The sequence below is a fragment of the Cygnus atratus genome, chromosome 1 (genome assembly GCF_013377495.2).
Source record: "Cygnus atratus isolate AKBS03 ecotype Queensland, Australia chromosome 1, CAtr_DNAZoo_HiC_assembly, whole genome shotgun sequence".
Lineage (NCBI taxonomy): Eukaryota > Metazoa > Chordata > Aves > Anseriformes > Anatidae > Cygnus > Cygnus atratus.
This window is the reverse complement of record NC_066362.1, coordinates 102,738,189-102,870,126: the sequence shown is the minus strand read 5'-3', so window position 1 is coordinate 102,870,126 and position 131,938 is coordinate 102,738,189. Positions and strand designations below refer to the sequence as shown.

The window sequence follows — 131,938 nt, the reverse complement described above, 5'->3', positions numbered from 1 at the left end:
ATACCCCCAGGTCCCTTTCCACTGCGCAGCTTTCCAGCCACTCTTTCCCCAACCTGTAGTGTTGCATGGGGTTGTTGTGCTCCAAGTGCAGGACCCAGCATTTAGCTTTGTTGAACTTCATACAGTTGGTCTCAGCCCATCAGTCCAGTCTATCCAGATCCCTCTGTAGAGCACTCCTACCCTGGAGCAGATCAACACCCGCACCTAACTTCTGCAGACGTACTGAGGGTGCACTCAATTCCCTCATCCAGTTCATTGCTAAAGATATTGAAGAGAACTGGCTCCAATACTGAGCCCTGGGGGACACCTCTAGTGACTGACCTCCAGGTGGATTTAACTCCATTCACCACAACTCTTTGGGCCAGGCCACCCAGACAGTTTTTAACCCAACAAATCATACACTCATCCAGGACTTGAGCAGCCAGCTTCTTCAGGAGAATGCTGTGAGAAAAGGTGTCAAAAGCCTTACTGATGTCTAGGTAGACCATATCCACAGCCTTTTCCTCATCCACTGAGTGCATCACCTTATTGTAGAAGGAGATCAGGTTCATCGAGCAGGACCTGCCTTTGATAAATACATGCTGACTGGGCCTGATCCCCTTTTTGCCCTGTAGGTACTCTGTGATGGCACTCAAGATAATCTGATCCATAACCTTCCCCAGCACTGAAGTCAGACTGACAGGCCTGTAATTTTCCAGATCCTCATTCCAGCCCTTCTTGTAGATGGGCATCACATTTACCAGCTGACAGTTGACTGGAACCTCCCCTGATACAAGGACTGCTGATAAATAATGTAAAGTGGCTTGGAGAGCACTTCCACCAGCTCCCTAAGTACCCTCAAGTGGATCCAATCTGGCCTCATAGACTTGTGTATGTCTAAGTGGAGTAGCAGGTCACTAAACCTTTCCTCGTGGATTATGAGAGCTTCGTTCTGCTCCCTGTCCCCATCTACCAGATCAGGAGGCTGAGTACCTGGAGAACAATCAGTCTTGCTGCTTAAGACTGAGGCAAAGAAGGCTTTAAGTACCTCAGCCTTTTCCTCATCTCTTGTCACTATGTTTCTCCCCAACATCCATTAAAGGATGGAGATTCTCCTTAGTCTTCCTTTTCTTGTTTATGTATTTATAAAACCTTTTAAAATTGTCTTTAACTGCAGTAGCCAGATTGAGCTCCGGTTAGGCTTTGGCCCTTCTAACTTTCTCCCTGCACAACCTCATAACATCTTCATAGTCCTCCTGAGTGGCCTGCCCCTTCTTCCAAAGAAAAAAACCTCTTTTTCTTCCTGAGCTACAGCCACAGTTATCCCATTATTTTACTAAGAGTTTATCAGGTCTCAGATCTTTGTACTAAGACTGCATTTCTTTAGAAGGAAGGTTGCAAGGAAATATCACACCTTTGTTGCAACCAAAGTCTGCAGTCTTCCCATTTTGCCTATTTACTCTCATTATTTTTCTACAGGAGACAGGTCTGGGCTTCAATAATTTAAGTTCCAAACAATTTACTAAAGGAAAGGATGTCATCCAAAGGGACACTGACAGGTTTGAGAGGTAGGGCCATGCCAACTTCATGAAGTTCAACAAGGCCAAGTGCAAGGCCTGCACCTGCATCGGGGCAATCCCAAGCACAAATATAGGCTGGACAGAGAATGGATTGAGAATAGCCCTAATGAGAAGGACCTGGGGGTCTGGGTTGATGAGAAGCTCAACATGAGCTGACAATGTGTACTTGCAGACCAGAAAGCCAACTGTATCCCGAGCAGCATCAAAAGAAGCATGTCCTGAAGGTCAAGGGAGGTGAATCTCCCCCTCTGCTCTGCTCAGTATGGAGTGGCAGTGCAGTCTAGGGAAAAAAAAAAAAAAAAAACTCAGAGTAATTTGGCAACATCAGGACCTGGGAAAACTTGGAAGGCAGCTGGACAGTTGTTCTAAACAGCTGAAGGATTGGACATAGGACCCTAAAGTGACACAATATTTTTGTGAATTTAAATGCAGGCTGATGTGGGATAAGTGCCTTGACACCCTCGAGAACCTGAATCCATGCTCTGACTTTGTTTTCATCTTTCCAAATATACCACCTGACATTTGAAAGTGCCCAGAATTTGGCAGCTTTTCATGTGGAACCACTGTGCATACAGAGAAATCTGAAGGGGCCCTTGTAATGAAGAATATTTACAAGCACATCATGTCTTCAATATTTTCGGATACTCTCCTGAGAAAAGAGAAATGGGGATGGAGATCCTTCCTTTGGGTTGAATTTAAGTGTTGCTTTATTGAAGGACAGGAATAAATAGTTGTCTGGCATTTCCAATGGAATGCCATGCAATCTGAATGTTGAGAGCTTCTACACATTATGAAAAAAATGAGTGACCTTTTGAGAAAAAGATTTTGTGAGGTGGTTGGCTTTCACTTCTTCCAGTTCTGCTCAAAACCCAGAAGTCCTGTCCCTGGTATTTCTGTTCCCATCAGAAACTTCCCCCTGAGCATGATACCTGACCTAAAAAGTCACACAAAACAATGTTTTTGTATTTGCTACAGATGGCCACTTGCTGAGGAATCAGCTACGACTCTGAGGACATTATGGTGCCAAGTTGCCTTTTTAATGACCCCAGACTGCCCCTCATTCTCCCATCCCTGGCAGCAGAGATTGTGTGAGCTTCAGGAGTGGTAAATCAGGCTAGTTCAAACCACTTTCTTCAGCTGTGCACACTCAATCTGCTGTAAAACAAAGGCCTTTGTTTAATGCCATTCCAATGAATGGTCAACTGCAAGACTGGTCAGATGGAAACTGATATGAAATGCAGCTTATTTCTAAAGTGCAGCATTTAAATTTTGCTACAAATTTCCAAAACGCTAGGCTGAGAGGGAGTGGCTGTGACGATGTCAATGGTATCTAGCAAAATCTGCATTTTATAACCTTTTACACCTATAACTTTCCTCTTTTACCTCCAGTACATCTAGTGACCTACCAAGTGTTTCTCACGGAGCTTGCATCATGTGAAGTTGCTGATGCAGGAACTTGGGAGTTCGCTCAAATGTAATACAAGTCTGACAAGTTAAACTGTATCCCACACTCTCAATTATTTGAAATTTTCATTTTATTTGTTTGTCATGAAGTAAAAAATAGTGCTTTGGGGCTCTTTCACCTGATTTACTGTGATATATCTATACAATCCTGTAGCTTACACAGAAAATTTGGGAAACTTGTCTATCTCTATGTTATGCTGTTTCATTCTTTCTCCCCATATTTCACTACCTAAGAAATTTAATTTTAAATTGATTCATGAGCTCCGTAATAAAGTCTTGATTCTTAAATAGTGCAAAAAACTAGATGCTGCATAGAAAACTATGACAGTAACAAGTATGTCATCTTGCTATTGTTCAGTCAGTCAGTTGTCCACTAAAATATTTTTCCATATGAGTTCCGTATCTTCTCCACATGGCTAAGCCACCTAGCTCCTGGTATCTCCTTACCAAAGGAGAATACTTTCCTGTAGAAAGAACTTACAAAAATCTTACTTGAAAGAACAGACAAAGATGCAGAGCAAACACAGAAGAAATCTGACTTTGTGTCTCTGACTCAGTAACTATCCAGGTGAATCCTTCAGCTCAGTCACCTTCTAAAAGCTTTTGATCAGTGCTGGAGGCTTTGCTGAGCTCATGGTCAATATATTAGCCCTGCTCAGTAGTGTCACTCAGAACAAACATATGCAACATTACTAGCACTGTTTCACACTGAGAGTTGTCTCCAACAATTAAGCTGTAATCTTCTCTTTCCTTTAGCTGTTATTACTTCCTTCTTGTCCACATTCTCTCTGCCTTTATTTGAGAAAGCCAGCTGAATTATATCATCAAGGAGTTCCTGATCAGAGGCTAATTGGTAAGAGAACTAGGGAGGGAAACAGGAATGAAGAAGGGACAGATAACTCTTCCTCAGTATTTCAAAGGAAGATCTGTATGTTCCTTCTAGGCAGCCTTCACAGCCTTCAGTATTGCTGTATCTTCCTTGAAATAAGAAGTTAAAAATCAAGGTGCCCTGTCTCCAAAATAATCATTTTATTTTTTTTTCAAAATTTAGCAAGAGGATTTTCTATACTGTCACCAGGGTGTTATTTAATTTCAGACCAAATCCACAGACTTTTTTCTCTTTTCTCTGAAGTCAGTGGAGCAATTGACTGTTGAAGATATTAGCTTTCTCTTCACTACCTTCACAATGGGAAACAACGAAAAAAACCACTGAGCTAATATCTGTTTTGTACTCTGCTTTTTTATTGGGAGAGGAAAAATTCTGTCTCATGTATGTGCTGATATAGTGTCTTCTTGTGTGGATCTTGCTTCTGGAAAGAAGCCTGAACTGCTCATTAAACTGAGGAACTGTACATCCTTTTTACATCCCATGGCAGCTTTAGATCTCCAGCTTGTATGGCTTTACTAGAGAATTCTTTATGTGTCTGTTCCGTAACTTGTTTTTATTTCACTATTCAAAGTAAGGCTTGGACTGTTTTTTGTACCAGAGAAAATATTTCTGGAAGAGACAAAAAAGGTCCATTTAACCTCATCACACCAGGAAAAGTCTAGAATTAAACAGAATTACTTAGCAAGTCTGCTAGCCATAACTTTTGTCCCAGACTGACTACACATCATGAAGCACTTTTTTTGAAATGCACCTAACATCTGAACAGAGTGATGACCTTGTTACTTAAATGGTTGAAATGAACCTTTTCTGAATACTTTTGACAATTCATTCCAGAACTTCATGTAGGGGATGGCCTCTCCAAATGAGCAAAAGTAGGAGTTGTACATCTAAGAAACAAACAAGAATTACACCAGACCATTTCATTTAGTTTTAGTCCTCTGTGTCTCTTTCCTAAGTTTCACTTAGTATTCCTAGACTATATAAATAGGAAAGCTAGGGGCATGTATGCTTTCACTATTACCACTGTTTACAGGATCACCTCTCAGATCATGCTAGTCCATGACATCTCTGTTTGTTTGATGTAAAAACAGTAGAAGCGTAACTTAAACAATGCTAAGTCACTGAATCCTCTCCAAGCATTCATATTCAACCAAACCAAGTGTCAACAAGCATAAAAAAACTCATGCGACAACAATGAAAAAAAGTAATGATAGATGTAAAACTCAGACAAAAGGGTTTAACTCCTGAAAGGCCAAAGGAAAAAATTCATTGAATGCACAGTGTCTGCTAGTGAGCAAATTCTGGAGGGAGCTGCTATACTCATCACGCTCATGAGTCTATCCTCATTTTATACTTGAATAGTTGTAGGATAGGATTGTTGAGTTACAGCTTTCAGAAACTTGCTATGTCAGAGGAATTTAGCATGCTTATCTTTAGCAGTCACCAATTTGAAACTTATTTTTTAATGCTTTATACTTTTTTAATACTTAAAGCATAAGTATAGCTGAGTGCAGAAGACACTTATTAGGAAAAGGAATGACACTACATATTAGAGATTATGAGAAAAAAAAATCCCCTTTTATATTTTCTGAGGCCTGGGGAGCTTTTATTTTCCTTAATTGCTCAAAATTAGCAATTCACTTCAGAAAAAATGTCAACAATTTACTATTTCATGAAAAAAAAAAAAAAAAAGAATGAGCCATGTTTTTACCAGAAACAAAACACTTCCACCCTAGACAGCCTTAAAACTCTTGATTCCCCCCAACAGAAAAGGCTGAGAGTTTCAGTTTGTGCTCTTATTTGTGCTCTGTAAGGACTGTTCTAAGGCTTTTCTGAAGGATTGTTCTCTTTGTGGTTGTATTTAGCAATATCACTTCTACAGCAGGCCAATTAATGCCCGAATAGTGCCCAAAAGGTAGAGTTTTCTATGTCCAAGCACCCCTCACATTATAACAAAGAGAGAGCTTGAGGCATATCATTTCCCTCTTTGGTGTCTGTTGGGCGAGTTTCTTTGGTCACATAGATCATTCAATCAACTCACTGAAAGGCAGAGTGCATTGCTTGGCACAGGTATCACTAATGAGTAATATTAAAACGTGGTGTTCTAAGAAACGCTTTAGGTTCTAGATTTTTTACATTTTCTGTGCTATTGAAAAACTAGGAACATCTTTAATACTCAGTCCTGATGCTTACTTTTCCCAGTTGTGAATGTTTTTTTTTTTCTCTAGTACATCGCAGTAAGTAATGAATACCTCATTAAGCCAAAGCCTGGCTTTGCACCTTCACTGCAGAGAGCTCAGGCAAAAACTCGCTCTGCTCTTACTTTCCCTGCAGGTGGAAGCAGTGCAGTAGTCCACTCCTTTTTTGACTGAGGTTCTAAGAATGTATTTGGAGCTGAAAATGGCAAATGTGCAAATACCCGAAGCTTTACCAAAAACTGCATGTTTTTGGAAAATGAGCTCCAAAATTAATAGTAAAATCTTAAAAAGAAAAGAAAAGAAAAAGAAGCTTCTGGCCTTATGTGAAACAGATTCATGGGTGACTCAAGAATCAGTTTTTCAATGTCAGCTTCCTGGATATTCATATTTAGAACAGGAGATTAATAAATATGCAACTTAATTATAGGATCAGAAGGTGGGATTCAAAGCATTGGAGCTGAAGTAACAAGAGTAGATATTTGAATAAAAATTAAACTGAACAGTAAAAGAAATGCTGAAAAAAATACAGTGAATGAGCACTCTTGGGGCCCAAAACTGAATGTTTTCCAGATCTATTTAAACATACTAGTCCTAACCACACTCTCAATTCTTTTGCGGGTAATTCTTCAAATATAAAGTACTGCCAGTGTCAGTAGTGGGCTCACAAAATACGTTGAAGAACTATAAGCCTATTGCTATATAGGGCAGGAAAAAGAAATGATTGAAAGCCAGAGCAAAGAAAGCCAGAAGTGTCAAGAAGGCAGCAAAGTATTATGTTTAGGCTGAGGCCTTGCATGCTGGAGACTATGAAGAAAGCACATATGGGGAATCCTGCAGTGCTTGGTTGCTCTTCCGTTTTATCTTTGGCAGATAAAGCATGAAGATTCACTGTGGCTTTACTTTTTTTTATCCTTACTATGTTATAATGAACAAGTGTTAGAATATCCTGAACTCAGAACAGATTCAGGGTTACTCAGTTGAATACAAATCACACAGACTATGTCTACTCAGCACGACTCCAGTGAGCAGCCTCTCATTGACTTCAATGTTAGTCGCCATCCATGGATCCTTCCAAAGCCCACGTGAAAGTTTTGTTCCCAACTGACACACTCTGTATTAAGAAGTTAGCTGAGTCATGTTTTCTTACTCTGCTGTGGTTAGAAAGATGCTCCAGAACCTTAATCCTACTTTAATCTTTAACTTCCACTGTGAGAAAAGATTACCTATCTGATCCCACTTCTTCCAGCAGTTCATATGGGATCCATCTGCTGCAGTGTACATGAAGGTGACAGTAGAGACTCTGGAAGCTTTCCTCAGAAGTGTGAACTCCCATGCCTTTGCTACTTGGCAGGATTTCTACATAATCCACGTAAAAGCAAAGAGCTTGTATTCTCCTCAAGCTAGCAACTAGGGATGACATTACATGTGGATGTGACTCTTCAGTCACTCACTGATGTCCACTCAGGGCTCTCCAGCAGATGTTTTTTACCTGGCACTGGTGTTTTATGAGGTAGTAGCCTTAAAAAACACCTAGTTCTTTAAAAGGGAAAACTATGCAGCAAGGACTTTCTCTGACTCACAGTTTGCCTGAAGCTGACTTGTTTCCCCTCAGCCTACTTGGAAGCCTCAAATGCTTACAAATATAATAGAAGATAATTAGGAATTACAGCACTTCTTCAAGGAAACATCCTCCAATATGTTCTGTACAGTGCTAAGCAGTTCAATATATAGCTGCAGAATACATCACCACTGGAGAGGAAGCAGAAATAGCCTTTCTGTTTGAGGAATGAGTACAGAACACTTCCCAGGCATAAGGTCAGGGGTGGAAGGCACAAACACAGGCTCTCCCTGGGAGACACCCTTGAAGTAGTGCAATTATATCGGGTAACACAAGAGTATTGTTGTGCTGCCAAATAGATAGTAATAAAAGATAAAAGGAGAGAAAGCTGCGGGCTCTGAATTGCATGCCTCCAATAAAGTATCTGGAACAAACTCAATTTCTGGTGTATCATGGTAGAAAGGAAATTTTTTTTGCAATAAACAAAATGGATTTGGAACTAGATATTGGTCGATGGCAAATGTTCAAAGTGGCTCCTGTATATCATAAAGGGACTGTAGTCTCCAACATTTGGTGTTATCAGAGAATCACAGAATTGTAGAGGTTGGAAGCCACATGTGAAGTATGTAAAGGCATTACTCCTCCAACATTCCCTCCTCACAGCCCAAGTTGCTGCTCAGAGGGAGATTTGAGAACTATTGTGTCAAGAGTGGCCACAACTCCATGAAAGAAACTTAGAGGTACAATTATGTCCATAAAGCCTTCGTAGGCTTTGTACTCTGATGGATGAGATCCCAAGAGGAAACAAAACTCCCAGATCTCCCCTCTCAAATCATTCCAGAGAAGAAGGAAGCCCAGCTGTGGAAGTAGAGAAAAGCTATGGCAATTTGAAAGCCTCAGACAGCTAATTCTTTCTACATGGGACTGTTAGGAGTTGTCACTTAAAGCAAATGTTCTACTTACAGAATGCAAAACATAGGGCTCAGAAGACAGGAGAGTTGTGTGTAGGTGTGGAGCAGGAACAAGGAGTCAGGATTTTCCTGACAAGCTGAAAGGTCAGAGAATGTGTTTGGCACACTTCTGCATGCTAAAGAGGGCTTTTAGCTTCAGGAACCTTGCTAGCTAAGAGAGCAAAGTACATGGCAACATCATGTGCAGCTTGTGTCACAGCATTTTGGTAAACATGAAAGTCTCTCAGTACCAACCACGAGCTGAGGAGTATTAGCATGGGAGGCTTAAGGAGGGGTCATGCAGTCAGCTCATTGTCTCACCAGAGAACATCAATTAACTAGCTATGTTTCTAAGGATTTTCTTTCCACCCTCTAATAAAATTTTGATTCACATTTACAAGTCTGATGAATGAACTTACTAGATACCAGAGATTTTTCATGGAGCTTATTCTGTTGTTTTATTGGTAATATCTCTACATCTGAACACAACCCTTGCTGCTGCCTGTCAAGACCAGGCAGAAAGGAGTGTTGAATAACTCTTGGTCCTGTCCTTCCAAGGAGAGTACTAAAATAGTGAAGTACCCCATGAACAAGTGCAGACTAACTTGATAGCCGAGCTGTACTACAATGTGTATAGCTTAGCCTAAGCTCTGCCAGGTAAGCTATGTGTAAGTAGGAAACATAATTTCTTTAACATACCATTATCCACTCAGGCTTTTGCAGGAGCAGAGACAGTAGTGAGACTCCAACTGTACCCAACTTTGACTGGTATGTTTGCCAGTAAAACTGCATATTAAGGACAGTCGTACTAATTTAGCTCACACATGGTTATGTCTGCTCAGACCTAGGCCTCATCACACAGGAAGATAAAGGTCTCAGCTTTGAAAATAGGTTCTGGATGATCCATCAACACTCATATGAGTCACAAGTGTAACAGAATCCTTGCAACTGGCTGACTATCACGTACCACCTTTTAAACCACTGCCTTTTCTAAGAGTGAAAACATCACAGGCCACTGAAATAAATTTCATCAGCCCTCCCTCTACCACATTTCATTTGTTGAATGAAATTCTATTACTCATCAAAATCACTGCTAGCTGTGACTATTCCTCCAGTGATGCACGTACTTCCATTAATGAGCTCACTGTTCTCTTAGCTGGCTTTGCTGCTAGAGAACTTTTCCAGGGCCCATGTATCTTAGAACAAAGAAGGAAATCTTGCATGCTTGACTGGAGACCCTATTGGTCAAACAGGACTTTACCAGTAGTTACCATGTTTCAGCATTGTTCCCCAAGCACCTGGGCCAAACCAAGCATTTCGACCTTTAGTATCCTAAGCAAATTGTTACAACCTAATCTGCTTACAGAAAGTTTTATAGGAAGCATAGTCAAAGTCACATATTGCTTCAGTGCTTTTCAATTAATTTATGTAGCTGTAATGACTAAGTTTCTTTGTGTTGATCCTCCTTTGAATGCAGCAATTAACCCATTTACAAGAAAAGTGCCAACATCTACACCACAAAAATAACAGCTACAGATTTTGTAGGCATAACCAAGTTAGCTTCAGACTGCCAGCTGGGGTGCTGCTAGCAAGGCAATCACGGAACTCCTCATACAGGCTTTGCCAGAAGTCATGTCACTGCCTCACTACTGCAGTGCTCAGCTAGCAAGTTTAACATTGCTCTGCTATACTGTGCAAACTCCCAAAGAACTGTCACTGTCCTTTCCTACACTGCTTCAGTCAAACACGAAGAATTATTGGAAGATGATAATAAACTGCAAAAGAAAGAAGTGCTGTAATGAAATTAAATGTGAGCAGCTACAAATACAGTAAAAAGATAAAAAACACAGAAGTTCAGAGACTACTGGAATTTTCCAAGAGCCATTTCATGACCCCCACAGGGAAAAAAAAAAAGAAAAAAAAAAAAAAAAAAAAAAAAAAGAAGAAGGCTCTTAGAACTAATAACGAGTAAAATTTGAGGCCAGGACATTCATTGACACAGAAGTCACTGTGACCATGTCTCTTGGGGGCTCTGGTAGATGAAAGGCTTGACATGAGCCTGCAGCATGTGCTTGCAGCCCAGAAGGCCAACTGCATCCTGGGCTGCATCAACAGAGGAGTGGCCAGCAGCCTGAGGGAGGTGATTGTCCCCTTCTACTCTGCCCTTGTAAGTCCCCACTTGCAGTACTGCGTCCAGGTTTGGGCCCCCCAGCACAAGAACGGTGTGGAGCTGTTAGAGCAGGTCCAGAGTAGGGCCACAAAGACGATCAGAGGGCTGGGGCACCTCTCCTATGAAGAAAAGCTGAGAAAGCTGGGGCTGTTAGGCCTGAAGAAGAGAAGGCTCCGGGGAGACTTCATTGCAGCCTTTCAGTACTTAAAGGGGTCTTATAAAAAGGATGGAGAAGGACTCTTCTCCAGGAGAAGGACTCTCAAATTAAAAGAGGATAGATTTAGACTAGATATTAGGAGGAAGGCCAGGCTAGATGGGTCCTTGGCCAACCTGATCTAGTGGGTGGCATTCCTGCCATGGCAGAGGGGTTGGAGTTAGATTATCTTTAAGGTCCCTTCCAACTCAAGCCATTCTATGATTCTGTGATTTCTTGCTTGCTTATTTCATAATTAGACTCACCTTCTCCATTATGATTGGTGGAAAGTTTAAACTAGCATAGTGAGTTGTTTGGACATAGGATGCATGGAACATTTCTGTCCTGCATTTGGTTACCATCCAGAAGGCATATATGCACAGAAAATATTGTGGTTAGTGCCAGTTCTTGAAGATACAGGTGGACTTTCTAACCAAAGCCACAATCCAACCTATATTTGGGCAAAACAAAGTTCATTATAACAGAAAGTTATAACTTTCACAGCTAATCTATCCTATCTATACAACATTTGAATGTCACCTAACCCACCCGATCTTTTGTTTAGACTTTCAAAATTAGCCTCAGAAAATTCTCTCTGCAGGAAGACGTGGACTGCAATAATTATAAAATGGGCCTGTCTGAAAGCGAATATTTTATTATGTTGCAATAAATTCATAATTACCTGAGAAAGCCAGGAAGAGCAAGAACATGCAATATAGGCTATTATTTTACAATGTCTACTCAAGTTCAAGACTTTGACGGTGAATTTTTGTTTTTGACAGCTCATGGTGTGGATATCTTGTTACAGAAAAAAAAGCAAACCTGATTCGTCGTGAAGCTCCTGAATTGTTGATACAGGTGGAGATCCACTTTAATAGGTATGACAGGGAACTGGTCTTTCAGAGTAGAATATTAGAATGTTCTCTGTGGTCTAAGCAACCACAGCATGCCACAAAGAAAGCTCTGGGTAACCACTAGTTGCTGCTGCCCTGTTTCCGTTTCGTATGATTTGATACTCTGTGAAAATTTACAGACATAAAGGAAGAAAGTTTCATAGCTGTCCTGGGTGGCACACACTACCATTCCCTAAATCACATTCTAGCAGTGAACAAGAAGAGGCAGTCACACAGTTTATCAGGAAAGCAGAGAAAAGTATGCTTCTTTGAAGATGTTCTGCCTTTGAAACCATATGTCTCTTTAATAAAATTTAACCATTCTGCTAACATGTATTCGGGGGTTGACACTTCCAGCATTCAAGCACCCACCCTGCCTTTTGCTCACTTCCCTCTCCTAGATCCTGGGGAGAAAAACAGAAGGAAGATAAAAATAATCGATTGAGATAAACACAGTTAATAAGAAAAGCAAAAATGTGCACATGGAAGTGAAGAAAAAAGAGGAATTTATTCACTAGTTCCCATTGGCAGGCATATGTCCAGCCACTAAGTGGGAAGCAGGGCCTCAGTACACATAGCAGTTTCTTTGGAAGACAAGTGACTTAACTATGAATGTTCCCCCTCCTCCTCCTTTACCCAGCTTTTATTGCTGAGTATGATGTTGCTTTGGTCAGTTGGGTCAGCTGTCCTGGCCATGTCCCCTCCCACGTCCTTGCACGCCCCCAGCCTACTGATTTTTATTTATTTATTTATTTTCTGGGGGAGAAAGAAAGCCTTGACACTGTGCAAGCACTGTTCACCAACAGCCAAAACACTGTTTTATCAACACTGATTAGCACATATGCAAAGCACAGCACTATACAAATTGCTATGAAGAAAGCTGGCTTCATAAATTCATCCCAGCTCTTTGGCTGAAAGTAGATTTTCTCCCCCTAAAAACAAACCAAACCAACCGACCAACCAAAAGCTAAACAAAATACACGCACACATACAAAATTAAAACAAACAAGCAAACAAACAAAAACTAAGTAGCTTCCACAAAGGCGTAAAAACTAGAACCCTGAGGCACTAACAAATGCTACCCTGGGATCTACCAACTGGCTAATTTCAGGATGAAATAAAACAGACTTCAACAATACTGCAAAATGCTTAATGGACAGAGATTAGTCCATCTCACCAATATTCAGAATATCTAAGAAGGAAGAGAAAGGAGAGGCCAACATGTTATTTTAACCGGAATCAGGTGTCAAAGTATAGAAAGTTATTATACTTCACCCAGACTGGGAATCCAGGAGGTAAATTACAAGAATGAAGGGGTAAGCCCTCAAATATTAACATAGTTTGACAGGCTCCTTCTGTTTTGGGTCATTTCATCATTTTCTGTTCCAAGCATCAGCATAAGAAGAAAAGCCCCTCACCTGAAAAACAAGACTGCTAAGGACACTTTGTGCAGACATTCAGAGAAGTGCAGCAAAGTGTTTCTATCTGGAGACAGTGGGTTGGTGGTGTAGTTTGCAGTAGGGCTAGGGGAGGTTCTTGAAAGAATTAGGATAGACTAGGATCTCCACCCCTTACTGCAATTATAAAGGCACTAGCATCTAAGGAAGGAACCAGAGAGGAGTTGAAGGGCCAACTCCTTTCTTCTGGAGCTCTTGGTGAGGAATGTTGCAGAATTGTTAAAGTAGCAAGCAACGCATTATTTCTTGGGAAGAGAATTTATCTCTTTCTTCTGTCTCACAGTGAGAAAAATGTGGTTGAAGTTTCTTCTGGCTATTCTCCTCCTGCATGTAACAGCTGGAAAGGAACCTGAGCCGTAAGAACTACCATGTTATTACTAATAGTATTCATTGTAAGGCTTTAAAGACAGTGCTAGTTGATACCACTACTTTTACTGTAAAAATTAAATACTGTTATGACTCATCTTTCATATCTGGAGAGCTAAGTTAACCTGGAGTGTGGACGGCAAATGAGTGGTTCTCATTAAATACCAAGCAGACCTGCCTGTTGAAGAACTTCCAGAGAAGTTGATGTTTGTGTTCAGAAAGGACAATAGCAATAATAGCAACAATATACTTTGCTAAAAGCAGATGAGTCCAGGACTAAGGTGATGGGCTAATGTGTAACAGTGGGGAGTGCCGGCAGAACTGTGTGGGGAACCAAAGACTGAACTCGTTGGGAGCTACAGGGCAGGAGTGGGGGACACCAGCAAGAGTGTCTTATGTTTATTCCAAATCAACCAGCAGGTACAGAACAGTACAAACACTTTGTATTTGTTTCTTCCTGTTGAGGCTGTTTCTCCATTCTTTATGATGTGATCACTGTGCTGTTTGGATCTCACAGGCAGTATGTCCTGATGGTGCCTGCTGTCCTCCAAAATGACTCTCCAGGCCAGGTTTGCCTGCAGTTCCTCAACCTCAATCAAACAATATCTGTTAGAGTCATCCTTGAGTATGGTGCTGTTAACACCACTATTTTTGAGAAAACCATGATGGCAAGCAATGATCTGCAGTGCTTCAACTTCACGGTAAATGAATTTTAGTTTATGTCCCAATGGAAAAGTTAACTTGTTGGAACAGCTGATGTCAGAGGTTCATAGGAAATGTAGGGAGGGTGAAGAAAGACAGAGCAGGGAGCACAGGAAAGGAACACGCAGCAGTAGGAATAAGACATGTTGAAGAAAAAAGGAAGTGGAGAACAGGTACATAGTGACAGACGAGAGATTTTTATTAGACATAAGAAATATAAAAGGCTCAAGAAAGACATTTCAGATGATGGGAGTGAGATGGGTTTCTCTTTTTAGGAGTCTAGTCCATAGGTAGAGGTGTTCAACAGGTTCTGGAGCAAATGACTTCAAGACTAGCATCCTCCCCTTGTTTTCCTGTTTCCTTACAGATTCCTCCTGTCAATTCTGTCCCACTGGCTTTCATTTCCTTCTCTGCCAAAGGCGCCACAGTTAGCGTGGAAGAGCGGCGGTCAGTGATGATTTGGAATGCAGAGAGCTTTGTCTTTGTGCGGACGGACAAACCCATCTACAAACCAGGACAGAGTGGTGAATATCTGTTTAGTTGACGGCATTTCCCTTAGGATGCAATTTCTTCAGATAGAGTTTTTTATGCAGGGTGTTCCTCAGGCTGAGCTACAGTCTAGACACCTTCTTCAGAATTTCTGTTAAAACCATTATGGGTGTTTGCTGTGGAGCTCAGAGAGTCATCCTCAGGATGGCAGAAGACTACCATCACACAGTCTCTATTCATTTTATTTGTCCCTTCCTTAGTTAAAAGAAGAAGGGAGCTTTTACTGCTGTCATTTCATTCCTGGTAACAGGCCAAGCAAGTAGAAAGATGTGATAAGATCACTATTTATATTGCCGGCTGAAACAATGTTCCCACAGTCTGTGATACTAGTCAGCTTCAAAGACAGACAAAAGACCAAGACCATGATTTAAAAATGAAATACAATTTTATTTTTTTAAAGAAAAGATCGTGTCGTTTGCCCTCTTAGTTCTGATAGCTTAGGATTTCATATTTTCTTTCTTTTTTTTTTCCTGCAAAGTTGAGACATTTATGCTATTCAGCTATCCATACTTCTCATCTTGCTGTAGAACAGATCTCCACATACACAAAGCCCTATTTATTCAGATCAATTTCTTAATTCACTGCTAGGTTTTAAGGTTTCTAAAACGACATTGTGGGAAACACTGAGAGAATTTTTCTTTCCAGAGGTAAGCCAAATAACTTAGCAGTTAGACTGGATCATCTATATTTTAATTAGGGATGAGTTCTGTCTTAACAGATTGCAGAAAGGAAAGCTTACCAATCAGAATTTGGTTCCACCAAGGTGTCTCACAGACGTGGCCTGATTATTTGACAGATTGTTTGGTACTGAGGGGGGAGAAGCAGTAGATTAAATTAAATGCTAAAAACATAATGGTTTGTAAGGACATTTTTGAAGCATGCTTTTTTCTGTTTTTCATTGTGTAGTGATTGTCATTCTCCTTTCAGTTTTGCTCTTGTAAAGAAAAAAAAAAAAGTAAAAACCTGTACAAGATGAGAACAAACTTAACTAACAAGAATTGCACTGCATTAGAAAAAACTGACACTTCACCGAGTTGCAGTAATATTAGGAGCTTTCATATGTTCAAAACAACAAACCTCACTTTAGAGACTGGGTAATGAAGTGGAACAAATTTGCTTACATCATACAGACAGCCACTGAAAGAATTATGGCAGTCACTTGAGACTACCTGACCTGCACTGCAGTGCAGCCATCCCTTTTCTCTGAGGTTAAGCAAACTTTCATGAAAGAGTGAGAATACAATGCTGGGGGAAAGTGCACTCAGCAAAGTCCCTGTAGCATTCTTTTACCTTCAGATGCATTTTATTACTTACATCCTGTGCAAGTGGGTTTGTTAGAAGATCCAATGAAACTGGAAGTGCTAATAAAAGCAAAAACTCATGCTCAGCAAAATAAGCTCCAGTACTGTTAATGCCTTGTTCCATGTCTTTTCAGTGATGTTTCGTGTTGTTGCTCTGGATTTCAATTTTAAACCTGTTCAAGAGATGGTGAGTGATCTGAAATATTTCCCTGTATTTAAAATTACTGGGAGACAATCTCCTCTCGAATTTTAAGTAAACAGTTGCTGTGGAAAAAAATGAGTCTTTGCAGAGACTACATGCGAAAAGCAAACAAGATTTCCTAAGCACATGATATGTTCTACCCTTACCTTACAGTCACATGTAACTGGACAAGTGTGTAGCAGATTGCACTCCTGACACAAGACCCCTTGCTACTGCTGGGAAAGAGGCTTTAAAAACCCTCTGCCTTTGTGCTGAGACATTATTTATAGCTCTGACTAGAAAGCCCACTTGACAGTCTCCTGCTATTACCATTCAGCAACTGTTGCTTGCAAAAATAGGCAAGTCAACCACCTACGGTACTTTGCTCGTTTTAGAAAAGAGGAAGCGAAAAGACTTACCATGACTGTTTATTTCATCAGTGACACTTTTTTTCATTGCCAGTAAGCTGTCTTCATGCTAATGGTACATAATCCAAGAGATGGAGGGATCTTTACTGGCCTCTTTTCATGTGGTTGTAAAGCAGAAGACAGCACAGTGTTACCAAAAAAACTGGTGCTAGATAAACAGAGTGAAGATGTAAGATCAAAGAAGCCCAAATCACGATTTACATGCACCTCTGTAACTCTGCATAATCAACTGCTTCTGACTTCCACTAAATCCAGTATGATCAGAGCCTGTCCCAGCATTATCGTTTCATCTGGTCACTTTATGTAATCTTCTTATTGATGTAGAACTGCTATGAAAACTGATTATAAGAGATCTGGAATTATACTTATTTTTAGTTAGGCATTTCTCACAATCCTGCAGAAAAATAATTTGTGTTTGTTCGGACATCTAATTTCTTCTCCCACTCTTTTTTTTTTTTCCTTTTTCAGTACCCCTTGATCGCTATTCAGGTAAGAGATTTTTCTCTTTGTAATGTACCACACTTATAAACAAAAAATCTAGAGCACATATGCTTATATTGGTTTATATTAAGCAATATAAGCACGTGCTTATATTGGTTATATTGGCTGTGTCTACACACAGCCATATCCTACTCCTGAATACACTGGCAGAAATTAACAGAAAGTCCATAAAATTCCAGGATGCTGTTCAAGCTTTACTAACATGGAAAACATATCTACTTTCATCTCAGCAGTTATAAAAGTTGTATTGTTCTTATGCCTGTCTCTGACTCCCTTACACCACCTCCAGTTTGTTCAACTTGTTTTGGAGTATATCTTTTCATAACTTAAGACTGTGAACAAATATAGGCAGTGGGTAAAATTAGTAGCTATACTGGCACTTCCATGGCATTTTGCAGTGGTTTTTAATCAGAAAACACATCTAGACAATATTCCTGCAAAATTTTGTTACACTGTGAAATCATGTGATATTATTTTGTTTGCTTTGAATCACAAATATTTGGAGTTTTGCATGCATTTTTTTTGCAGTCTGTGTTGTAAAGAGTTCAAGGAAACGGCACGAGTTAGTATTCTGTAACCTAACTAGCATAAAATACAGTCGGAGGCAAAAGACACTTCAGTACAAAAGAAATAAAGAAATGCTCCCTTCCTCCTTCTAGCAGCAGAAAGAAAAAAAAAAAAAAAAAAAAAGGTTCCTTAAGGGCAAGATTTGTTGGGGATAAGCTAGGCTGAGGGAGAAGCATGAAGAAGGGATTTTCTTTCTCTCCCCCCTTGACACAAAACTAGTAAAATACATGCTAAAGAGCAGGGGAAAACAGCATAGTGCAACTTCCTCTGATCATTGAGACTAATACCTAGGATTGCAAAGGATAGCTAAGTCTGAGATCGTCAGATGAGAATCTAGCAACATTAAGAACTGGAGTACCAAGGCACAATTTATCTCAAGGAGCATTTGCATTAAACAGCTTCTTCAATGAATTAAGAGCAACTTGCCCTATGCTTCTTTGTTTCTGGTTTTGTATGCTAGTTGCAAAAGATTTCTGAGGCAAACAAACTGTGAATCTATATACTTTTTTTCTTCAGGATCCACGGAACAACAGGATCTTTCAGTGGCAAAATGTGACATCAGAGATGAATATTGTCCAGATTGAATTCCCACTAACTGAAGAGCCTATCCTGGGGAACTATAAAATTATCATAGAAAAGAAATCAGGAGATAGAACAAATTATTCTTTCCTTGTGGAGGAATACGGTAAATGCCACCTGCTGGTTTTAATAGAGTAGAAAACATTATTAGAGATGAGTCTTTATAAGGCAACCCTTTTGATTGCTAATACTTCAAACACCTTCCTGGCAAATGTAACTTCAATTATTTTATTTGTCATTAAGAAATGGAGGGGAAAAAAAAAGTAAAAAGACAACAGAAATTAACCAATCTGCACAGATTCAGCTGGGAAAAGAATCTGCATAACAAATCAATAAATTGATAGAAAAATCCACTGTGATGAGCTAACCTTCTCCCAGACAGGTCCACTAACGTTCTGGCCATAGCTTTGCAAGACTTCTGGATATCACAGAATTCATCGTTCAGAATTGTCATTTTCATCGTTCTCATCAAAGCTTTGAATTAATAGTTAAATGAACCTTCACTGATCAGGCCATTTCTTGGCTATCTTGACACCCCAGTGCTGAGTTCTCATTCCATCTGTGACTAAAGTTATATCTTATTTCATCTCAGGAGAGACAATATAACAGTGTTGTTTTTTTTGTCGTTTTATTCTTTGTTCTAGTGTTGCCTAAATTTGATGTTATAGTCACTGCACCAGAAAGTCTTACAGTCATGGATTCAGAGTTCACAGTGAAAGTCTGTGGAGTGTAAGTACCAGGTGCAGAGCGATTAGTAAACATACTGAAGAGCAAGAACTTCCCAAAGACTGGGGAAAGAGAAAGGACTTAGAGAACAGACTAAAATAAGTAGGGCCTCAGAAGAGGTTGGTCAGGGCTGACTTGGTGGTTGGAGTTTTCATTTACTTGTATTCTCATCTCATTTTATTGTATGAGTATTCTCTTCTCAGTGGTGGTTGGTGGGTTAACCAAATATTTCAAGGAGTCCCCTTTTAAAGTATGATGTGTCCTCTCTCAGCAAATCACCTTAGAGGGGGGCCTTTGTACAGCTTAACACTGTTAAATTCTAATGTGGGTCTTAATGTTTCAGCTGTCTTTAACTTCCCCACAAAGCTTAGTCCTTTGGAAAGACCATGTTTACTCTAATACAAAGATCTTGTAATTTATAACTGATGGTTGAAATCCTGAACCCCTTACAATTATGAGGAGTTTTGCTTTGATCTCAGTGAGTCTAGGACCTCACTCTAAGAAGAAGAACGGAGAAAATAGTAATAATTTGGTTGGCAGTTACGTCTGGCCATCATCCTTATAGATGTATTTATTTTGACATTTACAGTATGGTTCTGGTTCATGGGTTCATGGGTGAAATAAAACTCATCGGTATGTCAACTTGCAACTTGTATTACCTTTCTGTAACAGACAGAAAGTTACGAAAAAGTCTATGAAATCACCCTAGTGTCTGGCTTGCCAGATCACTGCTCAACCTGGGTCTATTCCTGCATAAATTAGCTTAAGTCAGTTTTTCAAGCATCTTCTCATAGACATTTTTCTTCTTCCCCTAGGTACACCTATGGCCAGCCTGTTGAGGGGAAAGTCCAGCTGAGCGTGTGCAGGGATTTTGATTCATATGGGAGATGCAAGAAAAGCCCAGTTTGTCAATCATTTACAAAAGATGTACGATGCATAATTATTATTCCTCTTTGTGCTTGCCTTTTCCTCCATGTTCCTGCTTCTCTCCCTTTGCTCACAACACTTCTGTATTTTAATTTTTTTTCTTTCCTCAGTGCTTCACTTCACTGAACTCACCTATTCACTTAGATCACTAGCCAGAAACTCAGGACACTTAATTGTCTTGGTTTTCCACCAGGCATGAAGAAGGACTGACGAGTTCTTTCTTCATGACCCACCTGAAAAGTGTAGGCAGTGATATATCCATCAGTCCTATATAGATCAATTTAAAAGTAATGGGAAAAGACTCCTTTTTGAAAGCTATGGAAAATTCTTCTCTTGACAGATGAGAACTCATTTTAACTGATAGAATTCAGTAATCAATTTTTCCCCATTTTCACTCTGCTGTGGAAGGCCTGGCATTCTTCAGGTGGAAGAAGTATTTCCCAGATATGGGAAATATATAGACCCAAGAACTTTACTTTCACTTGTCTCACCAGTTGAATATCCATCTAGTTAAGCAGAGCTGTCTTCATACAAAATTATGCAGCACAGTATTTCCAAAACAGTAGACTAAGAATTACAAAATTAAAAATGTAAAGAAAAGAGATCATGTGATGCATTCACAGTTGGTTTCACATGCATCAGTAATCTCCCAGGCAGAGTCAAGATCTGCCAGACAGGGAGAGGAAGATACAACAACTCTTTGCGAGAGTTTTTTCTCTCCTCTCATGCAGAAACTGATGGGAGTGCCTTTCCTCTCCCATTGCTGCCTGGCAGTTACTTCTCAGGACATTTCATAAAGTAGAACAAACAGGAGTTTGATGGACTTCAGAACATTGCATGCTGTCCTGGGTCATGGGTGTTAGGCAGTGTCATAGGATGCATCTGCCCAAGAATTCAGTTATTCTAAAAGTTACCACCAAAGAAGGGCATTGTATATTGCCAGTATCCTTCGTAAGCTGTGATCCTTGGTAACAGAATTTTCTTCCATTTCCAGCTGGAAACAGATGGCTGCCTCTCCCGTGTTTTCAGTTCCAACATCTTTGAGCTAAATCGCATTGGTTATATGAGGAATCTTGATGTGAAAGCCATTGTCACAGAGAAAGGAACAGGTAATCCCTTCTAGACAGTCAGAAACAGCAACAGTGGTGTGGTTAGAAAAAGACAGTAGAGGATATTCATCCTCTGTCTGCTGAGCACAAGGATGTCTTCCTATTTTTATAAGCACAGCGATCATTTCCAGGCAAATGCTAACTCTGATGTAGCTATATACAAGACAAAGTATATCTTCTCTTGACTCCAGGCATATCTTACAGGCCTGCAACTTACAGCTACTCAGTCTATTTCCATAACTCGAGTGATGAGCAGTTTGCAGTTTGAGAATATGGATCGCCACTATAGAAGAGGCATTCCCTACTTTGGACAGGTAAGTGAAGGAACAGATAGTTTGTAGTGAAGGTGACTGATGGGATATCACAAGACAGCCAAGACGGGAAAAACTAGGGGACTATTTTGGGGAGATTGTTTTCTCCCCAAGCTTCTTTCTTTACATATAGAGTGCCTTATCAGTAATTCTGGATACTGAAGAGTATAAGCTTATTCTGAGTTTGTTTCTGCCAGAAATACTTTGGATCAAAACAATCCATTAATTAGCATTTTTCTAACTTGTGTTTTCAATTTGATACAAATCACTGCTTCTCCCTTCAGAACTGACCATTACAAATGAAAAAAAAAATACTGGGCAATGAGGGAAGACAGAGTAAAAAAAAAAATTACAAAACAAACAAATATACAAGGAAATACAAATATACAAGGAAATATACAGGAAACAGTTTCTGTCTCAAAAAGCCTTTTCATGATTTTATGTTTGTTGACAAATCCCACATCACCCTGTCAGTGATTTAAAGTGAAGGTATAAATGTATCTTTCTTTGTCTTACATTCAGTTCAGCCTTTGTCAGTGAGGAAAGGATAAGGTCATCTTACCAGTAGCACCGAAAGGAAAGGGTGAAAAACATGCATATCTACACAAAGAAAGATAACAAGATAAACATGTCTAGTATTTTCTTCTCCTATAGATCAAGCTGGTAGACAAAGACAACTCCCCTCTTTCCAATGAAGTTATTCAGCTATTTGTCAATAACAAGAATGTAGACAATTTCACCACTGATGCTTATGGCATTGCTGAGTTTAGCATTGACACATCCGAAATGTTTGATCCTGAGATCAGTCTGAAAGTGAGTACAGAAGGGGGCGGGAGGGGAGATGGGGGGGTGAAAAGGAAGGGGGAAGACATGAGAGAGAGAGGGAGGGAGAGGGAGAGGGAGAAGGATAGCGAGAGGGAGAGGGAAAGGAAGAGAGAGAGGGAAAAGGCTAGTCTCAAACTGAACCCCAAAAAGATGGGATGAGGTTTGAATTCTGGTAATAAAAATGTCCATTCTTTGTCTTATTTAATATTCTAGAACTCTCAAAAATGCCATAAAAGAAGTGAGGAAAATACCTGAGTTCTTACAATTCAATGGCTTGCTGCAAGGCTGCAAGACCAATGTGATATTTCTTCCTTCCCAGTTTGTCTTAAGATGCAATTCTTAGATATGTGCATTGTGTGAACTAATCATTCTGATGTGAGTACATGATAATGGTTTCTGTAGTGAGTTATGTTTGTTTTACTTTTCTTCCCTGCTACCTCTCCTAATCAGGCAACATACAAAACCAGTGACCAGTGCCACACTGAAGGCTGGATAGAGCCTTCGTACCCCGATGCATCTCTCTCTGTCCAGCGCTTCTACTCCTGGACTAGCAGCTTTGTGAGGATTGAGCCTTTGTGGAAAGATCTGAGCTGTGGGCAGAAGAGGATGATCACTGTGCACTACATATTGAACACAGAAGGATATGAACATACCAACATTGTGAACTTCTACTATGTGGTGAGCGTGGGTTTGTTACAGAGTTTCACTGAAAGGGCTTTACTAGGCAGCTATTTGGGCAGTGGGTTTTACCCCCAGCAATTATGGTAGTGCTTTTCCAGCCTCTGGATAACCAGCAACCACAATGACCCATGAACAGGAACTGTACTGAGCTGGCTTGGCAAAAGTACCTGCTCAGGCAAAATAACCCACAATTTCTGGTTGTGCTACTTTATTTTGTAGCAAGTAACCACCTTCATATTGGCTTAGGCTATGGTTCATTTGCCTTCTGTACCAGAAACTCTTTATGGTATTCTCTGCCCTACTCCTTTCCCTTCCTTTTTATGCTGCTTCCTTGCCAGTAACAGCAGCAGTGCCATATGGCTGATGTTTAAGCATGTGAAGCCATCCCAATGCACATGCTTCAATTGCCATATCAATGTATATTGAACTTGATTGTCATTTTCTTCCTCCAACCTCTACCAACCCATAAATGTATTGTTGTCTTCTGTACAGGGCATGGCAAAAGGCAAGATTGTCCTTACAGGGGAAATTAAAGTTAATATCCAAGCTGGTAAGTTAAGTTGCCATCATGTTTCTGCAATTAAAAAAAAAAAAAAAAAAAAAAAAAGAAAGATGGGTTAACTGGGGACCAAGACAAGACTTCTTGGATGTACACAGCAGCTACTGAGATGGTACTATCCCTCTACACCCATGCACAAATGCATTAATAGCATTAATAGTAAGATCACTATAAAATCAGATTTAGTCAAGAAACTAGTTTCAGATATAATTCAAGAAATAGTGTCCTGTAAAGATGTTCCCAAAGGATAATGGAGGGAATGCAGAGAGTCTGTCCTGGGGAGGCGGTCTGAATCTGGTCACCTGTTTAAACTGACAATAAGTCTGAGGGCATCTGGATTTAAGCCTTGACATGTCACCTCCTGGCCACTCCCTGTCACTCCAGGATTTTTCAGTTTGACTACAGATTGCTCCACTGACAGGTCCTGATGTATGTCTGTCTATGATGGCTGCTACAGCAGTAGTACAGCCATCTTTGGGTATGTTTCTTTATTATTCTCTTCCTCTCTAATAACAGGTCAAAATGGCACTTTCACCATCCCGCTTGTGGTCAGTGAGAAAATGGCTCCAGCCCTTTGGCTGCTAGTGTACACCTTACATCCTGACAAGGAGCTGGTGGCGGACAGTGTCCGATTTCCAGTTGAGAAGTGCTTCAAAAACAAGGTGAGAGACACCAAGACAGAGCGAGTCTTACACATTGCCAAATAAATACGTATTCTTTATGCACATGTTCACAACAAATTTCCAGTTTTACTTCTTGTTTCCATCTACTTCTCTCAGCATCTCTCTCTTTATTCTCCTTTTTTCTCTTTGGTCTTATATCTTTCCCCTACCACCACCTCCTGGCTTTATTGCCAAAAGGTAAATCCTCTTTAACATTAAAAACTACTTTTCTGGAAACACACTACTCCCATATTGTACCCACTTCTCCAGCACTAAACTGGTGTATGTTAAAGCGACAGTCTACGCTTTAACATAGCAAACACATTTTAGTCTTACCCCACTTCACAAGGTAATCTAATTTTTTATAGTTTTTCTGTGGAAAAAAAATGTAGTTTATGTTTACCACAACTAAATACATATAGAAAAGGAAGCAAAAATAAAAATCTTGGGGTCTAAGGTTATGTGATTTTTTTTCCATATTTTTTTTCCTGTGAAACATATTGATTTGCCATTTTGAATTGAGATTTTAAAGATTTTTCTCATCTTCAGTTTCTGAAAGCTAAAAGATCTCCATGATGAAACAAAACAGAAGAAAAAACAAGTGGTGTTGACAATAATGTTTTCATTTAGCTGATACAGTCTCTCTCCCCCCCCAACACACATGCACGCTTTTCCCCTCTTATGTAACACAAGTATCAAACAGATTTCTCTATGACTGGATTCATACCAGAATCTGTACCGCAATTCCTAAGGTAGCCCATGGACCTAGTAAAAATATGATTTGCTCGTTGTAGTGCTTACTACATGTAGTCAGTGTCATAATCAGATTTGGTTTGACAATAGCAGCAACAGAATCACGCTTCATTTTAAATCACTTAAGGTAGGCTTCATTTAAGTTGCCATAACGTGGGAGTCTTATTGCCTAACAACCCATTATAGTTGAGGCCTGGTCAACAGAGGCGGGGAGACCAGACATCACCCTCTGGTCAGACCAGCTGTGCTTTAACAAAAGAGCTTTTACTCTTCTTCTCATCCTCCTTTCACAAAAATCCAGAGAAGCAGTAGGGATTAGCCATACCAATCCCTGAGCAGTAGGGATTAGCCATACCAATATGTGTTTGACAAATTTCAGGTCCAGATGCAATTCTCTGAAAAACGGATGCCCTCAGCTTCCAATGTCAGCTTAGTTATAGAAGCTGCTCCTAACTCCTTCTGTGCTGTGAGGGCAGTAGATCAGAGTGTGCTGCTCCTGAAGACTGAGACAGAACTGTCTGCAGAAACGGTAAGCTACCCAAACAAATACACTGTCTCATTCTCAGAAGCACTGTTTTCTTCTCCATTGCCGTGTCTCTCTACTGGAGATTGTTAGACTGTGTTAGACATCTACCACTTTTTACATGTGCTGGTAAACCATCTATAATATATAATACATGGCCTTTGTTTCTTGGCAGTCACAAGTCCTGTAAAGGACCTGGGATTTGATTTAACCAGGGACTCTAGGACTCATATGCTCATAGGGGAAATTTCAGTAGATGATCACAAGTCAACAGACAGGCCACACAGGGGCATCAGCTCTATCCTGGGTACTATATACCCAGAAGGGCCAAGGACAAGAAAACAGACTTGTTAAAGAGTAAAAACCCAAAAAGGAAGGTAAAGCCCCAGCTTACTCTCCAGGTAGATATCCCATTATTCTTATCCCATGATTCTCAACAACAATCACCTAGAGGGACACATAGAACAGGTTTCCCAGGACCATGTACAGATGACTTTTGAATATATCCAAGGAGGGAGACTCCACAACCTCTTTGGGCAACTGGTGCCAGTGCTCAGTAACCCACACAGTAAAGAGGTGCTTCCTGGTGTTCAGATGGAAGTTCCTGTGCTTCGTTTTGTGCACATGGGCTCCTGTCCTGTGACTGGGCTCTGCTGAAGACATCCTGGTTCTATCTTCTTTGCACCCTCCCTTCACGTATTTATGTACATTGATGTGATCCCCCTTGAGCCTTCTCTTCTCCAGGCTGAACATTCCTAGCTCTTTCAGACTTTCCTCATATATGAGATACTCATCTTTGTAGTGTTTTGTTGGACTCGCTCCAGGAGCCCCATGTCCCTCTTGTACTGGGGAGCCCACAACTGGACACAGTATTCCAGGTGTGGCCTCACCAGTGCTGAGTAAAGGGTAAGAATCACCTCCTTCAACCTGCTAACAACACTCCCCCTAATGTGTAGGAAACCACTGGCCTTCTTTCTTGCAAGGGTACGTTGTTGACTCCTGTCCACCAGGACCCCAGGTAGATGAAGAAGAAGCAGAAAAGCAAAGCTGCTTTCCAGCTGATAGGCCCCAGGCATATGCTGATGCATGGGGTTATTCCTCTCCAGGGGCAGGACTTTGCAATTTTTATTTTTGAGCTTCATGAGGTTCCTGTCAGCTCATTTCTCCAGCCTGTGGAGGTCCCTCTGGATGACAGCATGACCCACTGATATATCTACTACTCCTCCCAGCTTCGTGTCATCAGCAAATTTGTTGAGGGTATGCTCTGTCCCATCATCCAGATTATTAATGAAGATATTAAACAGGGTCAGATCCAGTATTGACCTCTGGGGTACACCATCAGTTACTGGCCTCAGACTGATCCACTGATCACTATCACTGATCACTCCACTGATCACCACCTTCTGGGCCTGGCTATTCAGCAGCTTTTAATCCAGGAAACAGAGCATTGTTTCAAACAGGACAGCATCTCAGCTCTGGCAAGTACATGGCTGTGTAATCAGGATTGGCCTTTGTGTTTCCTTCCTTCATAGATATACAGTCTGCATCCCCTTCAAGACCTGCAAGGCTATATCTTCAATGGGCTCAATCTAGAAGATGATCCCCAAGACCCCTGTGTCTCATCTGACAACATCTTTCACAAAGGCTTGTATTACACACCTGTAATGTCTGGATTAGGCCCAGATGTATATCAGTTCCTCAGGGTAAATGTCCTGTACATTACTTAAATCTGTTGAAGTGAGCTTCCACTTATGTAGCTTTACAGCTTTAATGGTTTGTTAGTAGAACACATACATGACATGTTCTGCATGGACATCCATTCTCATCTGACTGTGGTGCACTCTGATTTTCTGTCACGCGCAGAACTCCCTCAAGTCAGTAATCAAAGGCAGTAATGGGATAGTGGGAGGAATTGAATAAACCTCGTCTACAGTATGGTTATGGCTGACACCAAAATATTTCTTTCACAGGAAATGGGCATCAAATTTTTTACCAACTCAAAGGTTCGGCAACCAGTTGTATGTACTAGCGAGACTGTAAGACCTGTGCCATATTTTTCAAATGCAGGATTCACAGCTTCTACACACCATGTCAAATCATCAGGTAATATAGGAAACAGGAGAGAGGTTTTAAATTTCTCCTTAAATGAACTGGTATTTCTGCGGACAAAACGTGGACAGTACTCATAGATATCATTTGGCAATGTTCAAACCTTCCGAAATCTTCATTTGAATCCTGGTCTAACACAGAATGAGATAGCTTAAGATGATGGCTGGTGGCCAAAAAAAAAAAAAAAAACTTTCAGGTCTACACTTCCGATTCATGTCCAGTTGTATGCTAGGAAGTGTTGTCAGTTGGTAGAGTGTCAGACAAAAGTGACACTGTTGAGAATGATTCCTTTCTGAACAGAGCTTGGTGAAGAAACCGTGCAACAGTGTGGCCAGGGCACATATCTATGAACCAAATGTCCCAAGACCTAGTCCTAGGTCTAATGTTCATGTATGGAGACCAAGAACACTTAAAGAAATATTTTCTTGCTTAATGACGTAAGTTTATACCAAACTCAGAGACACATTAATTAACACTTATATGGAAATACTGACAGTCTCAAGTAAAAAGAATTGGTAAACACTAATTATCCTTCATACTGGTCCAAGCAAATTAAAGCTTGTCCTTTTCTGGAATAAGGATTGATGAAATTTTATGAGGAGCAGCTGAGTTTACATCGCCTGTTCAGCCTGGAAAAGAGGAGGCTGAGGGGGGACCTCATCACGGTCTACAGCTTCCTCACAAGGGGGAGTGGAGGGGCAGGCACCGATCTATTCTCTTTAATGACCAGTGATAGGACCCACAGGAATGGTGTCAAGCTGTGACAGGGGATGTTCAGGCTCGATATCAGGAAGAGGTTCTTCACTGAGAGGGTTGTCGCGCACTGGAGCCGGCTCCCCAGGGACATAATCATGGCACCAAGCCTGTCGGAGTTTAAGTAGTGTTTGGACTGTGCTCTTAGTCATATGGTCTGAATTTTTGGGTAGACCTGTGTGGTGCCAGGAGTTGGACTCAATTGTTGGACTTGGAGTTGGACAGGAGTTGGACTTGGAGGATCTGGATAAGCTGGACTGATGGGCTGAGGCCAACTGTATGAAGCTCAATAAGGCCAAGTGCCGGGTCCTGCACCTGGGGCACAACAACCCCAAGCAGCGCTACAGGCTGGGAGATGAGTGGCTGGAAAGCTGCCTGGCCGAGAAGGACCTGGGAGTACTGGTTGATAGTCGGCTGAATGTGAGCCAGCAGTGTGCTCAGGTGGCCAAGAAGACCAACAGCATCCTGGCTTGTATCAGAAGCAGTGTGGCCAGCAGGGCTAGGGAAGTGATTGTTCCCCTGTACTCGGCTCTGGTGAGGCTGCACCTCGAGTACTGTGTTCAGTTTTGGGCCCCTCACTACAGGAAGGACATTGAGGCCCTGGAGCATGTCCAGAGAAGGGCAACGAAGCTGGTGAGGGGTCTGGAGAACAAGTCTTATGAGGAAAAGCTGAGGGAGCTGGGGTTGTTCAGCCTGGAGAAGAGGAGGCTTAGGTGACCTTATCGCTCTCTATAGGTACCTTAAAGGAGGCTGTAGCGATGTGGGGGTTGGTCTATTCTCCCACATGCCCAGTGATAGGATGAGGGGGAATGAGCTAAAGCTGTGCCAGGGGAGGTTTAGGTTGAATATAAGGAAAAACCTCTTTACTGAAAAGGGTTATTAGGCATTGGAATGGGCTGCCCAGGGAAGTGTTTACCTTCCATGATACCTCACCATCCCTGGAGGTATTTAAAAGACGTTTAGATGTAGAGCTTAGTGATATGGTTTAGTGGAGGACTTGTTAGTGTTAGGTGATAGGTTGGACTAGGGGATCTTGGAGGTCTCTTCCAACCTAAATAATTCTGTGTAATTCTGTGTGTTATCCTTGTGGGTCCCTTCTAACTTGGGATATTCTATGATTCTATGAAATCTCCATTATCTCTTAACAGCTGAAGTTGCTAGAGAAGAACGTGGGAAGAGACTCATCCTTGAGACTATTCGTGAATTCTTCCCTGAAACTTGGATTTGGGATATAGTCCTTGTAAAGTGAGTATTGCTTCTTCTCTCTCTTTGCCTGCTTTTAAGGATTATTAAATATGTCCCCTGATGTCCTCCTGCATGACTGCAATTTATTGCCACCTCTTCTTACCATTTGGCCTGGAAGAACCGTCTTTTTCAGTCATCACCTGACCACCTGCCCTCCCCACTTCCATGATAAAATGTCCCCAAAACATCTATTCCCACAATGTGTGTACCATGCCTCATAGTCTGTAAGAAGAACACATCTGTTTAAAACATGGGTCTGCAAAACAAAAATTCTCAGTTTTCTTTCCAAAGTCAGGTAAGTGATGAGCAGAAGAACTTTCAAATGGACTTTTATCCAAAGATTGGGGTGATAAATTCTGGGGATACTCAGATGTGGGGTTTCTACAGACAGAATAGAGGTAGTGTTATTTTGAAAATGTGGAGCCCCTATGGGAACTAAGGTATATGAAAATTCCCCTGTCAGACTCATTTTTTGTCCATTCCCATCAGCTCTACTGGAAAAGCCAGTGTCTCATACACCATTCCTGACACCATCACTGAATGGAAGGCCAGTGCCTTCTGTGTGGAAGAGTTGGCTGGATTTGGCATGTCTATGCCTGCCACCCTGACAGCCTTCCAACCTTTCTTTGTGGACTTGACCTTGCCATACTCTATCATCCGGGGAGAAGATTTCCTGCTTAAAGCCAATGTCTTCAACTACCTCAACCACTGCATTAAGGTATGTACGTCTGCCCACACTTCTAGTCCCTACCCCATCTCCAAAGAAGCTACAGAGTTTGTTGTTTGGACAATAAAAAAAAAAAAAAGTATCAAAACGATTGGTATAGATGACTGGATCTGTCTCTACTCTTGATCGATGTACTACTCGTTCTATCTGATGATAAATTATCCTGACTGGATTTGTCTTCCCATGCCATTACAAAGCAAAGGGAGATCTGTGTGAACTGTGTCTAGGACAGGTATACAAACAACTGTCTCCAGAGATCTAAAGAGGAAGGAAACAAGTGTTTTGTGGAGGATCATTCACACTCCACAGCCACACAAGCCATCAATGTCTTTACTGGGGTCTTTTCTTTAGGGATATATGTGAAGGTGTGGCAAAGTAAAGTGCTTGTGCCTCCCCAACAGAAGTATGTGGGAAAAGCAAGAAGTGGAGAGCAGACGAACCCTTCTTCTCTGGGACAAAAGTTCCCAAAAGTACCAAAACAAGGAGTACCAAAGTCCCAGTACATGCCCTACAGAGTGTGTGTCCAGCTAGAGACTGTACTGCTCTCAGACACTGGGTGCTTGTATTCTCAGTACTCTGCACTTTCCTGGTAAAATGCCTCCAGACCACAGGTGCACAGCACCTTTGTATTGAGAGAGCTTACAAACAGTTTAAAACATACTTAAAGAAAGAAAAACAGCTCTTTTTTTGACTTCTTGTTTCTTATGTTGTATCTAGGAATCCTTAAAAGAGAGCAGGTACAGAGTCTATATTTCTTTTACTTAATTTGATTGCTGAAAGTTAGCCCTCCAGTCTCACAAGGAGACCACCACAAAAGGAAGAAAAATCAAGATGCATCTTAGGAATGATCTGTTATTGAGGTTTTCATCTCTTGACCTCATTTTTCGGGTATTCCTACAACAACAAAAAACAAAAATATTAGACAGTGTTTTCCTTTTCAAGTTAGTTCAAAACCATTAGCACCAGGTCAACTGAACATAGTTCCAAATCCTGATCAGGAATCATAAGTATGTGTCAGATATTTAACATCTCATTGGAGACTGTCATGAGGAGCAAAAGAGAACACTGTCAAGGTTGTATCTGATAGATGATTCATCTACACACCATCATCCTGGACCTTAAATCTCTTCTACACTGTTAATACTGGACATAAACAGAGACCATCTGACCACCCTCTAACAATAAAGCACCTTTTGCCTATGGTATAAAATCTTCATCCCACCACATTCCTCTTTCTGTTCTCAGATTAATGTTTTGCTGTCAGATTCCCTTGATTATCAGGCCAAACTAATCTCCACAGATGATGATGGATGTGTATGTGCCAAAAAAAGAAAGACCTATGCCTGGAATATTTCCCCCAAAGAAATTGGTAAGTGCCTGTGAATCTATCTGGTTTTCTGTCCTGAGACTACTAATAATCAATTTATACCTCACCTGAAAACTTAATCTTTTTTTCACTTGGAGAAATTTGTCTACTCCTGTTTCAGGAGGACCAAAAAGTCCAACCAGAACTGCAGTTTGTTTATCATTCCCATTTTCAGAGATCAGTTCTCTTTCCATGTCTCACCTCAGTACTTATTCTACTACTCTATAGACATTCATTATAAGATGTAATTTCTTTAGCCATAATTCTTTATGACAGAGGTCAAATTTCCCCCTTTTCTGCTACTATTTAAGGTCAAGTAGTATTCAGCATTACAGCAGAGACCAAAGATGATGGAGACTGTGGAGATGAAACATCCAGGAACATCAGTATTGGCTACAGGGACACCCAGATCAGGACATTGTTGGTTGAGGTACTGCTGAAAGCTCTTACTGTTTTCCCTGTACTCCCTTCCATGAGGAAAGAAAAATGCAGCATAAGTACCAAAAAGAAGTAAAAGTTTTTCAGTTTCCTTAAAGAACTTCTGGTTTGGCTTCACCTTCATCTTGCTAGGACAGGGTCCTGCTCTTCGATATAAGACCAAGTCTGCTCCCATCTGATGTCCTCTTCCATGAGGATCACTGGGTATTGGTTGGTCAGTGCACATCTTCCTCCTCCTCCAGAGGAGAAACTGGAAAGGAGGGACTCTGTCTGATGGGTACTCCCCTTTAGCAGCAGCCACATCAAGTATGAACCTGTAAACTATTGCTTTAATACTGCCGTTTTATGATGCAGAAGGCTGGGTCTGGGTATGGCCCTCCTGTCACTGCATTACTTCTGCATGCTTTGTTCTCATCTGCTGCATGTCTCTTTTCCCCATCACCATCCAGCCTGAAGGAATCAGAAGGGAAGAGACCCAAAACTCCCTCATCTGTACAAAAGGTAAGTGCTCTATATACTGCTGTCCTGAAAGGAAATGAAGGGAAGGCTGGAGTTTCTGCTCTTTCCTGCTCATTGACGCTGTCCCTCCACTTTTGCATGAGGTGCCCAAATGGCAGCTAGTGTGAGTGCTTAAGAGTTCAGTTCCCTGCTACAAAATTCATGTGTGATCTGGTGCATGTCGCTTAGGCAGTGTCTGTGCTGCAGTCAAAAGTGCACAGATACTGAAGGAAGGCTGTTATGAAGGTATCAAAGGGAGAAAACCTTTCTGTGCAAAATCTATTCTGGGCTGCATGCACTCATGTTTGGCTGCTGTCCTCTATTCCAAGGATAACTGTAGCTTGTAGTTTTCCATTTCTAATGGGAATGAAAGAGGGAATACTAATGTACCCCTCCATCCCATCTCGGTGCTGACTGCAAACGGTTTCCAAAGTTTCCTGGAAGCTGTCTAAAAGATGCACAAGGGCAGCCCTGTCACTCCCCAGTGCCACACTGAAGAAATCCCCAGAGTTCACAGACAATACAGTCTGTAAGCAACAGCCTTATCTTGTTTAATTGATTTCTGTTGAACAATGACAACTACTGCACCATTTGAGCTGTTTTTCACTAGATTAGTTTAGCTGTGCTACCTTCTCTCCTGATGTTCTTCATGTCAACAGTGAGTTTCTATCTACTGCTGTCTCTTGTGTATAATTTTGAACTGTGCAATTTCTCCTGAGCATTTCATTTCTATAACTAATGCTCTTATACAAATGACCACAATATACTTGATATTATTCTTCACAGATGATGTCATTACTCAAGGTGTTGCTTTAGACCTACCTACAAACGTGGTGGAAGGATCAGCCAGAGCTTCCTTTTCTGTTGTTGGTAAATATAAAATTAATAAAACATATAAGGAAAGAAAATTTTAAACTACAAAATGAAAGCTTTGTCAGGAACTTTGGGCTTGGTTACATGACTCAAAGGTCACTACATATTGGCTTTGTAATACTGATAATCTTAGCTCACTCTAGAAATCTTTCCTTGAAGTAGCTATTTAGATGTGACCTATGGTACCTTTACATAACCAATGTTCCTTTTCAGCATCAGTTGTTAATTCTGTAATACATGGTTCACTGTAGCATCTCTGGGCTGTTTACCTCTCCTTCTCTAGAAACAGAAGTTTCCAGGAAGTTCTTCTTTTCACTTCTAATAAAGAACATCAGCTTGAAGTGGCACTAAAATAGGCAGTATTTCTGGCATGGGCAATTTAGTCTAAAAAGAGGCAGGGTAGGGATTTTTTTGTTGACTGCAAAGCAGAACAGAACAAATCACCCAGTAAGTACTGGGAACTTCAGGCTCTTTGGAAAGCTCTTCAGTACCATAGAGGCTTACAAACCCAGCCAGGTTTTCCGTGACTCTCCCTAGTGAATGAAAATTATTGTTTATTTCAGTGTCCATGAGTTGTACTAATCCCCACACACACCTCTTCCCCAGGTGACATCATGGGCACTTCCATGCAGAACCTGCACCAGCTTCTCCAGATGCCGTTTGGCTGTGGGGAACAGAACATGGTCCTGTTTGCACCCAACATCTATGTCCTGGACTATCTGGACAAGACAAGACAGCTGAGTGAAGAGATCAAATCCAAGACCACTGGATACTTAGTGAGCGGTGAGAGTTTTTGCTTCCTTTACAGTGTGTGCCAAAATCCCCACTGAGGTCCAGTGAGCAGAAGCAGTAGCATGGCTATCCAAGCTGTATGGCACTGATGCTGTAGCACAGCTCAGTTACCCAAGGGATGCTGTGACATTTGCTTTCTTTGATTTATTTTTTTTTTCTTTCTTCATCCTGTTTTACTGAAATGCAGATGTCATGTTTACTTTGAGGTCTGTCTTTTAATCCCTTTTTTCTCTTCAACCCAGGCACAGCACCTATCCTAATCCTGTCAATTTAGGTGGAGCACAAAACTGGCACAGAGCTACCTATTCTGTGACTCCATGTTTCTACAGGACAGGATGTTCCATACCTACATTTAAGCTCCCTCAGGGCTCCCTCTTTGCTTGTTAGATATATATCACCTCTCCACGCTTTCCCACTGTGATTCCATATAAAACTGGTAGAAAACAAAATTAGGTTTTGTTTTTAAATTAGGTATCAGTTCCTTCTTCCATCTTCTTGCAGGCTACCAGAAGCAGCTATCATACAAACATCCCGATGGGTCCTACAGCATCTTTGGCATCAGAGATAAAGAAGGGAACACCTGGTGGGTGATTGGGAGCAGAAATGACTTAGAAATGAATTTGCATTAAAATCACGTGATGTAGGTAAATGCTATCTTTGCTAGCTAAATCAGGTGTACAGAGCTGGGTAGGACTGGGACTCTGTAAGTACTAAAAGACATGGTTCTCTACCTCCTGTCAGGGAGTATATGCAGAGAGAAGGCTGGCTAAAGGCTCAGCTGCCTTTCTGATTCCCACTCTTCCTCTCTCCTGTGGAACCCAATGCAGTGCAGTGCTCTGTAGCCAGGACCAGCCCCAGAGTGTGCTGGTCTTCCCCTGGGTCCCAGCTAGATGTTATTCTTTTTGCTACCCTCTCCTGGGAGAGCACACAAGGACAAAGCAAGTCACCAATTTGTTGGCTGTAATTATTCAGGCTTGTGCCTAAAATGAGTGGAAGGCCTGACTTTTTCTCTTCCTAGCTCAGCTCACAGCTTCATGGTTCCCTTGCAGGCTCACTGCCTTTGTGTACAAATCGTTTGCACAAGCTAGTCGCTTCATCTATATTGATGACAATGTCCAGGCTCAAACCCTGATGTGGCTGGCAAGCAAACAGAAGCCAGATGGCTGCTTCCGAAGCGTTGGGACACTCGTCAACAATGTCTTGAAGGTGGTACAGAATTACTTTAGTCAAATTTACACTCTTATCATTAAAAAGATGCTCTCCCATTACTGCCAAAAACTATCCTTTCCTCCAAATGCCCGTCTTCTGCCAAGAGGTCTCTCTCCACATCTTAGATTTAGTTGCTGAATTATTTCCAGTTCAGTCAGTTTCCTCACACTATCTTTTATACTTCATGCACACCCAAGATAGGATTACAGGATTGCAGCCTTGAGGGAATTACAGTATTTGGTTTTTTGAGGCTTTTGTTTTGCTGTTGTTGGTTTTTTTGTTGTTGAGAATTTTTTTTTAATTATTTTAAAAATTATTTTAGCAATGGGTTTCTCTTAGTTTAAGATCTATTCCTGATGTGTGTGTGTTTCTCACTCATTCCATTCACTGACTGTTCCTCTCTCCATATCCTTTTCAGGGAGGAGTAGATGATGAGCTGTCACTTTCTGCCTACATTACCATTGCCATGCTAGAGGCCGGGCACTCCAGCTCGGTAAGGAGGCTTTCCACTACTGGTATTCGGCTGGAATTGATCCCCATTTGTTGCCTTGGATTCTGTGTCTGCTACAAATTGTCCAGGTAGTAGAGATGGAGAGAGGGAGAGAGAGAGCTCCCAGGGAACATGACCCTGCTCTGAATGTATCTGAACTAGTTGCTGCGATAGAAAAATTCCCCATCTCCATCCCACTTCAACCACCAGTTTTCAAGCAGAAATTCTATACACCTCAGTGGAATTAGATCTCTGTTGGAGAAGCCTAGGATATTAAATGACACCTTTGAGCTACCAGATAAAAAAGCTTGCCAGGTAGTAGCCCACACACCGTGGCTTAGACTTAAACATGGCTTAGTCAAGAAGGTAAGGTATTGCAAGTAAATCCATGAAGTCTACAAATGGAACTGAAAGCTATGTTGGGAAAAGGCCACTTGGGAAGAATACAGGGACATGGTCAGAGGTTGCAGTGATGAGACAAGGAAGGCCAAGGCCCAACTGAAGTTAAATCTGGCAAGGGATGTCAAGGACAACAGGAAGGGCTTTTTCAAATATATCAATAGCAGAAGGAAGACTAAGGAAAATGTGGGCCTGGTGCTTAATGAGGTGGGTACCCTCGTGACAAAGGATAGGCAAAATTGCTGAATGCCTTCTTTGCTTCAATCTTTGCTGCTAAGACCAGCCCTCAGGAATCTCTAAACCTAGAGACAAGGGAGGAAGTCTGGAAAAAGGAAAGCAAGACAAAGAGATCAAAGAGAATCGGGTCAGAGATCTCTAAGGCAAAATTGACACCCACAAATCCTTGGGCCCAGATGGATGCATCCACAAGTGCTGAGGGACCTGGTGAATGTTATGGTTAGCCCACTCTCCATCATCTTTGAAAGGTCATGGAGAACAGGAGAGGTGTCTGAGGACTGGAAGAAAGCCCATGTCACCCCCGTCTTCAAACAGGGCAAGAAGGAGGACCCAGGAAACTACAAGCCGGTCAGCCTCACCCCCATCCCTGGAAAGGTGATGGAATCACTCATCCTAGAGGTCATTTCCAGGGACATGGAGGAGAAGAAGGAGTAGTCAGCATGGGTTCAAGAAGGGAAAATCATGCCTGACCAATCTGATAGCCTTCTATGATGGAGTGACTAGCTGGGTGGATAAGGGGAGAGCGGTGGATGTGGTTTACCTTGATTTCAGCAAGGCTTTCGACACTGTCTCCCATAACATCCTCACAGGCAAGCTCAGGAAGTGTGGGATGGATGAACAGACAATGAGGCGGATTAAGAACTCACTGAATGGCAGAGCTCGGAGGGTTGTGATCAGTGGTGCTGAGTCTAGTTGGAGGCCTGTAGCTAGTGGTGTCTCTCAGGGGTTCATACTGCGTCCAGTCCTGTTCAACCTATTCATCAATGACCTGGATGATGGAACAGAGTGCACCCTGAGCAAGTTTGTGGATGACACAAAACTGGGAGGAGTGGCTGATACACCAGAGGGCTGTGCTGCCATTCAGAGCAACCTCGATAGGCTGGAGTGTTGGGTGGTGAGGAACCTCATGAAGTTCAACACAGGCAAATGCAGGGTCCTAGGGCGAAATAACCCTATGCACCAGTACTGGTTGGGAGTTGATCTGCTGAAAGCAGCCTTGCAGAGAAGAACCAGGGATGCCTGGTAGACAGCAGGTTAACCATGAGCCAGCAATGTGCCCTTGTGGCCAAGAAGGCCAACGGTATCCTGGGGTGCATTAGGAAGAGTGTTGCCAGAAGGTCGAGGGAGATGATCCTGCCCCTCTACTCAGCCCTGGTAAGGTGTCACCTGGAGTACTGTGTCCAGTTCTGGGCTCCCCAGTACAAGAGCGGCATAGATCTCCTGGATTGAGTCCAGCAGAGGGCGACGAAGATGATTAGGGTACTGGAGCATCTCCCAAATGAGGAGAGGCTGAGAGAGCTGGGCCTGTTTAGCTTGCAGAAGAGAAGACTAAGAGGGGATCTTATCAATGTATACAAGTATCTGAAGGGAGGGTGTCAAGAGGATGGAGTGGGACTCTTTTCAGTGGTGCCCAGTGACAGGACAATAGGCAATGGGCACAAACTGAAACAAACTGAATATGAGGAAACGTTTCTTTTCAGTAAGGGTGACAGAGCACTGGAACAGGTTGCCCAGAGGGGTTGTGGAATCTCCTTCTTTGGAGATAATTGAAAACCCACCTGGATGCAATCCTGTGCAATATACAGTAGGTAACCCTCTTGGCAGGGGAGTTGGTCCAGATGATCTCCAGAGGTCCCTTCCAACCTCAACCATTCTGTGATTCTGTGGAAAGGAAGGTCCATGAGAGTGAAAAGCAGATTCGTCCTTTTTAAAAAGTGACTAGTACAAAGAATAGTATAGGTGGGATGTTAGACTTCAATATACGAGTTTCTCTGCCTCCAATTTGTCATGCCTTTTTTAAGACCTTCCTGGTTAAGGAACACATTAGTGAGGACACGGGGTCCAATGGTGAACTTCTTTCACTTGGTGTAAACCTAGTGAAATACCACAGAATTAAATTAAAATTACAGCAGAATCACTGAGAATAGAGACTACCCCAAAATGCTGGGTTTGTTCAAGGCAACAGAATCTTGACCATACAAGTGCAGTGTGAATTGTTACCATAAAGGTAAGTGGAAGGAATTATGTGTGAAGGAAGCAGAGCAGTCGTTTGTTTATACACCTACATCTTCAAGAACACACTGAAAATCTGCTCTATTTGTATGGTATTTCAGTCTGAAATCCCTCCTTAAGGGGATCTGGATTCTCTTTCCCAAAGTCACTATACAAACTGAAGTGCCATTCTAATTGCGATGACAGGATGAAGAACAGGTTTAAAGACACATTTGATCAGGTGAAGACAACTGTCCAGAATTCAGACCCAGATGTTACATTTTTGCTTTTTTGTTTGTTTGTTTGTTTTTGAAGTACACAGTAATACGAAATGCCTTTTATTGCCTGGAGACTGCATCTGAGAAGAATATCAGCGACATTTACACTCAGGCACTCATGGCCTATGCTTTCTGCTTAGCTGGCAAGGCAGAAATATGTGAATCATTCCTTAGAGAGCTACAGAAATCAGCAAAGGAAGTTGGTGAGTTTCAGCTATTTCAAGATTTTGGGAGGCGGGAAGACGGAATAGATCTTACTGATGGTATGTGTTCTAACCTTGACAATATTGAGAGTATAGGCACATGAATCTTCCACCAGACATCCCAAAATAATTCTGCAGTAAACTTACAGCACATCTATTGCTCCATAGTAAGTAGCTATGAGAAAGAGACCAGGACATATTACATCTCTGAGGCAGCACTGAGCAGTGACTCCCATAATCCTTTCTCATCGCTCCTTACCCTCTCTTTGTTTATTCAGATGGTTCAAAGCACTGGGAGCAGAAGCAGAGATCCCCATCCGAAAAATCCCCCTTCTTCCCTGACCACGCCCCATCAGCTGAAGTTGAGATCACTAGTTATGTCCTGTTGGCATTGCTCTACAAACCCAACCGGAATCAAGAGGATCTCACACAGGCCTCAGGAATTGTGCAGTGGATCATCAGGCAACAGAATCCCTATGGAGGTTTCTCTTCCACACAGGTGAAGAAACTCCCTTCCACTCCCCAGACAGTCCTAGGAACTGTGACACTATTTCAGTGTGTCAGTGGGGCTATGACTACCTGGTCTTATTTCTCTCGTTATTACAGAGACCAAGCCTTTCTGTTGGAGGGTTCCAAATTCTTTTTTCTTTTCTTATTTTATCCTCTTTTTAACTTGGTTAACAAAGGTTAAATCCATGAGGGAGTAATTTCACTAGCAACAAACACAGATATTCCTGTCATGAATAAGGCTAAAAAACGCTTTGATTGCCAGGTCTTGTTTGTTATATGACCAAGGGGTGCTCTGCAGTTCCTTAGGAAACATGCTTTTCCACTTGAAATATCCTGCTGAAAAACTTTAGAAGTGTGCTCTAGTGCTCATATTTTATGTTCTGAGACCTTCATTATGAGTAGAGAGTTTTCTTCCGCCCTAAAACATACATGTCAGAATGAATTGGATCTTTCTATATGGGAAATTATACACAAAATTATACTTTAATTAAATTATACACAAGTTCGGGTTGTTTTTTAGACAGGACAAAGTGACTTTGCTTTGTATTGGAACCATGACTTTGATTTCCTCTGCACCAGTCACACTGTGTAGCTAATTGTCTTTTATTTCAGGACACAGTCATTGCTCTTCAAGCCCTTGCTGCTTATGGTGAGGCCACCTACAATTCTATTACACAAAATATAGTCAAGATCACTTCTAAAAAGCCTTTTGAGAAGGTATTTACTGTCGACAATGAGAACAGGCTCCTGCTGCAACAGACTCCCCTTCCCGAGGTCCCTGGGAAATACAACCTAACTGTGAATGGCACTGGGTGTGTACTTATGCAAGTAAGTGTCTGCCGTTCTCTTCATTGTGTCCTACGTTCTGCATGCCATACAGCCATGTTTCTGATGACTCTCCATCTGATTTCTCTTTATTTTTCCTAATGATTTGATTTTCCTAATCTCTTTAAACAGTCTTTTCCTCATCCCATGTTCTGACTCCCATGATGGGATCACAGAATGGCAAAAAAATAGTCTTTTCTGATCAGCAACTGTTTTCTCTCTGGGTGGTGACTGGGTACAAGCACCTTTATTGTTAAAGAGCAGAAGTCTGATGAGTCCATCTTTGACATAATCAAGGATCTTCAGTGTCCCCAGGAAACTTCACTAGGTCCACAGAAAATCCCTTGGCTTCCTTGAAAAGCTTTTTTTCTCCTCCTCCAGACAGCACTGAGGTACAACATTCACCTTCCTGAGGGGGCCTTTGGATTTTCTCTCTCAGTACAGACATCAAATGCTTCCTGCCCACAGGATCAACCAGCAAAATTTGATATCGTCCTCATAAGCAGGTAATATACTATCAACAAACCAGGTGAACTGTTGACAAGACATGCCAAGCAGACTGCTGTGTGTATTCAGTTTTGCTTAAAGTCATAAACCATGAGCTGATCTGTGCTGGAGAGAGTTGTTGATATCAACCTATAAGACATATCCCAAAGGACCTTGTGATACCCCTGGTATTAGCACATATGGTGCTTGCACATACTTGACCCCTTCGTACCAGGGGCCTCCCCATTGTCTCCCATACGAGCCAGTCAGTAAGTGCATGTGATTCACTCCAGTTGTATGAGGCCAGAAAGAGAGAGTGAGATTTGCTTCCCTTGACACAGTCCAGACTGACAGGGCACTCTGTTGTTTCAGTTACACAGGAAAGCGCAGTAGCTCCAACATGGTCATTATTGATGTGAAGATGCTCTCTGGCTTTGTTCCTGTTAAGTCTTCTCTGGATAAGGTAAACTATAGGAACAAGATTGAATGAGTCATCCCAGGGACAGAGGAGATATCCAGTTGTGACAACAGGAGCTGCATGAAGACAGGCTTGGTTAAGAAGAATTCAAACACAAAGTGCAAAGTTTTCAGATAACATCAAGTTGGGCGGGAGTATTGATATGTTTGAGGGTAGGAAGGCTCTGCAGAAGGATCTGGATAGACTAGATGAATGGGCTGCATCCAATCACATGACATTCAACAAGGTTAATTGCTGGGTCCCACACTTGGGTCACAACAACCCCATGGAGGGGTATAGGCTTGGGGAAGAGTGTCTGGAAAGTTGCGCATCAGAAAAGGACCTGGGGATGCTAGTCTGAACATGAGCCAGCAGTGTGCCCAGGTGGCCAGGAAGACCAATGCTAACCTGTCTTCTATCAGAAATAGTGCAGCCAGCAGGGCTAGGGAAGGGATTGTCCCTCTGTGCTCAGCACTGGTGAGACTGCACCTCTAGTACTGTGTTCAGTTTTGGGCCTCTCACTACAAGAAGGATATTGAGTTGCTAGAAAAAACAAGAAGAGCAACAAAGCTAGTGAAGGGACTAGAAAACAAGAGTTAGGAGGAGTGGCTGGGAGAATTGGGGTAGTTTAGTCTGGAGAAGAAGAGGCTGAGAGGACACCTCATTGCTCTCTATAACAACCTGAAAGGAGGTTGTAGTGAGGTAGATGTTGGTCTATTTTCTCAGATAAGTGATAGGACATGAAGCAACAGCCTCAAGTTGCACAAGGGAAGGTTCAGATTGGCTCTCAGGAGGAATTTATTCATGGAAAGTACAGTTAGGCATTGGAACTGGCTGCCCAGTGAAGGCATGGAGTCACCATCCCTGGCAGTATTTAAGAGATGTGTTATTGTGGTTCTTAGGGACATGGTTTAACAGTGGACTTGATAGGGCTAGGTTGATGGTTGGATTTGATGATCTTAAAGATCTTTTCCACTCTAAATGATCCTGTGATTCTGTGAAACCCTGTGAGGTGTCTGCATGGCTGCACCATCTTCATTACTGTGTGGAGGAATGCCCTACCAGGAGCTGTGAGCATATAACACAGACCTTCACATATTAAAAATTAGGAAGGGTTCCAGCTAAAGCCTGACCAGCTGGCAACTGCAACTCAGAACTGGCACTGTCTAAGTAGGGAAAGAGTCAGAAATCTACCAGGCTAGATTGGAAACCTATATGACAACGTAGGCAGGCAGTTTTCCCTTAAAGAACTGCAGTGCATCCCAACTTTGGAAGTTCTCATAAACTGTGCTAAGTCAAGTGCCAGTTTTTGCTCAGTCCCCTCTATCTATTCAGGAAAATTTGGACTCTAAAAATGTCAGCTGCCAGCGATTAACACTGGACTATGAGCAGAATGAATCCCAAAGCCACAGGGTGGTAGGTTCTGAGGTAGCACTTGTTTTTTAATGATTTATTAATATATCAGTTTATCTCCATTTCCTTATTTTAAAGCTCATTGATGGCCACACAGTGATGCAAGTAGAATACAAGAAAAACCATGTTCTCCTTTATCTGGAAAATGTAAGTTCTGAATTCTGGCTATTTGATTTATACAAATGATAAAAGCAGTGTGTAATAGACACACCTACAGCGAGGATACACTCTATAAAGTGCATTATTATGTTTTCTTCCCCATCAGCTTTGCCTTCTATTCACTAAGCTGCTTAATCCTCAAACTACGTTATATCCTAAACTCCCGAACAGCCTCAAACTGACACCTGACCTACTAGAAACTAGAAAGAAATTAATAATAATAAAAAGTATGAATAAATTAATCAAAAAATCTTTCTCTTTTCAGTAAGTAGTGGATAAATTCCAGTAACATGGTTCCTTTATGTGTATGTTCCCTTGGTAGAGTCCTAGTACATCTCAGTCCTTCTAATAGGACATAGAACAATACTCTGAGCTCCCCTGAAAAATTTTCCATTCCTTCTCTTATGCCAGTTCATTCCCAGATCTAACTTGTAATCTAACTTCTGGACCAGAATTTGCATATTAAAAGTACATTTGCTTGGGGCCCTGCAGGACTAACAACAAAATTAAATCTCCCAGTGATGCATATTGATTCACAGTTTCTTGGTGACACATAATATCTGAAATGGAGGAGTTAGAATACCGGACTTGACTGTCCTGACCTTTGGGAGATTTTGGAGAAATAAGTTTTCAGTCCTTTGAGACTTTTTAAGACTCTCTGGGCTGAAAGCAATAAAATGTGTTTAACTTACAAAATAAGGTAATACAAACAGGATAGGAAACCTACACATCTTCTCTTCAGTTTCACTTTGGACTCTCCAAAAATATTTCTTCAGCTTGGCAGGCAGGTAATGTGTATCTGTATGTGGGGCATCATTGGGATTGGAATACATCATTGATCAGCTCCCCGTCTGCTCCAAGACTGTGTTATAGGAATAGAAAATCTTACTTGATCCCTGTCCTTCGGTTCCCAGATCTTGCAAAAGAAAAAGAAAGAAATCACTTTCTCAGTTGAGCAGGACTTTGTAGTGACCCATCCAAAGCCAGCTCCTGTGAAGATCTATGATTACTATGAAACAGGTAGGTCTTTTTGTTTTAACCAGCATGAAGTGCGGGGAAGGGACAGGGAGAGCAAAAATACTGCATGTGTAAGAGAGACAGAGAACCAGCCCTCATGGAACTAATACTCCTCTGAACTGTATTAGGAATTGGAGCTAATGTCGGGGACAGATCCATCTCACTTTAGCGAGCTTGGGCTCATGTCCAAGCTGACAAGTGGGCATGACTGGAAAGGTATGAAAATGTATGTCCCAGAACAAAGGAAATTTCAAGGATCTTCAAGGATCTTCAAATTAAGTATGTGTAGGGTATATACACCTCCAGGGAAATGAACAAGAAGTGGTCTCCAGGAAACATTTCTTTCCCTCTTTTCCAGAAGAGTATGCTGTTGCTCAGTATATGTCACCTTGCAAAGATGCTGTTGCAGAAATGGATGACTGATTAGCAAAGGTAAGTAAAAGCCAGGAAAAATAATAAATAAATTAATTAATTAATTAATTAATAAACAACAACAAAAAGTGGCAATGAGGATGAAGCATTGGGGAAGGAAACAAGAGAGAACAGTTAGTAAAAAGAAAGGTGAGAAGGTGAAGTATAAAACATCATAAACATAGGAATTGGCCATATGAGTAGAGTGATACTTGCAGGAAAGGAGCCTGCAATCTCTACCTGGCTTCCCAGGAAGCAGCCAAAAACAGTGACCAGATCCTCTCCCATGCTACATGCTCTGTGGAGTTCAAATAGGTACCTCTGTGCTGTTCAAGAGGCCTCAGCTTCTCTGTAGGGTGAAAGCCAAAATGCAGAAAAACAGAGACACTGTAAAATACCTTCAGAGTCTTCTCAAAAATGACAACGCTTAACAAACAATATTCTACCTACAGCCTCCCTTGAAAGCCTCCCCTCCAAAGCCTGTGCTTCATGGGCACAAGCAAGGTATTTCACATGGACTTAAGAAACCCCATCCTGGCCAGCTAATGCATGTTCTGAGGAAAACATTTGAGATGACATGAACCATGGAGGTGGTGTGTTGGCTAGTTAGATATACAATGCTGTCTTACTGTAGGGTAGGTCCAGGTCTGTGTGCTGCTCAGTGTAGCAGTTACGCTGGCTGTTATCTGCTGAACAATTCTCTTGGTGCATGGGCAGAGCTTGCTGTAAGTCCTTGGTCTAGCTCTTATCTGTTTTACACAGAATGGGCTGCCTATTCAGTATCCTGAAAGTGTATTTTATATCCTGTACCTGCTGTTTGATGTTGTTTTTTTTTTTTGTTGTTTGTTTGTTTTGTTTTCTTATTAAGTTTATTTTCTTTTGAATTTTCCCCTGCAGGATCATCATATATGTTCAACAATTGATCAAACACCCCATTAACTCCCAGAAAGGGCCTTTTCACCTTTCTAAGCACAGTGGGAGTCTGTAATGTTGTTTGTACTAGTGTCTGTTTCTTTATTTCCCTTCATGGTGTATCTCTTCAGATCGGTACCATAATCATGCATACTTTTCCATCAATAAACATCCTTTTCACAATGGTTATTGGCTTTCTTTCGGTATCACAGAACAGCCATTTTAATGACAATCCACATGTTATGGTGGCTGGCCGGAGAGGAATAAGAGAGAAGCATCTCTGTCCTGCATGTGATATTCAGCCTCCTATGCCAGCTGCAGCTGATAACTACTGGTAACTACTGTAATATGCAGCATGTTCGGACACTCCCTGCCTCCCATCTCCAGAGTTTAGTCCTTGTTCCCCATGGCTATTGAGCAGCCTGACACTTTTCCCCAGCCCCACTAAGGGGCTGCCTCTGCTCCTTTGACATAAAAGTAAGGTTTTATGTACAGAAATCATGGAGCGTCTCAGCATTGTGCTAAGTACAGGAACAAGTGAAGAAAGCGGCAGGTTTCAGTCAAGGCCTGGTGACTGCCAGGTCCCATATCACGGGACATGCATGCATGGCAGGTACCTCCTTATGGAGCTGCGCCAGGCAGCATGTGTTAATGACCATGCCTGTCCTACTTCTTCCTAGTCCCAAATCTCACCCTGCCAAGCCATCCAGTCCACCGGACTGGCCAAGACTTTTTCCAAGAGAAATGGTGAGAGCCTCGAACACGTTGCCCTGGTCTGATACAAGCCACAAGCCCCCTGCCATCCTGCACCTCTCCTCATCACCCACTCAGCTCTTCCCTGCTCTGTTACACATGGAGCCGCGGTGTTTTCTGCACGGGGGGCTGGATAAATGCTCATGGGCTGAACCGTGCCAGAGCCACAGCACAGATGGGAACAACGCGAAATACACCTGCCCAGCCTGGGGGCCGCCGGTCTGGGGCCAGACCTGGAGGGAGGCAGCGGCCGGCTCTCTCCGCCCTCGCCCGCCGGGCGGCGCCCGTGCTCCTCGCCGGGCCACGGGCCGCCGTGGCGCCGCCGACCACCTTAGGCCGCGACGCTGAAGGGACTCGGGTCCGCGGCCTCGGGGGCCGCCCTGGGTCGCGCAGTAAGAAGCAGGTTTCGCAGGGCAGCTAGGAACGGCAGTGTCGGAAATAAAATCACATTCGGTGCTTGTGGATGGTTGGGAAGTGGGCTAGAAGCCTGGCTAGAAACTAGGTCCCGAGGTCTGGTTTATTTGTGGTATTTTGTAGGGTAGTATTTGATATGCCACTGGGCTGTCCTTACCGCGGGCTGACCATCCTCCACGACAGCCTCAGTGCTGGCTCCTGGCCTTACACGTTGTCTTGAGTTAGGAGTGCTTGACTCAGTCTCAGTGGGCATGACCAGCTCCTTTGCATGCGCATTCCTCAATCAGAAAGATTTCTGTAAAGCTTCTATCGCTGATTAAATTCCCTAAGAGATCCTGGCCTAGAGAGTAGTCCAAGTATGTGCTAGTCCCAAATAAAGTGTCAAGTTTAAAACTAACTAGTAATTAGGCCTGAAATTCTGTATATATGCTGAGGACACTGACATTTTTGAACAAGTGTGATTAACAACATTCTGTATGATGTTTTTAGCATGCTGTGCACCATTTAAACTGCAGCCAGTATTTTCATGCTGAACTCAGTGGACTCAGAAGTTGAGAGAGTGATTTGCAGTTTACAATCTACTTTAAAGAAGACCAAAATGGACAGAAGACAAGGGGGGAGAGGACTGGGGGAAAAAAGCACCTGTCATGTAAGACTGTAAATAATAGTATAAGTGCAGATGAGAACTGTTGAAGTGCTGATGGCTTGTATATCTTTTGAAAGGAATTGGGAAAGGGATCCATTTCACTGGTTAATTTGCTAATGATGTGTGTGGAAATAGACTTGCATTTTTTTTTTCAGGGAAAATGAATCTGCATGTCAGCACAGAATATCACCCTTCTCAAACTATTTTTTTTTTTCCAAAAGGAACTACGTAATTTGAGAAACAATATGATTTGTGCTTCTGAGTTCAATCCTGAAGAAATCAGATGTCTGAGTCTCTACAGGCAGCAGGCTACCCAAATACTCACAGGATCTATCAGCCGTATATGATTTTCAGAATTGTGAAGGGCTGGCTGTCCAGGATCTGCATGATACTAATGTTATAAAAAGGCATTTCATTAAGTTTCACAGACAAGAGGAATTTGTGGGCCGTGAAATTGCTTTGGGTAGAGTGCAGATTTCTGTGCTAAGTTACAAAATTAAAACTTCACTGGCAGTGGCAGGGAAGCAAGCACGGCTATGAATTTTGCTGTCCTGATACACTCCAAACTGTAGCAAATAGGCTTGATTTACACCAGCATCAGACTGCATTAAAGCAAGAGAAATCACAGCAACAAGGTTGAAAAGGAGAGCAGGCTGAGTGGATGTGGATATAGGAATACATCCCTTTTCTGGGGAATTTGAGGCTAGTTAAGCGAAGACTTCAGTGTTCCACATGGAACTCATAAAAAAATCCCTCAGGTCCAGCCACATGTTATTGTGCTCAGGCAAATATCATTTTCTGGGAAAAAACAAGGTCCTAAAAAAAAAAAAAAAAAAAAAAAGCCTACATTTTTATCATTCTTGTGGAGCCTTCTTTTCCTCTTAGGCCAAACCTGAACTGTTAAAATATCAAGAGCGTATTTCCCACTGCAGACTCTTCCTCTGCATACTGAAAATGTAATATTTATATCCTGATTTTATCTGGTGACTCAAAGAGCTAATTGCCAGTTGGAGTCAGATCTAATAAACATCCCATGCTCAGACTCTTCCTCCAGATTTTTACATATAAACCATGTTCTCTTTGGCTCCTGCTTACACAAGGAACAGCAGTATTCCTTAAAGTGCATTCCAACAACTCCCAGATTTCTGGAACCTGGGTGACTGTTGTTTTAGCTATATGCTTCATGGCACGTACACAAAATTGAAGAAAGTTTCTTAGTTGTTCACTAGGTAAAACAGGAACACGCAGAAATGACTGAATGTCGTTTCTTCCTTCTTAGTCCAATAATATTGAAGTGTTATATCATTCAATCCTAGCACCTCAGAGAGTGTTATAGGTCTCAGAAGGTCAGAACTACTTTCATTTTGGCAAGATATACATGCTAGGCAAACTGTTTCCCCAAGTAGAAAATCAAACCCACTGTCCCAAAAGGTGCGCTTAGTTTACTGTGCTCAGTGTTGCACAGCACAGCTTCAAAATCTATCAGAGAACAGAGACAGATAGAGGTATCTGCAGAAACTGTTGTACAGATTTGTGGACTGAGTCAGAAATGCTGCAAGAAACAGGAAATAAATTCACTACAGTGGTCTGCCAGTGCCTTCATGCCTGCTCTGCAGCTTATGTATGTTCTATGAATCTATCCATGCCTCTATTAAAAATGCATTAAAAGCTATTCTGAACTTTGGATTTTTATGAGAAAAAAAGGGATAACAAAAGTATAATCACATGAGAATGTCTTTGACTAAAGTGCTCAGTCATGCTTGCTTCCCTTTGTGTTTAAGCCTTTTTTGTAGTTTATGTGTGTCATGGGACTTGCTTTGCTGCTCATGTGGAGTTCACAGTGAAGAATTTGCTAAAGGCTGATGTGACCACTTATAATGACCACGCTTGTTCTGGAACCTGAACATACACTTTTTTACTGTAGACCATAGGTCTCACCCACAGTGCAGGCAGCAGGGTGCAAAGTCTAGAGAAAAAAAATAAGGGAAAAAGTATCTCCCCAAGAAAGATGAGCTCCAGTGTAGCAGTGTTCTCTTGCTGGGGTCTTTCAATTGCTTACCCAGTGCTCTCATTTAGAAAAAGAATCCTTGGTTCAGGGTATTTGGATGCTTCATCTTTTGGCTCAAATCCTCTGTGATTCCAGTGATTGCCGTGTCACAAGTTAATAGAGCCAAGCTGTTAACAATGGCACAACTAGAACTCTGTATGACTTCTCTTGTTTTCCAGATTTTGTTACCTACTTGTTGATACTCAGGTCTTCTCCTGATCACCTCTGTCAAATATGAAGTGTGAGTGATGACCAATGAACTCACTGATCAGAGAAAATCAGAAATGTTCCAGAGGAACCTTCTATCAAGAAGCGATGATGTGCCAAAATGCTCTGAGGAAACAAATCAGCCTTGCTCTCTCATCATTCCTCTGTTGAGTTCATTTGCCACCTTCCTGGTGGGCAATTAGCGAGGTACTGCCATGTATGCATCCCCTGACACCTGATTCATCAGACAAGTGGCATGATCACATCTGTGGCACCAATGGCTGTGATAAGGGTAGCGTCAGAAAAGGGCTTCTTGAGGAACAAGTGAAAAATATATATATTTTTTTCTCTTTCTCGCTCATGTACAATTTGAAATTGTGTATTCAGTGTTAAAATGAAATATTTTGGATCTCCTCAATTTATTTTTTCTTTCAAATGGAGAAGAAAAATTTTATCAGCTAGTCCTGCAGCTCAACAGCAAGACATAACTTCTTTCTGATCAGTCTCCTAAAGGGTCACCTTTTGAGGGTCAAGAAATTTTTTAAGCCAGGCATCATATTGGATACAGGACCTACAAGCCTCCTTCAAGGAAACTTCTCAGTCTTCCCCTCTCTGATCTTCCTGCAAGCTCAACACACCAATCTTCTGATGCCCTTTGATCCTGTCCTGGAGTTGTCCCCTCCTCGCTCCAGAGGTTCCAGTGCTGTGTAAACCTCTCTTAAGAACATGATTTCAGGAGGTCTCCTGGACCCCATGTTCTCACACTGTGTATATAACCTGGCAGTTGGGAGAGTGACGAATTCTTATTTGAAAGCAAAGATAGAGTAAATATGAACTAAGCAGGCAGAGGTGGAGGGAATAAAAATCACCATACTGTGTATTGACAGGGCTCTGTGTGCATGCTGCAAAGTCCTAACCTTGCACATTTTTTTCTCAGCCTCCCAGTCTTTGGCTCAGTACCCACTGGGAGGTGAAGGCTAGGTTATTACCAGAAACAATTGCATAACCATGCCGCATGTTTGCCTTTCCTACTTGACTTTACTGGAAGTGATAAGCTCTAGACCCTACTGGCTTGGGGTATTAGCTGAAACCTGTTCCTCCCATTGCTGTCCCTCTGGTCAAGGCAAGGTGTGTCCACACTTGCTGACCTTATGCCTATGCCATGGTAAAACTCTTCTAGGAAGTCCTATACACGGAGTTTGAGATTCACAGCTAGCTCTGGAATGCACAGCTCTCCTGACATTTTCTGGCTCCTTAGGCAAGGTCCTTGTGCACTTAGGACTTGTCCTGTTCCCTACCAATCACTTGTGTCCAATGCAGGGTATCCCAAAACACAAGGGAAGTGCAGTGGTGTAATGCAGCCAGGGCAGGCTCTGTAGCAGGACCCTAAATTCAAAAGGAACCTGTTCTCCAGCATCATGGCTTATACCCCTTTTCCTGACCCAAAAGGCTAAATGTGACACACTCTGTGCTGCCCACCAAAGTGCAATGTGGAGGTGTATGGGAAAGGGTAAACCATAAGAGTATCCTATTTCTTTGCCTAATACTCCATCAGGACTTCTTGTCCTGCTTTCTTGTAGCATCCTCCGTCTCAAAAATCCGTACAAACACATCAGCTGAATTACAGCTCTCTGCACCAGGGAAAGATCTGTACTGGGTCTTGAGCAGCAGATCACAGCTGGCTTAGCTGTGGCCCAGAGAGAGGCCTGGGCTCGCCCAGTGTGACCCAGCACATCAGTAACTGAGCTAAGCATAAAGCCTATCCCTTCTTTAGCTCAGCCAGCTGGCTCCTGGCCCACCACGCCGATGGATCCAGACCAGTGTTCCCCCTGCACAGCTGGAGGATCAAGCCCCATGGCAGAGCCACCACAGTAAGCAGATGCTGCACAAGACAAGTACAACCTGGTCCAGCCAGAAAGGTGGCATAGACACAGTTGTCTTCCACTTCTTCTTTCTGCAAAGTCATTCAGAGGGGCAGTGATTTGGGGTTTCACTTTTTTTTTTTTTTTTTTTTTTTTTGTAGCTAAATGAATGGGCATCAAAAGCTAAATGGGAAAAATCTTTGAAATGCCTATGCTGTGATAGCATGGTCTTCTTCTGTACTGGTACTTTTGTGCCATGAAGTTTGGACAGTCTCCAGGGATGGCAATCCCATGGCCCCTCTGGGCATGTGTTCTATTGCTGCACCACCCTCGGAGGAAGCATTTTTTTTGTCTGTTCACTTAGAGTCTCTCTGGACACAGCTTGGCCCGCTGCCTCTGCTCTTGCCACTGCCTACCTCTGAGAAGAGCCTGTCTCTCCCTTGATGCTATCTGCCCTGAACACCAACCTCAGGACCACCAGAACCACCTCAAGAGGTGCTTGCATCTCATTTGAGGAGAAAGGGAGTCTGGATTATAACATCACAAAGAGAGATAAAGTGAAATTTGTAGTTTTATATGCATTTTGTATGACTTTATGTGGTGAAGTTTTATCTGAGAAGACGTGAGTCATAAATAGTATTGTTAATTATCTCATATGCTGTTTTCAGACGCATTTGTAAATACTTCGGCTTTTCCCCACCCTTTCCGCGCAATAGTCTGAGAAATACAAATGTAATAGCTTTTCATTCTTTACATCTGGGACCATCTTAATTTCTCTGTAATATCAAAAACATATCTGTCAACATGAAACAGCTAGTTTCTTGGTTATATATTTAAAAAATATTAATATTATTCACTGATTACCTTGGATGGATTTAATGGTGGGATTTCAACAAGTGATCCCATTCCACTGTGCTCTATAAACATCAGACTGATATGCTGCAGATTTCTCATACCATAGGGTTAACAACTTTGGTCTCAGTCTTTTTAGCAACAGACAGCATAGGTTTCTTTTAAGGCAAGACAAAAAGTATAAACAGAAGTAATGTTTGGTATAAGAAGTTGGGAAATGTGGATTAGCCCTACTTCGTATAGGGCTTGCACTACCAATGGTCTTGCCTTGCATCACACAAAGTCAGTCACAATATATTTATAAAACCCAATGCATTACAAAGCACACTGAAACATGGGTAATTCACTGATGCCTTTACCATACCTGAATAGATTTAGTTGTTCATAGGACATCACAGAAATTTATATGAGTTATATTAGACAGCTCTGATGTCCGCACTCAGGAAAGGAATCTGCCACCAGAGCCTTCTGTCAAATTAAGATATTCAACAGGCCGCTAAAGTGGATAATCTTTATTTGCTCTAATATTTTCAGTTTAATTTGAAGTTCAGCTGATGAAGCGTTTTTGTGGGCCTTCATTTCATTGAATATCTTCCTTCATCTGCATGTTGCGACTTGTGTAATGTTCACGCTTTCTGAGTTTTCCTATTAAGTTCTAGAGGAGCTTCTCTTCACTACAGCCTGTGAAATATTTTGTCTCCCACAAAATAATAAACCCTTTTTTTTATCCTTCTGGGTATTGTTGTTAATCCTATTAATTTGTACAAATGCTTTTTCTTGTAATGCTTTTTATTTATGTATTTATTTTAAGTAAATTGCTTTGGGTTTGTTTCCTTTAGATATCTCTTATCAGATCAGCTACCCTTGTTGGAAGAAGTAGCCAGTCCTTCAGATACACAATCTCTCTTCCAGGTATGAAAAAGAACCAAAAAACTTTCAAGCTAAGTACAAGTTCAAACCAATTGTTCTGCGCTTAATGGGATAGGTACCAGATAGACTGCCTCAGTTAGTGCTTGTGGAGCAAGGTGGGCAGTAGGATGTCAGAGACCTAATGAGCGGTTCCTGGGGGACTGAAAAACAGATGTTTTGTATCTTGTGGATGGGAAATAGGTGAGTAGAAGAAAGATCACAGTGAGAAGGATCTCTGCCGAATCCCCGCTTCTGATAGTCCTGTAGATCTATGAATTTTAGTTTTACATGCTCATCCTTAAAGCATACTGTACGTGTCCATTCTGGTTTCTTTTTGTTTTCAGTTCACAACATCCTGAATGAAAACAGAACACGTGGGGTGAGTCATGTTTTCCAACAAATATCCAGGACACAATTGCTTTGAAAACTGCTACTTTGCACAAGTTATTTACTGGAGAAGACGGAAATGGGAGGGAGAGGACAGACAATAGGGGGCATTTTTGGAGAAAGATCCATATGGCTTTTATTACTTTGTAGTTACACAACCAGATTTTATCAATATTTCCATCTCTAGCTGATAATCTGCTAAATCTTTTGGTTTCTGTGACTGTGTGTGTTCATTCCTTTTTCATATTACGCTTATATAACACTTCTCCCTAGCACTGGCTGCCTCCTGTTTGTTTTCCTTATTTTTGTGGTTTGTAAAAAGATGTTGAATTTTATTCCATGAGAAACTGCCTGATTTTTGAACACAGTTCTTAAACTTCCTTTCCTCCTCAGACATTTCTCCTCATCATTTGCACTGCTCTTCCCTTCAGTTTTCTGTCAGCACAAGAGCCAAGACACACTATGTAGTTAAACTAACATTCAGTCTTAACATTCACTATAGTTTAATTCACAATTCACAAAGTTTAATTTACACAAAGTTTACACAAAGTTCACAAAGTTTAATTCACAAAGTTTAATATTCAGACAAACCAATAGTGTTGTTGTGATCTTATAAGTTCCTTTGTACAGATCAGAGAACCTCTGCCACTAATGTGGCTTCGTATAATCACATTCAATAAGATTTGTGCTAAAGTATTTTATCTCCTGAGTATTCATACACAACAGGACTCTTCACAGGGGTCACGAATCTCTAATAAGAGCGTGACCAATCCTTTGATTCTTTGATTGCAGAGACACTGTAGGGCAAGCTGAAGCCCTACAGCTGCAGTTTTGCAGTCTTCCATGGGCTGATACAAATACCCCACAAAGTCAGGCTACTCAGGGAGTTCTGGTAGCTTGGACTGAATATTTCATTTCTGTGACCAGCTGGAATGTAGCAATCTTTTTTTTTTATTTATTTATTTTTAATTACTAAATTCAACTTCTGGATAAGCTGTTGCAACAAGATATTCACAGACAACCAAGCCAAGTGAGCAGTGCTGTTTCTGAGTGACTTTCACTATGGATGCAACTCACAGCAGCACAGCTCTGAATCTGGCAAAGGAAAAGGGGAGACACCTGGGGCACCTGGAACATTTTCACCCCAGACCAGGCAGTCTAAGAGCAGGCAACACAGAATGATGGAAGATGATCACCATGCTGGGGGGGCAGGGATGCCACCCGATGGCATTGCCTAATATTTATGCATGTTCACAGTGGAAAAAACTTATTTCCATATCTAGACCTGTAGTCACCTCACTTTGAATTTTATTCCTGACAGGCTAATTGTCTAACCTAGCAGCCCTGTTAGGGGCTTTGTCAGCAAACTACTGCAGTATTCTGTTAATATAACATGAGCAATGCTTTTGCCTGTGGGTTTCCTTTTGTTCGTAACATACCTATAAACACAGCTTTAGACTTCAAAAGATGGCATTACTGGATGTCCGAGCGCTGAGATTGGATGCCACCCTCAGGGAGCAACCTTGTGTCAAACCTAGTTCATTTCCCCAAGACTGTGGATCTCTGATGGGTTAAAGAAAGCAGGGTGTGAATGGTTCGAAGATTTCTAATATAAGTACTATCCAATAAACACCCTTCCCCCACATTGAAAGTCTCTAGCCAAATACTGTCCCTCTGCTCCAGCTCCTCCTTATACGCCTCTCGCCTCTCCCCATTTCCGGATGGGTCCTGGCCCACAGCCCTTATCTCCTCTAGCCCCTGGGCTGTTTGCAGAGAGCAGTTAAAAAGGGGCTGACCCAGCAGGGAGTGGAGGGGAATTACAAGGTGCAGGAAAACAACAGCACCGGACCAGACTGGATGTCTGCTTGAGTCACCACAGTCCTGCTCTGCACCATGGGGAAGGACTGGCTCTTTGGCAAACCAAATATCTTCCTCCTTCTCCTCGTCTTCCTCCCTGGAAATACCTCTCCCACTACAGAACCGTAAGCTACACATATGGAAGGGGGAGGGAGGTCTTAGTGCTCCTTTTTTTTTCCTGTCATTTTTCTTCCTTTCTGTCATTCTTTAAACATCTGTGCCAATTTCTCCCATTCCTACCCTGCATCCCACTACTAGCCCAGCCCAGACCTTCCTGCACATCTCTGCCAGTGTTCCCTTTTCCCCTTGGTACTCCCCTGCTAGTCCAGCCCTGGTTCAGAACAATATCTCTGCCTAAATATATTCTTACCTAGAAATCTTCAGGTGCCTGAGTTTTTGTGGGCATGCATTTACTTACCTTTCCCGTAGTATCCTTGTTTTGATCATTGAGTCATTTCTCCACGTTCTCCTGTTTCTTTCAAGCTGGTTTGTTCCCTTTCTCCTGTTTCTTTCATCCCAGTTTGTTTCTCTTGGCAGCATCAGACGTGCTTGTTCCCAAAGAGGATCTGTGACCTAAATTCCCTTCCGCCAGCATGGAGTCTGGCGCTGGCACCCTCCCCTGGGATGTCCACCCCGGGGCTCTGCAGGTGAGGAGCATGGCTGCAGCACTCACACTGCTGAGGGCCCCAAGGAGAAGCTCTGCAAGGGCAGATCAGTCTGGCCTCCCCACCTCAGCCTCACCTACCAGAGAGGGTTCCACAGCCTTTTGTCCAGGCAGAGCAATCTCCCTCTTTAGACTCTTGCTGCTGTCACAGCATGCCTCTTGCTGTGCCACGGTTCTCTCCTCTGTGGTTCTGAAGCTGGTCTTGTGATGCTTGCTACAGATCTCATGCCCACAAGCACTGCATGAGCACTAGTAGCTGCAGCAGAAGGTGCAGCAACACTGCTGTTGCTTACTGTGTGGTCAGAGGTAAAGTGGTGACTGGCTCAAAACTGAAGGACCTTTGACTCACACTTCACCATCAGTCCCTCATTCACCTGCCCTATTTGGCTGCTTCTGGGGTAGATAAGCCAGCCAAGTCTGCTTTGGGGTCAGGCAAAGCTCTCCAGTGTCTCCACAGTAATCTGTTCATATCCCTGCCAAAGATCAGATGGAAACTGCTTGGTCCTTTCCTCTAATAGGCAACATGCTGCTCTTTTTCTCTGAACTGAGCATCATTTTGGGAGGGGAGAAAGAGGAAAGGCTGAGAAAGGTGTGAGGAAGAGAGGTGTATTTGGGATCACAGAACAAAGATAGGAGCTGAGTGCAGTAAGCAGTCAGGGAAGAGGTAGACAGTGTGGTCTGAGTTGTGAATTGCTAGGCAGGTGTGAGAATAATGGATCTCACTCACACTTGGTACCAAGTGCTGCAGGGTTGATCAGATGCCGTGTATAACACAGGAGGGAAGCTACCCTAGAACTGAAGACCTCCAAGTCAAATCAAAATGAAGCTTCCAACCAAGATTTGCTTTCTGCATCTTGCACAGGGAGATAGCTTTGATGAGCAGCAACAGTTGTTGCTCTTTCTGTTTCAGAAGTGGCTATCTGCACAGGAGACACAATTAAGGTTCAGATTAGATATTAAAATATAAATAAAACTCTTATTCACCGTGTTACTGCAGCATCAGAATGGGTGACCCATTGCAACTTCCTTTTCCAGGAGAGAAGTTGGCTTGAGACATCCAAATGTCCTTTCCAAACAAACAAATATATATATATATATATATATATATATATGATACTGCAGCATACTGACAATAGGACTTTTTTTCTTACTCTGGATCTGTTCTGGAAGAATTCAACAGTAGGCATTGTTCACCTATTCTGATATGTGGTTGTGCATGTAAGCTATTTTACAATGTAGTGTATAATGTTTGGGAATATATTTGAGATAGCCAAAAATGCTTGCTCATGATGGTATTTGAATTGACAGATATGGATACAGATTGACAGAGCTGATGAAACTCAGGGGTTTCTTTGCTTGAATGTTTGTTCCAGGAAGCAGCTGAGAGTTGATACATGGAAGTATCAAGAATCATAGAATCATGTATTCTATGATTCTATGATTCTAAGTTAGTCCATCATAAGCTAGAGTATTACCTTCTCCGTATAGACAAACGTAGCATTTTTGAGTCAGCCACTTCTCTAGGGTCCCTTATCCCTCCTTGTTGCCTGCTTCTGATGGAGTCACTGCCTCTGTTTTCAGAATACTGCCAACCTTCCTGGCAGCGAGGCTGTTGAGGTCTCTTCTGGTAGCCCAGAAGCATTTTGTCCTGGAATGGCTATATATGGACTGTGTGACCCAGACTATTTAAAGCTTTCATAGTACTTTAATTCATTTAGCCCTTTTCACCAACACATCTCAAAACAGTTGAAGGGAGGTCTATAAACAGCGTATTTCATAACCTTGTTTCAAAGACTGTGAAGCTGGCATAGGGGGAAGTTCTGTGCATTGGCCAAAATTTCAGTGAAACAGTGAACAGGAAGAGGAATAAAGCCAAATTCCCTATGAACTAGGTCACGCTGTCCCTTCGGTAGACTGGACGTTGCAGTCACATTGCCACTGACAGGATGCAAGGAAAATTAGATTAGGGGACGTAGGGTGAAGCTGTGGTGAGAAGGCTATGGAGGAAGGGTAGTGATGTAGCAAGCAGCTAGCTAGTGCAGCATAATCAAAAGCTATAAGTCATTCCCTGGGTGGCTGGAGGTCCCTCCTTTCACTGCTTCTGCAGCTGCAAATAGTGGCCAGAGGTGCCTGCTGGCTCCTTACCGTGCTTTATCCCATTGCCTGGTTTTGAGGGAAATGGAGGTACTCCCTAGGTCCCACTGTCTTCAGAGTAGTCTTAGGAGTGCCCAAAAGCTCAGAGCCTGGGCAATAATGTAGCTCTGGAATGTACCCAACTCTTTCCCCAGGGCTGAAGGGAGACGGCTCTATTTCTACACTTCTCACATCAGCTCTGCCTGAATACACTCAGTCGTGCGAGTAACCATTTCTTCATTCTGATGCTCTGGGTATGATTTCCATCCCTCAACAAAGCTGTTAGTACACCACCATACTTTTTCCTAGGTCACTTGTGACTGTGTGATCTTTACAAAGTGTTTTTATTAACCATCTGGTAAGGTGCACGTTAGCCTGCCCCAGTGGAGGGTCCATAGCAAAGCAGTTTAAGCAGTGCTGACCCAAGGTTTCCTCGCATACAGTGATTAACATACCTTGCAGATTGAATTGCCACCAGGACCTGCTGCTGAAGAGCTTGAATGTATACAGGGAACAGGGAATACCAGGTCCATAAAAATGGCCCTGCATCACACAAGAAGTGGTAAGTGATAGGTGCTGTGGGACAGAATAAAGGAGTAAGGCAGGTACTGTGCCTGAGTTTTCCATCTGCTGTACCCTTATGGAGCTTCTATTTATCAGAAGTGCAAGGTCTTCTTGTAGCAGGGATTACATCTGTGGCCCTATGTTTTCTAGCCCTTTCTGGGCAATGAATTTACTCAGGCCATTTTTGGCCTTCCTATCAAGAGTAGCAGGTCTTCTTGCCTTGATGAGTCTCATAACAAATTTCATGTAACTGGAACCATAGGGTACAAACCATATCCTAGAGTTACCAGCAGCTGGGAGTGACAGCTTCTTTCTAAGGGTCTGCACTTGGCTGCACATGCAGGTAGAGCCCTAATTATCAAATTCAGTGGTAGCTGCTGGCTTCTTTTGTTCTTTACCCAGGGAAGGACAGTCAGCTGCTGTCTATCACATGATGCAGTCTGGGTATATTCGCTCTTCTTGGACTGCATGAGAACACCAGAAGGTTCAAGAGCCACAGGCTAGTCATACCAGAATTATACTTTGGACTTTATAGTACCTATTACCGTTAGATTCCTTTATTTAATTTTGCACCTTAGTGAAGAAGTTTCTGCTTAATTTTGTTTTTCTAAAAGTGTCAGTTAATGTTTTTACATGGTGTTGTTTAGTACATGTATTGTCACAGATGACAAACAAACCATACTTTAGGAATCCTTTGTGCATAACAGCTTTCTCTCATTCCTTTTTTTCCAGGCTAAAGAATCTTAATCTTTGTATTGTCACTTCCTATAAAAATTATTCCAGATTTCAGACCATCTTTCATTGAATCTTTCTTCTAAATCCCTTTCTGAAATGGGAAAAAAACAGCATACCATATTCAAGATGTGGTTGCAATTATACATTGACAAAACTATGTGTTCTGATTTGTCCTTTATTTCTTTCTTTACAATCGCAGATTTAAGGATAGTTCATTACAATCCATTTGTCACTTATCACTGAATGAGAATTTTAGAAGAGTGCTTAACAGAGTTCATTCCTGAGTGGTAATAGCCCACTTAGTGATGCAGGATATACATGATAGTATACACTGTTGGGGTGCTATTTTCTTCCTTGAATCATTCTTTTCCCTTAATGAACAGTTAATTTGCCATATTTGATATAGTCCCACAATATGATAAAAGTTCTTCACAACTAGTTCACAAGTTTTTCACTTTTCGACATTTTCTTACCCTGGATAATTATCAGAAAAATTTTACTTCCCAGATCACTTAGAAGTAGACTGAACAACAGGGGTCCCTACACAGATTTTCATTGGTGACCTGCTTCTGCTGTACAAATGCACTATCTGTTCTTACCATTTACATTCTATCTTTTAAAAACTTAATCCACATCAGAATTAATAATTGGATTTATTAATAAAAATTAGTAAAATTATCCCTTTTATTGGAGGGCAGCTTAGTTTACGGGTCTTTTGTGAGGGACCTTTGTCAAAAGCTCTTTGAAGATGCAAGTGCACTTCTGTTGCAATAAACCGCTGCTCTGAAATCCTTTGTGTGCTCATCTTAATAAGGTCACAAACTGCAAGCACTCACATTTTTGCTCAGCGTGAGAAGGGTTTGGAAACCTGGATAAGCAAAAACAGGAGCAGCCACAGAAGTAGGTGGTTTTTTCAACCCTGTAACTGCTGAATTTTCAACCTTTTTTAGCTAATGCCTTTGAGTCTCAATAAGAGATTGTGGGATACACAAAAATCAATTAACAGCCTGGAACTTTTCACGCCATCCTTACTCCCTGCTGTGAAGCTGAACAAAACAGCCTTTATAAAGGGCTGTCTATTAGCATAGAAATTGTTCCTCTACTGAAAGCATTTTCTTGCTTTTAGGCTAATTAGTTAGGCAATTTAACATGTATAAACCCAAAATAAAATGTATGTGTTCATGTGTATATGCACTGGAGCTCACAGAGACAGTAATGGATTAGGCTTGCTGATTTGTTAATTTCCTTTCATTTAATACTGTTTTCTTAATACCGCTTCACAATTCTGATCCTTGCTTCCCCCCTCTTTCTAGGCAATACATGGTGCTGCTGCCCTTTCTGATACACACCGATGCTCCTGAGAAAGTCTGTGTTCAGCTGACCCACCTGAACGAGTCTGTGACGCTGAGTGCCACGCTTGAGTATCAAGGGGAAAACAGGAGCCTGATTGATGATGTGATGTCGGAGAAGGATATATTCACCTGCATCCCTTTCTCTGTGAGTATCTAATCCCTTTAGGCTGATCCTTTGTGCTTATTGCTAAGTCATAGTATTACTAAACAGTTCAGAGATGAGAAATAAGACACTGCAGTTAGAAGCTTCTAAGTTAAGCCAAACAAACAAACAAAAAAAGAATTTGATGTGGAAAACTGACTGTGATAGCCTTATGAGGAACAATTTTCCTCAAATTCTGCATTCCACATGATATTTTTTGTGCATGCGGGGCTTAGGGAACTCTTTTGGGATGATTCGTCCTAGAACTTTGACTTTAAAGTAGAACATAACCCATCTTGGTTTGATCTGGTTAAGCCTCAGAGGAAAAATACTGAAGTGGAATGAGAACCATAGAAGATGGGGAAGTGGTAAAAGAAAGTGAAGTCCATGGGGTTATCTCGTCTCCTTCTGGGACATATTCATAATTGTTTCCTGGTGGTTGGTGAGTAATGTAAGCAACTGGTACCACCCACAAACAATGAATCTGGGTAGATTTCCATTTTAATAAATCATAGGATGGAGCAAGATCAGTTTTAATATTTCTTTGAGGAAAGCTTATAGATGATGGTAGGGAAAGGGCTTCCAGTATTGGAAGGACAGGCTGAAGAAGCATAGTGAAAATGCAAGGAAATGGAGAAGACAACAACCCCAACTCTCAGCCTGTCTTCATAGGAGAGGTGCTCCAGCCCTCTCTCTCATCATCGTTATGGGCCTCCTCAGGACCTGCTCTAACAGGTCCATGTCTTAAACTGGGGGCCTCAGGGCTGAATGTAGTTCTCCAGGTGGGTTTCACTAGTAAGGAGTAGAAGGGGAGAATCATTTCCCTCAATGACCCCTCCAAGTTCACATCAGAAAGTCATGTCTTAACTCTTGTTTCCGGCCCTGTGTCTTTTTAGCATCCCTTCAGAGAAGTTTTAGACCTAGCTAATATTCTGTCCTCCAAGGGCTCAGTCCAATGAGATGAATCAGTAAAGTAATAATTCTCTTCATTTTCCTCAGGTCCCAAAATCCAATAGCACATCAGTGGCATTTCTCACTGTGATGGTGAAGGGGGAGACCCTGCAGTTCAGAAGCCGCAAGTCAGTGCTGGTCAAGAATTCTGAGAGTTTGGTCTTCGTCCAGACAGACAAACCCATCTACAAGCCCGGACAGACAGGTACAGGGAATTGGGTTGATGTTAACTCTGACAGCAAAAAATCGTCTGGGCTTCATTCCCCAGAGGACTCATACTTTCATTAAAGTTTTCAGACTTCTTCATGGGGGGAATTACAGCCAACAGTAAATCTTACTTCTGTCAGCTGAGATCTAGGGCATGTGGTACCTTTGTCATTGCTGTTTTCCATCCCCCAGGCAGAGCATCTTAGTCAGATGGCACAGAATCAGCTAAAGGCACAAATGTGGGATGACTTCAAAGCATAGTCTCCCTTGGCTGCACCTGAATCAACAGAGCAGAACAAGCACTCCCAAGGGACAATTCAGTTCGGCCAAGAACTGATTATCCTATCCTATCTATCACCATCTGAAAGAGAGAGAGCCTAAATTAATTGCTTCTATAACTTAGGGATCTCAGTTCAGAGTTTGTTGAACAGTGAAGTGAATCTGAGTTATAAGTTATTGAAACACTGACATTTCCTGGTAATGGCTACAAATCTAACAGTGGAATTTCCTCCTTCTCCATTACACTCTTCAGTTCTATTTCGGATCGTCTCTCTGGACAAGGACTTCCGCCCACTGAATGAGAAGGTAGAGACATAATTCCTTGCTTTTAACTGGGTGGTGTAATTCCCTGTTAATACCATTACTATCCTCATCCAGAACCACCAAAGAGAGCATTTAAAGCAAATGATCCTTTCTTATTCACACCATCCTTGACCCATCCCATATGTCATATCTGGTCCTGGGACACAATCCATCTGACTCCATTGACTGAGAAACCTAGCCCCTTTTTTCAAAGGGATTTAGATGTTTAGAAACAGATTACCAAAGGAATGTATGTGGATAAGCAAGCATGTAGGCAGGGAATTCATCAGAGAAAAAATGGGTGAGACAAGTTTCCGTTGAAAGTGACAGATGTGTAGATGTTTTTGGCAGTGGGTACAACCACATGCTTAGAGACAGAGAGCAGCATGAAAATGACTTGATTTGAAGAAACTGGTCACTGGTGTAGTTCACCTTTTAGCTTATTTGTCAGTCAGATCCTCATATAATTCTTCAGAAACTCTTACTTTATCACATATTCATATGGTGGTAAGACAAAAAGTTGGAGCTCTAAAATATTGTAGGAGAGACTCTCTTATCTATCAAGAACTAAGGAAGCAGAGCAAGTACAGAAAAGAACTCAGAGGACCTCTTAGAAGGTTGTTTTTATTCCCTTCAGTCCAAATCAGGAAATTACTTCCATCTGCATGCAACCTGTATTTCTAACTCTGATTTTCCTTTGTTCTTTCCCCACAGTTTCCATTTGTCTATGTTCAGGTGAGTGGATAACTACATGTATATTATTTCAGCAGAATGTGAATGCACAGAGGTATTATTCTTCAGCAGTGGTGTTTGTAGGCTGAAGTGCAAGGGAAAAAAGATGGGTGCATGACCTTTTTCCATTGTGTAAAGGACGGCTGATTAGTAGGGCATCAAAATAAGTTCTGACAATGGTTCTTTGATTGAGGAATGTGCTGTAGGACCAAAATAGTTAATGAGTACTAGCCATGCTGTGAACAGAATTACACATGCCTAGAGGTCATATCAGAATGGCTTATTCCTCTTCCCAAGCAGAGCTAGGATTCTCTGTCTGCCAAGTATGACTGAAACCATAAAACTGCATTAAACAAATCAGCAAAGTTAAAGAAATAAAATTATGTAAGTAGGCATATCCCCTATCATCCCAAACATGCCTGTTTTTTTTGTTTTGTTTTTGTTTGTGTTTTTATAGTTGAACCTCAGTGATAAACAAAAGTTAAAGGAAGGACGATTCTGTCAGTGAATGAGGTACCCACTATTTCAGCTGAGTAACCAGAGTTTCCAATTACTATCAGAGACATCTTCTAGCAGAAAAATGATAGGAAGGACCCCGTGATAGATCCTGAAGTCATAATAGCAGCACCAACAATGATGAAACTAGTATTCACAATTCTCAAGTTGGTTTGTGTGATCCTGGATCCTATGTAGTCAGTCCTAGTAGTGCGCCTTGTGGCTTGAGTTCCGTCTCCATTCTGCCCTGTCTCTCTCTAAAGCTGGGAGTGTTGCCACAACAGGGAGGGCAGAGCGTGGGCTACAAACAAGCTATGTTCTTTTTTTCTGCCCTCCTGCCACAGTGCTCTTACTCTCCCTTCACCTCAGCAAATGACCAGAACAGAGTTGCAGAGCTGGTGGGCTACTGACAGTCTGTGAATAGTGGAAGAAAACAGGGTAAGAGACTTGTGGTGTGGGATAGGAGGAGGAGAACATCTCAGAACTGCTTTATGCTGAGGTCTCTCTCCTGGGTGCAGTGCCCCAAAGGAACAAGTCCCCTGAATACAGGAATTTCATGAAATGATCAAGAAGGAAGAAAGCCTATCCACTGCCTCCTGAAATCCTATGTGCCTTTGTATAAAAAGACTAGTAATTTCATAACCATTCTTGTATCAGTACCATGAAGAGCTTCCATTTCAAAATACCAGGAAGGCCTGGAGAGCTTTCAGCTCCAGCCTGCAATGTGTTTGTCAGTACTGTTTAAGCCAGCTTGTGTAGGCCTTGTCCTCCATTCCCACCGGCACCTCTCCCTTCCTTACCGCTCCTTTTCAGTCCAGCACTGCTATTCAGCTTTCACAGACATCTGTGAGTCAGTCTTATAGAAAGACTGGGGCTTTAGAAAGACTTACAGACATAGACTGGGAAACTCACCTGGCAACATATTCACCATTTGTTTTTCCCTAGGTTGTTGGGGGTTTTTGTTTGTTTGGTGTTTTTTGTTTGCTTGGTTGGTTTTGGGTTTGGTTTGGTTTGGTTTGGTTTGGCCAGATCAGATCGACCAGTGCAGTTTACCACATTCTTGCATTAAATTTGGACTGGACCAAAGAAAAGGGTGGCAACAGTGAAGGAAGGTGACAGCTTTAAAGTTAGCAGGGCTAAGGAAAGGAATGTTCATCATTCCATCCTTAACATAGCTAACTGATTGTAGTCAACCACAAAGGCAGATATTAGTATGAGACTATTTCTGACCTGTTATTTTGACATTGCTTCTGTCATTAAAAAATAAAAAGACTTCCTGGGAAAAACAAACAAACTTACATTCAGGCTTTCTCCATAAATCCATCACAGAAATGGCAACAAGATTACAAGCCCATCTGTAAACATTTTCTGAATTCCTCCCCTAAGGAGGCCCAAATGGTGTTCTTCAAAATACATGGTGAGCTTTTTTATGATGAAGAGGATTTGGTCAGAGCCACAGACACTTCACTGACTGTGCCTTCCCCACACCTGGGGATGCTTCTTGGGAGCAAGGCTCTGCTGCCCTCTGACTGATGGCCTCCAGCTAGGATGTCTTTCACATCACCTTTTCCTAAGCCCAGGGATAAAATCTCAGTGAAGTAAATGTACCCCATCAGCAGTTACTTACCTTGAGCTATCTAGAGTAAACAGGCTTTTAGTGACAGCCAAGGTACAACGCATAGAGCAAGCAGAAAATGAAAGGCTGTAAACATTAACTGTGCTGCTGGGGGGCCTAGAAAGGGTACATCAAGCTTCACTGCACCACTGCATTAGTTCAGTGACTTCTGTGAGAAATTTGGGGCTGTCTTGATGAATTTGGAGCACAGCCTATTGACAGTCAATTCGCAGTGAGCAATACTCAGCTGTTGTAGTGATGAGATTTCAGCCCCGGAATTAGGAATGGCCAAAGACAAGGGAGAGGTCTCAGCTGGGTGCACTTGTCTTGGATGTACTTTCCCTATTCCTCTGATATTCTCCCTGTTCCTTCCCCCACGTCCCCACCCTACCACAAACTCTGGGCTCTTAAACATGTAGATTTCTCAGTCCCATATCTCATTCCTCAGCAGACTATGCACTGGTTCTCAAGCAGACTCTACTCCAGGCACAGAAAAAAACTTTGAACAAGCAAGTCAAGAAGTCTGTAATGAAACTTCCCTCCTTTCTCCCCATGCTCAATTTATTCCTGCTATCCATCTTTTTGTTGTGTTACCTTGTCATTCTTTCCCAGCCTCTGGGCCCCATACTTTGTAAGCATCCAATGTTGTTGAGAGGGAGAGAACACAAGACCTCCAGAGTTAAAAACTGTCTGCTTTCTTTCATGCTAGCTATGTAGAACTGACAGGTAAGTGCTCCTGGAGTCACAGATGCTCACAGATTACTGAGTAATTACAGCTAGGCATTTCATAACCTGGATGTATATTTCCTGGGCACTCCACTGCTCTGTCCCTGCAAGCATCCTGCACCAAACTGCCATGGTTATGTACATAAGTTACTGCCTTGTGACTTATTCTCACCTGCAGGATCCACAGAGGAACCGTATATACCAATGGCAAGGGGTGGAACTGGAGACCGGCCTTAAAGAGCTGTCCTTCCCTCTCACCTCTGACCCCATGCAAGGCTCCTACAAAATAGTCGTGCAGAAGAGCGTTACCTCCCATGTGGAACACTCCTTCAGTGTGGAGGAATATGGTAAGGAAAAGAGGGAAGGGCTGCAAGCAGGGTTGACAGAAATGCTTTTTACTGTGGCCTCTCAATTTGGGATTTGCTGGGAATGGCATGAAGACAGGGATTCTGAATACATAGGCAATGGGGTTCAGGGTGGCTGACATAGAAGGTGCTAAATACCAGAGGTGGTTGCTCAGTTTATGGCCTGTGATCCCCACCTCAAAATTGCATTTGAACCCCCCCAGTTCTGCAATTAAAACTTGCATGTGCGTTTGAGGTGGCTGCTTGCCCTGTGCTCTGCACTGGGTCTTCCCTGGGGCTCCCCCAGCTGTACAAAACCTGAAACACCCAGCACATTGCTCAGAACTTGCAATTTCTGGAAAACACAGGATGCAGACCCAAAGAAGACTGTATCTGAAATGCTTGGGGACTGGCTTATCTGGTTTACAGTTAGTCATTGTGGCTAGTATGAACATGGTGAATAATCTGAACACAAACCAGGTTATAGGCTCCAGCCTGCCATGGTGACAGATGGGCTGTGCCTCCTCCCACAGAGATGTCTCTGACCTCCTTCCCAAACCAAAGATGTATATGCATTTCCTAGCTTCATGCTAAAATAGTTTTTCTTTTATTCATTCTTTAGCCTTATCCCCATAAACTTCCCCTGTTGCTAACTCTGTTACACCTTAGGCAGAGCCTTTTGAGGAAATGCATCCTGGGGTTGAAACACTGAGCTGAGGAGGTGCACAACCTCCCTTGTCTTACTCGCTTGCACTGGGGAAAAAAAAAAAATCTCAGGTACAAAGCCTGGAAGCAGGCCATTGTATGCTTTAATGCAGTCCTGGGCTTGAGTAGCTGGGGGGGCCTTAGTGTTGCCGGGTGCAAAACGGGTTGTAAGTGGTTGTAAGTGGCCCAATGAGTGGCTGAGAGAACTGGGTTTATTTAGCCTGGAGAAAAGGAGGCTCGGGGGAGACCTTATCACTCTCTACAACTACCTCAAAGGAGGTTGTAGCAAGGTGGGAGTTGTTCTCCCAAGCAACAAGTGATAGGGCAAGAGGAAACAGCCTCAAGTTGCACCATGGGAGGTTTAGGTTGGATATTAAGAAAAATTTCTTCACTGAAACAGTTGTAAAGCATTGGAACAGGTTGCCCAAGGAAGTGGCTGAGTCACCATCCCTGGAAGTACTTAAAAGATGTGTGGATGTGGTGCTTAGGAACATGGTTCAGTGGTTGACTTGGCAGTGCTGGGTTAACGGTTGCACTTAACGATCTTAGAGGTCTTTTCCAACCTAAATGATTTTATGATTAATACTCAGGAGCAAAACATGCTTTTTACCTGCCACCCTTTATATCAGGCCTTATTGCTGCTTCATTCACTTGAGAATACAGAACTGAGGTTCCATGGCTAGGCACAGTAGAAACATCTGTACATGGAGGATAGTTTCACATACTACATATCAGTGAGCCTAACAGCAGCCTGGGATCTCCAGAACGGTAAGGAGCAGCCAGGGAGTATCAATGATTTGAGCTGTTTCAAGGTGGTAAATGACACAGGTGGTGAATGTGCTGCTCCAAGACTTAGTTTAAATTATGTGTTGTGAAACATGAAACACAACATACAGTACCAGTATGTCCCTCTGAATAGGCATATGTGAGGGGTGTACATGGCTGTCTGATGACAACAGGATCACACAAGCATGTGCTGAGGGAAGGTAGGGGCTAGAACAGTCCTTCATTCCCTTTAAACCCAAATGGTGGTGAAATCTGTAAAAACATAGGAAAGGGGTAGCAAAGCTGTACTGAAGACCACACAGAAGTGATGGTTGATATTAAGCTGATTGTTTGGGTTTCTGTGCAGTACACTCTTCACCCTTCTCATCAGACTTTCTCTCTCCCATCTAGTGCTGCCCAAGTATGAGGTCCTGGTGAAGCTGCCCAAGATGATCACTATTGAGGATAAGGAACTTCCAGTGTCTGTCTGTGGTTTGTGAGTCACAGAATTGTAGTAAATCTCTCACTCCTACTTCATTCCTCCTTTCTGCTGAGCACAGAAAGAAGACCTTGGGAAGGCTTTTCATACTATTCTAAGACATCTAGTGCAGGTTTGTTCCATCCTATCTGTTCTGAGTCTGCTACTTGGCCTTAACAAAGAGAAGGGGATTCTCTGTGTTCCTTAAAAGATGATGCCAAACCAATCAGCATTTCTCTCCTCCCAGTTTACTCTACACTTTCTCTTTCTCACTTTACACTTCTGCAGTTAGAGCTTTTCTGCCGTTCCTGAACCTTCAAGTACTTGGAGATGTCAAATCAGACATCACTTAAGCAGGTTGTGCAAACCCAGTGTTGTAATTTTTAACTCATAAATTGATCCACCTGAGCCCCTGTTCAACCTTTCTGCTTCTTCATTGAATCCTCAACAGTTTGGCATACTGGAATAATCCCAGCTGAAATAGTTTTATACAGACAATCTTTTTCTGCATTCCTGCAGACATCTCCCACCTAGAACAGATTCTAATGTATGATGTAAGAATCTCACCACCAAAATGATGGAAACATAATCACTAGCATCATTAAAATATCAGATTAGTCAGGCTTTGAGAAGAAATTTTGTTAGGTCATCCACAGAAGTTCTTAAGGAGCTATGTTTGAATGTGACTTTGACTGACATCATCTAGTATATTGTTTAACACTTTCTAATAGGTACACTTATGGGAAACCTGTCCCTGGTTTGGTGAATGTCCAAGTGTGCCGGAAATTTTCTCATTCTGGTTCACATTGTTATGGAAAAGATTCAGAAGCTGTGTGTGAAGAATTTGTCAGGCAGGTGAGTTCCAAGATTAAAATGTAGGGATCTTCCTTATGGGTAATGGGCAATGTTGTCTAATGGAGGGCAAATTTATGACTGTTGGGAGATGGTAGAACATCAATGATAACACTGTCAAGGGAAAAACAGATATTCTAACAGAAGGGTATTCTTAAGAGGTCAGTCATCGAACTGGAAACAGAAATGATGAAGAAAACCCCACGGATGAAATCCTGACCCTATTGGTCACGGGTCTCCAGTTAGCAGCTAATAGGCCTCAGTTAGCAGCTAATAGGCCTCTGGTATTAATCCCCACACTAAGGAAAGAATCTGGGAAATAATTTTATAACTGTGGAAAGGACTGGCAGGGATCAAAGAGTGTAAAAGATGAGGAGAAGACAAGAAAGCAGTATGGTATACGGGTCAACAAAAGAAGAGAGAAGGGACAACAAAGAAGAGAGTAAAGACAATGGAAGAAACAGGAAGAAAAACAGGGCTAAGGTAGAAGGGAGATAACAAGGAAACCACCGCATGGCTTGGAGAACTAAGTAAGAAGAGCCTCACAAAACAGAAAATGAGTGTGTGAAACACAAGGAAACAGGCTGTAAACAAGTGCTGGTGTTGGAAACAACCCCAGAACATAAGGCTGGGATTACATGAACAGAAGTTAAGCATGTTGGGTTTGGAATATCTATTCCTGTTTCACAAGGCACCAAATTTGTTCCAATTTTCTCTCCAACCACCTGCTTAGGCAGATGCTCGTGGGTGTGTTTCTGATGTAGTAAGGACCAAGATATTTCAGCTCCAGCGCACGGGATATAAAATGAACATCGAGGTGCAAGGCAAGATCACAGAAGATGGCACAGGTACGTATCATATGGAGATGGCAAAGTGATGGCAGGCCACAACAGGAGGGCCTGGCAAAGAAGAGGAACGTAGAGTGACATGTCTGTAAATGTTGCAGTTCCTTAATAATCCCTCTTTACTGTGCTCTTTCTCAGGAATAGAGATGGTTGGAACAGGCTCCTGTGAAATCACATCCGTCATGAGCAAAGTCAGCTTCCACCTGTTGGACTCTTATTACAGACCAGGGATCCCACTCTTTGGGATGGTAGGGAACTTCTGAGACCTTGGAAAGTGAATGGCAGAGCAGACTCAGCGGTGCATAATCCCATCAATTGGAACAGCAGTATGTGCAGAAGACATAGTCCACCTTCCTCTGCCTCTGCTTAGGCAGGCGAATTGGTGTCAGTCAGAGCACCCTGACAAACACATCACTGAACTTCCCAGCAGTCATACCAGTTACATAATAGAAGGCCTGTTGTTCTGACACATGAGGATAACATTAGGGAGCTGCCAGAATGGGCTATTCTACAGGGGGAAGTGAGCCAGGAGCAAAAGGTGACCACAACACAGGTAGGAGTAGTGACATCATCACTGGTTGACATAGACCAGACTGAGCAGACCAGAAGTGTTGACAGTACCTGTTTCCACCAGCAGTCCAGTGGTCACCAGACAATGTAAGATGATGAGTCACGGCTGAGCTCAGTCAAGGAAGTCCAGTCAACAAGATGGGAACAGCAGGAGAAAGCTGAGTATAGATCTAACTCCAGTGTAGCTTAGTCAAAGATTGGGGTAAGGCACAAGCCTGAACTCAGAGTTCCTGGACTAAGAGACAGATGATATGTGGTGACAGTGATAGATGAGGCTGGCCATGGCAATTAAAACCTATTGAAAAACTCATGGCCCTGACAGATAATTTCCATGGGCCGATCAGATTGTTTTGCTGATCTGCTGCCTTAGACAACTTAGGACTCACCTGCACATTTCCACATTCATCTCTTCAGCTTTTCTCCATAAGAAACACCCTGCCTGGCAAGGATGACAAGGGGAAGGGGTCTGTAGGACTTGGGAATTGTTTTCTATTTCTAGTCTAAAACCTGAAGTTTGCTTTTACTTTACTAGGTGAAGCTGGTGGATGGTACTGGTGCTCCCATTGCCAATGAAACTATCAGAGTTTCTGTGAATGGAGAGAGTTACAAAGGCAACTACACTACAGATGAGCAGGGACAATCCTGGTTTTCCATTGATACTACCACTTTCACGGAAGCCTCCCTGGAAATCCAAGTGAGTGGCAGAGACAGGGCAGAGAGACTGGGGTAAGCCTCTCTCTCTTCTTGATCAGCAGAGGAATTATCTATCCATGGGTTATCCATGATTCTATGATCAGTCTTTTTGCCAAACAGGAGATAAAGCAATTCTTTTGGCAGTTTGCCTCTCTTCTTTGTCTCCTGTGCATGTTCTTTTATGTCTATCTCTCTTTAACTTCATCTAAGAGGAAAGATAGAACATAGTCAGAATTTTCCCATGGCTATTTATGTGATCTGTTACCTGTTTTTAGTCAGCTGTGAACTTTTTATTCTTCTTTATCAGGCTGAACATAAACCTGAACTGAACTGTTATGACAGCGACTGGATCACGCCTTCATATGAGCATGCCTTGCATAGCATAAGTCGGTTTTACTCCCCTAGTAACAGCTTCCTCAAAATTGAGCCCAAGTCTGAGACATTAAGTTGTGGCTTCCCCACAGAGATCCGTGTGCACTATGTCTTCACACCAGATGTTATTGGAGAGCAGAGGAAAATTGTCATTTACTATTTGGTAAGAATTGTTCCTGGTTACTTTGATCCATGGCCACAGAGAGCACTGTGGCACTACCTTCCACACAGCAACCGCAGCACTGCTATGCAATTAGTCCTTAGCCAGTAATGATAAAGGGAGTTTGAAACTGAAAGTGTGGTTCGTGGCTATTGGATTTAAACATATTTCCCCAGTGTTTCCTGTGTTGTCTTCTGTGTGCAGACATGGGTATGTTGCCTATGTTTGATAAAGAATAGAAGAGGGTCAGAATGTTGATGTAGAGAGTATTGTCTTAGTTGCAGTCAAGACTCCCATTTAATAATACTCTACTACTAGTGTACCCTGTTCCAAATTCTGGTTCATATATAGCCAAAGCTCAAAAACCAGCATCCTACAAGAAGATGAAAGATGAGCTGGAAGCCTGTCTCATACTCAGTTCTTTGGGAGACACCTGACCACTGAAACTAGAGCAAGACCTCTACCTACAGAATCAGAAAACCTCTATCTACAGTACCAGTACCTGATAATCTTAGAGCTTTGTTCATAAATCAGGCAATGATTGAAATTTTGGGATACCAAAGCAACTGGAACAGACTATACCATGCTGGAATTAACCATGATTTGACTCATTCTGGGGGGCAAAGAAGAGTAACTAATTCAGCTGTGACTGAACAATGATCTATCACTTTTGCTTGGGAGAAGAGAAAGAATCAGATGAATGTTCAAATAGTATTTCTTTCCCCCTAAATTTGTTTCCCTGGTTATCCCGTTTGATGCTAGCAGAAAAGACAAGACAGAGTAGCTTTGCAGAGCTAGAAGAAATAAGTGGAACAGACACTTCTGTTCTGATGATTATAAAGGACATTTAGGGGGTATTAGACTGAGATTACAAGAAAATAGGAAACTATGGTAGACATGTCCGTGTGCTTATTTTCAAGACTGCTAACCATAAATTGAGCACAAGATTCCTGTTTATCCTACTGGCTTAGTAAAGCAGATCTTAAGTATATACATACAGCAGGTAAGAAAACAGTGAGGAAACTTAGGTTTTATAGGTGTGTTTCCCACACCTTGAAATTAAAATATAGTACTATGGAATAGATATACTGCATGGAGGACAAGATTATACAGTAATTGTATAAAGAGCATTTTTGGCTGTGAAAAAGGAAACTATTTCTAGAGATAAGGAAATTACAGCTAGCATTCAGGCTGTTGCTTCAAACCTGACTTCAGATACTTTATTCAAGTACTTTTTTACAGCCAGTGTTCTTCTGTTCAAACTCTATGTGAGTTATAAAAATAATCCTGATTCAATCTTTCTCCATCCTGTTTCACAAAGCAAGTGAGAGTGGAGTGAGGAGAACCTTTGATCATCAATCTGCTCCAAAATGTTAGAAATGTGCATATGACCCCCCCAGACTTATGTGTATTCAGAGGTAAAGTGCATTTGAACCTGATGCAGTGTGTACAAAAGGTGGAGCTGATGAGGAAACACTAGTCCTTCTAGGAGGGCACATTTCTGGCTCCAAAGACCTAGTAAATTCCAGTTTGGCATTTGCTTAGTATCTTCTTGGTTTTGCTCACAGTTGGCAGTGCTATTCACACTCATACCCTACAGCTAACCCAGTGAACATTCATCCTTCTTCCTTTCATCCTTTCATCATAAGTAACAACAATTATAGGAATGTTTCTCTGTCACATAGGTGATGGCCAAGGGAAGCATTATGTTAGCAGACACTCATGATCTGACTGTGAATCCTGGAGATGGTGAGCAGAACTATGTATTTTTAGCATGTGTGATGAGATGGTGGGCAGGAGGACTTAGAGGAATTATTGCAATTCAAGCATTCAAGAAAAATGGAATAACATTTTGAAAAATAATTCCTTTTAGATGAAATGGTTTGAGTCAGTTTTGTTTGGTCTGAATTCTGTCTGTTGCTGTACTTTTGAATAGAGTATTTTAGCAAATTCTGCAGAAAATATATAGAATGTTTTGATTATTTTTTCCTCAAACCAATGCTTTCCACTGACCTCCATCACCAATTCTGACTGTGGGTACTTGCCAGTGTTGTAAGACCCATGTGTACAGTGAGCAGGAAAAAGATTGTCTCCCTTTCTTTCTCTCTCTCACTTTTCTTCATTTTTGGGGGTGTTATTTCTCCCTTATAAGCATGCAAGCTATATATATATATATATAGCTTGCATGCTTATATATATATAACATATATATATATATTCTAACCAATCATTTATTTTTGTATATATACAATGTTCAAAGATTACACAAGTGAATGAGACTGGCTATGATGCATCTTTAAAAGTCTTTGGACAATAAGACCAGGGAAACCATTTTAGAAGCCCATGAGAAGGAGTATGCAGTATGTGGAAGTAAAAGATCTTACATGCTGCATGAAGTGATGTTGGGGGTGTGACTGAAAGTTCTGCTACCTCACTAGTTGTAGTGATTAAACTAACACCTTGGCTCATATCAAAAGATTTTCTATCACCTTCATCCAAATTGTGACAAAAAACTCAGGCCCAGCTAGAATGTGGCATTTCCCAATGCAGTTGGAGTGACAGTTTGGTGTTTCAGGTAAATACTAGCTTTGGAGTTATTTGAGGAGTTATTTTTTCAGTTATTCTGCAACCTTGGCTGCTGCCACCTATTACAACAGTCCCTTATTTCTGTGTCTTTTCCCTCATCTGTTTTTTTTTGTAGACTGCAGATTTTGGAGCTTGAGGAAGAAAAGGGTTGGGAACAGCAGGAGGTGATTCCAGGTGTTAGCTGGGGAGAATTTAGAGGGCATGTTGAGGCCCACTGAACACCTCATTTGGCTATTACATGATCACTGTTTGAATGCAGGTGTCTTCAGCAATAGGCATAGACATCAGTCATGCATCAGTACTCCTGCCCCTGTTAACTAAAAATGTTCAGCATGAGTGAACTTGACTTCTTTATCTGAAGAAGGCAAATACATAAGTCAGAACTTCTTGTATATAGCTTAGCATTTCTTCTCTCTGCTAGCTTACGGGATATTTCAGTTGACCTTACCTGTTGAGGCAACCTTTGCTCCCAAGGCACGGATGCTTGTGTATACCACTTCACCCAGTGGGGAAGTCATCGCCAGTTCAGCAGATTTCCAGGTTGAAAGTTGCCTCCCCAGTAAAGTGAGTAAGAAGTCAGATTTTATGTAACCCATGTTTGTTTAATGGTCAGTAGTTCGGTTATTAGTTCCAGAATGGAGGCAGAATTCAGAATGGGTTTGTGGAATGGTCTGATCAGATGTTGGCTGAGGATTAGTGACTGAATAAGTTACAAAGCCATAGCTATAAAAGTGGAGGAAGACAGAATAAGAAAAAGAACCACTGCTCATTATAAATCACACTAGTCAAAGCTGAATTTATTAGAAGAGCTGTAGAGCACTAGCAGAACTCAGTTCACAAGGCTAGATACTTCGGTATAATAGCATGTAACTTCATCTGGAAAAGTTGCTGCTTTAACCTACTTTTGGGGTTGCAGGTCAGCTTGAGTTTTGTTCCCAAGGAGGGTCTTCCTGCCTCCAACACACGTCTGCAACTCCATAGCTCACCAAGGTCCCTGTGTGCCATCCGTGCCGTGGACAAAAGCGTTCTCCTCATGAAGCCTGAAGATGAGCTCTCTCACAGATCTGTAAGTCTTGGCTGTTTCTGGTAATGAGCAATACAAGAATCAACTAGGATGTAAAGCCATATATTTTTATAGCTGCATTCACTATACGTGTTTTTTAGAAGCTGTCTTTCATCACTTGACCATTAGGTAGTGTCTGTGTCCCCATGAGTACTGACCTGCCACATTTTCCCTTGGTTGTTTGCATTTTCCCAGTTGTATGATCTTCTCCCGGAAGAAATGAAGGAAATCCAGGGCTACAGGTTCAAGGACTACTACTTGGAAGAAGACAACGTAAACCCCTGTGTGTCACTTGACAACATATTATTAAATGGATTCATCTACGTACCCATTTCTCCTGATGGCAAAGGTGATGCTTATGACGTTCTCAAAGTAAGCACCAGCCTTTCATTTTTATTAGTTACTCCTTTTTGGAATACAGTATAATCTCCTCTTCTTCCCTGTCCTGAAGGTCTTTTTGAATGAACTTTGGTGTGAGCTTGCTAAGCTGTGTATGCAAGACATACACAGGCCCAGGCCCTACATCTATGTAGCCCATTGCTCATACCTAAGAGCTTCTCCAAGCCATTAAAACTTTTACAGGCCTCCTCAATGCCAGGACAAAAACCTGTGAATAGGCTCAAATAAGGAAGCAGTACTGAGAAATGACCCCTGGTGCCATAATACTAGAAACCCTTTCTGTAGTCATGCATGTTGTCTCTCTATCTGGCGTAGATAGCGGTTTAATAAAGTGACAGTTACTTCGATAACCCTCAAACATACCTGCACCCATCTACAGAGTCACGCACAAGACTTTTTAGGTAGGTACTCTCAATCTAATGCTTTTCACACATCATTTTCACTCAGTCACATGTCCCCAAGGTAGACCTTGACTTTCTGCCTAATCATGCCAGCATTTAGCTTTAGGATGAGTATGTCATGATAAAGCCTCAACATCTGGGTTGAACCAATCCATCTAGTGTTTATATACAAGCCTTTGCTATTCTGCTCAATTCCAGACATAAGTACATCTATTCTTGACATAGTAAAAATAGTTTAATTTCAAAAGTTTATTTTACTTTCTTTTTGTTTAACAGCTGTTGGGCTTAAAAGTCTTCACTAGCAGCAAGATCCATAAGCCTGAAGTCTGCCCGCGTTACACAGTACACATGATGGAAAGGAATTACATGGTTTCTAGTAAGAAGGCCTGCTTCACTCTACCTCCACACAACTACCTAAAATTTTGCATCGTGCTTCTTTCTTCTTCTCTCCTTCTTTGAATATTAATTAGAATCACAGAGTCATAGAATATCCTGAGTTGGAAGGGACCAACAAGGATCATCAAATCCACTTCCTGGGTCCACAAAGGACCACCCAAAAATCAGACCCCATGTCTGAGAGTGTTGTCCAAACACTTCTTGATCTCCAGCAGGCTCAGTACTGTGACAACTTCCCTGGGAAGCCTGTCCCAGTGCCCACGCACCCTCTGGGTGCAGAACCTTTTCCTAACATCCATCCTGACCCTCCCCTGTCACAGCTCCATGCTGTTCCGTCAGGTCCTGTCGCTGTCCCCAGAGAGCAGAGATCAGCACCTACCCCTATACTCCCCTCATGAGGAAGCTGTAGGTCTCCTTGGGGTCTCCTCTCAGTCTCCTTTTCTCCAGGCTGAATAATCCAAGTGACTTCAGCCACTCCTCATATGTCTTGCCCTCTAGACCCTTCTCCTTGTTTTTTAGCCCTCCTTTGGCTACTCTCTAATAGTTTGATATCTTTATACTTTGGTGCCCAAAACTGCACACAGTACTCAAGGTGAGGCAGCACCAGCACAGAGCAGACAAGTTGATTCTGCTCTCAGATATGCCAGCCTATTTCAGGATCATTTCCTTCTGGATTCAGTCCTGAAATATGAAACTGATACAGCTCTGTGTGCTTATCTCCAGCTGGATAGGTATGCCTGGTTAAAACTGTGTGTTCTCAGTGAATCACGTCAGGCCTGCAGCAGTGATCCTGTAGACACAAAGACCGTCTACCTTCAGATTGTCTGCCAGCATAAAGTAGAAGCTTTGTTCCTCCATCAAATAAAGGCCCATCTATAGAAACCTAAAAAAATAAAAATATAAAAATAAAAATAAAAATAAAAATAAAAATAAAAATAAAAATAAAAAAGGACAGTCTCTACTTCTAGGTAGTTACATTTCAGCAATAACTAGGGGAACAACTGTGGCAAAAGTGGACCAAGATAAATGAAAAGGTGGTATGAATCTTTGGGTTGATGTTTTACCTCTGGGGGCTGAAAAACTTCATTCTGTTCCCAGTTCTTCCATTCATGTGATTGTAAGCGTCTGGGTAGGTCACTTTGCTGCTGCAGTGACTGTGAAGATAGAAAAAAGATTTTTTTTTTTCTAAATAGCTCTGAGATTAGAAAGGCTATATAAAACATTCGTACCTACACCACTTCCTATCACTGACTTTTTGTGGTACAATAGCCCAGTTACTATTAAAAACAATAGCCTTTGGTCAGGTGAAATCTTTTAGCCTTCTAGTTAAAACATATCAAGTCTTTTGTTTGGAAATGCCAGATCTGTCTTCAGAGCACAGCATGAGACAGCTGGCTGCTTTGAGAAGAGGGAAAGTCTTCTGAGACTGATGGAAAGTGTTTCGTAAGGCACAGCACTATGCAACACTGTGAGGAAGGGTCCCCCTACTCTGGAACTACTTATTTGCTAATGGCCAGAGACGTAAAGATACATACTCAGCTCAAAAGAATCTTAGACGGGGAAAGGGAGGGATAAATGTGGCTGCTGTTTCTGGCCACGTATAAACATAATCATTTTTTCAACAAAACTTAATAAATTATATGAAACAAATATCTAGAGGCAGTGAATTCCACATTTGACTTCTCTATTGCAATAGAAATGTACCCTCGGTAGCCTCATAACTTAGCTCCTGAATTTGCTGGCAGTGGAGGAAGAATGACCAACCCCACCCAATCTCTGTAAGAGCAGTAGCTTTAGGAAACATGAAATATTGAGATGACAAGAGAGCAGTACATTTGTTTTCAGTGGGCAGTTGATATGAGGTTAAGAATTTAGTGCAAGGATCACTGTGATCTGTTACAAATAGAGACAGCTCAAAGTCTGAGTCTGTGAGGCTGGCCATAATCAAGTTTTCCAAGCTGTTCTTTAAATTTTAAAATTTTATCTAAGAATAACCACTAAATGGAAGCAAAGCATCCTCCTTGTTTGAAATGAGTTTGATATGTCTTTTTCTTTCTTCCTTTTCTTGAGCAGATTTAGTCAGTCCAGCGCAGCATCTTTATGATTCAGACTATGCAATGATGGAAGAGATGGATGCTGGCCATCCTGTGGAGACCATCCGGAAATACTTCCCTGAGACATGGATCTGGGACATAGTTTCAGTAAAGTAAGTGTTTATGTGAATGTAGAGTGTGGTCACTGGGGCAAAACCTCAGAAGATAGTTAAGCTTTAATGAAGGTGTCAGCATTTTGGTGAGAGGGGTCTTTCTAGTAGACAGAGGGATTTTTCAAGGCCACTAAGCATAGATCAAACTATGACTGAAATCTTTCTCTCTGTCTCTCGCCAGCTCTGAAGGAAATGCTGAACTAGATGTGACCATCCCTGACACCATCACCGAGTGGAAAGCCAATGCATTCTGCACTTCATCAGACACAGGCTTTGGCCTATCCCCAACAGTGTCCCTCAGAGCCTTCCAGCCCTTCTTTGTAGAGCTCACCCTGCCTTACTCTGTAGTGCGTGGCGAGGCCTTCACGCTGAAAGCCACAATTTTCAACTACCTAACAGCCTGCATCAGGGTAAGAGATATTCACAACTTTGCTCAGTCTGAGAGCTTAGGAAAGACTACAATGGGCCATTTATAACATAGTTTGCCAAGCCAGCTGACTGATCCCTGATTATAATTTCATATAGGTGTATGTATGTAGGAATTCTTGATGGATTTCATGAAGGAGGAATAAGTTTTTCCAACAACATTTTGAAAGCTGTGTTTGATTCAGAATCTAAAGCTCTGCTAATGAGGCCCCTGGCCTTGACATCCTATATTTATTTTACTGTTCTATACAAACAAGAAACTTGTTATAAGTTATCTTTAGACCATTTAGACTTATATTTATAGACCACATAGACTTAATATCCATAAGGTTATCTGTAGACCACAGTGTCATTGCATACCGATATGGAAAGTCCAGGCTCTCGAGGGTGGATACACTTTTTTAGCCTTTAGTCTCACCTCATATAACCACCTCACAAAGTATCATGCCACATTTGCTTGAATAGACTTCCTCTGATTGATTGCATCTAACCCTAAGACACTGAGCAGAGCTATATAGCTTTAGTATTCTTATCTGCATTCTTTCACCATCAAAGGAGATCAGAGAGAATTTGAGAGGTGATTCTAACGAAATCTCAATCACTTTTGCTTGGTGTTTTACAAACACTAATGTATATTCTAAAAGAAAGGAAGCTGAAACAAGGAGGAACACTGATCCAGTCACTCCAATGCAGTCTCATTACCCTGTCTTTCCTGTTTTGTTTGCTATTTTCAGGTTCCTTATTCCAGTCTCCCTTGTTACCTTACTAGCTTTCACACTGCTGGAGTTTTACCTCTTCACCTAATTAATTGTGATGGGGGGTCTATGAATGAAACTCATGGTTTCATTCATAGCCATTGCTTTGTCCTTACTCACATAACTGATAAATGCTGATAAATTTTCCTTGAATCAATTTCCTTTCTGAAGAGTAATACATGTTGTGTTCTCCACACTTATCTCACCAATCTCTTAAAATTTTACTCACCTCAGTCTTTTTCCATTTTATTACCCCGTTCTTGCCATATCCATGAAATTCTCGGTCCCACAGTATAACCAGCTCTATTACCCATGCCCATGTAGTGCTCTGTCTTCAGTAACTCCAGCTTCTCTGTAATTCCAACCTTCTTGACACTTCTCTGTACAAATGGCAGGTCAGCGTGTCTCTAGCTAAATCTACTCATTTCCTGGCTGCTCCAGTAGAGAAGGAGGAAGAATCGTACTGCATCTGCCTGAATGAAAGGAAAACTGTGGCTTGGGCAGTAACACCAAAATCTCTAGGTAAGAGGCTGGACAACACGGGAATACTAGAATAAGATATCTGTGGCTAGCATCAGGTCTTTGGTGTGAGGAACTAGCACCCCAAACCTGTCTGGAAGTAACTTATATGTGCTAGAAGTGGGAAGTCCAGCTCTGAGGCTGAGACACAATATTAGGATGCAGGTCCTAAACAGACTTTCTAAGGATTGTGGCCTTTTCTCAAAATTTGAATAGAAATCACAAATTCCCTTAATACTTGCAAAGTGCTTAGACGTTCCTGTTGTGGAGCTATGAAGTACCTTAATTTGGCTGGGTCTGAAATATTTAATTCAGAGCTTTCTTCCTCTGAAGCATCCCCAAACAAGACTGTTTGATTTAGAAAACCTGCCCCTCCACTGCTCTTCTTGCTGACTGTTTAGCACCTGCTTGGGTGGCCATCACAAAAGAGGCGGTCTAGAAAATCGCCTGCAGCTGGATCAAGATAAAACACTGGCACATATTTAGCTCTCCTCCTGGAAAATCTCTGTAACACAGCAGAGAGTGCCCAGCACAAACACAAACCCCCATTTCCCTTGTGCTGCCCAGCAGGACTGGCTGACCCTTGTTTCCTTTTCCTCCAGGGCAGGTGGAGTTCTCGGTGAGTGCTGAGGCCCTGCAAAACCAGCAGCCCTGTGGGAACGCCATAGTGGAGACCCCTGAGAAAGGACGGAAGGACACAGTCATCAGACAGCTGCTGGTGGAGGTATGGGGGATTCTGAGTTAGGTGGCACAGAAGAGTAATAATAATTTCATGCTACATAGTAACAGTTGCTGCATGATAAAGATTGTTAAGTCATGATAGCAGAAATAATGGCTCTTATTCTGCCTGCTTCATTAAACTAAGAGTTGATAAATCTCATACAGGCCAACAGATCCCATAACTCATAGAATTGCTGTCTTAAGTAAAAGCAGTGTATTACATTATATAAACAGGAAAAATAAGCAATCATGGCACGTTCATCCCAGAGACATCATCTGGGAGAAAAATGAGAACTCCTTGGTGTTGCCTGTAATAAGTCACAGGGATAGGCTACAAATGGAAGCTTTGCCAGAAAACTTATGTGTCTCCTCCAGCACATGACCAGTACTCTAGAACATGAAACAGTTGCCACGATCTATATGTATTTCCAAACAAAAAATACCATCATTGTTTTGAATTGTTTTTATTCTACTTTTAAGAATGTTTGAACTGACTTTTTATTTTTGCATTCTTTTCTACATTTTTTTCTTAGACACTGTTTTACAATGATTAAACCACAGTTTTTATGATAAATAGGCAGTCATAAAATTTATCCACAGTATTAAGACTCCCTGTGATATTAATGGCAAACAAATAATACTAGCTTTTTGCATAGTGAGTTCTATACAATATCACGTCACAACATTGTCACTCCTATACATGAAAGGAAAGAAATAATCTTACTTAAGAAAATTTAGTCAAGACATCGCAACTCCTCCATAAATTTTAGACATTCCAATTTTCAGTTAGGCAGAGCTAGGATTCATATAATACATAACTTCAGAAAATGTTTTGCTAACCTGTATGTAATGATGGAACAACAATCCTGTTTTTGTTTGTTTGTTTTGTTTTATTTTTAATTTTTCTTATTTACAAATGAATGTGATTGTACAATGCATTCCATGTATCAGGGCACAAAGAACTATTGAACATTTCAGGAAAAAATTTGCAATTTCATACATGCCTTCTGGAAAAAGAGTAATTACTTTGTTCTTTGAAGATACTGGAAGATAATTGCTTCTGAATTTTAAGAGAGTCTTTCCTCCCAGATTGTGGGGTAGTGAAAATAACTGAATAAGAATTAAAACAACTTCTGTTGAGTTGTCTAAGAGATTACTGGTATTACTCTGTTATTGTAATGAAGTAATTAGTCTACCTCATCTAGCCCCGAGTGGATAGAATCAGAGATTAGCATCCAACAATTAATTAGCAGGGGTGGATACAGTGCAACTTGCTTGGAGTGGAGCTTTGTCGTCCCAAACACACGAATGTCAGTACCCCCAGCAGCAGGTCATGGGACTCTAGGGAGAGCAAAGGGAGATGACCAGAGCCCCTGGGGAATCCTCTTGCCCCTTGGGAAACCAATCCTTGATGAAAGCTAGTTGGGATACAGGATTTTTTTTTCACCCAGGAATTGCATATCTGGAGAGGAAAATCTTTTGAATAGTTAGTTTTGTATATTTTAATTTCCTGTTGAAATGTTCAAAATCAAACAAAACAATGAATTCTCATTTAGTTGCATTTCAGGGTGGTACACTGAAACAAACACCAGGAGCCTTTGCAAACAAGCATTTAGCTCGGTCGTAGTTTATCCTAATGCTTTCTCTCTTTTTATTGGATTTTGAATTTTCCCCAAGCTTTTAATCTTTCTCCATCTTTTTATATTGAAGAGTGAGAGACAACATGTTTTAACCGTGTGAGAATGTCAGGGTAATACCATTTTTTACATGCTGGAAAAAAAAATCAGCTGGCAAAAGCTGGAAACCAGTAATGAAGAAATGGCAAGACTCCTGTCTGGAGGATAAAAAAAATGTTGAGAGGATCTTACTAAATTAAACTCTTGAAAAAAAAATGTTTTCTAGTAAAGATTTGATTCCTGAGTTTTATGCAGAATATTCTAGATCACCTCAACAGAAAATGTCTTCTTTTCCGACTTTTCTGAAAAACTGGTCGAGAATTTTCTGAAATAGAGGAACAGAGGTTACCCTCACTAAATGTGGCCAAAAATCACCAGTTGAGTGGCGTATATTTAAATATTGGTTTTTCTAATATGTCACTTGTGGGAGCATTGGAGTGCTTTAGTTATCACCTGTCAAAACTCTTGCATGAATATCTTATAGTGTCACAATCAGCTGTAAACAGAGTCTGAAATGTTCTGCTAGGCTGGACTAAGGAAAGTATCACCTTGGAAGATAGAGCCCTGTGGCTTCATTAGCACTGTCGGTAACATTACCTTGCATGCTATCAGCTTTATAAACTGTGAAGCCACGAGGTTTCTTTGAGTAATTGGAAAGGAAAGAATAGTATTAAATTTCGTGTTTGTAATTAGGCATGTTATAATTCTGTGATATAGATGACAGATGTCATCTACCTGGACTTCTGTAAGGCTTTTGACACAGTCCCACATGACATCCTGATTTCTAAATTGGAGAGAGATGGATCTGAAGGGTGGACCATTCGGTGGATAAGGAATTGGCTTGAAGGTTGTACTCAGAAAGTGGTGGTCAGTGGCTCTATGTCCAGGTGGAGGCCAGTGACGAGTGGTGTCCCTCAGGGGTCTGTCCTGGGACTGGTACTGAGTGCACCCTCAGCGAGTTTGCAGATGACACCAAGCTGAGTGGTGCAGTTGATACAACATAAGGAAGGGATGACATCCAAAAGGACATGGATAGGCTTGAGAAGCAGGCCCACGTGAACCAAATAAGGTTCAACAAGTCTAAGTGCAGGGTGCTGCACCTGGGCCAGGGCAATCCTGGACCTGAGGACAGACTGGTAGAAGAACTCATTGAGAGCAGCCCTGTGGAGAGGAATTGGAGGTTCTGGTAGATGAGAAACTTGACATGAGCCAGCAGTGTGCACTTGCAGCCCAGAAGGCCAACTTCATCCTGGGCTGCATCAACAGAGGAGTGGCCAGCAGGTCGGGGAAGGTGATTGTCCCCTTCTGCTCTGCCCTTGTGAGGCCCCACTTGGAGTGCTGCATCCAGGTCTGGGGCCCCAGCACAAGAACGGTGTGGAGCTGTTAGAGCAAGTCTGGAGGAGGGCCACAAAGATGATCAGAGGGCTGGGGCACCTCTCCTATGAAGAAAGGCTGAGAGAGCTGGGGCTGTTCAGCCTGGAGAAGAGAAGGCTCCGTGGAGACCTCATTGTGGCCTTTCAGTACTTAAAGGGTTCTTATAAAAAGGATGGAGAGGTACTCTTTACTCAGGTAGATAATGACAGAACAAGGGGGAATGGTTTTAAACTGAAAGAGGGGAGATTTAGATTGGATGTCAGGAAGAAATTCTTTACTCAGAGGGTGGTGAGGCACTGGAACAGGTTGCCCACAGAGGTTGTGGATGCCCCATCCCTGGAGGAGTTCAAGGCCAGGCTGGATGGGGCCCTGGCAAACCTGATCTAGTGGGTGGTGTCCCTGCCTATAGCCTGGGGGGTTTGGAACTAGATGATCTTTAATGTCCCTTCCAACCCAAGCCATTCTATGATTCTATGATTTTATGATTCTATCATCAGTTTTGTGTACAGAGGAATGTCTTTGTAAGCAACTTCTAAAGGCTTTGCATTATGAAGTAATTACCACAGGAGAATTTGCAAGTATTTTGTTTTCTCTTTAGTGTCCCTTCTAGTTTCTCTGCTGATAATTCTTTTATTTCTTTTTCTGTCTATTTCTCACTTTTTGCTTTTTTTCTTCCCTCTTCCCCAAAGCCAGAAGGGATGGAGGTGGAAACTACGTATAACTCTGTGATCTGTGCATCTGGTAAGAGCTTCTTTCTAGGACTTTTTTTTTCTTTTTTTTTTCTTTTCCCTGAAGAAAAGACTAAGACATAAGGAGAAAATGAGGCTTAAAAATTATAGACATCTAATGAAACTGAATAAACTAGATGTATCTCCAACTGGTAGTGAAACTAATTCTTCCTAAACAGCTGTGATTGTAATAGTTTCTGCAAGTGCAGAGGCAGAAGCATAGCTCTTAGGAAGTGAGGCTGCCTAGGTCCCTGTGGGGACAGAATATCTGGTATTTATTAGGGTTATCTCTAATGTCTTTCATTCTATGCAAGTAAAATCACAAACCGAACTCTGCCAGGACTGCCCACCAAAGCAGGAGAGGCCAGAAAAATAGGCTAGAAAGTGTATTTTCCAAACCAGGCCAGCTGATAGTGCAATGTAGAAATCCATAACATTTTGTGTGTGAGAGTATTGCAGGCCCAATGGAAAATGTGCAGGATGGGAGGATTCCACAACAAAAATGCAGATGAATGGATTTGTTGAAGGCAGGAAACCCCTGTGCAGTGAACTGTATCTCAACCAATTAGCTGACACACATGCATGTAGACATATCAGGAAGCATAACCAAACTGATCTGGTTGTTGTTGTTATTGTTGTCGTTGTTTTGTTTTGTTCTTCCCAGAAAAATCAATGTCAGAGACAGTTGCTCTAGTTCTCCCGGAGAATGTGGTGGATGGTTCAGCCAGAGCATATTTCTCAGTGCTAGGTAAGTGAAGCACTTTCAGTATCACATACTATTTTAAAACACTGCCATGTTTTTTCAACCTGTGCATAGTTGTCCTCTGAGCCCTGAATTGTGCTAATGTGCCCTTGAAAATCTCTCATTACCCAGGTGACATCATGGGCACTTCCATGCAGAACCTGCACCAGCTCCTCCAGATGCCATTTGGCTGCGGGGAACAGAACATGGTCCTGTTTGCACCCAACATCTATGTCCTGGACTATCTGAACAAGACAGGGCAACTGAGTGAGGAGATCAAATCCAAGGCCATTGGATACTTAGTGAGCGGTGAGCTGGGACACAGCTTCTCTGTTAATTCCTTTCCTTGGCATATGGATAAGGACACTTGACCACTGGCATGTATGATCTAGGGGAGGTTTTCCTAGTGCATTCTCTGGAAGGGGACATGATCCTGTAGTAGGTTGAGTGCATATAATACAGTATCTACAAGAGAGGGAATTCTGCACTCAGGTAGAGGTGCAGGGTGAGAGAGGACCCTGTCCAAACAGGAACATAGAAAAAGTCCAGAACTGGCAATAAAAAAACTCTTTTCTGTAAGAAAATGATTTTATGAAATATATAAATCAGTCTGTAACCATTAATCTTGGCAGCTGCTTATACTGAATCACAGGCCCCAGAAGGTCTTTAGGATTGAGATTTCAGAAGCGTTCTTCACCTTTGGCTGGGCCTGAATTTTTACAGCCGGAACAATTTCTGCTACATTTCATTTGTATGACTCCTTGAAAAGTACTGAGACAACAAAAATATTCTTCTGCTCTCCATTTCAGGGTATCAAAGGCAATTGAACTATAAACACTGGGATGGTTCTTATAGCACCTTTGGGCCCCAATATGGGCAGGTTGGGAATACCTGGTAAGACTTCAGTACCACTGGCTTTGTATTTTTGCTCTTCATTCCCTCCCTTTTCTCAGTGTCCTCTTGTGCTTGGTCATTGTGAAAGCTGAAATGGAGGTGGAGGTGAAAGGATAATCATGACATCATAAATAATCATGTGGGATAAGAACAAGGAAGGATGCTAAGGGAGATCCCCTTTAGGTTTGTAATGGTGCACTGATAGCTATTTACCTCCCCAGTACCCTGGTTCAGCTCAAGTAAGGATGACCCTCAGGATGCCCAAGCAAGTTCTTTTTAACAGATGATGATGAATCCGTAGAATGCAATTGCCCACCTACCCGCAGTCCTCATGTCTGTGAATGGCAGTTACTTTTAGCATTGGTGCCTGTCTCACCAAATTGCTAAGCTAGTTTGCAGTTTCCAACCAGTCCACATAACCAAGTTCTGGAGCTTCTACTGCTTTCTTCCAGAACAGTGATGTCTGCATGGGCCCCATCACCTGTGATGGATACAGGGCCGGCTGTCTCAGTTCCCTCTGTTGCTTTCAGGCTCACAGCCTTTGTCCTCAAGTCCTTTGCCCAGGCCCGGCCATACATCTTCATATATGAGAAGCACATCCAGGATGCTTTGATCTGGCTCACTCAAAAGCAGAAGCAGAATGGTTGCTTCCGCAGTTCTGGGACACTCCTGAATAATGCCATGAAGGTAATATATCTGCCTGTTTGGCTCCATATGGGCTTTGTGAGGCTGGAAGTTGACTGTAAGTCAGCCTGGGACCAAAAGAGATATATCAGCACTTGGGGATTGGGAAGGAGGGGGAATCTATGTATATGAACTATTAAAAAAGCAGGAAGAAGCCAATAGCAACTTCTGAAGGACTTAACCATAAGTAGGAGGCTAGGAAGAATTTGTCCTTGCATGATGTAGATAGCATAGCACAGGGAGAAGTCAGTGGTGCTCTGTGGGAATGACGTCTACTTTTATGTTTCCCTGCAGGGTGGAGTGGACAATGAGGTCTCACTGACGGCCTACATCACTATTGCATTGCTGGAGATTCCTCTGCCTGTAACTGTATGTGTCACCTGAGTCACTATTGGTAGTAACTTACCCTACTAGGCTCCCACAGATTATCAAGCCCGTTTACCTTTTAAAGAGGAAATACTGTCTGAATATTCTTTCTTTTCAAGCCCAGACTAGAATAACATTTCCTCCAGCCTCCTCCCTTGTCCAATCCTGTCTCCCACATAAACATTTCATTTAATCTTATTCTAAGTTCTTTTGTGAAGGATCTTGCTTTTGCTCATTTAAAAGAATACACCATGGATTAACTGTGAGTTAAATAATATTTAAATCCCAGAAATGACCCAGATAGGCTTTCTACATCCAAAAAATTCTCCTTTTCTGTTGAAATTGTACATTCCTGCCAGAACACTAGTAAGAGCCTACTGTGTTGGCACAACACCCCATGCAATTAGTCAGGTAATGAATACTTTCCTAGGCAGAAGGATTAGAGACCTACTTCCCCCTTTTAAAATCAAACTGGAAAAAAACATTGTAACATGATGTATTAGAAAAGACATGATGTATTAGAAAAGAGAAGGTACTAAATGAGGAACAGCCTCTGACTGTCCATTTGTTACCTGGGGTAGCAGACATGGAGGGGAAGGAACAAATAATGGTACAATCTCCATCAGACAGACGAGTGGGGTTTCCAAGGGTCCGTGTGTACCATGGACCTATTCTTCCTGTTTTTCTACGATAGAATTCTGTGAGAGAGCTTGTTGCCCAGTCTCACTGTCTCCCTCTCCACAGTACTCGGTGGTGCGTAATGCTCTCTTCTGCCTGGAAACGGCAGCAAATGGGAAAGAAAACCACGTGTACACCAAGGCACTGCTGGCATACGCCTTTGCTCTGGCAGGAATGGAGGAGAAGCGGAAGGCGTTGCTTGGCTCACTTGAAAAGGAAGCGGTGAAAAAGGGTGAGCGTTCCTGGTGGGACGTTGCTTTCTTCCAGCGCACAGACCTTATCTTTTCCCTTGATAAAATGACTTTTGTCGGCGGGGCAGTGGGTGCAGGAAATGGCTTGTGTGGGTGGGGAAAAGTGTAGGGAGAGGAAACACTTGTGCAAGGTGGTTGCATTTTTGACAGCTCCCTCTCAGTGTCCAGTCCTACTTCTCTGCTCTGAGGGGATTCCTCAGGAGGCACTGCACAGCACACCATCGGTGCTGAGCAAAAGCATGACTCTGCTAGCATCTCACCTCGGTCTGCTCTTCTTGTAACGCCAACCACTGCTTAGTAAAGGCTTAGCAATGTTTATGGCCGCTCCTTCCTCCCAGCGGATGTGCTCGACACAGAACAAAGTACAGAGGATGATAAACCAGGGAAGAGAGAGATGTGCTGAGACACAAGACAAACATACGGGTCATTTCAGAGGTCCTAGCGTAAGCTAAGTGTCTTGCAGGAAACCGCATAAAAACTCAGAACTGTTCTGGTAAAGTCAGCCTGAACAAGCCAGTTTGCCCAAGCGTTGTCTGTCACAGTGGTGAAGGAAGCATCATCAGCACCTTCTGCCTTCTGCACCACTTCTGTGGGTGGCTCTCAAGCCCCGCTCTCATTTTCCCTCACGGAGTTTGTTACTTGTCCCACCCAGGCATCTCTACTCAAAATGGGACAGTGTCCCAGCCTGGTGCTCTATGTAGATCTCTGGCTCCTTGAGGTGTTCAAGCCTTTAAATGCCTCCATGAGCGTGGAGTTTAAGTGGAAGTGGTATCCTGGCGCGAAGACAGGGCCTCAGCACTCCTAGACTAGTTGTAAACATGCAAGGAGTGAGGTGCTATTTCACCCTTCCTGTTTCATCCTGTATTTGCATGCTGGGGGCTTTGTCCTCACCGCAGCACCAACAGGGTCAGTAACTCCTTTTGTGCAAGTAACTATTCCTTGTTGTCTTCTTTGCCCGCTCCCTGCCTCCTGTGAAGATGGGTCTGTTCACTGGCAGCGGCCTGGGAAAGAGATGGTGGCTGATCTCCCCTACTATCGCTACCGAGCTCCCTCTGCTGAAGTGGAGATGACGGCCTATGTGCTCCTTGCTCACCTCACCACACAGCCGGCACCTTCCCGGGAGGAGCTGTCGTTTGCATCTCTTATTGCAAAGTGGATCAGCGGTCAGCAGAATCCCAATGGAGGCTTCTCCTCCACCCAGGTGAGCAACTTCCCTCCCGTGACCTCACACATCAATGTCAGGAGACTGTCAGAGTGTCAGAGAGCAAGGTAGGAGCACAGTAAGGTTTGCCCAGGCAGGAACTGTACCCCTGCAGTCTAGCCCTGTAGCATCTGCCGCAGCTACCAAATTCCAAAAGGCTGGAGGACAATATATATGTCAAGTAGAACCACTGGGAGTGACTGGTATTTTGATTCATGCCCTGGCTTTCTTGACAAGGAGGGACAGAACGGCAGTGGCACGAGTGACACTGCAATTTGGAGCCCCCACCACAATTTGTGTGTGCGTACGCAGGTGCTGCTTCCCCTGTGGAGAATGGCTTTGAAGGCTCCACAGAGCTCCACGACAGGGAGTTGAGGGACACGCAAGTGCTGTGCAGAGGACACAGCGAGAGAATGGAAGCGTGTAAAAACTCACCTTTCCATCTCTCCTTACTTGAGACTGGAGAAAGCGGAGAATGGAGGAGAGGGTGCCCGCCGCCAGCAAAGGGCAGTCTCTGGGAGGATGGGTTGTGGAACGGCTGACTGGGCTAACCCGGCCCTGGGTGCCGGGACCTGTCTCTTGCAGGACACAGTGGTGGCTCTGCAAGCCCTGTCTCTGTACGGAGCTGTCACCTACGCCAAGAGTGGAGCAGCTTCCCAAGTGACCCTGAGATCTGGAGGGGACTTCCAGCAGGACTTCCAAGTGGACCCCTCAAACCGGCTGCTGCTCCAGCGCGTGTCCCTGCCCCAGGTGCCAGGGGAGTACAGCGCAGAGGTGTCTGGTGAAGGATGTGTCTACCTGCAGGTGAGGGTGATGGAGGCAGATGCTGTCCTGGGAGGGGAGCCCCTTCCCCGGCAGGAGCCAGGGAGAGGACAGGAAGGACAAGGGAGAGGGGAGGAGTGTGGGGGAAGGCCTCTGGTAGAGGAGAAAAGTGTTGGTGTGCGGGGGAGAGAGAGCGGGATGGACAGAGCTGGGCCCGTAGACGATGGTCTCTCTCCTGGGTTGTGCACGCACACACACGCTCACACAGAGCTGCTGGCTCTCCCCCAGACGAGCCTGAGGTACAACGTGCAGCCCACGCAGGAGAATGCGCCCTTCACGCTCCATGTGTACACCATCCCAGAGACATGTGAGGACTCCCGGACTCCCAAGGTCTTTGACATAGGCATAAACGTCAGGTAAGTCCGTGCTTGGTCTGAGCCTTCCTGAGAAGCCATGGGAGCTGGAGGAGCCTTGGTGGTCCAGGGTGAGCCAGTCTGGGTGGGGCAGGGCAGCCCCCCGCAAGGTGGGCCAGAAGCAGCTGGGCTGGGAGGAGAGGCTGTGGAGGAAGGGGGCATCCTGCAGGGGTGAAGCTGTGTGGGGAGCCCAGGGCTGCAGGAGTGAGGGGTGGCACAGGTGACTTGGGAAGTGACATGGGCTGGAGAAGAAGGTGTTGGGCTGCCAGAAAGCGGTGGGATGTCAGGCGTTAGGGAAGAAGTGGAAGCACCCCCAGCTTTGACATGAGGTGCTCTGAATGTTTGCTGCTTGGTTCCTCAGTTACACAGGCGAGCGCAACGTCTCCAACATGGTGATTGTTGATGTGAAAATGCTGTCGGGATTCATCCCTGTCAAGTCCTCAGTAAGAAAGGTAGGAGCCCACGTGAATTATTTCTCCAAGGATATCTGCCCCTAATCCATTCTCTTTTTTAAAGGAGCCCCTAGTTCTTCTCCTGGTACCTTTTCCACTTTTAGCCGTGCCTCATTTTTCCCCTGGTTCTTCTATCCATCTCCTGTCTCCAGATCTCCCGTGGTGCACGAGGGATTCCAGTAGCAGCAGCCCCTTCTCACACCTGTACCACTTTTGGTAGCTTGCATTAATGTATTGTGTGGACCTGAGCCTGAGATTTGGGAAGAGACCTTCAGGTCCAATTTCAAGTATTCAGGAGCCTCAAAAGATTTTCAATAGCTGTGAAAATGTCATTCCCTCATCACTTTTTTTACTTTTTTTTTTTTTGTCAAAGAAGTGCTACAGCATGAGATGGTCAGAACTGGGATAAGACTTACTGTGAGGGGCTCTACGCAAGAGCATTTGCTGATTCCTATAGGACGTATTTTGCCCATGCATTACTTCTCAGCCTCTACCTGCTAAAAGTTTCATGATAGGAAGAAGGTTCAGTGAGTTGAAGGAGGAGTGACATCCCTTCAGGTCTGTAACTCTTCCTGGTCTTCTCTTTCCAGCTCTCAAGCATTCGGCCTCTCCAAATCCAGCGAACAGAAGTCAGCTCAAACCACGTTCTGGTGTATGTAGAGAAGGTGAGGACAAACTCAGGGTTGCAGAGGGATACATGATGGAGCTCTGAATTACATTGGCAATAGCATGGACAAAGAAGTAATGGAATGTTAAGCACCTCGAGCCTTGTAACCATGAAACACAAGCCTGTTTGCCAGTCTCCTCGTCTCTCTCGCATGGATGACTCCCCCATCTCAGCCCTCAGCAGGTTTTCTCTCCGTGCCTGCACACAGATCAGCCCACACCTGCCCACCAGCCACCGGCTCCCCCAGTGTGGGGAAAGGCCCCAGGGTTTCCCCTTGCCCCTCAGCCAGGCCACACACACCCCCAGGGCCCAGGGCACTGGTGGCAGGGAGAGCACTCGTGGAAGGAGGCCAGTGAGGAGACACCGGGAGAGACCAAGGCAGATGCAGAGGCACCCCTAAACCTCCCCTGCTTCCCTTCTCCAGCTGAACCACGAGACCTTGAGCTTTTCCTTCATGGTGGAGCGGGACATCCCTGTGCAGGGCCTGAAGCCAGCTCAGGTGAAGGTCTATGACTACTACGAGACAGGTAAGTGCGGGTCTGGGGGTGCCCTTGGGAACGAGTACGGGGAGTTGGATATGTGGAGGTGCATGGGAGCTCTGGGGACCCACAGCTGCCCCTGGCACCCATCCCTATGCCAGCCAACAGCCCTGCTCTCTCCTTCCCCTTCTGTTTTCCAGATGAGTTTGCCACACAGGAGTACAGCGCTCCCTGCACCACAGGTAGGGTATGGAGTGCTCTTCTCTTCTTCAGAGTTTTCTACATCTTCCTCACCGTGCATGAGGTTTTCCAGTCAGTGCTTATCTCTGTCTGACAGTTATTTTGAATGAGATTTTCCCAGTGCATAGGCACAGATTTTGGATGCAAAACTGTGAACACAGGAGACACAGTGGTGTTGTCTCACTGAAAACTGACTCTCCTTGAATTCTTACAGTCAGGTTCTTCTGGCTTGACTGAAGGTTATTGTCCAGTTGGTGCCCCATATCCTTCTTCTTTGAGCTCGAGTTTCTTACATCATTTTTGTTGTCTTGGCATCAGGGTATCTGCTGGTCCTTCCTGAATGCTCCTGCTAGTGTAGCTATGGGATCTTGCTGATCATGGGACTTGGCTCTTCCAAGCCACCTGGCACTCTGCTTCCCAGAAGCGCGCTGTCTAAATCAATAGAACAAATCAAGGTCACCAACATATATATCCCATACAGCAGCATGTCACGGTCTGACCTTCCATGATACTGTACCATGCTCCAGAATCTCCTGCCCAAGCATGGTATACCTTTTCACTAAGGCTGTAATATGGTGCTGCTCGTAGCTCCTCATTTCCTACTCTGAGTATACAGCCATAAGTGCAGCAAGAAGTCCTCATCAAGGAGGAATCCTGCACAGCCCTTACTATTGAAATGGTTTGTCCATTTTAAGAACTTGGGTTTTCCTCCCTCGTGTGGTGAGAGAAAACTGCCCTAGTGACAAACCCACACCTGTACACACAGCAATGACATTTTTCATGGGGGGAGCATAGCTATACAATGTGGCACCCCAGCCTGCTTAGCAATTGTATGTGGCAAAGCCTTACATGCTGGTGGCACATAGCGCAAGATGTATCATGCTGCACTCTTTCTCTCCTCTTGAGAGAGGGAACTAGCATATCTCTCTAACTCCTGTCCCCTTCCATTTTCTCTCGTCCTTGCAGAGGAAGTAGATCAGGGCAACGCATGAGGAATACTCCAAGCTGCTAGACCCCACCTGCCTCACTATCACCACCATCTACAGAGAGAATAGACTGACATTTGGATAGTGCCTGCAAGGAATGAAAAATGAACTTTACAAACAAATTAACTGTACTGACCAATGATTCTTGAACAGCTTATTCCCAGTTCTGTTTCTTGCTGCTCAATCTCCAGTCACAGCTTTAATCTCTCTGGCTTCTTAGGTTGAAGAGCATCCCATCCAGCCATGCTTCCATGCCTGTGTGCAGAACTGTAAGGCTGACAGTTATAAAGATAGAAGACGATATAAGTCAGGGTCAGCTTTTCTAATGTAGCTCTCTCCAAGATGTTTACTCCAAACGTGTTAGCTGAGATTCTGTCTAAACAATGGAGAAGGACAGGTACTTCTTGAGAGCAATTTCTATTCCCTGGCTTAGAAACCATGACTTGATTGAATTGCTCTCTGCAGGTGCCTATCCATGTCTCTTACCTGGAGGCAGTCCGGATGATCAACTAACGTTACACAAAATAATGTGCCCAGGAGCCACTCCTTCCAGGATTGTTTCTTATTCTTAGAAGTGTGGGAGTAGATTAACAGTCTGCCCTCTTCTAAATTAAATATGAAGCTTAGAACATGCAAGGGGTGTTGGGGCAGTGGAGGGCCAGAGGGATATATGCATGTATTGTGCTTTCAGCTGATAACTTATAATAATAGCCTGTTCTCCAGATGAAGCTTGGGCCTTCTTGTGGAAACTTCCATGTGTTGTAACTGCTGCTTCTTGGAGGTTCCCAGGGAGTTATGAGTAAACACCGTCTTGGCAAGCAGCATGGCCTAGAAGCTAATAGCATTTACCAGTACCCTAACTATCTGAGTCTAGTATAAATAGCATGTTTATTTAAATCATAGGGTTGCTTTGGTGAAACTGTCCCTAATCCTCTTATATTAAGGTGTATCCAGGTTGTGACTGTTTATTCTCATTAAATGCTTATTGCTAGATATCATGGCTTGTTGTATATCCAAAGTATGCACAGCTAGTTGTTGCATCCAATTTTCTCTTAGTGCGCCTATCCAAACAATGGTACTGAAAACAAATAAAATTCTTCAGCTATTTTGCTAAATATTAATATTATTTCACGTTATCTCTTGGTGATTGGTGTTTGCTCACCCAAGACCTTTTTGACATCTCATATTCAGAGAAGCCTATGAAATCAACAGGCTTCAGAGAATGCTGAGCAAAATTTCTAATTGAGCATGAATATTAATTCCATTTTTATTTGATTTAGAAATAGTAAAACCATTTCCTACCATAATTTATTTTCCAGGTGCTCAAAGCAACATAGTTTTTGGTTTCTGAATGAAACTGTTTTCAAAGATTTTAGACTGTTGCAATTTGCCTTTGAAGCATGTAAAGCGTGCTCCATGGGGGCAGAAATGGAACATTCAGATATTCTTGTGCTTTCCTACAGTAGCGTTGATAAAGTTTCCTGTGTCATATGCCATGGAGGGCCTGCAAACATGTGACTGACAATTCACATCCTAGTCAAGCAGAGGGATGTTAAACTACTTTACAGATGTGGGCTAGGTGGGGAACTCCAGCCAGATGATAAGTGATGTGGCTACTCATGGGCAGCAATTAGGTGTTGTCTAATTTAACCCGGCAGCAGCCAAATATTGTGTTAACTCTTTCTATGGTAGAAAACCATTATCCAAATTCTGTGAATGGAACATATTCCAGAGATTTTACAGATTTTTAAACTAAATTGTCATGATGATCACTTTGTTTCATTTGAGGCAGAAAAGATGCAGCAGCATAACCATGGTAAACTACTTGCCAAAAAGCAAATGAAACTAAAGGAGCTGTTGACATCTATCTACAGGTTGCTGTAAAGGAGGGTCTGTATTTGCAAACCTATGTCTGTATTCACAAATTTGCACACCTGGCACTTTTGAACCTGCTTGCCCTTAACTAAGTCTCAGCTGGGACTGTGTACCTCCAATACTATCTCTAATAATCCCAAAGCAGGAGGGCAACTATAAAAAAAAAAAAAAGAAAAAAAAAGTGCCAGAGCAAACTGCTTTCCTCACAAAATGATGAGTTTTAGCTCATAGAAGGGAAAGAGGGTCTTCAGACACCCACATGGATGATGACAACTCAAAGAGCTTAAGCAACATTAAAATAAATATAAGTTATTTGCTTAATCTGTGACATAGTACTGACAACCTGGGTCTGTGCATATGAAAGAAGCTGCATGAGGGACTCCTACAGATGTGTTTGCTTAAGCTATCATTGGAAGGTTCAAAGGCACTTCTGCACACAGAGCAATTCAAACAAAATACACCACATGCCATATGACCTAGTGAGCTAGGGCTGATCTCTACGGCATCCTTGGGAGAGACCCTTGGGAGACTAGAGAGTATGTGATAATTTGTGTAACTAACATGCAAAAAGTTTAACCCAAACTACCAGAGAGGGATCCAGGGCCTCTATGAATTCTGCTGAAACACTCTAAGCCTAATTGTGAGCCTAGCTGTAAGCCTAGTTAGGAAAGAGTTAGAAACATACTAGCACTCCGGTTGATTTGTTTTGTTTCTAAAGGACATACCCAGATGATGGGAACTCAGGTATCAGACAAGCAATTTGGTAATCATCCCATACAAGCTGGCCAATTATAAGAAAAAGTTCCACTCAAACTTTCGTTGCTATACCTATTCAGAGTTTATAGGTACAGTAAGGCTGATACATAAGCATTAGACAAAAGAGCACGGTTATTTAGTTAAATAAAAGCTTCTACAAAAACACTCTGTTGTGCTTCCTTGGGCCATCACACCTTCTAAACTACTGCTAACTCCATGTAACACATCAGACTAGGTCAGCTAGGGTCAGGCAAGATCAGCAACTTGTCAAAGGGGAGAAAATGAAAACTGTACTAAAATTACTCAAAAGAATATAGTAGACCTCCAGGCCTCCTCTAAGGGGAATAAGATAAAGTTTTCATTAAAAAATGCAACAATTTTGGCTCAGAAGGTCGATCTTGTTTGAAATTCTGGATGATGTTAAGTTCCCAGTCCCTCTCTGATTTCACTTCAGCTGTTTGGAAACAAACTGACAATGTCTTCAGTGCCAGAATGGGAAAGGTTTCCTTTCATGGATCCTCCCTTCACTTCTATCTGTTCTGAAAAATCAGTTTGGACAGCTTCTACAGCCCGCCTGCTGCACAGCAGTGATTTCACCACGGAATCGCAGGAGTTATATGAAGAGAGGTTTATGTCCAAGAACTATCTTGCAGAAAACACCCACATCTACAAGCAGGGAGCCAAGTTTCCAGGGCATAGTGGACCAGGCAGAATTCCCTTTCCTCCTAGAGAACTGGCAAGTATGATGACAAACCTCCCCACTGCCAAAAAATGTCTGTCTCCTGGTATTCCCGAAGACTTGCCAAACACTTTCTTGCAATGGATGGCTCTTTATCTAAATCTCAGTCCACTTCACAGTCTGAGCTGCTGATGGGAAGAGAGAAAAGGCACACTAACAAAAAATAAGGCCAGAGGCATCTTTGGAGAATCAAGACTTAATTTATTTATATTGTCATTTCTTTTTTTTGTGTTGAGGTGTCCTTATGTAACGTTTCAGTAGGCCACCTTAACAAGAAGATCCTCTAGAGGCACAGACATGAGCTGATCCAGCAAGGCTCACACAAGATGTGTTCTTCAAGCGTTTCCCTGTTCAGCTTTGTCTGGAGGTGAGGAAATGACAGAATGAGAGATGGTTCCTGAGGAAGCAGTATCCAGAGCCCCAGACATCTTCCCTGCGTTCTGGTGGCTCCTTCTTTCATGCCATGTGAGTTCAAGCCCAGTTAAATCCTAGGAACCTATGTCACCTAAAATTCTGAGTTGCAGATGGATTGGGAATGGCTGGACATGTTCAAGAAATCCTTGCTACCGAGATGGAAGGGGAGGCAGAGATATCTGCCTTAGAAAGCATGTGCTACCCCAGTACATGTTCTCTCTCAGCACCTGGATTTCCCAAAGGATGGGAAGAAAAAAAAAAAACAAAAAAAAACACCAGGGCAGATTGACAGGTCCCCACTGAAGACATGTCAATAGCATCATCATTTCCCCGAGACAGCTGGGAGGCAATTCCTCAATATGACATACACAGAGGAAAATACAAGTGCCTCTGTGTAAATTAAGGCAATAACATTGGGATGGAGCCTCAGTGAACAAAAATGAAAGGCTTACACAGGACATGAGGTAGCCAGTATTGCATTCCTTCTCTGTACTAAGGTATGTCACAAGACTGCTACAGGCATAGTAAAGACATGCCCAGAGACTATATCTAGGCTGAGGATACCCCTGGTTTGCAAAGATGTTCATTCAAAAGAACCTGCAATTGGCCATACTAGAACATGTCATTTGTTCCTATGTACCCTACCTGTGGTGCAGGGAGCGCTGTACTCCTGTGTGGCAAACTCATCTGGAAAACAGAAGGGGAAGGAGAGAGCAGGGCTGTTGGCTGGCATAGGGATGGGTGCCAGGGGCAGCTGTGGGTCCCCAGAGCTCCCATGCACCTCCACATATCCAACTCCCCGTACTCGTTCCCAAGGGCACCCCCAGACCCGCACTTACCTGTCTCGTAGTAGTCATAGACCTTCACCTGAGCTGGCTTCAGGCCCTGCACAGGGATGTCCCGCTCCACCATGAAGGAAAAGCTCAAGGTCTCGTGGTTCAGCTGGAGAAGGGAAGCAGGGGAGGTTTAGGGGTGCCTCTGCATCTGCCTTGGTCTCTCCCGGTGTCTCCTCACTGGCCTCCTTCCACGAGTGCTCTCCCTGCCACCAGTGCCCTGGGCCCTGGGGGTGTGTGTGGCCTGGCTGAGGGGCAAGGGGAAACCCTGGGGCCTTTCCCCACACTGGGGGAGCCGGTGGCTGGTGGGCAGGTGTGGGCTGATCTGTGTGCAGGCACGGAGAGAAAACCTGCTGAGGGCTGAGATGGGGGAGTCATCCATGCGAGAGAGACGAGGAGACTGGCAAACAGGCTTGTGTTTCATGGTTACAAGGCTCGAGGTGCTTAACATTCCATTACTTCTTTGTCCATGCTATTGCCAATGTAATTCAGAGCTCCATCATGTATCCCTCTGCAACCCTGAGTTTGTCCTCACCTTCTCTACATACACCAGAACGTGGTTTGAGCTGACTTCTGTTCGCTGGATTTGGAGAGGCCGAATGCTTGAGAGCTGGAAAGAGAAGACCAGGAAGAGTTACAGACCTGAAGGGATGTCACTCCTCCTTCAACTCACTGAACCTTCTTCCTATCATGAAACTTTTAGCAGGTAGAGGCTGAGAAGTAATGCATGGGCAAAATACGTCCTATAGGAATCAGCAAATGCTCTTGCGTAGAGCCCCTCACAGTAAGTCTTATCCCAGTTCTGACCATCTCATGCTGTAGCACTTCTTTGACAAAAAAAAAAAAAAGTAAAAAAAGTGATGAGGGAATGACATTTTCACAGCTATTGAAAATCTTTTGAGGCTCCTGAATACTTGAAATTGGACCTGAAGGTCTCTTCCCAAATCTCAGGCTCAGGTCCACACAATACATTAATGCAAGCTACCAAAAGTGGTACAGGTGTGAGAAGGGGCTGCTGCTACTGGAATCCCTCGTGCACCACGGGAGATCTGGAGACAGGAGATGGATAGAAGAACCAGGGGAAAAATGAGGCACGGCTAAAAGTGGAAAAGGTACCAGGAGAAGAACTAGGGGCTCCTTTAAAAAAGAGAATGGATTAGGGGCAGATATCCTTGGAGAAATAATTCACGTGGGCTCCTACCTTTCTTACTGAGGACTTGACAGGGATGAATCCCGACAGCATTTTCACATCAACAATCACCATGTTGGAGACGTTGCGCTCGCCTGTGTAACTGAGGAAGCAAGCAGCAAACATTCAGAGCACCTCATGTCAAAGCTGGGGGTGCTTCCACTTCTTCCCTAATGCCTGACATCCCACCGCTTTCTGGCAGCCCAACACCTTCTTCTCCAGCCCATGTCACTTCCCAAGTCACCTGTGCCACCCCTCACTCCTGCAGCCCTGGGCTCCCCACACAGCTTCACCCCTGCAGGATGCCCCCTTCCTCCACAGCCTCTCCTCCCAGCCCAGCTGCTTCTGGCCCACCTTGCGGGGGGCTGCCCTGCCCCACCCAGACTGGCTCACCCTGGACCACCAAGGCTCCTCCAGCTCCCATGGCTTCTCAGGAAGGCTCAGACCAAGCACGGACTTACCTGACGTTTATGCCTATGTCAAAGACCTTGGGAGTCCGGGAGTCCTCACATGTCTCTGGGATGGTGTACACATGGAGCGTGAAGGGCGCATTCTCCTGCGTGGGCTGCACGTTGTACCTCAGGCTCGTCTGGGGGAGAGCCAGCAGCTCTGTGTGAGCGTGTGTGTGCGTGCACAACCCAGGAGAGAGACCATCGTCTACGGGCCCAGCTCTGTCCATCCCGCTCTCTCTCCCCCGCACACCAACACTTTTCTCCTCTACCAGAGGCCTTCCCCCACACTCCTCCCCTCTCCCTTGTCCTTCCTGTCCTCTCCCTGGCTCCTGCCGGGGAAGGGGCTCCCCTCCCGGGACAGCATCTGCCTCCATCACCCTCACCTGCAGGTAGACACATCCTTCACCAGACACCTCTGCGCTGTACTCCCCTGGCACCTGGGGCAGGGGCACGCGCTGGAGCAGCAGCCGGTTTGAGGGGTCCACTTGGAAGTCCTGCTGGAAGTCCCCTCCAGATCTCAGGGTCACTTGGGAAGCTGCTCCACTCTTGGCGTAGGTGACAGCTCCGTACAGAGACAGGGCTTGCAGAGCCACCACTGTGTCCTGCAAGAGACAGGTCCCGGCACCCAGGGCCGGGTTAGCCCAGTCAGCCGTTCCACAACCCATCCTCCCAGAGACTGCCCTTTGCTGGCGGCGGGCACCCTCTCCTCCATTCTCCGCCTTCTCCAGTCTCAAGTAAGGAGAGATGGAAAAGGTGAGTTTTTACACGCTTCCATTCTCTCGCTGTGTCCTCTGCACAGCACTTGCGTGTCCCTCAACTCCCTGTCGTGGAGCTCTGTGGAGCCTTCAAAGCCATTCTCCACAGGGGAAGCAGCACCTGCGTACGCACACACAAATTGTGGTGGGGGCTCCAAATTGCAGTGTCACTCGTGCCACTGCCGTTCTGTCCCTCCTTGTCAAGAAAGCCAGGGCATGAATCAAAATACCAGTCACTCCCAGTGGTTCTACTTGACATATATATTGGCCTCCAGCCTTTTGGAATTTGGTAGCTGCGGCAGATGCTACAGGGCTAGACTGCAGGGGTACAGTTCCTGCCTGGGCAAACCTTACTGTGCTCCTACCTTGCTCTCTGACACTCTGACAGTCTCCTGACATTGATGTGTGAGGTCACGGGAGGGAAGTTGCTCACCTGGGTGGAGGAGAAGCCTCCATTGGGATTCTGCTGACCGCTGATCCACTTTGCAATAAGAGATGCAAACGACAGCTCCTCCCGGGAAGGTGCCGGCTGTGTGGTGAGGTGAGCAAGGAGCACATAGGCCGTCATCTCCACTTCAGCAGAGGGAGCTCGGTAGCGATAGTAGGGGAGATCAGCCACCATCTCTTTCCCAGGCCGCTGCCAGTGAACAGACCCATCTTCACAGGAGGCAGGGAGCGGGCAAAGAAGACAACAAGGAATAGTTACTTGCACAAAAGGAGTTACTGACCCTGTTGGTGCTGCGGTGAGGACAAAGCCCCCAGCATGCAAATACAGGATGAAACAGGAAGGGTGAAATAGCACCTCACTCCTTGCATGTTTACAACTAGTCTAGGAGTGCTGAGGCCCTGTCTTCGCGCCAGGATACCACTTCCACTTAAACTCCACGCTCATGGAGGCATTTAAAGGCTTGAACACCTCAAGGAGCCAGAGATCTACATAGAGCACCAGGCTGGGACACTGTCCCATTTTGAGTAGAGATGCCTGGGTGGGACAAGTAACAAACTCCGTGAGGGAAAATGAGAGCGGGGCTTGAGAGCCACCCACAGAAGTGGTGCAGAAGGCAGAAGGTGCTGATGATGCTTCCTTCACCACTGTGACAGACAACGCTTGGGCAAACTGGCTTGTTCAGGCTGACTTTACCAGAACAGTTCTGAGTTTTTATGCGGTTTCCTGCAAGACACTTAGCTTACGCTAGGACCTCTGAAATGACCCGTATGTTTGTCTTGTGTCTCAGCACATCTCTCTCTTCCCTGGTTTATCATCCTCTGTACTTTGTTCTGTGTCGAGCACATCCGCTGGGAGGAAGGAGCGGCCATAAACATTGCTAAGCCTTTACTAAGCAGTGGTTGGCGTTACAAGAAGAGCAGACCGAGGTGAGATGCTAGCAGAGTCATGCTTTTGCTCAGCACCGATGGTGTGCTGTGCAGTGCCTCCTGAGGAATCCCCTCAGAGCAGAGAAGTAGGACTGGACACTGAGAGGGAGCTGTCAAAAATGCAACCACCTTGCACAAGTGTTTCCTCTCCCTACACTTTTCCCCACCCACACAAGCCATTTCCTGCACCCACTGCCCCGCCGACAAAAGTCATTTTATCAAGGGAAAAGATAAGGTCTGTGCGCTGGAAGAAAGCAACGTCCCACCAGGAACGCTCACCCTTTTTCACCGCTTCCTTTTCAAGTGAGCCAAGCAACGCCTTCCGCTTCTCCTCCATTCCTGCCAGAGCAAAGGCGTATGCCAGCAGTGCCTTGGTGTACACGTGGTTTTCTTTCCCATTTGCTGCCGTTTCCAGGCAGAAGAGAGCATTACGCACCACTGAGTACTGTGGAGAGAGAACCAATTTTTGGAAGGCTGGGAATAGATGAGGTTTGTGCCTTACTAACTACACATCGTTCCCCTGGATGCTGAAGTGGGGTCTGCCAGAATAACGTCTAGGGACATACAGAGTACAGTATTTTTCTGAAATGTCTAACATGACAGCACATAATTCCTATATCACAGGAACCAACAGCTGTGTTCTTTTTCCAGTCTGGGTCAAATTCTGGACAGTACTGTGTCATCCTAGACTGACTCAAGTTAGGGTGCAGTCACATACAGTTACAGGCAGAGGAATTTCCAGCAGTGCAATAGTGATGTAGGCCGTCAGCGAGACCTCGTTGTCCACTCCACCCTGCCAGGAAAGACAAAGGTAGATGTTTAGTGACATATTTTCTCATCTTCATTTTTTTCTACCATTGCTGTGGTAATACTTTATTCTGTACTGTAGACCCTTTAGCTTTCCTCCTCCCCATTGCTGCTCATGTGGTGCTATCATTGCCACTTTTATACTGCAGGTTTCCCTTGACTCTTCTTCCTGTCATGGCAATCATACAGAATGGCCTCTGTCTCATTACTTCTTGCCATTGACATGGGATTTCTCTATCTGCCTGGGTGCTCAAGAAGCTCAACTGCACCCATCTGACTTATGGTCAAGTGCCAGCCTAATTAAAAGCCAACCAGGCAGGCATGCTACCTTCATGGCATTGTTCAGGAGTGTCCCAGAACTCTGGAAACAGCCATTCTCTTTCTGTTTGTAGGCCAGCCATCTCAAAGCATCCTGGATGTGCCTTTCATCTATGAAGATGTGAGGCCGGGCCTGGGCAAAGGATTTCAGGACAAAGGCCGTGAGCCTGTAATGAAGAAAGAGCCAGTGAGAGGGGCTGTGCAGGCCCACTGTCCATCTCATGTGCACATCACCTGTCTGGAGGAATGAAAGGCCAATTAGTTGGACCACAAGTACATCTTAACCTTAAAATATCTGTCAAAAAATCATTTCTCACCTTGATTTCTCCTCTGTCTCTGGGCCTATAAAACCCTATGATCCTTTTGCATTGAGGCTACAGTTTGGAGGACAAAGACTGTTGATCTGCATCTAAACAAATCTCTTTGGAAAAAGCAGAGAATTGTATGCTAATTAGCTTAACATCTGCATGACAGTAATAATCAAAATGACAGGGAAGAATCAATCCCTCATAGCTCATGGTCTGCTGGCAGGACTCCCACTAGAAATTCATGTCTCACGGGTTTCCCAGAATTCCCCAGATGTGTCAGTAAAACTATGAATATAGTAGAACATATTAAAAGAGTGAGCTGAGAAGCTAGAGCTGTTACAAAGCAGTTATGGGAAGAAACAAGCATGTAGTGAGAGGCCAATGTTCTGTTGAGACACAAGGACTAAAAGCAAACAGAAGTTGATGAAATCATCTATTTTTACCATTACCTAAAGTTGAAAATGCAGAACAATGATACGCTGAAGCAACTCAAAGGTTTTCAGTAAGTCACACTGGCAACACACACTTTTCTCTAAGATGTGTTTGCTTAGTAACAGACAAACACTTTTGAAAAATAACCATACAGCACTGCCCTCAGATTATCATCCTTTCCACTTGTATAAAAATACCTTTCCCAGCAGCCTTCTCAGCAGATGCTGCTCTAGAAGAGCTGTCACTGCAACTCTTCAGCTTTGTCCAGTCGGGATGTAAAATCCCTGCTCCCTCTTATCCATCATGGTCCTCAGAGTTGCAGGTGGGAGGAGGTGCTTCAGCTACATAACTGGCTGATGCAGCCTCTTTCATCAAGTGAGAGGCAGCACAGGGACCAGAATATCTCTGAAAAGTCTGCTTATCTACAACAGCATTTCCTATTTACCATCATACAGCATGTATTATGGCTGTGTAGCTGAGAAAGAGAGGATACAGGGGAGGCACGGGTGACACTCAAATCTCACCAGGTGTTCCCTGTTTGGCCATAGCGTGGTTCAAAGGTACTGTAAGAGCCATCCATGTGCTTGTAGTTCAGCTGCCTCTGATAACCTGCAACAAAGAGTTAAAGCAAAATTCAGAGATGCCAGAGAACATCTGCTGAGGGATGAGGAAACATAAAAACAGCTGTTACAGCAAAAGCAAAAGAGAGAGGAGCAGGTCAGTCCTATACTAGCAAATAAGAAGTACTGATACACCACTACCTCCATACACTTTTTATACTGCATGAGGAGAAGTAGCACCTGTCTTTCTTCAAAAGGCAGGCAGGACACATTAATGACAACAAGCTACTATAGTGGGTCACCTCGCAACTGTGCACTGCATTGCAACACTGTTAGGGAGCAGAGAAAAGTGGGTACAATGACTGGGTACCCTAATACTTAAGAAACAGAGAATAATAAAGGAACAAACATGGAAGGGGCTTCTCAGGCATACAGAAAAGATGATCTGAACAAGAGAGAAGCTCTCTTTGCACATCTGGCCAGCATTTGACAGAAGAAAGCCACAGTGGATCTGGAAAAAATCCAAAGCAGACGCAAAAGTTGTGTGAGCTCACCGCTCACTAAGTATCCAATGGCCTTGGATTTGATCTCCTCACTCAGTTGCCCTGTCTTGTTCAGATAGTCCAGGACATAGATGTTGGGTGCAAACAGGGCCATGTTCTGTTCCCCGCAGCCAAATGGCATCTGGAGGAGCTGGTGCAGGTTCTGCATGGCAGTGCCCATAATGTCACCTAAGGAACAGGAGATATGAGAGGGATATTAACAAAATTCAGGGCTGGCTACCAGAATCAGAGGAAGCTACAGAACAAGAGAAGCACGAGATGACAGAGAAGAACAAAAGAAAATCTGTACTGATAATGATCCTGGAATGAAACACAGAGCAACACAGAAAAGGAGGTTAGTGAGTCAACGTTTAGGGCACTGCAGAGGACCCTGAGTGGAATGAAATGCAGAAAGGGGAACAAGAAGAGCAGAACTAGAAGGGAAAGTACACTTGAGACAGAAGGGATGAAATGCAGGAGTGAGGTGTACTGGGAACCAGAAGAAAAAGCTGTGAGGTTGGAGGCCAACACAGTCAGGCAGGCAGACAGAAACAGTACATGGTTCTTTCTCCCATCAGATCCTTCCTGGGCAGCTCACTCACCCAGCACTGAGAAATATGCTCTGCCTGAGTCTTGCACCACGTTTGAGGGGAGAGACAGAGAAAACTTCTGCGAAGTCTTTCCTGAGAGAGAAACAAGACCAAACAGTTTCAGTGCAGTCCCAAAAACTGTCTAATGTAAGGGCAAGGGGCTTCAGTGGAACATCAGGAAAGCCTCCTCTTCCCTTCATCCCTTGCTATAAAGAAATAGGTCTCAGGGTCCCAAGTGATGGGGTATGTTCTGATTATCTAGAAATATAAGCCTATCTAGAAAATGATTGAGGCAGCTCTATTTTCCTCCTCCAGGCATGTCCCTCCCATCACCCACACAAGAACAAATGGAGAGGGCGGGGAGGGAAGGCCTTACCTTTTGCACAGAGCACAGAGTTCTGGGCTGTTTCCTTCTCAACTCCTTCAGGCTTGGGTGGGATGAAGAAAAACAAGAGAAATGAGAAGTTATTGAAACAGGAAATACAGGCAGAGGGATCCTTAACAACATCCCTATGAACAGAGTGAAAAGAAAAGTGAGTGAACTGGAGAAGGAAAGGCAGTCACAAACACTTCCTGGAATTTAAAGAAAGAGCTCTGAAATAATAATCTAAGTGTAAAAATAAAAAAAAATAAAAAAATTAAAAAAAATCCAGAATCCAAAATGATCAGTGTTGTACATGGATGAAGGACAGCAGAAGGAGAGGGACAATGCTGCAGGACTATCACATGGGTGACTATTGTAACTGCTGTATGAAGTGAAACTCCTGCATCATTTTAACAAGTACTACAGCTTACAGTAAGTGCTTTTGCTAGCAAAAGCTCACAGTAGCTCTAGAGGGCTGCCTGGAAGGTGTCTGCAGTGCTATTTATCATAAACCTGCAGATGCCTTATGAAAAAAAAAAAGCATCTGTTGACAATAGGAAGTAAAGATGTGCACTGTAATATGCGATGACACTACTGGTACAATACAACATAGTATGTAAGCATTAAGTAGTTTTATGATACAGAGAAAGGCTAAGAACACAGAATATTTCTGTCAGACTTACAACACCCAGCATAATAAACTAGCATTTTCCTATAAAAGCTGCAGTACTGCCACATAACATTTCCTTCTATACCATGCAGTATCAGCAACTCTTCTTGCCATAGGAAATGGATAAGCTGTACAATTTTAACATGTTTTCATGGACTTTTATAATATCTGGAGTTTGTGGGGACTTTTCTGCAGGCATCTAACTCCCTTAGGTGCTTGTGATTCCCCTGCCTTCACCATGGTGCCAGGCTATGGTAGCAAACAGAACTGTGTAACACTCAGCTTAAGAAGCAGTTTGCTTGGCTCCTCAGCTAACAGAGCGACAGCGTGTGCTGACTGGTAAGCTGTTTACAGTGGGAGATAGGGAAAGTTTAAAATACTGGGGGGAGACACATTGCACAGTTATTAACCTGCAACCTGTATGTAGCCCTGCCAAAGTACAGAGATAATGTAAGACCATCATATCACCACACAGTGTAGTGACCGCCTAGAGCTCTGTTTCATGTGTCTATGCAGTGAACACTCTAGCCTGTGAGACAGCTCAGTCCTCCCCTGCCCACAGCCCCCATACCTCCACCAGCAGCTGTCTGATGACTGTGTCCTTCCGTCCTTTCTCAGGAGTCTCCACTATGGCGTTCCCGCAGGGCTGCTGGTTTTGCAGGGCCTCAGCACTCACCGAGAACTCCACCTGCCCTGGAGGAAACAGGGGTCAGCCAGTCCTGCTGGGCAGCACCAGGAAATAGGATTCACTTACATTTCTGGGAGTTTCAACCTGCAGGCCCATAGGTAGGGATTTCCCATCACAGCTGAGCCCAGCTTCTTTCCCACAGGAATTTAGCTACCTAAATCATGAAAAGCATGCTGGAGCAGATGGGCTGCACTGCCATTGAAAGGTGACTATTTTGGTGGCTCTTTTCCAGAACTTAGGACACCACTGTGGTGGGACTCATCATTCTCATGGCTGTTCAGCACTCTGCTACTCGGCATGCAGACCGTGGCTGCTACCACAACATGTAACAACAACAGCAAAAGCAAAGTGTGAAGGTCTCGTGGAGTAATCATCAAATTTGTGACATGAATGGAACTGACAGAATGTCCCTGACAGCCAGCAAAGTCTCTGGCTTCAGAAGTTGATGTCCAAGGCCTGTAAGACTTGATGAAATTGCACATAGTGCCAGACATGGCCTTGGACACTATGAGTCCACCAGCCTTTACATCCTGCATAACCAGAGATGACACACTCAGCCACACTATTTTCCAGGAAACTATGTAGCTCTAACACCAGATACTGAACTGGGAGAACAGCACAGGGAAACCCTCCCTGCAGTTTTCAGTACTCTGAGACTTTTACCTAGAGATCTGGGAGTCACCAGCCAAGCCACCGTTTTCCTCCCGTTCTCACAGAGACAATGAGATTCTTCCTCCTTTTCCACTGGAGTTGCCAGAAATTGAGTAGACTGAGCCAAAGTCACACTGACCTGCCATTTGTAGAGAGAGGTGTAATCGAGGAGGGGTGATCTTGAGAGACAGGGAGAACATATCAGAGAGACGGGAAAAAATAGCAATAGCTATTTCTTCTGTGGCAAAGAAGCAGAGAGCTGGAGTTGGATTTGGCTGTTTGGAGTATGTGGGAAAACACATAAGAATTTCAGGGGTGAAGGGTCTAAGGCTACTCTGAGATAAGAAGGTTAGGTGAAGGCAAGAAGTGTACAAGAAGGTACATGGGTACAGAGAAGGATTTCAATCTTCCATACCCTTATGCAGGCTGTCAGATAGCTGAAAATGGTGGCTTTCAGCGTGAAGGCCTCACCACGCACTACAGAGTAAGGCAGGGTGAGCTCTACAAAGAAGGGCTGGAAGGCTCTGAGGGACACTGTTGGGGATAGGCCAAAGCCTGTGTCTGATGAAGTGCAGAATGCATTGGCTTTCCACTCGGTGATGGTGTCAGGGATGGTCACATCTAGTTCAGCATTTCCTTCAGAGCTGGCGAGAGACAGAGAGAAAGGACAGGGTTTTTTATGGGATTTTGGTGACTATCAGTACCCCTTTCAGCCTAATGAGTCGTACTGGCTGTATGAATGATTGGGCACACTAGATTGGGCACTGAACATCTTCCAAACTCACTACTACTACATGGACAAACCTAACCACAGACAAAGGCAATTCCATCACAGGGGAATGCCAACTGATCTCTGCAAACAGTGAAGGACTTCTTGGCATTGAAAAGGCTTGGTAGACATGAAATTCATGTTTTCATCTTGTAAAACCAATACTATTATAAAAGGTAGGGAGGAACCAGCCCAAGGCACTCACCTTACAGATACTAAACTCCAGATCCACGTTTCTGGGAAATACTTTCGGACTGTCTCTGTCAGCTCTTCAGGAGAACTGACACCGGGGATTGATGAGGCATACATTCTAGAAGAGTCTAAGGATGATAATTCCAAACAAACAAGATCTACATCAGCATCATGCTTTGGTCTGAGAAAGTGGCAATATACACAACAATTAGAAGCTGTGCTGGCAGCAGATGCTTGCTGTTGCTGTAGTGAGCACTGGTACTACAAGCAGTGAAGTTTCAGGGTCAGCATTTATTAGCAAGGCCTAGCTCTTCCATATTACCCACTGGTCCCCAGCAAAACTCACAGTATGTGAGGCAACACTTCATGAAGTAAAAATGAGCAGCTTAGAGGAAAGAGCTGTTTATGACCTTGTATGCTTGGCTTTGACAAAAGGAAAGAGAAATCCACCGAAACAAAGACAAAAAGTCCTTAACTAACTTCTAGTTTTGTTCATCTATACTTTGGCTAAATTCATTTCTATATTTATTTCTATATTTGTTTAAGCCTGTCTATAGGCCTTTACAACCCAGCAAAAGCGACATGCCCCATGCTCATGCTGAAGATGACATCTGTGAACTCCCCACTTCATCACTCTTGTTTATTTACCCCCCCAAAAAACAGATGGGATCTCTGTTCAGAACAGAGATGACAGCAAGACTCAATTCCTTTACCGCTTGTCCTCATTGCATGTCCAGATGCCATGAGTCCACTTGGAACTGGGATTCCTACAGGTTTGTAATTGCCAGTGTTGCAATACCTAGGTTTCTTCACCTTGGAATTTGTGAAAACCTTTAAACCCATTTCCTAAGGAAGAGAAACACAAGATTTTTGTTGTTGTTGTTGTTACTGGTTCCAGCTGAGGTTTACACAGCAGATTTGGTGTTAGTATTTTATTGCTTCAAAAGCAGAAGCTCTTATGGTCTGTGGATTGGACCTTGAGATGATCCCCCCAGCCCTGGGTCTGGGTGCCCAGGTGGCTCAGAGAAGTCAAGGGATAGATCCCCTTTGTCTGTAGGGCACTGATTCCAGTCTGATTCCAGACTAGGAGTCAGGATGAGACAGAGATTAGATATGGAGTCTCCCATTTGGAAGGAAACATCTGTGGCTACAATGTAGCTCAAAGACATACTGATTTATATGAGGTAATGGTAGTGGCAGAGAACTTGAGTTAGAACCTCAATTCAAGCCAACCCCAAAGCTTTTCATGTAAAAAGAAAACTTTAAGACTGATCAATTCAAGTCAGGAGTACAGCTATCAAGACAGGTGAAACTTATGACTCTCACTGAACTCAGTGTCAGACTATTGAGATTCACAAGTCATTTCCTTATGTTGCATCATGGCACAAAGGGCTTAAGCACTCTCATTCCTTCTCCCATTTCACTCCTCAAACATGCAAGAAGGTTTTACTTTTAGGATGTCGTAAGTGTCATCTTCGTTCCTATCTGTTACTGGAGAATAGGTGATCCCATCCACGACTATATTCTTCAAGGTGACACATTCTTCCAGGGGCTTGTCCAAAAGCATGTCTGAACCATAGCGATAGCCGTGCAATTCCTTCACTGGTAGCAAGCTATACACCTGGGCAGAAGAAGCCAGGACATTTGTCATTTTTCAGTGTCCACCGTCACAATGAAAGGAGTTGGACACAAGCACCGTAACAGTCAAATCCACACGGCCATGGTCCTCCCTGAAGTGGTTGCAATAGGAAACTGGAAGTCCAAGGAGACATCCAAATTTGGAGATACTGCCTCTTTTGCTATGGACAGTATGTTACTCTGGTTACTATGGCTAAAAGATATGAAAAATTACAGTGGCCAGCCTGGCTGCAGCCCTTTGTCCCTATTCTGGCAATGTCATTTGCAGCTTAGCATGAGGGGAATAAACTCTTTGACACTTCTAGATGCTACCCCAGTAAAATAAATCCATCTCTAGAGAGAAAAACTGAAAAATCATCATTAAATACAGGACAGCTTTTGGCTCTGGACATGAGAAGCAGCTTCCTTAACAGGGTTTCCCAGTTACCATTCCTACAGTCATGCAAAATCCCAAACAAACAGCTGCTGCCCAGTTCTCAGATTTTGCCCACTGAAGATGAACAACAGCACAGGATGGCATTCCTGCATCAGCACTTTCAGGAAGGATTCTTCGTTGCTTCTACCCCATTACTGGGTTACTCTTGCTCTGACCAGGCTTTGAGGTGCTACACAAATTAAGTACTTACAGAGCCAGGTGACAAGTCAGCTTCTGGCTTCATGAGGAGAACACTCTTGTCCACAGCACGGACAGCACAGAGGGAGTTTGGGGAGGCTCTGAACAGCAAGTGAGTGTCAGAAGAAGGCAGGCCTTCAGAAGGAGAGAAGCTCAAGTCCACCTATATCCACAGGAATAGCTACGTCACAGATGCCCTAGCCTTGCAAGACTCCAATTGAGCATCAGTCCTGACCCTATGAATCCCACACAGACATGTATACACACACCCTTCCCTCTGTGCTACTACATTGTTGGGTTTCCTTCCTGCAGTGCCAGAGGAATCAGTCCTAACAGTTCTTGTCAATTTAAGCATCGCAACTGTTCATAACTTTTAAGGCATTTGGGGGTTTTCTGGCCACTGTGAATGTGAAGAGATAATCCCACATAGTGGCTAGATCTGTTCAGACAGCTGAGCATGGTTTTGAACAAGCTTCAGTCTCTGTGCTGCAACCAGAGATGTTGTGGAGATACAACAAACCTGCAACGATCTCGCTTGGCAGATTCACTGGTAACATGAGAAGCAGTGATACCTTGGAGCAATATTGTAATATGTACTGGCTGGTGATGGCTCTGAAGAACTGGCTTGTTGGCTGAGGCCTGCTAGACTAATGTGCCTTCCTCAAAACCTAATTCACAATTCTAATGACCTCCTACTAACCTCTGCCCTGCAAGTTCTTTCTAGCAAAGCTGGTTTCAACACTCTCTCACATGGTTTTGTAATAAAATGGCTGACCTGCATAGATCTTCCCTCTCATCAGCAATACAAATGCTCCCCTAACATACAGCAATCAAAGCATCCTTACAGTAAACATGCTCCCTGACAAAGCTGCACTAGCTGCCAGTCTCCTTCATGTCCCAGTGAGACCACACAATGCCTTTTGCTGACAACCCTCATCTCTCCCAGGGTGGTCTCCCAACCTTGTGAATGCAAAAAAAAAATATTCTTGAGGAAACAGCAGAACAATGAATGTAGCAAGCTTGCTACTAGAAACAATGTCTAGCATACTGATGGCCCAAAGTCTGTCCCAGCCAGGCTGACACCAGCTTTGAATCCAGGATGCTTTTGGAGAGGAAAGCAGTACCTAATCACATAAATTAATTGGCACTTGGCATGTGCCTAGACTTTAATACAGTGCATAGAATGACCTTTAAGATAAAAAGAAAATTCATGTGTCCAATGTCTTACATTAACACCAATCTCAAGAACTCATTTAGTTTAGCTTTTAGTGGGACAAGGGACTGCCTTTAACAGTGTACTATTATTTTGAAGCCCTAATGGCAGCTTGAGGATCCTCTCTTCTTAGGGCTGCTCATACATCATTCTGATCTTTTGCATAATGAATATGTGGGGACGCAAGAGAATCGTGGTCTATATGATCACAGAAGGCTTTACTTTTCTGACCTCTTTCAGCTGAAATGCAGTTCTACTGGAGCATCAGTGATACTGGAGCACCACCATTCATTGCTCAGTACAGATGGCAGGTTTAAGCAAGGTTTAGCTTCATTTACATATAACAGAAATTACAGTGTAGGAGAATTGAAAGATCTGGCAAATATTAGATGTGCCTACTGGACTGAGGCTGTGTGTGTTTTATTTTTGCTGACCACACAAGGTGCCACATCATTCTTAGAATGAATTTGTGTGAAAAGGAGTGAAATACATGTGTTGCAGTATGACATAAGATACACGGCCTCCCCTTTTCTTACCCCAAACTGTCTGTGAGATCAGTGACTATGACTTGTTGATAAGAGAGGTTTTAGCAGTGTAATCCCTGCTAGCATCTTTTTTCCAGGAGTTGATCTCCTCCAAGCTAGCACAAACCAAAAAGCAGTGAAGCTACGTAGAACAATTTATTGGTGGCTTGTCCAGTATTAGCAAATCTAAATAAATGAGCTTGGCCAAGCTAAATCTAAAAAAAGCTTTGCCAGGTTGCAGTCTAATGGCTGCTCCCTCAAGAAGTGATCACTTACCTTATTGCTGAAACATTTTTCTATGTTGAACTTGGCTGAATCAGCAATCACCTCCCTGCTAGGAGTAGTGGTGTAGACAAGCACTTGGGCCACTGGAGCAATATCAGCTTGCACAGGCAACTGTAGCAAGAAGACCCCATTGGCTAACAAAACAAGAGCAAAAAGTTGAAGTACAGGAAACCTGCTCACGGGGCAGCCAAATTTCCAGCTTTTCCTTGATGATGAACTTCATTCTAGCCATAACAAAACTCTAGGCCTCCAACTGGGATGAATTTGTTTTCAAAGAGATGCATAAGTCTCACTGTCTGACTGAAAAGGCCTGTTTCAAGTCCTGTTCTACAGTGCATAAGCAAGCTGAATTTTGGTTGAGTTTCTAAAAACAAGCCACCAGACCGTGTCTCTGAGGAGCACTGGAGTCTCAGAAATACAGTGTCAGAAGACAGCTGGTACAGGGGTTAGCGCAAATCTGTGCTAAAAACAAGTAAAGACAGAAAAGAAAGCTCAAACTCTTCCCAAATCCTAGGGAACATGGATATGGGGATCCCTGCACTGCACATGGAAGCAGCCTGTGTGTCTGCCACAGTTGCATAGCCTCACAGGACAGAGACAATATGGCAGGGGAGGGAAACTTACCACTTTCCTGGTCCAAATCCAGAATGCTGGTGCCTGCTTGCTTGATGATTCCTTTGGCCATCACCTGAATGGAAGGAGAAACCCTGCTGTGACTGAGGTTAGGCATGAGCTAAACCTTAAAGAGGGAGAACCTGAGAGGAAAGTAACTGAGTGTTTATGTGTGAGCAACAGGGAGCTGGTTGCATCCTGCTCAGCTGTTCTCTGCCTCCCTGTAGCAGAATCCCAGTGCTCACCCAGGGGACACTGGGACATCCTCACTCCTTGACCCTCCTTTTCCTGGGAAAAGAACATGTAGAGGATGAGGGGGAAGTGTTTAAAGCCTGCTGCCTCAAACCACAATTTCCATCTCCACCTCCCCTACAATTACCAGTGACAACCTGACTGTATGGGAAGTGCAAACTTACCAGGTAGTAAAAGACGATTTTCTTCTCCTCTCCTATGGCCTCTGGTGTAAGGATGTAGTGCACCCACACCTCTGTGGGGGAGCCACAGCTTAACACCTCAGACTTGGGCTCAATTTTGAGAAAGCTTTTACTACGGGAGTAAAAGCGCTTTATGTAGAGATGGCCTTCTGCATAATTTGGAGAAACCCAGGAATGGTCAAAGCAGTGGGAGCGTGCTTTATGAGTTGCCTGGAAATGGAGAAAACACACATAGAGATCCTCAAACACAGGCAGATGAACTGGGACCAACATTCATGGTCTAGTGTTACAGGTTTGGTATTTTTTGTACTTAAAACAAAAAGGTATTCTACCAAAAACAGAAACATGAGCCTGGAAGATGTAAGACAGACAGGGTGGCGGTATCCTGAGCAAATAACTGGGAATGACTCAATCCCAGAGAAGCTGGGCTTTGTCTCAAATAGACTGAATTGTATCGGTTGTTTACTTACTGTCAGTATCAGCATATGGACTCTTTACCCTAATATCTTGCCCTCTCTAATTCTCAGTTAGTTTAAAGAGAAAATAAACCAATTTTAATTTTTATTCTCATTACTGGTACTGGAGAACAGATGGTGCTGTCCAGTTCAGGAATTACTAGCACCAGGATCAAGCTGAGGATGCTACGGAAAAGGAGGAAAATTCTCCAACTGAGAATTCAAAACCTAAATCGAACAGAAGTTTAGGGGTTGAGAGGCCATGTCTTCCTAAAAATAAGAGTGAGGGGAAAATATTTCACATTTCTAAGGGTGCTATTTCAGTATTTCATGTGCTTTCCATGCCCTTATTTCTTTATCTTTCTCACTACACTTGGAAATTCTTGCCTTTTCTTTATCCTGCAAAATTCTGCAACCTTCAAGCACATTGTGGTAACTTCTAGATATTTTTTAATGGTTTTAATCTGTGACAAAAGAATTGTATGGAGAAAAAACAAATATAATTCTAGACAAAGTGCCTTATTCCAAGGTGAAATATTAGGAAATGTGTACGTTACATATATATTGCATTTTCCACTAACAAAAGGATGCTCAGCAGCACTTACTTCTTCCAGATAAATGAACTCCACACCACAGAGAGAATTTCTGTGAATGGTTCATACTGTTTTTCTATTTACGGCAGGGGAAGAAAGGAAGGAGGGAGAGAAGGAGGGAAGGAGTTTAGAATCTCAGAATGCTAAACTAAACCTTGAGAGATGCTTAGATGAGACACTTGAGAAATCATTTAGTTGAAAAGACAGTGAAGCACTAGCAGCACTCCACCATGAGAGATTTTTAAGAATAAGTTAGACGCATCCTTGATACAGATTTGTCTAGGTAGGGTTGGTGATCCCTTGGAGTAGAACGGACTATATGATCTCCTGAAGTTCCTTTTAACCCTATATTACTATTGCCAAGCCAAAATCAAATACAAGATAAGTGCAACTGTCACATGGCAACCTGGTCTGTTGCATGGCTATTTCCACCATAGTGATGCCAAGGTTGGCAAAGACAACCAGGATCAAGAAGCTAAGTGCTTCTGTATATATAGTAGAAACTTCAGAAGTACTCCCCCTCCAGCCCTGCTGGTCACTTCATCACTTTGCCCCCATGACTCACTGTAACTTCAGCAGATTCCGATTCCAGCATGGAAGTGTTCAGGGAAAACTGTACCCTGCCCTCTTCATTTGTTGTGTAGTTGGTTTCCTGGCCTCGTTGGAAAGAAATCCTCACAGTTTCATTGGCAATAGGAGCACCAGACCCATCCTCAAGTTTCACCTGCAGGAACAAAAACAGTATGATACAGGAGAACAGTGCCTGCCACCTGTACAGTCACCAAGCTGAGGATGTTGGGTCCATCTGAGACAGGGAAGTTTCCATGGCACTTTGCATGTACATCACCTCTCTCTTCCAGAGAGGGCTGCGAACTTTCTAAATCTTACTACTTTGTCTCTTTCTTATCTCCACCTCTGTGCCAGAAGAGTGGACACAGAGACTGACATGCATTCACACCAGTTAAGGCCTCCTATTACGCAGGAGACCAGAGAAGCAAAATGTGACTTGACTGAAGAAGAGGGATCACAAGGACAGAGCGGGAAACAGAATGAGGGCTATGGTCTCAGCTGCCGTTCCCAGGTTAGAGAGCCTGAAGAAGAGAGGAGGGCATCAGGGATTAGCAGCAACACTGAGGTTCAGCATCTTTGCAGATGTGGGCATGTGCCCACCCAGGAGGTTCAGTAGCATAACTGTTAAGCACTTATGATACTCCACTTCTCACAGTTTCCCTACCTGTCCAAAGAAGGGGATTCCAGGTTTGTAGTGGGAGTCTGAATTCTCAAAGGTGATTTTGCTGATGGTATTTGTGATCTCGGAGAAGCTTGTTCCAGTCAACACCACTCCTGCAGGAAGAAGATTGAAGAATTAATTTGCCTTTCCCTGACATTAATTATTTTTGCTCCAGGTCAATCCTCCTTTGCTGGACAAGAAATTTAGTTGATGCTCCTGGTATCCAGGTAGGAAGCTTTAAGATTCCAGAACTGGGAGTCTGCTTTTTTCCCTCAATCTGATTCAGCAGGCCCCTCTGCTGGCCTCTCCAGGACTTATTATGTGTCTCTTTGATCTAGATCATTCATACCTGTTTCCTCCTCTTTAATCTTAGCCTCTACATGGAGTTTATTTTCATATCCACGTCTCTTGAGCTGGAATAACTTGGTTTTTACCACTTCAGAAACGCAACCATGGTTGTCTGTCTGCTGGAGGAAAACAAAAAGGCTGCTATAGTCTCATGTGCATGACATTTTTCCAACTTAATGATTCCATCATTGTGTGCTGTGTTTAGGTGGAAGAGAAGCTCACAGCCTCACAGGTCATTCTCTTCATAATTTTTATCAAAACTGGAAAAGCACCTAAATAACTTGGCAAGAAGCATTCTGAAGTACCTGCAGGAACATCAGAGCAAAGAATGTGCAACCTAGAAGATTTTTGTTTATGCGTGTGTTTATGAAGTTTGGTATTCTAAACACTTGATACAGGAGCATAGAGAATTATTCTTGTGTATGCCACACAGGAAGCATTTGCCAGGTGTCAGGCACATTAGAATATAGCTGCTGACCTAAAATGCACAAGCAGTCCTAGTGATACATAAACCATACATAAAGTTTGTGTATGTGTAGAAAGAATAAAACAGCTGGAAAAGTATTTCCAAAGCTTGCCACCTCTCATTATCATCTTCATGTACAAGACAGGTCTCCACAGTCAAGGGAAGAGCTACCTGGAACAGAATTTAGCACCGCAATGTTCATATTTCCATTTAGCATGGATTACAGCACAGTGGCAGAGGCAATTGTGGGGATGATGCTGTTCCACATTCCAAGAATCATGCTCTCTTCTGCTTGCTCTCTTGTCCGAGTCTACTTCCACAACTGCTATTACCTTCACTTTCTGTCAATTAAGTTAGCACTAGTGAACTTGTCCATGCTCCAAACGCCATTCAGTATTGCTCTGTAGACTTGCTGGTGTGATAATAGTGTGTGTGTCAGGCGGGTATCTATCTGTCTTAATCACTGCTGCTAAATTCATATTCCTTTCCTCCTTGCTCAAACTCCTCCCCTGCTTTCTGTTCCTTTCCCATCTCAAACAAGAAATTCTGATCCCACACTCTGACTCTAGTGCAAGCCAACCCCAACTCTGCATTCACCGTGCATACCTATTCTATCTCATTTTTCCCTTATACTCTCTAGTCTCCTGGATTTTATTATTATTTTTTTTTTACCTTTTCCTTCTCTATCAGCTTCTTGCCTTTACACACATCTTTCTTACAGCACAGGCCTTTCACATTTAACCTTGCACCCAATCTTCTTTTCTTCTTAAGGCTTTCTTACAATACATGGAGTTTCTCCCCTCTTCACACTCATGCTTGTACCTACTCCATCAGAGCAAAATTGTACCTAAAAGGCATGCCCAGTAAACCACATTTTCTCCTATCACTTTGCTCCCAGGAATTATCATGACTCACCTGTCCAGAGAACTCATCACACACTGCCTTAGACTCTTCACCATAGCAAGTGACTGAGTATTGAAACTTCCTGCACACACGGAAGCTCACAAGGCCAGGAACAGGCTTCCCAAATGTGTATCTACAAGCAGGGAGGATAGAAAGAAAAACAGAGCCATGAGGAATGTAAAAGGAATGGAGAAACTGATTAGCTCACCCCCACTGGAGCCAAAACTCTTCCCTAGAACCACCTCCATGATACAGCAGGGTCATCATAGGAAGTAAAAGGCAGCAAGAAATTTGGTAACTTTTTAGGCTCAAGGTTGGCAATGAGGGCAGAAGCACTGAGACTTATAATCCTGATTCCTATGAATAAGACATAAGTCTGCAGAAATCAGTTATTATAATGCTTATTCAGTTGAGAGTACACCTAGTCTTGGAGAACATGTTGCAAGTATCTACATCACCACCCAATTCAGATGCACCTGGTTTATCTATGTATGTGCATTGGGTCTTTCAGCTCATTTTTCATCCCATGCTGTGTCTCTTCCTGCAGGATGCGTGGAACATGCCATGCAGAATTGAACGACATAACCCAAACGAAACATCACTTATGGTTTTCTCACAGCATTGACAGTAGAAGCCACATTTAAAATGCAATTCTGAGTTGAGCTAAACAAAGACCTCTTCTCTAGAATGGCACCTAATCTTACATCCTCTATGACTCTCATATGTCAAAAAATATGCAAAAATACTCTCAAAAAAAAAAGAAACAGAAAAACAATATGTTTCTACATTACAAAGTGTCCTAAGCAATAATTGCAAAGCCTTTTGTCTAATGGTATATGCAGTCTATTTGGTCCTAGAACCCCACAAATGATTGAGAAATGTAATGAAGTCTCCCAACAGGACCTTCATCAGTAGCTGATGGGAAACCAGTAACCAAGGACTGAAAGAAGAATGACACTCACAAGCCACAAACTGTCACCTTCAGCTTCTCATCAAGAATGGTGATCACCTTGGGCATTTTCACCGTTACTTCAAATTTTGGCAGCACTGCAGCAAAACCAAAGGAAAATAGTCTATATGGTGGGGAATAACATAAGAATTGAGACCTGAAGGCTGCTCAGAGGTTATTCTTACAAATGTTCTGAAAGCTTTTAGCATCTAACTGGCCAGATTTTAGTGGCCAGTGTCATCTGCACATCCCACCGAAGTCAATGAAAGCCACCGGCATTCAGCCAGCCACTGTGTCGGGTAAGAAGACAGGATTGTTACACCAACTATTAAAATACAGCAGCTTTTTAGGTAACACAAGGGCTATCAGTCCCACAGCAGTATGATACATTAAAACAGATAGTTAGGTCAACAGAGATCTCTCAAAAACATACAGAGCTAGGACTGCAGCCTGGTCTTTGCATTTCCAAAGCAAGTAGACTTTAGCAGTTCAGAAAATAGGAAAGACCCTGTAGCTTCCCTGCTGACTCACCACAGAGTAACATCACATCCAAACCCAGCTGCAAGAGGGTTTGTGGACAGTGACTATCTTGGGAGAACTAGGAGGAATTCAGGGCAGCCATGCAAATTAAAGAGGACAGTGGGCTTTCAGAAGACTCATCCTGGCTACATGATCATAGCAGACTATTAAACGAAGGCTGCCGCTGGCTTGCTGGGGTGTTGAGGGAGGCAGTGACTACTGGAAGGGAAGGCAGGGGAAGGAGGAGCCATGTGCAAATTTGTATTAAGATCACATTTTCTAGCCAAGCAGATGGGACCGGCACAGGGATGAAATCACCAGGGATATGTTAAGGCCTTAAGGCATCACAACAGCTACAGGCTTAGCCTGTGGGGGAGGACAAGCAAGATCTGAATTTACAGCCCCAGCATACACCAAAAAGTCAGGACTTTCCAACTCAGGCAGGTGAGACCTAGACTCATAGCATCACACTTGACGTGTGTAGCCAGCTGAAGATGAGGTTGTGGCTTTAAATCACCTCTGAAAGGAGGTATAGCCACTGGTCAACAACATAGACTGCTACAAGCACACTTGCTCATGCTGGGAGCTTTGCTGATATAGGCAGTTGGGAGCACTGCACTGCATGGCCTGGGACTTAGGGAGGAGTGAAGACATATTGCCCAAGTCCTTCAGTCTTCTCTTCTCCAAAAGGAATGATGCTTGGGAGGGAGAGGACAGAGAGACATTTTCCAGCCATGTAGGACATCCTGATCAGATCTACCGCTCTGTTCAATTAATCTTTCATGTCCCATTGGGCTAGCTGCAAGGAACCTGAAACTGCAGCAACAGTTACCATACTCCTCCACAGAGAAGGGATGCTGGATTGTCTTCCCAGAGGCTTTCTGTACCACCACAGAGTAGGTTCCTTGGATGGGTTCAGAGGTGAGGTTGAAGAACAGCTGGATTAACCCCCCCTTTAACTCTGCCTTTGTCCACTGGTACAGACGGTTTTTCTTTGGGTCCTATAGATAATGAGAGCACAAGGAAATTGTGAGAACAGTGTGAGGCTGCAATAACTAAAAAGCACTAACAAAAACAGTGAGGAGAGGCCCACCCCCAGTACCACAGGAGGCTGTAGGGCAAGAATAGCAGGATTGTTGTGGGGAGCCCAGGGCTGGACAACAAAATGAGCTCGGGGCCCAGAGTACATGGTTGCCACCATACGAGTTAAAGCTTCATGTGTTTGAATAAATATTACAGACCTGCTATATAAATAAAATAAACAAGAAACATCTTGAGGAACTGGCAAGTTTATAGATCTGAACGTGAATTTCATGTCTGTACATACCTCGATATAAACCAGCGGAAACTAGAAAGGGAAGAAATGAAACAGCATATTTAGAATGCACATTTAGACAGAGCGCAAACAGTACAGTCAAATGACCATGGCTACAACTATGTTTCAGGGAACTAGCTGATAATGCAGTGGGATAAGGAAGAAAGTCCCTGATATGGAGCAATCATGCATTTTGAAATACATCAAGAGAGTGGCATCATTTGTATCAGGCATTCACCCAGGACAGAAAAGTCACCTGAAATTACTAACATTGGATTATCTGGAATACCAGCTAGAGCAGATGTCCACTGTGATAGTGGCAGATTTGCTCACTGCTGAGGTGTTTACACCATTGTTCATTTGCAGCTACATTCTCAAACCCTTCCAAGAATGCAGAGGCAGTCTTATGCAGAAATCTGAAGAACAGATCCTGTTAACAAGATCTGAGATAACCTGGGAACTGCACAACTATCTTTCCAAAAGACATTTCTTTCCTTACTTTTCACACATAGAAGATTTAAGGCCAAACGACTATTGAAAAGGAAGTGTTATACTTGCCACCTCATTCACGGGGTGAAAGTTTTCATCCAGAGAAACAATTCTGAACAGAACTGATGGAGAAAAACATATGGTGAGGTTTCACAGTGCAGTCACCAAGCAGAAAACATTGTTTGCAAACACAGCACAACAGAGAACAGTTGTTCTCTTCTACGGAAATCTCATTCACTACAAAGCTATGTCATGCTATGCTGCCCATATAAGAAATTATATTAATTACAGGATATTAAGAGCTAATCCATAGCAGTGGGAACATCTTACTGACTGTGGGCATCAGAAACTGATTAAGTGGGACCAAAAATAAATTTGTCTTTGCCTACTTTGCAAAGATACATCTTTACACTGGAATTAGCATGGGTCTTCTAATTTTTTCTCTAACTAGATTGACTTCTTCGGAAGAGTGAATGCAAGAAAATCATTTTGGCACCTGGCTGTAAATTTGTGTTGGCTCTGCATGGACAGAGAATTCAGTGTCTCTTTTAGGACATTCATCCCTGTCCAGGCCAAGTTTAGAAGATGAATGGCCTGGAAGTAATAGCTTATATAGTTCTCTCTATCTTCATATCTTCGTTGAGCAAAATCAGCTGCCACTTTGAAAACTATTTCACAGCTTAGCCTGAATTTTGACCCTGTTCTCTATAGGACAAATAGCCAGTCATTGCTCCAGTTTTTGTGGTTTTAACAAAAGGGATCAAAACTCTATGGAAGGGAATCCAAACTTTATGGACCACAACAACACAACCCCCAGTGGCACAGGGAGTGTGCGCAGGTGCCCCGGTTACATGCATGTACTTTAAAGTTCCCAAAATTGTTCCCACATGGAGGATCAAAAACATACAACTCAGCTATGAGAGACTGCTCTTCTGACCCCCACTGAAAGCACTAAGACTGGACAGTTTTAGTAGTCATTTCTGCTTCAAATGCAAATCTTCACCCCTTCCCTGGTACCTGTCTGTCCAGGCTTGTAGATAGGTTTGTCTGTCTGGACGAAAACCAAGCTCTCAGAATTCTTGACCAACACCGTCTTGCGGCTGCTGAACTGCAGGGTCTCCCCCTTCACTCTCACAGTGATAAATGTGGCTGGTGACTGGCTACTTAATTTTGGAAGCTGGAGAATGACAAGAAGGCAACTATGTTATGGACTACCTGTAAAAGCCTATTGAACTGAACTGGCCTTCCTAAAATAACAAATCTAATATAATCCTGACAGACCCAACACAGAGGTGAAGAAGACTAAAATCAGGAACAAGAGACTGATCTTTACTTGTCCCATATTCCTATACTTTCCTACTGCTGTGTAGTGATTGTGCAAGTATTGTGCAGTAAAGGAACTCACAGTTCTGCCACTCAGTTTCAAGAAATTCTTAATGCCCTGATCAAAATCTTTCTGTCCTTCTGACATTCACAGGGGGTATGGAGTAATCCCTTTCCTCCTTCAGATAATGTCTCTAGTCTTTGCATAACATTTCCTTTTCCAAACCAGACATGTCAGATCCTTATACATCTCCTCCTCCTGTCTTAGAGAGGGGCTGGCTTTCCAGGATTGAGCATTTCCCATTCAGATATCATGCTAAGGAGAGCTCAGCTGTGACAGGGTTTTGAGGATGGACATGAACATACCTGTGGTCAAGAGGAAAGTGAATACCTATACAGTGTTACTCTGTTCATTACTATTCAGTGCCCTTACAGTTTATCCTTGGTGCAAGGAATCAGCCTAAAGGGATTAGATACTCACAGAGAAAGGGATGCAGGTGAATATATCCTTCTCCGACACCACATCATCAATCAGGCTCCTGTTTTCCCCTTGATACTCAAGCGTGGCACTCAGCGTCACAGACTCGTTCAGGTGGGTCAGCTGAACACAGACTTTCTCAGGAGCATCGGTTTGTATCAGAAAGGGCAGCAGCACCATGTATTGCCTAGAAAGAGAGGGAAGGCTAGGTCAGAGGAGCAGGAACAGGTGGAAGGAGCTGTACAGAAAGGGCAAATAAACCAATCTGATGACTACAGCCCTCACCGTTCAGGGACAGAGCTACATTTTCTAGAAGTGTAGTAAGATTTCTGGCATGTCTGTAATAGCACAGGAAAGCAGAGAGCTCAAAAGGAAAGCAGAGAGCTCTCAAAAGTAAAATACCACAGGAAATTCTCAATGTAAATATCTGGAAAGGATATGTTTTTCCAGGTTCCAGCACAATAGCAGTGTTCTTTCCTGGGACCCTGAATACTGCCTGTGGCAAGAAGAGCAAAAAGTCTATTAACAGACTATGTTAGTAGCATTCAGGAGTTATTCAAGTGCCAGTACCTAGTGAATAAATGGCATTGACTCCGCTCTGCCAACCATCTGTAGCGTTTTCTCAATCCTCACAGGGATCCAAAATTGCCACAGTGTGGTGCCAGATCTTAAGCAAAACTCTGTAGCAAATTCAGTTCTTTGCAGGGAAGTGATCCATTTCTGGGTCATTGTGAGCAGTGGGTCCCTGCTCTGTCCTAGGCAGCCTACCACTTTGCAGAGCATGAGCAGTTTGGTGTTGCCCTGCTGCCCAGAACTGCGTCTGGGAATCAAACCTGATCCACCTAATGACAACCAGTGCATCCTTTTGGGTGGGCAAGGTCTGGCCTCCTCACCCCCAGAACAGCAAGTGACTGGTAGAAGGGACCTCAACACCTGTGTAGTAAGGTAGGGCACTCCTCTTGGTGGCATGGGAGGCTCTGACACCTTTATGTCCACCAGCCAGTTTGCAGGGAGAAAGCTCTGGCCCCTTGGATCCTGACCCTGCTGTCCACTTACCCTGTATTTCTCAAAGCGCTGCAAGCATAGCCTTCCATACACGCACACAATACATACTCCATCACATACAAACAGGGCAAAAGGAGGTAAAGGAATGAAGTATAATGTAGCCCTGCAGTCTGCTAGCACCTCACAGACCTTAACTGTCACAGCCTTACAGTTCTACATAACTCTGTATGAGACTGAAATTTTCATTCCATTGGTTGGACTGAAAAATGTGAATTAAAAAATAAAACAATTTCTGGTCATGCCAAATCTGTTATTTGTTCTTGTTTTGAGTGTGTTATCAATCAGAAAAAACACATCTCCTAGGCATTTTGACTTGGGAGTAACATAATGAATGAAATATTTTATTGTGTTTTCAAAAAATAAAAAACAAAAAAGTGTCTCACTTTAGAAAAACTGAATGTGTAAATGACTATAAAACAGCTATAAAAAGTTGTCTTTTAAGTAAAGAAACAATTTGTTGCAGAGTTTCATTGAAATCATGTCAATTCTCTTTAAAAGCAAAAGCTCTTTCCCTCTTTTCTCTTTTTTTTTTTTTTTTGGCTGCAGTTTTACTGATATCTCAGTTTCACAGACTGCTCTGGGTCCCTCTGAAACACTAGAGCTGCTGCTGGCAGAAGATGTTTTACTCACTTCTGGTGTCTTTATCCCCAGGTAAAGGAAAGTAGGCAGAAGATGAGACACAAAGCAACAGATAGAGGAATAAAGCCCAGTTCTCCTGCCTGCCCTGGGACCCCCCTGTGTAGCTTACGGCTCTGTGACGGGTGAGACGGGCGAGGTATCTCCAGGAAGGAAGAAGAAGAGAAGGAGAAAGATGTTAAAGTTGCTGGGCAGTCCATCTTTCCCCATGGTGCAGAGCAGGATGTGGCGAGTAGAGCAGAAAAACAGATAACCCAGCCTGGTTCGGTGCCGCTTGTACTGCACCTCTGCTCTCTAAGTTAACCCCTTTATACTTTCCTCTGGAAACAGCCCAGGGGCTGGAAGAGATAAGGGCAGTGGGCCAGGGCCTGTCCGGAAATGGGAGAGGCTTGCAAGGAGGAGCTGAAACTAGCAGCTCTGAGCCCAGGCAGAAGGCCAGGTGCTGGGGGAAGAGGGAGGGGAGAGTGCCCAGCAGGCTGGAGCTGTCTCTTTGGGGCAGAGCAGCAGGCGATGGAGGAGGAAAGGTGATAGCTAGAGAAGAGAAGGGTTAACACCAGAGGGTAAAAGGAAGGCCTCCACTTCTGGCACGGCCCCCAGCTGGCCATGGCTCCGATCCTGGTGGTTCCTGGAGGAGAGATGATTTGCTTGGAACTGGGAGCAGGAGGTTGAGCAAGTGTTGAGGAAGCAAGAGTGGCTGTGCCAAACCCCCATTTACAAGCAGGACAAGCAGGCCAGTCCCACAGGACCTGAAAGCAGGGAGTGCAAACTGTGAAAACATTTCCCTTCCACCCACCCTGGTCTCTTATGCTCTCCATTCCTGGTCCCACCACAGCTAATGCCAGGAAAAGGGGCCAGAGGTCAACTGGACAATCAAATCTTCAGAGATAGTCTGACCTTCACCGTAGCAGTGTCAGTAACATGATAGAAAGCTGCCAAAAGTTCAACCCAGTAACAGCATGTAACACATTAACCAGTCCCCCAGAGCAGCAGTTGCCCTCGCAGCAGAACATACGTGGCCTGTGTCTTGCTTTGTCTATACTGGTTCTTGTTCCAGGTCAACTTATTGGGACAAATAAATCGAGTTATTGCTGTTTGGTGGAGTCCTTCCTGGTTTCATTATGTAACGCAGTGTGATGGATAGTGTTGTATCATAGAGGGAAATTTCTTTTTAACCATTATTTCTACCACGGTTACTTTGGTCTGCAGCAGGAGGATCAATAGCTCTGGTAATTATTACCCTTGCAAGTGGCAGTAGAATATCTGTCCTATTCATAGTCCTAAGCCAAGCTTCAAAGAGTAGACATCTATGTTAGAGGATGAGAACATAATTTGGAGAATAAAAAGGGTAACAGGATAAATCAGTTGTGTCTGTCCTTCCCCTCTCCTGCTATTATTGTAAGTTTGCTATGCTCAGGAAGTCTGGAGTTAAGAAATCCAAGCTCAGTGAGAGAACAAACATTCATTAGGGATCTCATTATGCCCTGCAGCAACCTGTTTGGGAAGAAAAGAGGGCGGTAGTTCATGTCTGAGTTCCCTGGGGACTTCAGAAAAGAAACGCAGCCCAAGCTTGTGCTCTGCCTTCTCCATCTGGTGCCTTAGGGTTGCTCTGCCTGCCCGAAAGAAACGTAACCCAGGAAAACTTGCCTCACCTGCAGAGAGGAGGATTTGTACTTGGCGTAGTAAAAGGAGATGACACTTTACATTGATTTAAACTGATTAAATACAAACCTTACAAGGAAGAGGTGCAGGACTGCACACAGCAGGGGAAGCCAACACTATGCTTTTTAGCAAACAGTCTAACAGCTCACACTTACCAGAAACCAGGTCCCAATCTTTAGGACCTTGGTCCTAAGTGTGTTGTGTAGCCAAAAACTGAGAAATGTTTTCAGTCAATTGAGGGGAAAGGTTTTTAAAATCTTGAAAGTCCCAGTAGATACCAATGAGCATGCACAGATACCAAACCACCTCCTAAAATCTGCCCTCAAGCTGCTTGGCCTCCATCACATTCCCAATTGCAACTTTAGGCTCCACAAGCCTAACTCCAAAGGTTTCTGCATGGCCCATGTGATTCACCTTATAGGTGGTAGCATAAACAAGGCAGTGGAAATGAGCTTTCCCTCTCTCCTGTTGTTTCCATCAGCTGTAAGTATGGCTGAGAAGGCCAACAGGCTTTCTAGAGTTTTTTGGCTGAATGTTAAGGGTTTATCTCTAAGGTCCCCAAGTAAACTCCTGAAAGGTGTTAGCCTATTTATTAGGGGAATGTGTTTTAATGATATCTTCCCTGCATTTCTTGCAGTGGATCTGAAGTTCTATTGTTTGGTGTAGCTGAAAGTGACAGGGAAGCTTCAATTATGCAAAAAAAGCAGTTAGTATCCTGTATCTGAAGCAAGAATCAAGCTGCATTCACTGATAACATCACAGAAGTGCTGATTGGAAGGGAGCTCTGGAAGTTGTCTAGACCATCCTTTCACTTAAAGCTGGATTGTTGCCAATGCTAGATCGGGTCTCCCATGACTTTGTTAAGCAAAATCTTATAAACCTCTAAGGATGGAGAATTTACCATTTATCAGTCATTCATTACTGCTTACAGTGTTCATACAAGAAGAACTTCCAACAAAATTAGTATGTATTGGTCAGTTATATAAACATGCTCTAGACAGAAGATAAAAAGCTCTTGCAAAGATATTTGTTCAACTCCTTTTCATGGAAGTAAATATACTTGCTTCAAATCCTTTCAGTATAGGGAAAATTTGAACCCAGAGAGTAGACAACTGCATCATTAAAACAGTAAAATCCCTAACTGAAAATCCCTTCCTTTCAAAGCATGGCCCACTTCTAAGGCAACCCAATCCATTTATTTATTTTACATTTCTTGAGCATCTCTCTGGGATGAGAATGAGAGGCCATGTTTGAAGAGCTGATATGTAAAATAGTCTAGCATGCACTGCACTGTAAAATCCTAGGAGAAGCAAAGCTGTTGCACTATTCGTATGATAAACTAGGCAAGCTCAGAGTCATGCTTACCTCACGAATAGGCATTGTGATAATGTGAGTAGCTGTTTCTTCACTGGGTAAAGTAACTGTTAGGTTTCTTCCTGTAAATGCTACCAGCATTTTGACAATGCAGGCAAAGTCTCCAGCATTATTTCACAGGCCCTGACAACTTTCTGGGAGCTGGGGACAGTATCTTCTTTTGTTAGCTGAATGGACACTGGCACTTACAAAATCACTCACCCACAGTAACTCGGAGAATCTGGGGTGAAAACTCAACATTTTTAGCTCCTGCTCTGCTGCTTAAAACACTGATGTTTTCCTCCAGTTTCCCCAGGTCTGACCATTACAGATATGGTTACTGAAAAGCAGACCTACCCTTGCTGGGAACATTCCCAACTTAATCCCCTCTGCTCTGTGAACTCTATATGAGTCTCAGCAGACATCCCCTTATCTGTCTATGCTAAGGTCTGTATTTTCATTTTAATTTGCCCTGAATTCTCCATGTGTTACACCCTCTATAAATGTCAAACTTCGAATACCCGGGGATACGCAATTGAAAGCATTCTGTATACGGCATTGCCAGGACTTTCCTGCTGTGTTGCAACTGGATTGCTCAAAACTGCATTAAACTGCTCCTTTCAACCAGGTGATGCAAGGACAATTAAAATTATTTTTAAAAAATAAAATTGCTGAGGGGAAACAGCAATTTTCTTTTTGGAAACATCTTGTTTCTGTTTTCTCTGTGGTTACACTGCTGTTTGTAATGCTTATTTACATGTGGCATACCAGTAACAATCCCATTAACAATCACTGCCAAATTATTTGCAGTCATCCTACTTAACATTTAATCTCACAGTTTCAGATGAAATCTCCAGTGCTTAGGTCAATTACTTTCTCTCTAGTCCTTCCCTGCCCTGCACCATGCTGCCTGGTTCTTTGCTTTCATTCTCTCTTAATTTCTACCACTCCTCCACACTTGTCTCCTCAGCCTCATCTCCCCAAACATGTCCTTTCCACCCATCCACCTCCTGCTACCCAGAGTGCCCTCCTTGTCCTTACATTTAGCATGTAGTATGTAGCATGTTTCGATCTCTCCCAGACCAAACGCACAGCTCAAAACATCTACCACTAACCTGCTGCTTGCTGAGGGTTGCTACTTGGTATTTGGGAAATCCCCATGGAGACGCTCACATGCACACTGTGTCACATATGCATAGTGAGGCAGATGTTCAGAACAGGCCACGGCTGCTACATGTGCTCCAGAGACCACTCACACAGGCCAAGCAGTGTATGCCTACCCGTATGCACCAGACCTGTTGGACAGGTACAGTCAAACTCACAGACCGTCAACAGCAGACATTTTGCTCACAACCCTGCCATCAGGCAGCCCAGTCTGAGTAACTGCTCTGACTGCAGTTAAACTGCAGTCCCAGGCCAAGGGATAAACTGGTAATAGTAAACTGAAATATGATATAAATATATGAGGAGAAATAGGATAAAGTGGAAATTAATAACATTTATCTTCCTTTGTTGAAACAAAATCTCTGGGTGAAAAAAGAATTTTTCAGTTGTGTGGTAATACAACCTACTGTCCCAGTGTTAATGTTTGCCGTGTTTTTGTGCTGTCCCATTCTTAGCCTGTCTGTTCTATGTCACCTGAAAACTTGTATTAGGGATTTGTCCACTGCTTCCTCTCTTTGCAGTATGAATCTCCAGAGGTGGAAAAAGAAACATGTTCTTGGTTGATTCAATAATAACACACAATTAACTGCATTCCTTTGACTCCAAAAGTCTAGGCTCTTGGCTAATTTGGTTGAAGTTGGCCTATAACACATGGTGTGCAGGTGGTTTCTTCCAACAGAGAGAAGCAAAGACATGGATATACATTTGTATATTTGGTCCAGTACAGTACTGGATGTTTATTTTCACTGCTGGATTCACAGAAGTTGTAGTTTCCTTTCACCCTCCTCTCTCCTGTTCATAACTCTGGGATGCAAAATGAGAGGTTGCTACTGGAAGGAGTCTGTTTTATGCTACTGACCGTGAACAGCAGGTTCTGTTTTCCTCGTCCTGCTGGCACCATACAATGGAGATGCAGGGAACGGAAATGGAATCTGATGCTCAAGAATGAAGAAAAATGGCCAGCTTGCCTTCAGAGATCTGAGGACCCAGTTTCTACTGTTACAAAAAACAGTATTGAAAATAGTAAGAAAAGACAGAGGATAAGTGCCAGGTCTCATCTGGTCCCAAACATCACTAAGCCAACAGATGTGGACTAGAAATAGATCTAGCACTGAGGATAACTCACCCTTAAGGGCAACAAACCTGTCCTCGCAAGGCATATTTGTTAGAGCAAGGAACAGACCTCAGTCTTGTGTGGAGCTTTGGTTTGCAGGACAATGATCCACTTGTACCAGTGATGAGACAGTTGTGAGATGAAAATGTATAAGGGATTTATCTAAGAGATTTCTCACAAATCCATGCAGCAGAAAATTCACAGCTGGAGGCCTGAAAGAGATCCCGTATGAGGACAGCACATTGTTGCACGGGGCTGTTAGACAGGACTCTGCAAGAGACATGGAACAAAAATTAGTCTGAGAGAAAATGCCGAGATTATCCCCAAGAGGCATGGAAGAAAAAGCTCTGATTTTGAAGGGTGGAGCACAGAGAAGGAAGTGACAAAACCCAACCTCCAATAATTAGCTGTTAGAGAACAAAATGTACACCAAAAAAAGAAAACAGTCTTCCTTGGAGTTTACACATCTAAGTCATTTTACCATTGTGGAACCTAACTCAGAACTGAACATAAACATGATGGCCTGCAACGACAGTGATGTCCATCAGCATGAGAACAGCAGTGCTGAGAGTTTCATGGAAATTTGATTACCTTCAAGAAGTTTGCAAGAACAGTAAACTGGATTTAAGGAAAGAACTAATCCAAGTGCTTAGTGTACTGACAGCATGATCTTGGGCAAACTTCCTTGCTGGAGAAGTGTTAGAGAATAACTCATTGTGTTGCTTGCTATAAAAAGGAAAGGGCAAGGCAAAGGCACTGAACCAAATCATAGTGTTTTGCCACATGCACAATGCTGAGTTTTGTATAAGTGAAGACTGTGCCAAAAATAAGTTTCTGACTTGGGTTGGCACAGCAAAGCAGCAAAGGACTGGGTCCTTGCACCCATTTAATTGGCACCAGCAACTGGCAAAATGGGTGCAAGTTAGCCCAAAGCAGTAAGACAAGATGGACTGTATGCTTTTTTTGACTGAGCAACTGTGTAGGCAGTGCAGGTGAATCGCCCTTGGTCTGAGCAGCTTGCAGGAAGTAGAAAAGGAGATGCTAATATTAGCCTTCCTTTTCATAAGTACATTACTTTACAAGGTGCAGGGCAGTAAAAAGTAGGCTTTTTTGAGTTCAGTGACATACAGGTAATGGTAAAATGTGCCCAGGAAGACAGTATCTGGTGCAGGAACTGTGGATATTCTGAAACACTGGGGAATCTGATTTAGCGCTGTTGTT

General features: G+C 43.2%; 3 protein-coding genes across 3 annotated transcripts; 2 read left to right on the top strand and 1 right to left on the bottom strand.

The window, feature by feature from the left end:
- Positions 1 to 13,580: 13,580 nt before the first annotated feature.
- LOC118247777 (ovostatin) lies at positions 13,581 to 44,480 on the top strand. The gene is made up of 35 exons (XM_035546038.1): positions 13,581 to 13,687; positions 14,215 to 14,398; positions 14,767 to 14,923; positions 16,384 to 16,436; positions 17,327 to 17,347; positions 18,443 to 18,611; positions 19,150 to 19,234; positions 20,047 to 20,158; positions 21,153 to 21,267; positions 21,472 to 21,581; positions 22,233 to 22,391; positions 22,854 to 23,081; positions 23,577 to 23,634; positions 24,160 to 24,305; positions 25,438 to 25,587; positions 27,114 to 27,284; positions 27,552 to 27,684; positions 29,592 to 29,688; positions 30,178 to 30,406; positions 31,661 to 31,784; positions 32,093 to 32,211; positions 32,669 to 32,720; positions 33,504 to 33,587; positions 34,197 to 34,373; positions 34,884 to 34,965; positions 35,432 to 35,588; positions 36,010 to 36,084; positions 39,025 to 39,190; positions 39,469 to 39,689; positions 40,313 to 40,528; positions 40,907 to 41,031; positions 41,384 to 41,474; positions 42,960 to 43,028; positions 43,955 to 44,060; positions 44,416 to 44,480. Exons 1-35 carry the CDS (start codon positions 13,623 to 13,625, stop codon positions 44,478 to 44,480), a joined length of 4,371 nt encoding a protein of 1,456 aa, XP_035401931.1. The 5' UTR covers positions 13,581 to 13,622.
- A 10,870-nt stretch (positions 44,481 to 55,350) lies between these two features.
- Positions 55,351 to 92,711, top strand: LOC118247776 (alpha-2-macroglobulin-like). The gene is made up of 34 exons (XM_050708221.1): positions 55,351 to 55,439; positions 60,724 to 60,907; positions 61,904 to 62,060; positions 62,595 to 62,647; positions 63,359 to 63,379; positions 66,391 to 66,559; positions 68,438 to 68,522; positions 69,236 to 69,359; positions 70,090 to 70,204; positions 70,340 to 70,449; positions 71,304 to 71,465; positions 71,772 to 71,999; positions 73,682 to 73,745; positions 75,004 to 75,146; positions 75,499 to 75,648; positions 75,841 to 76,017; positions 76,722 to 76,821; positions 78,921 to 79,047; positions 79,229 to 79,457; positions 80,624 to 80,750; positions 81,350 to 81,471; positions 85,207 to 85,258; positions 85,910 to 85,993; positions 86,120 to 86,296; positions 86,797 to 86,881; positions 87,412 to 87,568; positions 87,860 to 87,934; positions 88,676 to 88,841; positions 89,838 to 90,061; positions 90,647 to 90,865; positions 91,112 to 91,239; positions 91,598 to 91,688; positions 92,279 to 92,353; positions 92,529 to 92,711. Exons 1-34 carry the CDS (start codon positions 55,351 to 55,353, stop codon positions 92,709 to 92,711), a joined length of 4,452 nt encoding a protein of 1,483 aa, XP_050564178.1.
- A 6,143-nt stretch (positions 92,712 to 98,854) lies between these two features.
- A2M (alpha-2-macroglobulin) lies at positions 98,855 to 125,637 on the bottom strand. The gene is made up of 34 exons (XM_050710412.1): positions 125,540 to 125,637; positions 123,730 to 123,913; positions 122,943 to 123,102; positions 121,995 to 122,047; positions 121,449 to 121,469; positions 120,954 to 121,122; positions 119,616 to 119,700; positions 118,666 to 118,786; positions 117,286 to 117,400; positions 116,940 to 117,049; positions 116,271 to 116,429; positions 114,640 to 114,867; positions 114,236 to 114,299; positions 113,603 to 113,745; positions 111,603 to 111,752; positions 110,789 to 110,959; positions 110,052 to 110,184; positions 109,352 to 109,466; positions 108,793 to 109,021; positions 108,390 to 108,516; positions 107,610 to 107,731; positions 106,381 to 106,432; positions 106,017 to 106,097; positions 105,427 to 105,603; positions 104,837 to 104,921; positions 103,583 to 103,739; positions 103,166 to 103,240; positions 102,727 to 102,892; positions 101,507 to 101,730; positions 100,702 to 100,920; positions 100,328 to 100,455; positions 99,879 to 99,969; positions 99,213 to 99,287; positions 98,855 to 99,037 (listed from the first exon to the last, which is right to left on the bottom strand). Exons 1-34 carry the CDS (start codon positions 125,635 to 125,637, stop codon positions 98,855 to 98,857), a joined length of 4,470 nt encoding a protein of 1,489 aa, XP_050566369.1.
- Between the last annotated feature and the right edge of the window lie 6,301 nt (positions 125,638 to 131,938).

Coding starts and splice junctions, on each gene's coding strand:
- LOC118247777 (XM_035546038.1), top strand. CDS start 13,623: ATGTGGTTGAAGTTTCTTCTGGCTATTCTCCTCCTGCATGTAACAGCT. Junction 40,529..40,906: donor CTGGGTGTGTACTTATGCAA/GTAAGTGTCTGC, acceptor CTCCTCCTCCAG/ACAGCACTGAGGTACAACAT. Junction 44,061..44,415: donor CTATGATTACTATGAAACAG/GTAGGTCTTTTT, acceptor CCTCTTTTCCAG/AAGAGTATGCTGTTGCTCAG.
- A2M (XM_050710412.1), bottom strand. CDS start 125,637: ATGGGGAAAGATGGACTGCCCAGCAACTTTAACATCTTTCTCCTTCTC. Junction 106,433..107,609: donor TCAGACAGCTGCTGGTGGAG/GTATGGGGGCTG, acceptor ATCCCACCCAAG/CCTGAAGGAGTTGAGAAGGA. Junction 100,921..101,506: donor GAGGCTTCTCCTCCACCCAG/GTGAGCAACTTC, acceptor TGTCTCTTGCAG/GACACAGTGGTGGCTCTGCA.
- LOC118247776 (XM_050708221.1), top strand. CDS start 55,351: ATGGGGAAGGACTGGCTCTTTGGCAAACCAAATATCTTCCTCCTTCTC. Junction 66,560..68,437: donor CTTCAGTGTGGAGGAATATG/GTAAGGAAAAGA, acceptor TCTCCCATCTAG/TGCTGCCCAAGTATGAGGTC. Junction 75,649..75,840: donor ATGAGCTCTCTCACAGATCT/GTAAGTCTTGGC, acceptor GCATTTTCCCAG/TTGTATGATCTTCTCCCGGA.